Source organism: Orcinus orca, chromosome 1, assembly GCF_937001465.1.
Source record: "Orcinus orca chromosome 1, mOrcOrc1.1, whole genome shotgun sequence".
NCBI lineage: Eukaryota > Metazoa > Chordata > Mammalia > Artiodactyla > Delphinidae > Orcinus > Orcinus orca.
Window position 1 is genome coordinate 39,165,973 of NC_064559.1, and position 114,520 is coordinate 39,280,492.

Sequence of the window (114,520 nt, forward strand, 5' to 3'; positions counted from 1 at the left end):
GTCAGTTATTCCATCCATTTCTCTCTCTCTCTCTCTCTCTCTCTCTCTCTCTCTCTCTCTCTCACACACACACACACACACACACACACAGAGACAGAGACAGAGAGAAAGATATACACATCCACATATTCACTCAACAGTCACAATTTCTGCTGACAATTCAAACTTTTGTATGCAACCTGGGGTCTGACGGAGAAGACAAATGACTGGGAATTAACTAAGTGCTCAGATCTGTTATTCTGTATTGAAGGTCTGTATTGTGAAGGGTCTCAGCCTGCCCAGGGGTGTACTTGGCATTCACAAGGCACAGTGCTGTTGAGCAGTGACTAAAGCAATTCTTTCTGACCAAGTCTACAGGTGGACATAGACATGGAAACATGTCTTTCCTTTCTTGCAGGAGTCAGATGGACCAGCAGTGGGAATTGTGCTGTGAAAAACAAGCAATAACCACTCACTTGTCAGCTAATTTTGACCTGTAAAGAATGTTGCATACACAGCTCCTAAAGGACACACCCTGGGCCCTGACTCCAAACTGAGAATGAAAAAGTTGGAGTTGAGGATTTCACATTTTGACAGAGCAACAAAGGCAGACTTGGGATCTTCCATAGCTCACATTCCAGCCTGTGTGCATGAGATGCAAGCTGATCCCAGCACTTCCTTACTGCAGCACTGCCCAGCTGCACAAGATTCCTATCCACAGTTCAGTCCTGTCCATCTCTGTGAAGGTGTATTAATTTGCTAGGCCTGCTGTAACAAACTACTACAAACTGGGGGACTTAAACAACAGGAGTGTACTGTCTCACAGTTCTGGAGGCTATATGTTCAAAATCATGGTGTCGGTAGGGTTGAAATCTTCTGGGAGCCATGAGGGAGAGTCTGTTCCATGCCTTTCTCCTAGTTTCTGCTGGTTTGCCAGCAATCTTTAGTGTTCCTTGTCTTATAAAGGCATCCTCCCAATCTCTGTCTTCATCTTCACTTTCTGTGTGCATATCTGTACCCAAATTTCCCCTTTTTATAAAGGCACCAGTCGTATTGGAATAGTGCCCATCCTAATGACTTCATCTTGACTAGTTACATTGGCAATGACTCTATTTCTGAATAAGATCACATTCTGAGTTACTGGGGGGTTAGGACTTCAACATATGAATTTGAGGGAAATGCAATTCAACCTATAACAGGAGGGTATACTCTCTCACAACCGCCAACCCTTCTGACAGGCCAGATGCAGATGCCAATGTCCAGGGTATAAAGAGAAAAAGAAATAATTCATTAATTAGATTCTAGAGTTAATTTCTTCAGCTTTCTAGCCTATCAGTGTAGATTGAAAATCTCAATGAGTAATAACCCTATCTCTTCCACCCCACCCCTTGAATTCACATCAAACCTAGAGCCTTCTGCAAAGTTGCCCCAAGTATTATTGTAAATCCTCAGGGGCTGGTTCATGTCTTCCCTTGAGCAAGTCTCTCTGCTGCTACTCTGAGATCCCTCGGGATTCTCCACCTGCCACTCTGGTCTCACCTGCTTTTCTCTGGGGCCGTGCAGTTCTTCCCCGATGACCGTCACTGATCCATCATGCGCTACCACCAATGTCCTGAACTTCTCACTACCTATACTGTTGCACATGGCCAGTTTGAGAATGAAGTAGAGTCAGGTGGAAATGGCTCTTTCCCCTTCGTGGAACACTGTTAAGAGCCTATTCGTGCCCTCATGCTTTACAGGGTTTCCTGAAGCAACACTTTCTTGTTTTAGTTAGAATCACTTTTTCTTCTGGAGAGGACATATTAGCACTGAGACAAAGGTGATTTCAAGTAACTGCCACCAGGCTATACCCCTCCCATCGGGCAAGTAGTGTCTTCCCCAGGAACAGGCTCATCTTGCCTCAGAATGGCTTCTCCCACAATGTTCCTTGGCTCTCCTGCACACTGGCTTCTATTGAACACTCCTGGTTTCCTAAGACTTGGCCTCTTGTATCTAAACCCCATCAGCAGACATATATTGAGGTTCTTTTCCAGAGTCTACTCAACATCCATGCAAATAGACTTCTGGCAGGTCCACCTCCTCAGTTTCCTAGATGAACCCAGAAGAATCATTCTCCCACTCAGCATTTCTTAAGAATCTACTAGGTCCTAATCATGAACTAAGTAAGAATTAAGGCTACAAAGATGGATATGACACGGTCGCTGTTCTCAAAGGGTTTGCAGTCCAGCTGGGGAGACCGTCATTAAGAAAATATTTTCAACACAAAATCATGTACTGAGTAATAAAGGCACATAAATAGAGTGATAGGGTGTCACAGGACTTTTTTTTTTTGCCCAATCCAAAGAAGGCTTCTCAAGCAGTTGAAGTCTGAGATGGCTTTTAAAGGTGAAGAAATACAAGATGGGTATCCTAAGCAAAAGGAGAGCACCAGCACAAAAAAGTCTGTGAAGCATGAAACAACGAGGTGTATGCAGGGAGTTTAGCCAGATCTGTACTGTGCCATGTAGCTTGGATTTGATCCTGCAAGCAATGGGGAGCTCTGGGCAGATTTTAAATGAGTGATATGTTCAGATTTGCATTACAGATCAATCATTTTAGCCAGGCTAGTGAAGAATGGGGATGGGAGAGAGACAAAACTAGAGGAAATAAGACCAATTTAGAGCTCTTATTATAATCCAGGCAAGAGATGATGAAGTCAAACCATGAAGGAATGAAGAAGAAGGGGCAAATTCAAGAAATATTTAGGAAATTAAATCAGCAAGACTAGGAGATTTACTGGATGTGGAAGGGTGAGGGAGGTTGAGGGGTCTGAGGGACTCTGGCTTCCAGGTTGGATGACTGAGAGGATAACACAGGATACAGGTGGAGGATCCAGCATGGGGAGAACATGTCATGTTCAGTTTTCTGGCTCCACCTCCCCCCCGACCCTTCCTACTCCAGACTTCACATTAGACATGCTGAACTTGAGGGGACTGTAGGATCCCTGGAGGAGGTCTTCTTTCCTGTCCTCAAAGAATTCACATTCTAATAGAGAAAATAGACATGCATGATCTACATATGGCTAGACTCGACTACCTACAATTCCACAACCCTTTATCTACAATTTCAAAATCCAAAAAGCCCAGAAAATCCAAAAGAAAAATTTTTTTTAACAAACTTGAAGTAAGTTCATTTGACAACAAAACTAAACAGAGCTCACCTTTGACCCATCAACTGTGGCCAAGGGTAGGTTCTACATGGACATGATGGCTCCCATTGGAGCCATGTGACAAGAAAATGAGCATTTCCCAACAGAAGAGGGGTGGAAGGATGTACCCAGAAAGGGGAAAGAGGGCTGTGTAGACCCCACAGGAGTTATCCACTATGCTTTTAAGAACCCAAAGTCAAGATTACTTACTTACAAATACTTACTTACAAGATTACTTACAATAATTGCAAGATTATTCCTCCATCCTAGAGTTAAAAAAAAAAAAAACTGAGCCTCAGATTTATCTGAAGCCACCCCACAAGGACTCAAATCTAGAATGAAAACCTCTTCTATGAGATGAGAATTTGCAAAGGGCTGCTAGGACCTGAACTGTCATTATTCTAAGACCTAAGATTACCTGACTTTTCCACTTCACTTTCTGGTTGTTTTCGTGGTGATTAAACACCCCCCACAGACGTGTTTATCATACCTGAGCTGTAACCCACCCTTCTCCAATCCATGGGTTAGAAAAAGGATCTCTCCCAGGAGGCTTTTCTGGAGCGAGAAACCATGTGATGCTCCCCAAGGGAAGAGAAAAGCCACAGAACTGTTCTTGAATTTTAAAACTAGAAGTAGGCTCTGTGGAAAACATGGACAGGTAATACGTGCATGGATGGTGCATCTGCATCTCTGCAAGTTTCATTTCCACATTTTGCACAGAGCATGTCTAATATCTAATGGTGTCATGGGGCTGATTCTCTGGAGATCCCATCAGGTGTGCTATGCTGCCTGCTCTGCCCTTTGTGGAGAAGAGAGGACAAAACAATGGTCCAGGTTTCTGGTTTGTTGACTTGTTGATACATGGCATCATCTGTCCTCCAACTACAACAGATCCCTTCAACCCTGTGCCCCGAGCTGCAGACTCAGCCCCATTCCAGCATGGACATCAGGACTGCCTTCCATTAAGGAGCCTAAAAGACCCTTTTGTTCAATGCTCCTGAGACTTGGCCAGCATCCAGCCTTTCTCAGGGTGAATATACAACTCTGTGACTCAGTCCCCACCTTATTCCTGCAATGAATTCTCCTCCCTGAATCCCATTTCCAACCTGGATTCCTCTGCTGGGATCCCTGCATTAAAACTCCACCCAGTCCCCAATTCCTCTGGGACAAGGACACTTCCTAGCCTTTGTTTCTATGCTAACCTTGAGTTTGGGGTTTCACCCTGACATCCCCCCCACCAAATCTCATCCCTCATGCTACCCACCAGCCTGCCTCCCTGAATCCTAATTTATATTTGTTGAATTAATAAATGACTAGTTGCTAGATACGAGGCACTTAAAGACCAAGTATCTACTCTAAGAGCTCAGTATTTCGCAAAATACATTAATTTAATAATTTAAAATTTTGAAAATGATGGCAAAATGAATAAGATATTGCCAGACACTGTGGAGAGAGTGAATCACCTTGTCATGGAGGATTTCGTAGAGGGGTAAGATGTGAGCTATTTTTAAAGCACAGTGAGTAATCTCATCAGAAAAGGAGAGGACACTCCGGGCAGGGGAGGCAGCCCACGTGAAGGTATATGGCAGGACAGTCTCAGAATACTGCCTTCTCCCGGACCGCCCACTGCAGTTTTCTGCACGGTTGTTGCGATGACCCCATTACTTCTTGCGGGATTTAATGTACCAACTATTACCCATCAGCCCCCTCTCCGGATACTGAGCTCCATCTGGCCCTTAATCCTTCCATTCTCAGCCAGTTACAGGCTCCCATAGAGTCAACCTTAGCTTACAGAGAAATGTCCAGAATGACTGACCTGATACTTCCAAAGCTTCCTAAGGTTGGAAAAGGAACAGGGTCTGCCTTTGGGGCTGCTCTTTCCTTCTGTCCCTGGTATCTGCTATGCCCTCGTCCAGGAGGAGAATAGAAGAAATACTTCCTCCCCCTCGCTCTCCCTTAAACACACCATCTTACAGGTCTGAGCTCCAAACATGACCCTTTCAGTAGTCTCATCTAGGAGCTCTGCACCCCAAGGTCAGTCAATAATTTTCTAGTGCTACCAAGTACACTGGCCTTGCCACCACTGCAAGAAGATAATCTCTGGTTCTCTTGGTAATCTTTTAGCTTGGTTGCTTTCCCCAGGGTTCTGAAAAGCCTCGACAGACCATTTTCTCTCTGCTTCCTCCCACCTGTTGGGGGAGGTAGCAATGCTGAAAGTTGAGATCAAAACAATGCATAACCTGAAGTGTCAATGCCAGCTTGTTTCCCACCCCAGTGCTGCAGACTCACCTCCAATACAAGGTACAGGAACTAGCCTTGGACGTGGAGTGTATTGTGTCTGTTCCCAATGCAGGCCATTGTTCTCAGCCCACAGACCTGGCCCTGGAGGCCTCGTGCCTGCCTTCTCTCCCTCCACAAGGTTCTTTCAATGCATCTCCCAAGGTCAAATTTGGACCACAGCACTGTGGACTGTCAGACAGGAGATCTGGTAACTAAATCAAGCAGTTGTTTTCTTTCTCAGGAGTAAATGATTTCTGCTGATTTCTACTTATCATCGGTTCTATTATTTAAATGTTCTATCTCAGGGACAATTGGAGATGAGACCATTTTTGTGGTGATGCTGCCAGCAGCCTCAGGAGCCCTCCTCGCCCTGAAACCTTGGATGGGGGGGGGAGGGGTTCACCTACCTTCAGCAGGGGTGGAGGGAGGGCCACTGGAAGGAGGGGTGGTGGGAGGGTCACTGTGGCTACTTTCCCCAGGGGCACCAGGGGTGGATATGTCCCCAGAATACTGTCTAGCTCTTAGCTCCTAACATTTCAGTTGTTCAAGAGTCCTGGTTGTCACTCTCCCTAACCCATGATTAAGGAAAGGTTGGGTCTTTTCACTGCCCTCCCCCTACTTGTGACTAAGTCCATAACCAGGGCTTGCGCTGGACTTGCCTGGGTACTAGAGTGCTCTGGAGCTCCGCACTGTTCCTCTTCCTGGAAAGGACAGTTATCCCAAGAGATGAGAGGACATGTCACTGCTACACCTTAGGATCTTAAGTTGAGACCTCACTGTACGTGGAAATCCTCTATCCCAGACATCACTTGCAGGTGTGCACACACGTACCCACACTCCCTATCCATGTGGACACTGCCCCTTCCCCGGCCCCATCTGCTGCCTCCACCCCTCCATCCAGCCCTCTGGAGCTGCCTTACTCTCTGTATTGTTCCCTGCCGTGTCTCAAACTGAGTCACACCCCCAAAGGGTCCACTTCCTGAGTGCAGATCGTTTCCCAAGCACTTCACATACATTATCTCATTTAATTCTTAGGACCCTCTTGTTGAGGAAGGTGCTCCCTTAGGCCCATTTTACGTGTGAGGAACAGACTCAGAAATGTTAAGAATCTTGCCTAGGATCACACTGCTAGTAATAGAACACCCAAATTCAATCCTAAGTCTGCTCTCCTGTCTGATTCCTAACCTCTTCACTGTGACTCTCAAAGAGATGTATACATATTATAGAATTTCAGCATCTATCAGGGGAGGCACTTCTGAAGGTCAACTATGCATTAAGTAGACAAATTCTTCAATAGGTGGATCCTTCCAGAATGCCTTTCTGCGCTGGGCACCGTGGGGACAGAGATAATTAGCAGGCTGCCTCTGTGGTCCTGTTGGGTCCTTTCAGTGTTGGGGGGCGAGGGGACAGCATGGGAGGCTCAGTTATCATCCCTGGAAAGTTTCCAGAAGGTTGACATCCTGCAGATGACTGGTGTGAGATCTTCTCCTCCTGAGACAGATGAGACAGTGGGAGTGGGGAGGAGGGTCACCTCCATGCCTGGCACACATCCCACCCACCATAGTAGACCCTTGACAAATATTTGTTAGTTCTTAGAATAGTATAAAAAAGAGTAGCACTCACCACCTATAGCACGAATATGGAGAATTTCGAGGAGAGGCTTTTTTGAGGAAGGGTTGGTTGGTCAGAAACGGTCCTGCCAGAAAGAAGGTCTGTTCTCCCCATCAGCCAGAGGGGTGGATGCAGGCACCAGGTCTGGGCAGAAGGCTGTCACAAGAGGGCAGTGGCAGCTCCCTCTTGGGACTGAGGAAGCTCTGCTAGCCTATCTTCTCTCTGGAGAAGCTAAGAACAGCCTTCAGCCTTGTAACTCTGCCCAAGTGGGGGCAGGACCGGGCACCAGAAACATGATTTCAACCGGGAATAAATGCAACAATTCCGTTCATGTTTCATACACAACCTTTCATGTCATTTGACCCCAATAGACTTGTGGGGTACACTGACATTGTTAGCCCAATTTGACAGAGCAGAACAGGAAGATCCTTGAGGTTTCGACTCATCCCAGTTTGTTTAGATAGAAAAAATGTTATGGGGACAAATGCTAGGGCACCTAAACCCCTGTCTGGGGAGAATATGTTTGTAAACATGGTGATGTGGGCTAAATTCTTTAGTGAAGCTCTCACCATCATAATTTTTCCTTTATAGGCCAGTCTGTTTATTTGTTCATTCCCTGGAGGGTTAGGAAGAAACAGAAGAAGGAGATTAAAATCAAATTGGACAATCAGGTACTTTGTAAGTAGCCTTAACAAAAGTTTGGATGAGGCAAGTGATACTCGTGAGCGCCCACCCAACACCTTTGCCCCCCACCACTGTCTTTCAAGGTCACACTTGTGACCTTGGAGAGTCATGACTGATTCCGCCAGCTATGGATACAGAAATGTATGCAGGTAATGATGGACACGGAGGAGGAAGGTACAGCAATCTCTGTCGAGGACCAGAAGCAGGTACCCACATAGAAACTGACTACGTCATCAGCCAAAAATCCAAAGCCCAGGGTGATAGTCTTATTCTGCCCCCCATTTCTTCCTGGAACATGACATATACCAAGATGGGGCTCATTTGGGAATGTGACTCAAGGCAACAAAGGTGACAGATTCTTCTAGACATAGACACACAGCAAACACAAGAGGAGGGGATCAGGTGAAAATCTACTCACCTCGTCGGGCATCCAACCTGCAGGATCCAGTGCCACCCCCGGTCCCACCCAGAGTAGAGCTAGATATAGCTGAATGCTCGCTGAACCTTGACAGAGGCTGAGCAGGATAGGAAGATGTGCAGGAAGCACATAGGATGAATCATGGGAAAGAAGAGAAGAAAGAGAAAGTTCGGGTGTCATGGGCTGCTACCTTCCTCCCTAGGCAGAAGGGCCATGGGGAAGCAGCCAGAGACGCTGACTGAATGGCCCACCCAACACCCAACTCTGCAGACTCTAAAGTTGGAAGATGCAGTGCAAACCAGAAGAAGTGAACTCTTTTATATATTCTTCTGGATTCTGTGGGGGAGAGGGGTAGCCCATGGTAGCCTGTTACTAATGGACTGAATTCCTGCTCCTACCGTTAACGGTGTCAAACTCAGGACACACCAGAAAACTCTCCTTTTAGGTTTTATTCAGCATCTGGATTTTGCAAACCTTTGTGGAACATGCTCTCTGCCAGGCAATATGGTGGTTATAGAGGTAATTGAGACATGGTTTGTACCCTTAAAGAACTTGTCACTTCTGGGCAACCTTGACATGCATCAGACCAATTTCCATCTCAGTGGAGCAGGGTGGACGCCATTGTAGAGACGGGCTTTGGGAGAACAGAGAGGGTGGTCCATTTTGCCTGTGGGCCCAGGGAAGGGTGCTTAGGAGAGGAGACGTTTTACAGGTTCACTTCAAATAAAAAGATGAGCACATCACAGGCTGCAGGAACAATGCACATCATGCCTATTCCTGGAAGCACTAGAAATCTGCTGCCTTCTTTTTAAAACAAATACTAAAGTAACAAGTATTACATTGTGCTAGCCTGTCTCTGCTATCCTGTCATTTCCATTCTCTGCCCCCATCCTCACTCCCTGTGCCCATTCCATTCTCTATTAACCAACTTCAGTGGGAAATGTGTTATGACATCAATGGGATTTGTTCCTTGGTGGCCCCTCCCCCTCTCATTATCTTTCCCATCATACTTTGAAGGCCTTGCATGATTTTCTCCTTTTCCTGCTTCACCAGCAGCAATTGGGAATCCTCTCTCTCCAGCTTCCACTGCCCAGCCACAATGCACTTCTCTGTCTTTCCAATAGATATGGCTCCTTTCCACCCCAGGACCTTAACACTTGCTGTTCTTTGGTGTCTCCAACTGTTCTTGTAGCTAATTCTCCTTTCTTCTGATTCCAGTTTGAAAGTCACTTCCTTGGGGCTAGTAAGATCCCCCTATCACATACTTTCTTAAAGCCCTAAACTGTTCATAGTATTTATCACAACTGTTATGATCTGTATTTGTTTAAAATCTGACAATACTGCTAGAACACAAGGCCCATCAGGACAGAGACTATGCCTATTGCGTTTACTATTGTATTCTCAGAGCCCAGCTTACTGCCCAGGACAGAGTAGGTGCTCACAAATATTTGTTGCATGAATGAACGAATGGATATAGTTTTCCCTTCCCTTTTCCACCCTGGCACCTCATTATGTCTTGTCATTTCCTATCCAGAAAGCTCAATCTGAGATCTAATTAAATGTAAAAGACAGGGCTTCCAGGCTTCCCTGGTGGCGCAGTGGTTGAGAGTCCGCCTGCCGATGCAGGGGACGCGGGTTCGTGTCCCGGTCCAGGAAGATCCCACATGCCGCGGAGCGGCTGGGCCCGTGAGCCTGCGCGTCCGGAGCCTGTGCTCCGCAACGGGAGAGGCTGCAACAGTGAGAGACCCGAGTACCGCCAAAAAATAAAATAAAATAAAAGCACAGACCAAGGGGAGGCAAGAATGTGCTCTTCGACAGACAAAGGATTGCTCTGTCCTCATGAGTGCACCTCCCTTTTCTCTCCTTACCCCAACCACAGGAAGACCCCCTTATTTTGTTTATTTGGGGGATAAGTGTGACCACACGGGAGCAGCAGAGGTGAGGACCTGGTGAGTACACTTAGCCACTTCTCCTTTTGCCAGCATCACCTGTGAACTAAATAATAGCTTGATAAGCTCAGACCCACACCAATCATTTTGGGGTGAAAGGAGGAAGCTGATGGGCAATGGCACCCCCTTCAGGCTGCTCCCTTCTTCTCTCTACCCCTGCTCCCTCTTGGTTCCAGCCAGCCCTCACCCCCTCAGGTCTCAGTGACTGCTAGGCTCGTCTGCTGATTTTCCAGTCTCCGATTTTCCCAGCGTCAGGCACATCACCACTGGGTTCCCATCAACATCCTTGCTTAAGAACTTGCAATGACACTCTACTGCCTTGGAGGGTAAGTCCAAAGCCCTTGCTGCTTCAATACTAGACACTCTAATCTCTCACTGCATTGCAGGTCATCGTATGCAGCACACACCTTGTATGTTCCAAGCTCTGTGTTGTTCCTAATCCCATCCCACCCACCACACCTCCCATATCTGGTCCTACTCATCCTTAAGGCTCAGGCTGACTCCCATTAAACTTTTCCATGAAACCTTTCCTGACATCTCCAGCCCACAGCCGGCTCCGCATGGCCTCATCTCTGGTGACAACATGAGTTAATAGCATCCTATTTAGCTATTAATTGATCTCCGATTGTTCTCTGTGTTTTAGTTTATGTGTAATAAATATTTGGTTGAATTGTTGATTGGAGAAAACATAACGAAACGACCATTACAAGAATCTGAACCAAGCCAAAATGCAAGCACAGGGGTGTATGTGCTCATACATGTGTGTGCACGAGTGTGCATGTGTTATCAAGACAAAAGCTCTCTTCCACCTCCTTGGGAAACATTTTCTAGTCACCTGTATCAATACCGGAGCAGTGGATGTGCCCCACTCCGGCCTCTGATGTCTGGCGTATGACTCAGTCAGTACCTGCAAAAACATCCACCTTCTGAATTCAGCATAAAGAGGCAACACTTTCTCCCATGCCACCCAACACCTGCTGAACCTACTTCTGTGTCCACAGCCGAGAATTCATTCCCGGCACTGTGGCTCGCCAAGACCAGCAGTGTGCCGGTGGATGGGAGGGAAGGGGGAGGAGGGAAGAGGCTGCTGGTTGGTTGGAGCTCACAGACAGTTCCTTGCCCAATTCAAACTTGTAACAGAATACAAAGTACTCTGCATCACAAAGTAACACATTCTGAGTTACAGAGTACAGAACTGATTTATTCTTTGCACTTGGACAATAGAAGTTCTCTGAGTGTTGAGTCTGAGCCTGGCTTCTATCCTCAACCCCTAGTACATAGTCAGTGCTTGATAAATATTTAAGGAATGAGTGTACATACACATATGTTGGGGGCGACTTCAGAGAGGTGGAATTCAACTCCCTATGGAGATAAACTCTCTAACATTTGTTGACGTCCATGAGCCTTACTTGACCTTTTCAGGCTGTGATAAACTCCCCAGTTCCTGCGTCTAAACAGGAAGAGAACAGCTGCTTGTCAGGTCAGGGATGCTATACCTAGAGAATCTAAGCAATAAACAAGATGTTAGACCCATAACAATAATATGTTATTATTCTTGTTATCAATACTAATGAGTTAGCATTTATTGAGTACTTACTATGTATACCAGCCATGAGCAAATCATTTCTTATTTATTGGACTCTAAGAGTCCCTTCCACTTCTGGTGGAACCTATCTGGTTCATCACTAAACATTGGCTGAGTGCCTACCTTGTGCTGGACACAGGAGGAAGATTAGGGAAAGGGAGACAAGAGGGCAGGAATAGAGGCGAAAATCATTGCCTTAAGCACTCTCAATTCAAAAAGGGAGACAGCAGTGGAAACACAAACTAGAATTCAAGGCAGAAAAAGATTAAGAACTAAGGAGAGTTGTAGACAGAGAGTTTTGAGAACAGCACAGAGGAAGGAGTGATTATTTCTAACAGAGTGAAGAAATCATGGAAGGCTTCATGGATGAGATGGTATTTGATGTGAACTTTAAAAATCTATAGCATTTCCATAGGCAGAGAATGAGGAAAGGGCATTCTACACTGATAGATCAGCCTAAGCAAAGGTCAGGAGCTTTGGAAATAAGTGGCATGTTGGCAATCAGTGTCTCCTGTGATATGGCTGGAATATCAGCTGGGTGGATGGAGGGACTCAGGGGAGGGAGGATACTTTTGTACCAGATCCTGTAATGTCTTCAATGATGGGATGAAGTGTTTGGGTTTTATTCTGTAGGGAATGGATATTTTTGAGGTGGAGACAATTTTCTTATTGTGATGACTCTAGCAAAAAATGAAAGTTGGAGAGAGAATAATAGTAACTCACATTTACTGACTACCTACCAAGTGCCAGTCATTGTTCTAGGCAATTTGCCTTCCGTCTCGCTCCACCCCACTAGTGTGTGAAATAAATTCAGTGATTATCCCATTGGACAGATTGAGAAAACTGAGGCACAAAGAGGTTAAGCCACTTATCCAAGGCCAGACACCCAGTTAAAAGACAGCCCAGGAGTCCAGCCTAGAAGTCTTCTCCAAAGCCTCACTTAACTATCCCAGGGGACTACCTCACCCAGGAACCAATTAGAGTCTAGTCTAGTCTATTACAATAGTACCCAAGAGAAGAGAAGAGGGGCCTGAATTAAGGTTGTAGAGATGAAAATATAAAAGCGGCAGCATTTACTTACTGTCTTTTGTGTAAGAAAGGGGGCCAGGGAATATATATATTATTTTGTTTGTTTCTGCATGAAATACTGGATACACAAGAAAGTAATAAAAGTGGCCACCTGTAGAGGGCAGGGTAGGGGGAAGGGGTGGGTGGGGAGTGGATGGAGTGAGACACCTCTATGTATGACTTTCAATAGAGTTCTGATTTCTGACCCACATGAATGTGTTGTTTATTCAAAAAAACACAAACGATGAAAAATGGAAAGGCAGGGGCTTCCCTGGTGGCGCAGTTGTTGAGAATCTGCCTGCCAATGCAGGGGACATGGGTTCGAGCCCTGGTCTGGGAAGATCCCACATGCCGCGGAGCAACGAGGCCCGTGAGCCACAACTACTGAGCCTGCGCGTCCAGAGCCTGTGCTCCACAACAAGAGAGGCCACGACAGTGAGAGGCCCGCGCACCGCGATGAAGAGTGGCCCCCGCTTGCCACAGCTAGAGAAAGCCCTCGCACAGAAAAGAAGACCCAACACAGCCAAAACTAAATAAATAAATAAATAAAATTAAAAAAAAAAAATGGAAAGGCACAATTTAAAAGCTAAGAGCTTCCAGAAGGAGGGGAATGGTCTCCTGGGGTCCAATGGGTTAGAACTGAGAAGAGGATGGTAGATTTGGGGATCAGAATGCTTTGCTTCTAGAAACAGGTGAGAGGGGTGAAACCATGCAGCATTGGGCCCCCCGAGGGATATCCAAGTGCTTCTCCCATTTTATAAGACACTGAGGGTTCTGTAGTCTCTGCTTTCAGCCAGTATAGATATCCTATTGCTCAGGAAGGTATTTTAAACAACATACACCAGCAACTGAGTGGTTAAGAGGGAAACAGAGGCAGGCAGTCTCTGATTTTCTATTATCACCCCATTCAGGCCAATGGAAACCTTCAATCTGATGTTTTGTTTTTGCCTTTTATGTTTTCCCTCTCTCCATCACACACCTCCATGCAAATACAATCACACACACACACACACACACAGACACAGCATAAAAGGACCCCTTTGCAAAAGGATTTTTCTGGATCTGCTCAGAGGGAAGGAAAGGCAGAGGAAAGGAAGGAGAGATGCAAGCTGCCCTAGCTACTTTTCCTCCCCTTTAAGGCTGCCTGGTTACAGTCCTAGGAAAGAAAACCCCTGCATTCCTCCCCTTTAATTCGGTTTATTGTTGAAGCGCTGGAGCAAGCTAATCCTCACAGACCTGTAGGAGCTGGAGTAGGAGGGCCACGGGCACCGTTCTCTCGGATTCCCTGGGTAAGATGAACCTGCTTCTTTATTTGGTTTGAGGAGGTTTCTTTGTTTAGCGGGAGGCTCGTGGCACCAAGAGAGTGGGTTTGAAGAGCCACTCTTGCAAGCAACTTGGGTGTTTATTTCAGCCCCAGTTCCTGTCTTGCCTGACTCTCGAGGTATCAAGGGGAAGTTGTAGCTGCCTTGGAAGATAAGTCTGAATGGGGGTCCAGGTAGGACCTCTGCGGAGATTATCTGGCCATCACTTCAGTGTTGGCTTGAGTGGGAACCTTTCGCACTCCTGGGCGAAGAAAAGGGAGCAAAATATCTGTATGTGACCCTCCTGCCATGCCTGCTTGCATTTAGGGACAGCCCTCTGGCCTCTGTTCCTGGGAGGGGCTGTCCATCTGCAGGGTGTCAGGACCTCCAGCACCCTTGCACCTCTCCCTCCTGCTCAGCCTTCATTTCTTAACCTATCAGACCCCATCTGTCAAATGGGGCAATGCCCTGTTTTGGTTCTCCCCACCTGTCTAGGTTGTTGTGAAGATTAGGAGAGTCAGTGGGCAAAAAGGAGGTTTGTAAGCAGTCAGTGGCTCTGCAGACCCAAGGCAGGCAGACCAGCCTCAGTGCCTCCTGGCAGGGTCTGTGGCCCAGAGCCCGCTCCTGTCCCCCGCTGCGTTAGGATGCAGAACTCAGCAGGGACACCGCTGTCAGTCACCTTCCTCAGGGGCAAGTCTCTCTCCCTTCTGTCTTTAAACTTCCCTAGTTCAGTTCTCAGGTAAAAATGGTAAAAGGAGGTCTGGACTCATCACCACCCCCATCCGCACTGTGGCCCCTTCTTTCCACGTAACTTTGACGCACAAACATTAACCCTGAGGCTCCCGGGGACGGCTGCCGGGGCTCTCGCTGCTGTTCTAGCAGCAGTGCGTGGCTGGCCAGCTGCTTGCTCTGGAGCCAGATCAGTTGATGAGGAGGAAAATCTCTGAGAAGGGTCAAGAGAGTCAAGCAGGTTCCGTCTTGGGTGGGGAGATGATCTTTCCCAGATCAGAGGCTGGAGACAGCCCGGCCCCTGGCAGTCCTACTGACTTAAGCTTAACTAGGGCCAAAGACAAGACCCAATAGGCCATAATACAAAGTGCTTAGTAATACCTGATATGGGAACCACACTCTACAGTGAGTAATGTGCTTTTAATTAATCATCTTTAAGACAAGCCCATTGGGCTGGTGGGGCAAAGAGTGGTTCCACTGAGACTCCACAAGGCAAAGCTGGATACTGGTGAAATCCATTTGATGACAATAGCATTTGAACCCAGATCTTCTGACATAGTCGGTGACCTTTCCGTGATATTACAGATAGCTACGGTGCAGGTGTGAGTGTGGGTGTTTTTCTGTGTATTAAGAGCACTCTTTAGAAAGATAGGGCAAAACTTTGGGAAAGAAGCTCAAGGTTAGAGTGAGAAAAGGTTTGAGCTGGAGCCAGAAGCCACTTAAGCAAGAGACAGATGGCCAGCCCCAGAGTCAGTGTTGAGAAATCTGAGTGTTCCCGGGATCCAACCTTCCCCAGATCATCCGAGCCAGCCATGCGTTCCAGGGGGAATCAGTTGGTTGGTGGGATTACAGGAGAGCATCCTAAGGATGAGGGCGGAGGTAAGTGAAATTCCAACAACCACCCGCAGGAAAGAGGCGACAGGTTATGTGGTGGGGGACAGGGAGACTGCTTTTGGGGTCTGATGGACTGGGGCTCATGCCCGGCTCTGTCACTTGCTATCTGTTTGATTTGGGGCATTTTTCTTAATATTTCTACCCATCAGTACCTCAACTATAAAATGGGGTTAACGATACCCGATACCTACCTTGAAAGACATTAAACGAGACAATGGCAGGTAAAGCGCCCAGCACGGGGATCACCCAGGTGATCAGTCTGGGGCAGCGAATACCTTAGGGCCTGGGAGCAATTCTGCAATTCTGGCTGCGACTACAAAGAATCTCCTTCCGAGAGACCAGCGCCTCCCTGACCCCCTGTGCCCCAGTCACGCACGTACACGCGGCCAGGACTAAACTGATATCCCTGAGTGACGGGGCCCAGACGCAGCCTGCCAGAGGCAGCGGAGTGAATGGGCTGCAGCATGAATGGGGGTGGGGGGGGGCAGCTCTCTCCAAGCGGGCTGCGTGCCAGCCCTACAAGTGCTGGTGCATGGCCACGGTCGAGGGCGAGGGGACTGGGGGTGAGCAGCTACCCCCGTGAAAAGCAAGCTGGTGATGGTGCCAGGGAGCTGCACGGGTTGTAGATGACCGTCACACCCGTGTCCTGGAGCGGGGGAGGGGGAGGGGGAGGCTGGGAACTCAGAGCTTCTTGTGGCTCTTGCCACAGCCATTCTGAGCTCAGCCCGTCCTTCCTCCTGTTCCGTCTCCCCGGGTGGAGGTCTCTCCTCTCACCTTCCAGGGGGCGCAGTACAGTGAGCCTCTTGCGTGCGAGTGGGTCTTAAAGGCAGCGTGTGGCAGACACACAGTTACACCTATGACTCTCGAACCCTGCTTAGAAAGGTACCCCAGTGGAGACCAGCCCATGGAGAAACCCAACCCAGGCAGTGTTGACTCTGTGCTCCAACAGATCTCTGCCTTCTTGGTTGATAAAGTAGTTGGTTTGCATTTCAGGGCTACATGTATGAAAAATGATACGTCTTCAAACACTTTAGAATCAGAGTGAGATGCGGGTCACACTTGAGAGGCATGTGGGAGCCGAGACCAGCTGAGGAAACAGCAGATTCATGTCTCCTGCTGTGTGCTCACCCCTATTTAAACTGTTTGTTTCCCCTCTCTCTGCTCAGTGTTTAATCCACGTGCCTATAAAGTGGGCTCACTGCACAGCACTTTAGAGGTTACAGAATGCTTTCATGCCTGTTGATGCAGGAATCCTGGGAAATAAACAGAGCAGGGATCATTAGTCCCATTCAGCAGATGAGGAAAATGAGCGCATTAAGAATAAGTAACACACCCAGCTCTCTCCAGTGACTCTTATGTGTCAACCCCTCAGCCACCAAACAAAGCAGCACAGAATTCTGGCTTGTCACTGCAGCAGGGTTTGATTAAACTTAAATGTGGGTTTGAGCCTGAAATAAACTGCAGGAGGCAATTGAAAAATGACCTTCCTCAGTGATTTTGGGAACAGAAACTGGCATGCACAGTTGGCCTTGGAGATGTCAGACTAGGGGGAGGGCCGGAGATGGAGCCGGTGTTCCTGGGAGGGTCTGTCCAGCCAGAAGTCTTCAGGAGCTTTTCAGGTCCAGAGCCCGAGCTCTGGCAAGCTGACCAGCCACTTCAGCTGCAGCCTATGAATTGGAAGTAGGTTCTGATGGCACACACAGACCCAGCCACGTGCCTGTGCACCGGGAGGAGAGCAGGGCTGTGAGTGATGACAGCAGGCTGCTGGAAATTTCATCTATTGCTCATTTATACAATCACAGAACATCAGAGCTGGCCTGGTCCCCACTTTCCCCAGTAGGCTCTGAGCAACCATAGATTCTCTGGATGCTAGTAAGTGTTGCAAAAGGAAAGAATTTACAGTTACAGTCTAGTAAAGTTGAGGGACACTCTAGGTTAAGGAGCATGAAGCAGGTGTCTTTAACAGCCCCCAGAGCCTTTAATAAGCTAACACGGAACATGAATCTCCAAGAAGGGGCAGTTAGCAAAGCTGCTTTGCTTACAGAGAGTCTCCTAGGACTAATATTCTAAAAAACAAATGTCAAGGAACCCTAATCTAGTCCATTCTCCTCTTTTTACTAAGGAGAAAGGTGGAAGCCCAGAGATGTACAGTGATCTGCCTGGGGCCGCACACTTCCTGGTGCCGAGCCAAGACTGGAGGCAGAATTTGACCTCTTTCCAGCGTGCCTCTCAACCCAGAGGATGATGAGAAGTCCAATATAGGCCAGAGTCCAGGAAACTGTGTCAGGCCAGACCCAGGAAAGAGAATGTCCCAGCTTTAGTCTTCAGGCCCCTTTATAACCAAACAATTTATATATTGCCATGATTCTGTGTGTCCCAACCTGGAGACAGGGAGCACCTTCTTATGTGCTTATAAGACAACTGATAACCTCCCTCCCAAGACACACAGTCCTTTCGGAGTCATGCTCTCAAGGAATGGAGGACCCCAGAAGTGGACTTAGGGTGGGCAAATTCCTCTGGGGTCAGTAAAGGAGCCACACCTGGTCCCGCAGGAAGGCACTGAGGCTTGCCCACCATGCCTCCAAGTCGTTCATGCCTCCTTGCTCAGAAGCCTCAAGTGAGAGCACTGGAGAAGGCTCTTCCCATAGGCAGAGTTGAGAGCCATTATCTGGAGTTGTAGGCTGCAGGGATGCTACTCGAAGATTCTCCCCTTCCATGTGTCCATCTCCTCTAGTTTACTCGTATCCAGCTTAGGAATCTACTGTGGGTTTGGGAAACATACATTGGATCGGACTGAACTGAATGCCTCTGGATTCAAACATGGTGCCCCCGAGACTCTGGGACGTCTCATCAGGTGGGGTGACACTCTGAAGCAATTAGCCCTGTTGATTAATTTTTTAAAAGCACCTCAGAGCAGAGTCTTAAGTGGCTACGACTCAAGATAGTAACCTTTGGCTAAAGAGGCCATGTGGACCAGGGCAGGCAGGAGTGAGTGTCCAGAGAGAGGGTCCTGGGCAGGGTGGGGTCATAACATGACTTGGTACCTACGTAATATGGTGATGGCAACGAGGAGGCCCCTGAAGATAAATGTCACGTGCCTTCGGGTTCTGTCTGGGGCTAGTCGCTGCCCCTGTGACCAGCCGGAGCCTGGGAAGGAGAGAAGGACAGCAACGCTCCGTGAAAGAAGCATGTGAAGCGTGCCTGCCTCCTGGGCTCACAGCCTGAGCATCTCTCCGCAGCAACTCATAAATAGGCAGGCTGGATGCCACCCGCTTATTCCCAGAAGCTCAGAAAGCGCCACACTCAGGGGTAGCGTCCACCTCAGGACTGTGCCGCCTGCCCTTTAGGAATAACTTTTCCCTCCGTAGTCTCCTCCCCAGCTATGGAATTTTTTCCCAAGAGATCAGGAAGGTCATCTGTCATATGGAAGACCATACAACAGAGCAGGAACTAGGAGCCTGGTGTTGCCCTGTGGGGGTTACTTTAGAACCAAGTGAGAGCAATATTGGAGTTTCAACCTTCTCGGAATTTTTCTTTTTCTCTGAAAGGGCCTCAATTACAGAAGTCGAGAGAGGAGATGGAGCATTTTCAGAGAAAGAAGCAGGATGCAGCAATAGAACACCCCTGCCCCCCATCTCAGAGCCCACAGTTAGACCCCCCAGCACACAGGGCACCGGGGCCCTGAGGTTTCTCCAAGGTCAAGGAGGGGTGGGAATGAAGTGGAGTTTCAGATCAGGGTCCCTGAGCTTTCCATGCGTCTCTGAAGATGGAACTAAATTGTTAGGGCTGAGTGTATGGGAGGAGGGGTGGGCGGGAAAGATGTTTTCTTATAGCCAAGCTTAGGCTAAGAATACTATGTTTTTAAGCTATTTAAGAGCAATGGGAGAGAAGGAACTGTGAGTACAGATCTGCTAATGTGGTGGTGATGCTTCCTGGAAAGTGGACCCATCAATCCACGGAGGCTTCAGAAGGGGGAGTGACGCACGCCCCACTGATGGGCCTGTGCTGGAAAGAAGGCCCTTGATTGGCTCTTTACCTGGAAAGGGGGCATCTACAGCCCAGTTGTTCTGTGGAGGGGAGAGAGAGAGAGGGAGTCACACAAACTAATCCTGTTGATAGGCTCCTTTTAAGGTCCAGCCCCTGGCCCTCATCCCCTACATCCTTCAAGACTTCTCAGCTGCCCTGTGTCTATACAGTAAGAAGCAACTGGTCCAAGCACAGCTCTGATAAGTGGAAGCTGCTAGATTTGGGGCTAAGAATCTGCAGAATAGTATCTGGCTAAAGATAGCCCTCTGTTCCAATATTTCATCTTCCCCAAAGCAATCTCTGCCAGTCAGGGTTCATTTGTCTCCACCTCGTAGACTGTGCCCTCGAAGTTTAAGATCAGCCCGCCATCGTATGCCCGGCGAGTCCTCCTCTGGCCCCTGCCTGTGCCCTGAACTGCTGTGGTCCCTGTGGGCTGCCATCCTGCCAAGAGGAAAAAATCAGCAAATGGGCCTGGAGATACAAGGGTACACCAGGTCTACGTTCAGCTGTATCGAATGCTAAAGAATGCTTAACATTTCCCACATGTGCATTTCATAATAACAGCCACCAATTATTATATAGCCAGCTTGCACATTTACACCCTAGACTAAAAGGTACAAAGAAGATGTAGCTTCTTTATTTCCTATAAAATCTTCCCCATGAATGCCCACCCTACCAGGCAGCAAAAACGGTACAAAGGGCAGCTTTACATTTGAACTTGTCCATTATAGCATCTCAGGTTTCATAAAGAGTCTCATTTGGTTGATCCAGTATCTTTCAGGAAAACACAGCCTTGAGATGGTCTTTTCTCCTCCTGTTCTATTTTCAAGGTAGCCTTTTGTGTTATAAGGTACTTACGTGACCTGTTTGTGGCAGGGGAGAAGAGGGCCCCCTACTTATGAGGGACCTCAGATCCCTGAGAACTCACAGAGGCTGACTAGCCACCTCTGAGGTGTGCCTGGTCCCATCTGGCCCCTGGGGCATCAGGCCGACATCCTCCACTAAAGGCCTGATTCCAGACATTTGCTTCCACATGAGAAGCCCTGATTGTAGCCGTCTCTTCTTCTGGACCCTGGTTGACAGGAGCCCTAGCAACTCTATATCCCCTCACCAGGGCCATGGGCAGAGGTGAGCCGGTAAGCGTTTAACGTCTGGTTCTTGGGGGATGGGGCGGGGAGTGAAGGAGAAGCCCTGATGGTAGCGTTTGCCTGTTCCCATGGTGTAAATACTCCCACTGTGGTCAATTCCAAGCTAACAACATGAGGCCACTGAGCATGGAGTTTGGTCAGCCGTGGGTCCAGCCCTGACAGGCCCTGAGGAACTTCTGACCCTGCAGGTCATGTGACACTGACTCACTCACCTCCCCCATCTGGGCCTGTCCCGTGATGACTGTTAAATGTGTTGAAGTCAGAGTTCCTCCAAGGCTTAGGGTCTCCCACCAGCAGAGTCCTGGGGAGCCCATCCATCCATGTCACCGATCTCCCCCATTCCTAGATGGATGTTTACTACAAGAAGGTGAAAACAAGATGTGTGTTTCTGACAACTACACCGTCTGTCTCCCCATCTCCTTCTCAGGATCCACTTGGGCCAAAATCGTCAGTCTTTCCACACCTCTTCCTCCTAGCAAGGACCATCCTTGTGTCACATTCTTCTTATTTCCAGGGTCTTAAGCCTCACAGTTGTCACTTAAAGGCAAAAAAGGTTTCCCCCTGTATCACAGAACCTATTTTATGACGTGAGTCCTCCCCTGACCTTCATCTAAATAAGACCCTTCCTGATTATCCCTCTAACAAGCTCGGGTTTTGTTCTTTTATGATGTACCCACACTTTGTCACTGTATACATGTTAGCTGACTTGTTCGCTTCCTGACCCCTCCAGCCTCCCGGCCCTAGGAAGGCAGAGCCCTCACCCGTGTTCTTCACCTGACCACCGGGTTATACACTAAGTACCATAAGTAATTTTACCTTGCAATGAAATGTAACAGGAACTCATTTGTCTAAAAACGTATTGAAAAACATTAATTAAGACACTAGAACTAGGTGTCAGGGGGCTAGAATGCAGTGTGATACAGTGAGGGATGCATAGCTTCTGTTCCTAGTCTCGCCTAAGAAATCTAGACTGTAAACAATTAGCTCTATAACCTTGGCTAGATTATCTGATCTTCAGATAATCATTCTGAATCATCCTTATAAAAGATTTGAGATCTACTCTATCTACCTCACTAGAAGCTAAGACCACTTCTCTGGTTCTCCATTTCTCATTACATCAGTCAGGGTCCCAACAGGAAACAGATGACATATATTGATCGACAGGGAGAGTTTACCGAAGGTATTATTTAGAGGGATACAGTCAGGGTACATATATGTACAGCCCCTGGCACATCATAGGTGTTGACTGTTGAATAAATATGGTATTGAGAGAACTCATGTACGCTCAGGACACAATTCAACTCAGATTTTAATGAATAACTGTTTTTCCAGCACTGTGCTAAATGTGGTGGGAATTGCAGAGGAAACACAATGCTCATTCATCTAATATTCATTCATTTAACCCATAAGTTAAGAACAGTAATGACTGGAGGTGGCATCAGAGCTGTGATAATAGAAAGAAGGGCGGCTGACCCGGTAGTCTGAATAAATACTTGGGTGATTACTTGGTATCTTAAGAAACAGCCCAGATGCCTTCAAGGTGGATAGTCCCATGTTAATCATTCGTGTATGTCTTATCGCGCTTACGTATGTTTGTACAAAGTGGATTTTCCACTACTAGACTCTAAACTCCATGAGCATGGGGCAAGCACAATGGGCATGCAGTAGACGGTCAATAAAATTTGTCTTGGTAGTTTGAAAAGCAAATGGAGGGCTTCCCTGGTGGCGCAGTTGTTGAGAGTCCGCCTGCCGATGCAGGGGACACGGGTTCGTGCCCTGGTCCGGGAAGATCCCACATGCCGCGGAGCGGCTGGGCCTGTGAGCCATGGCCGCTAAGCCTGCGCGTCCGGAGCCTGTGCTCCGCAACGGGAGAGGCCACAACAGTGAGAGGCCCACGTACCGCAAAAAAAAAAAAAATTAAAAAAAAAGCAAGTGGAGAGAATAAGTCTTATTTTTGCCAATTACCCAGGTTTTGCTTCCAGTCCTTCCTTCCAGTTGTTACATGCAGGATGTATTTTAGATTCTTTTTACAACTTGTTCTCATCCGATTGGAGGAATTATCTGATCAGACCCTTTCTTCCCTTCCTCAAACCAAGCATCCGCAGAAGCTTCAACTCTGGAGGCAATGGGTCGGAAGGAAGAAGATGACTGCAGTTCCTGGAAGAAACAGACCACCAACATCCGGAAAACGTTCATCTTCATGGAAGTGCTGGGATCGTGAGTCCTGGGGCTGAGGATAGGGTGGTCGGGCTGCCTGCTGTGGGGAGTCGGAAAAGTCATCCTGGGCCAGCAGAGAATGATAAACTGGGCTGAGGCTGCTGTAACACTATCTCAGTAGCTCTCAGGGAATAGAGTAGGGGCTTCAGGGGGTAGATTAGGGAAAGGCACCTTGGGGTAATACAGAGGACAATCCAGCCCTTTCCCCAGGGTTCTGCCTCCTTCATCCCAGAGGCCCCCGCCCTGCTTCCAGATCTGCGACAACTTGTGAGTCCTGCCCTGGTTGCAGGAAAGAGGAGTTCTGGAGCATCTCTGGAGACTCAGTGACTCTAGAACCTTCCTGGGCCTCCTCACCCAGCTTTCTCATTTCCCCCCTGCAGTGAACAGGTCAAACCCACTGTCTGCTATAGACAGAAAAAGGAGCTTCTGAGGCCTGGAGAGTGGATGGGTTACACACACCTGAATCGGCTCCCACCACCACCATCCTTTCTGCTCCATGTTGGAAAAATAAAGTCACACTGTAGCCAAACTCCTACCAGCCTCTGGGGTGTCTGTTCCTTCCCCATTGACAATGATTACATGGCTGGTGGAGCAGAGACAGCCTGTCTGGAACTGACTCTCCACTTAATCCCACCCCTCCTCCGAGAGGTCACAGGCTCTGACACAGGCTGGCACCCACTCCAGGCCACTGGCTCCCAAGGCCTCAGAACCCAAGCTGGTCAGCCAGTTAGTCTGGGCTAATTGCGCTGGGGACATGAGGGGCCCTTAGTGGGCTGTCCACTCAAGCCAGCTTTCCCTTTAGCCAAATTGGCTAAGTTTAGCTCCCTCCGCCTGGCTAGGAGGCAGTGACCTCAGGCAGCGACAGCTGCCTACACTCTCTCTGCAGCCGTAAAGGAGTCAGCTCGGCCCTGAGAGGAGGCCTCTGAGCCCTCCCATCCCAGGCAAGGGTGACACTCCGCACACAGGGGGATCTCAGCGGCCGCCATGGTCATCAGAGCCTCCACCCTCCATGGAGGGCCATTGTAAAGTTGCGGGTGGCTAGAGAGGGGATTTGGGGCAGGAGAGAGAGACAACGCCCATGAGTGAATCTGAAATGATTTTCTAAGCAGCCCAAAAATCCAGAGAAGGAGAGAGAAATAAGCCCAGGTTGACAAGAGCGTACTCACCAAGTGCTCAGATTTGTGCTATAGGATTCTGAGAGGCAGCACATGCCACCCTTACAGAGTTCAGTGAGGGCTGCCAAGCAGCTTCTAAACCCAGGAGGACATTGGAGCCACCTGGGGAGCTTATGCCTCTAACTTTTAACTGTGAAAATGTTTAAGTAAAGAAAAGGTGAGGGCTTCCCTGGTGGCACAGTGGTTGAGAGTCCGCCTGCCGATGCAGGAGACATGGGTTCGTGCCCCGGTCCGGGAAGTTCCCACATGCCGCAGAGCGGCTGGGCCCGTGAGCCATGACCGCTGAGCCTGCGCGTCCGGAGCCTGCACGTCCGGGAAAGGCCACAACAGGGAGAGGCCCATGTACCACAAAAAAAAAAAAAAGAAAAGGTGAAATAATAGTACAGTGAACTCCGATATACCCACCACCTAAATTCAATAGTGGTTAACATTTTACTAATTTGTTTTACATACACACAAACACACACTCACACACACTGCATTGAACTATTTGTAAACAACTTGAAACATCATGACACATCACCTCTGAGTTCTCTGTCGGCCCTGCCTAAGAATGAGGGCATTTTCTTCTATGTTCACAAATATCATTGTCACACTCAAGAAAATGAATAATTCCCTAAAATCATCTTAGTCTAGGGAATTTTTGAAAAATACAAGTTCCTGGTCCCAGACTACTAAGCTGAAATTTAAGGGGCTAGGACCCAGTGGCCAGGCATCTATAAATATATATTTATTTATTTATTTATTTATTTATTTATTTATTTATTTATTTATGGCTCTGTTGTGTCTTCATTACTGCATGCAGGCTTTCTCTAGTTGCGGTGAGCAGGGGCTACTCTTCGTTGCAGTGCGCATGCTTCTTATTACAGTGGCTTCTCTTATTGCGGAGCACGGGCTCTAGGCGTGTGGGCTTCAGTAGTTGTGGCACGTGGGTTCAGTAGTTGTGGCTTGCGGGCTCTAGAGCACAGGCTCAGTAGTTGTGGCGCACGGGTTTAGTTGCTCCGCAGCATGTGGGATCTTCCTGGACCAGGGATCGAATCTGTATCCCCTGCATTGGCAGGCGGATTCTTAACCACTGCGCCACCAGGGAAGTCCCAGGCATCTGTATTTTAAATGTTGCTGGTGGCTCTAATGTACCCAGCCCAGCACTAATTTGAGGGAAGCAGGTGGACAAGACAGGGCAAGTCACAGCTGTTGCAGCAGCTAAGGCTGAACAAAAGCTAAGAAGAAGTCACCTCTGTGGTGCTCAGGATGGGGACAGGCAGCCCCAGGCTGCAGACCCCACAAAGTTACCCAGGTGAGGTGCTCTCCACAGAGGGGGCAGCTAGACAGAGCTGATTCCCCTGTTCAGGAAGCACCAGAATCCCATGAAAAAGGCCCCTTTCCTCTAGTCCTCAGCTCCTCTGGAACAACCTACCAGGGAAAACAGGCTTTTGTGAAATTTGCCCAGATGCCACCCACAATTCCAGGGCCCTGGGTAGCTGTAGGGACACTGGGCAAAACTTGTCCATTACAGAAGGTACATCACCCAAGTCCCAGGCCTCCTCGTTTCACTGCCAAGGAAGAGATTTTTCTTCTTGGTTCCTCCCTTCCTCTCCATCACCCAGGCTCCCAGCAAGAGCAGAGAGCTATTCAGAGCAGGAAACGCAAATCAAGATCTATTGCGGCAAGCGTTTGCTCCTGGCTCTGAAGCCTCTGCCCATCTCGCCTTCTGACCCAAGCAACCTTGGCCACTCAAAACTAGCTCTCTGCTCCCCAGTCTGACAAATGGCACAATTAAGTCTTCTAATCCCTCTCCCCTGCCCCTGCCACACACACACACCCACACACATGCACACACACCACACCTCCCACCCCCACACACACGCACAATGCAAGGCTGCCTGAGCCCAAAGAGCAGTAATTACCACAACATTGCACAACCCTAGGAGATACCACAAACTGCAGGGTCCCCCAGGAAGGTTTGATCTCATTTTACAAGTGGACCCAGAGTGGGTATCAGCTTTGAAATCAGGGGACCATCCATGTGTGGTTCTAAAGATACAGGTGAAAGGGGAGAAATCTGAAGGTGGACCCAAGAACATCACAGGTGGAAGGAATCTTTAAGGCCGTGTGGTTCAACTCTCCTTTTACAATAGGGAAAGTGGGGTCTCAAGATGAGTAGAACACACAGATAATCCCAGTCCAAACTTCCTACCCATCCATCCACCCATCCACCCATCCACCCATCTATCCATCCATCCATCACACAAACACTGACTATCTTCCATATGCTGCCAGGCACAGGACCAGGTGCCTATCCAATTTGTCTCTCCTCGTTCCCCGCCTCACACTCTAGCAAAAGAGGCTGGATTACCCGAGGCAGCCCTGCCTCTCCCTGCTGTTTTGCACCTCTAGGCTTTTTCTCATGCTTCTTCCCCACCCCCACCTGAAACATCACTTCCAACTTGTTTTTTCCCTAGGCTAACTCTCACTGATCCCTTAAAACTGAGCTCAGTGTGTTCTTAAGTCAGAGGGCCACAAATGATGTGCTTCTTCTCCATCCCAAGTGGTCAGTTTGGACACATTAGGGAAAAGCACCCTTTTCTCTAGCTTGCTGTCCAGAGCGAAAATGTTCTTATAATTATAGTATGAAAAGGTACAGTGGCTCCAAGGTGATGGCATGTGCTGGAATTGCACAGTGTGTAACCGCCCAACCATAGCAGAGGCCCTGTCTTAAGTGTGCATTTTCTGTGGTCTCATAATACTTCCCGCTGATTTGTGTCTCTCACGCTAGATTCTAAGCTATACCAATACGAATCCCAGTGCCTAACACGGAGAGGTTCTGTCAGCTCAACAAGTATTCATGTAATGCCTAATAACATTTTTCAGAGTGAATGTTAATTGCTCATTTGTCTGTGCTCTTCACTAATTTACAGGCTCCTTGAGAGCAGAAACACTTCCCTTTTTATCTCTAGTGTCTAAGATTCAGTAGGTGCTCAATAAATCTTGATTAGAGGGATGAGTGAATGAATGAATGAATGAATAGAGCAAGCGCTGAAGGCTCTAATTAACACGGTTCCAAGTGCAGCTGGGGGAAACAGGAAACACCAAGTATTTTCTAATGCAGATTGTGAATGTCCTTACACAAGCCTGATTGCTGTTGGGGCTTCATGCTAGAATCCCCAGATGGCAGGGGAGAGGATGGCTCAGCTATTTCCTCACCTAAACTCTATCGCCTCTTGTTACAATCAGGTGTTCTCCCTACTGGTATTCAAATAATAATAGTACTAATAAGAATAATAGTATCTAGCACATGTAGTTTACTAGATCTCAGGAAAACTTTTATGCACTTATGTCTATAACTCAGGTACTCTTCTAAACAACCTTATGAATCAGATACTATTGACATTCTCACTTTTCAGATGAAGAAACTGTGCATACGCAAGTTAAGTGACTTGTTACCCAAAAAGCTGAGGTTCTAACGTGGGCCATCAGGCTCCAGCATCCACCATTTGCTAACTGCTGTTATGGCCTTGTCTCCAGAGGACCCCCTTGAACCAAGAAGCCTGCAATTCGGAATCCTACCCTGTGTTCCCATTGGGTTCCATCGTTTCTGTCTTCAGACAGCCTGCCCAGAGCTGCTGAGTTCCATTTTGTCCTCACAGATCCTACTGAGCGAGAGGATGCTCACCTCCCTTGCCACTCATCATTGGTTCAGGGCAATCATCGGTATCTAAAACAGATACAAGAGTCTTTTTTCTCTCACTGTCAGAGCCCTGTCTCCCAGTGCTACTTCCAACTGCCACACAGTGACCACACAGCACACAACATTGGGAGAAGCCAAGTAAATTGACTCTGCAGTGGCCTCTCTTTTCTTTTGATTTAATAAAGTTTTATTTTTCAAAGTGTACAGTTGGTGGGACCTGTTCATGCATCTTCACCAGCAGCTGGGGCATCTCAACCCTTGGTGTTTCTGGTGTAAATTACTTGAGCTCTATGCTTTGAAAGCAGCTTAACAATCCTTTACTAAGGAGCTCCTGAAGGGCTGCCCTGGCCAGGGGACCAGGAAGCTTCAGTCTCTCAGAGACTGCAGCTGGGGTTTATAAGCTTCCAGTTGGGAACTTCTTTATGGAGTTTCTCATATGTCGCTTTGTCAAACAAGACTAGGTTATCGAGCTTGTCCCGAACTTTGCCTTTGGACCACTTCTTCTTTTTGGCCTTGCCCCCAGATTTGTTCACTGGGCCTCTGTCTTTCTTGGCCGACTTTCCAGCATCTTTCTTCTTCTTGCCGTCCTTGGGCAGCATAGTGAAGCCGGGAGAGCAAGAGCTATCACTGCCGCCTTGCTAAGATCAGCAGTGGCCTCTCTTTAATGGGTTTGCCAAGTGGAGGGGAACCATTATCAAATTATGGAACTAGGCAAGGGTAGCCGCCTAGTCCCTGAGTCTGTAATAGAATCTTTTCTTTCCCACGTGACAGGTTAAAGAAAGAACACAAGGCCATGTCAGATGGGGTCTGCCATGGATACGGCTCCTCGGGGTGCCCACGATGACAATGAAATGACTTACCAGTCCCACCTTCTTTCATCTACCCATTTTGCCTCCAGCAATGCTCTCTACCGGCCAGTAATAATTTTTATCTCTTGGTGTCTTCTACTCAGAGGAGCTTTTTCAGAAGTTTTCCTGGTGAAGCAAAGGGTAACTGGGAAGCTCTTTGCCCTGAAGTGCATCAAAAAGTCGCCTGCCTTCCGGGACAGCAGCCTGGAGAATGAGATCGCTGTGTTGAAAAAGTGAGTGGGTCATAGGGTTGGTCGAGTGCAACCGTGGGATCACAACATTTCCTTCACAAATTACCTTCGAGAAGGACTGGGGCTGAATTTCCACACCCAAAGGTATTACTCCCTTCGATTGAGCTAATGGGTCAGTTTGATCCATCAGCTATATTAGCCAGACAGCTGATTTTCTTTTTTTTTTTTTTTCAGCAAATTAACTAGTGATCAACTGATAGCAGAGTTGGTTTGTGTACATAAACCCCAGGGTAGTTAGCTCAAATGACCAAAAATCAGTTGAAGGCTAACACCAGGAAGAATCAATAATTAAGGAAGCAGCACAAGATTTGGAAATGAGCCTCAGTTTCTTCCAAAGCAAATGCAGGTTCAGCACCCCGACTATCATGAGGGAGCTGACACTAACATATCGTCAACTGTTTAGAGTGGGACTCATGAAATAAGGCCTTGTGGAACCCCTATGGTGAACCAAAAGTTTACTCGGCATCAAGACCACAAGGATGAAACCAACAACATTCCTTACCCTCAGGAGCTCGCATTTTGTGAACAGAGTCAAAGGTGCCCATGAGTAGCACCAGTCCCGTTGGATGTGAGCCACACAGCAAAAGGCATAGTTCAGAGGAGACAGAGATGCAGGTTGCCTATATGTGTGTTTTCACGAGTATGTGTTTCAGGTACATTTTCAAAGAAGACAGACCTTGATGGATGAGTAGAATTTTGTGGAGGCAGGAGGGGCAGTACAGAAAGGGAAGTCTGGCCAAGAGTAGTGTCAACTTTAACACAGAATCATGGACGGGCAAGGGATGTGAGGGGAGAGTTAGAACTGGAAGCCCCTGAACTGAGAGTGAGTACCGTCAAGGGACAGGAGATGAAACTAAAATGGTCAAGTGGAATCTGATAATAAAGGGTCTTAGATGCCGTGATAAAGAATGTTGACTTTATTCTGTGGGCAAAGAAAAGTCATCAAAGGATTTTAAGTCAAAAGTCCCATGATCGGATTTATATTTTAGAGCCATCCCTCTTAAGCATGGTGGTGGAGGATGGATTGGAGGATGCCAGTCTAGAGGACAGGAGACCAATTGCCAGACTTTCTCAATAATCAAGGCAAGGGATGAGGACGCAAGCAAAGGTAGTGGCAAGATCACGTGGTGGCAAGAAGACTGGGTTCAATAAATTTTTCAGAGAGAGAGGTGATTAGGTTTGGGGGTTGGCTGGTAGGAGTGTAAAAAAGAAAAGCATTAAAAAGGCCCTGAGAAAGTAGGATCTCAAAGAGATATTTGTACACCCACGTTCATAGCAGCATTATTCTTAATAACTAAACCATGGAAGCAACTCAAGTGTCCATCAGTGGATGGACGGATAAGCAAAATGTGGATATACATGCAATGGAATATTGTTCAGTCTTAAAAAGGAAGGAGATTCTGCAGTTTGTTTGCAACATGGATGAACTTTGGGGACATTATGTTAAATGAAATTAGCCAGTCAGAAAAAGATACATACTGTATGATCCCACTTATATGAGGTACTTAGAATAATCAAAATCATAAAGACAGAAAGTAGACAGGTGGTTACCAGGGGCTGGGGGCAAGGAATAACAGGGAGTTATTGTTTAATGGGCATAGAGCTTCAGTTTCACAAGACGATAACAGTTATGGGGATGGACAGAGGTAATTTTTGCACAACGATGTGAACGTATTTGATACCGCTGAACTGTACACTTAAAAAATGGTTAAGACGGAAAAAAAATTGTTTATCATGAAACATATTAAAGTGTAAATAAAATATATATGTATAATTTAAGAAAAAAAAAGACCCTGAGATTGAGCTGTTATGTGGACAGTCATATCATTACTTGGGATAGCAAATGAAAAGGATGTGTAGGCTGAGAGGAAATAGAAATTGGTTGCAATATATTGAATATAAATAAATATCCACCTATCTCTACATAGAGGTAGGTGTCTGGTAGGATGTTAGAGATGTAAGTCTGAGCTTCAGGGAGATTAGGGTAGAGACTGTAAACTCATTGAGAGCAAGGACTAAGGTGGTCTTTCTTATCATTGCATTGTATCACCAGTCCCTAACGGCACAGGTGCTCAATAAATATTTGTTCAGTGAGTGAATCATCGATAAATTACTGTTAGCATCGTCAGATTATAAATGTAGTTGAATCCATCATGTAGCCACTGCATGGGGTCTGTATTTTTTTTAATATCTTAAAGATGCTAGCTACTATTGATTATGTGTTTTCTATTTCCCCAGGCACTGTACTAAGCATATTACACGTCTTATCTCTTTTCATCCTGATATAATTCTATGGGAAAGATGTACTTTACAGACAAGGAAAGTGAGGCTTAGAAGATCTGAGTAAACCAGCCAAGGTTACCCAGCTAGTAAGTGCCTGAGTCAGACCTGAACTCAGGTCCAGCTGACTCCGAGTCTAAGTTAACCCTTGTGCTGCACAGCCTTGAGTAAAACTTCTTAGAGACTTTCCTCCTGGATGGGCATGCACAGAGATGCTGCCTAGAAACCAGCCCCGCAGCTAATATGATAATTCTGCTTGCCTCAGCCTCTGAGTAATCCCAGACAAAGGTAATCTAGGGCAAGGTTTCTTGACCTCAGTGCTATTGACATTTTATTTTTTTTTAATATCTTTATTGGGGTATAACTGTTTTTCAATGTTGGTTAGTTTCCTCTGTACAACAAAGTGAATTAGCTATACGTATACATGTATCCCCATATCTCCTCCCTCTTGTGTCTCCCTCCCACCCTCCCTATCCCACCCCTCTAGGTGGTCACAAAGCACCGAGCTGATCTCCCTGTGCTATGCGGCTCCTTTCCACTAGCTAGCTATTTTACATTCGGTAGTGTATATATGTCAGTGCTACTCTCTTACTTTGCTCTTGACATGTTAAACCAGCTAATTCTTTGTTGTGTTGAGGGCTCTCCTGAGCATTGTAGGATGTTTAGCAACATTCCTGTCTCTACCCACTAAATGCCAGGAGCACTTCCCCCCTCCCCAGTCGTGACAGTCAAAAATGTCACTAGATATTGTCAAAGATCCCCTCAGGGACAAAAGAGCCCCTGCTTAAGAATCACTGATCTAAGGCATCCCACCGAACTGACCCTCAAAATGAGCATCTGTCTTACTTCTCACAATATCCTGGAACAATAATTTTGCAGCACGTCCTCCGTGGTTACCCATGAGGAGGCTTAGCTAACCAAAATCCCACCTGTTGAGGGATCACACTTCATGCGATGTTTCTGAAGGAGACCTGGATACCCATTTTGTAGAATAACCTAGTGATCGATGCTCCCCTAGCCTCCCTCAGTTCTTTTAACTTTCTCTTTTGGTAAAGTTTAAAGAGATTCCTGGAGTAACAATGAAGTATTTGTTCCCTGAAGGCACGAGGATCAATTATCCATTCAAAAATATGAACTGAACACCATTCTGGGAATCTCTTCTCTGGAATTTCTTTGTGACTGCCTACTTATTAGGAAGGCTTCACAAGGACCCTATCTTCCTAAACATCGTCAACAATAGTCTCTGAAAGAAATAAAAGTCCAGCTGGGCTAGATCTGCGTTCTTTGTCTGGACAACCTGAACCATATGTCTTTCTCCATTACCCTTACTCTTCCTCAGGATCAAGCATGAAAACATCGTGACCTTGGAGGACATCTATGAGAGCACCACTCACTACTACCTGGTCATGCAGCTGTAAGTAGAAGGTGACCTGCTTCTCCACACATGTCTTGCGGGGCTTTAGAGGACTAGAAGAGGTTGGTCGGTGATGAGGGAAAGATGGTGATTAAAAGACAAATCAAGAATTAGTGCAAGAGACCCTGAAATGCCAAGAGTTCCTTCTGGTCATGGATTTGTCCTGAGTGGACCGAGGGGTAAAACTAGGGCTGATGATTGAGTTGGTATGTACCAGTGTAACCTTACCACTTGTTAAAATATTTCCTACCGGTCAGCAAATAGCTGTGGCCCTAACCTGTCCATCCTTCCCTGCTTCCCTATACCCCCCAAATTTCTGGACCTCCCCACAACCCTACAATTGAAGGGGTAATGCCTGACATAGCAGGAGGCCTCCAGAACCCTTCTCTGGCACCATAGCTTGAGTCCATTTTGACCAGTCAGTCCATGTCCTCTTAACCGGGCATTAAATATCTTAACATCCTCCAGGGTGAAATTGCCGTGAGAGTAGAAGCCACAGGTAGAGAGATATCAATTCAATAGAAAGAATGACTTTCTCAAAAGAGAGGCACCCAGTGTTAATAAGCTGGTATTGTGTGTGTGCCCATGGGTAGGACAGAAATGGTACCTCATCAGAAAGGTGTCCATGTCACTGTCATATCCAAATAAGAGCTATGCCTGAGCGTGACTGCTATAGGGCGGGTCAGTGCTCCTGAAGGCTCAGCCTTAGGCTCAGAGATGCTTCTGTGTATAAAGTACACACTCACACTCACTCACACACACATCACCCGACAATCTCAGCACAGCTGGATGCCATGTTTTTGACTGATAGGTTGATTCCTCAGAAATTTTAATGAGCTGACTCAGGCTGTTCACTCCTGGGCTCACCTGAGGCCCAGTGAATGGTGGTAGCAAGCAGTCAAGGGAGTGAGCTTGGAGGGGCCCAGAGCAGCACTCACAAGTAAGCAGGGACCATGTGGCACCTTCATGAGGCCAAGTCAACAGAATCAGCACACAGTCATCCAGGTAGGAAGGTGGGCAGGTTTAGATGTCACCAAAGTACGTCAAGCCTCCTAGAGCACAAGCTCCAGGACCCAGACCAGTCTGAGTCAGGAATTCATACCTGTGTACAAAGAGTATCTTTCTCATGGTCCCCTAGCTCCCATAGCAGAGCCCAGAGCTTCAGGACAGAAACAAAAGGAGTAGGATGGTGTGCCTTTTGATTAGAGAAATTCTACTTCCTTATTGCTGCATGGTGCTGTCACGTGTGTATATTCACAACCAGTGTCACTTGCAGCAACTACAGGGAATCAGGTTGCATCATAATATATAGAAATAGTAAGAAAGTGACAAAAAATAAAACAGTCTGTCTTAGGAGGGAGTGAGTTCTCTGCCACTGATGTGTTCCAGTACTGTCTAGAAAACTTGGCAAAAATAGTGGACAGAACGTTCAAGACATGGGGGTTGGACCTGACCTTAAAGCTCCTCTGAATCCTCAGATACCATACCATGTGAGCCTAAAAACACTACTACTATTAGAGTCACTATATGACTCTACCTCATAATTTCAACTTTAGGTAGCTCAACTTTCCAAAATGAAGAAAGAAATCCTGGCATAAGCCCAGTTAGCCTCATCTGCACTTCTCTTTTCTACTTAGTCTGATTTCAGCTTCACCTCTCCCTTGCATCATGGCTTCCTGTGTCCTAGGCCAGGAAAGAAGGCAGCTAAGAAACGTGTCCACAGGAAGCAATTATTGGCTTCCTTTTTTTTTTTTTTTTTTTTTTTTGACGTATAGTTGATTTACAATGTTGTGTTAGTTGATTATTGGTTTCTTGCAAAACCCTAACCAGAGGCATTTTGCACTTAAAAAACAACTTTCCAGGGAGAGGTCAATGGTTGACCCAAATAAATGACTCCCTAGTGATATCATTCCAGGTACCCAAAGAATGTGTTCTGAGGTTGGAGTAGTTCTCCCTGCACCCCTCAAATCATAGTCTGTGGGTACTTGCCTGTTCCACCACAGCTGTGTCCCCAGGGCTACAGAACAAATGAATTCATGTCCCTTTGACCTGAAATAAGTACTGGATTCCTGCACTTGCCCCTGTGCCCACAGTGTTTCTGGTGGGGAGCTCTTTGACCGGATTCTGGAACGGGGTGTCTACACAGAGAAGGATGCCAGCCTGGTGATCCAGCAGGTGTTGTCAGCAGTGAAATACCTCCACGAGAATGGCATCGTCCACAGAGACTTAAAGGTGCCAAGGCGGGGCCCTCAATGGGAAACAGGGAATGACCCTTTAGGAAGCTACATGAGTCATGGGAAGTCTAAGCTCTGTAAAATGAGAGGGCTAGACTAGCTCATCCCTCAGATTCTAAAACAAATCTTGAGTGACAGCAATCATTGTCCATTTGCACCTCAGCCTTTTCCTGAACTTTTCACTAGGCCTCACCCTACTAGGTTACCAAAATAATCCATACATTTCTTGAATTTAGCCACAGTCAAATTTAATAAATACTTATTGAAAGTCAACATTGCAACAGACACCTACCAGACTTTAGAGAGATCAGAGAAAATAAACTAAGGGTTGGTTTCCTCAACAAGCAAAAACAGTCTTAGGGTAGTTAGAGATGAGAAGAGGGAAGAGTTAGTACATTAATAGTTATAAAGCTAAGCAAAGTCAGGGCCCAAACCAAAACTCAAGGTGCTGGGTTAGAGGGGTTGAAGGTCCGGTAGGAAGAAGGAAGGAAGAATGGAGGGAGATTAGTCTGGCTTTGAAGTCAGAAGCACAGGATGCAGCTCCCTAAGAAATTTCCTTCCCTCAGGGGAAGGAAAGTGATGCTTGTTTCATGTGATTATATCCTGCATTACATGATATTTCTCTTCTCCCATAGCCTGAAAACCTGCTGTACCTCACCCCTGAGGAGAATTCTAAGATCATGATCACAGACTTTGGCCTCTCCAAGATGGAGCAGAATGGTGTCATGTCCACTGCCTGTGGGACCCCAGGCTACGTGGGTGAGTCTAGGAACAGAAGGGAGGTTGACCAGTTGGCTACACTCCACCACATGGATGTTATTCATGAAGAAGGATTGTTGTAAGGAGACAGGGTTCAATTTCAGGGGTGATCCTGGTAGTACAGTCACTTATGAGGTTTAGGGCCAGCCAATCCATCTGGACCCTCCTGCTCACAAATCCTACATCTTCAAAGGCATCCTACCCCTGAGCCTTCCCACTCCTCCTGTCTATACTTTTGCTCTCACTTTTGCAGACAGACTCCCTGCCTTTATCTAGACCAGGGACAGAGAAAAGATCACAAACCCAGAGATCAGTAAATTGCTGAGAGGTTGGCCACTAGACCTCCTTCTACTTTCTCCCAGTCTGGAGAAGACCTCAGCCCCCCAACTGGTGGTATCCTGGAGGCACAGTGTTGTGTTTGAATCTGAGGAACTCAAATATGGATCCCCAAATATACACCCAAGAAAATACCCTAGGAAACTGGCAGAAGTGGGGCCTCCTGCCTAACAGCCCTATAGGCTTCCAGGGCCCCCCAAAAGGTGAGAGCAGGCAGGGTACCAGGAGAGAGCATTCATGGGATCTAGGAGGGAGAAAGCCAAAACTCAGAGCATCCACTACTGCCCCTTCCCTCTTAACCACTCATCACCTGATTGGGGCTGGGAGTGGGAAGAAGAACCCTGACACAACAGAGGGAAGCTTCTCTCTCCCTAAAAGAGAGGTTGGTCACTTACCAGCACATATTGAGTCCATTGGATACAAATCCCTGGTATCTGGGATAAATGCAGCAGCAGCTCACTACTGCCTTAGAGCTCCCAATCAGGGGAAGACATGGCCCATTCCCTCATGGAGCTCTTGATCTGATGAGATAGACTAAGCCCTGCCCTCAGAAGGTAACAGAGACTGATGGGACAGTTACTACTCAATGGAAGTCCTCAATTAATGGAACTTCTGCTTTCAGGGAGATCCCAGTCTAGTGGGAGAGACAGCCTTTACCTTGCAGATTTCCCTGTCTGCAAGGAGACACAAGGTCCCTGTACTGGGGGGTCCCCCATCTGAGTGGGGAGATATAAGCCCTGCCTCCAGAGAGTACTCAGTCTAATGGGGAAAACATAGCCCTGGAGATCCCCAGTCTGATGGGGGGAGTCATAGGCCCTGTCATAGGAACTTTCAGTCTGACGGAGGAAGATTTAGTCTGCTGGGAAAGACACAATCCCTGCCCTAGGGGAATTTTCAATCTTAAAAAACAACACTATCCCAGGTGCTACCCTAGTCCTCTTCGCTAAGCTGCATCCTGACACTTGTCCCTCACCCCTCAGCCTTCTCTCTTGCTCCTGCTCAGCTTTGACTCTGCCTTTGGTTTGCTGCAGCTCCGGAAGTGTTGGCCCAGAAACCCTACAGCAAGGCTGTGGATTGCTGGTCCATTGGAGTCATCACTTACATATTGTGAGTAGAAGCTGGCACTGGCTCAGTTCCTGAGGAATCTCAGAGCCTGCTCACCCTTTCTTCTCTCCTCCCCATCTCAGCTCCTTGAGTAGCATCCACCTCCAAAGCACGTGCATGTACACACGCACGCACACATGCGCGCACACACACACACTTACGCACACAGCTCCAAAGGCTCTTGTCCTGATCTCCACCAGGTTATAAAAACAGAGCTCAGTGTGAACCCACCGTTCAGCCACATGGCACTCCCTCTTTAAGCATCCCACCCCCATTTACTGTATATAAATGTATTGAGTCCCACTCTGTGGAATGCTCAATAAAAGAGGGAGAAGCCAAGCTAAGCTTAGAAGCCAAGTGGGCAAAATGTTCACATCTCAGATTTGTCTCCTGGCAACGTCAGCCCAAGGCAAAATGATGGCCTGGATGAACCCGAACCCGGTCACTGCTCCTCTCCACACGTTCTCAGGCTCTCCCTTCCAAACCTGCTCACCGCCTCTTCCCCAGCACCCCTTCTCACCTATAGCAAACTCTGCTCTTAGGAAAATAACCTGTGATTAGTCATTTACTCCTTAGTGTGGATGCATTTCTCTATTTCCTCAGCTTATGTTGAATAATGCTTCTCGTCATTCATCTACTCAACAAATATTCACTGACTGTCTGCTCTGTGCCAATCAGTGGTTTAAGTACTGAAGAATGGCGAACAAAGGAGCCTAAAAAATCCCTCATGAAACTTACATTCAAGTGGACATTTCTACCATCCTTCTTAAAAATAGTTTATATATCATCCGAGAGTCAGGGGAAGTATGTGGAGAGGTGGTGAGGGTTTGGGGGATATAATGATCAAAGAGGCCTTTCAGGGTGGCCTGTTCCAAGCTTTGACTCCTGCATAAACACTTGACAGAACCTGCATCATTCCTGAATCAGAGGCAGACCCATGTCCTGGTCACACTGCTGGTGGGGACCTTTATGTTGCCTGCCTGTGTATATAGTGGGAGGCTGGACAGAGGGGAGAGGTTGGCCCAGGGAGGATGGGGTCGTTCAGCAGCATGTACCTTCCTATTCCACTGCAGGCTGTGTGGGTATCCCCCCTTCTATGAAGACACTGAGTCTAAGCTTTTTGAGAAAATCAAGGAGGGCTACTATGAGTTTGAGTCTCCGTTCTGGGATGACATTTCTGAGTCAGGTAAGACCAGCCAGTGTGAAGGACAAAATAACAGGCTCAAGGCAGAGGCTGCCAAGAGACAAGAGCTGAACAAAGGATGCCAGTCCTGGCTCTTGACGGTCCCTGGGGAATCTAACAGAACAGGCTCCAAGGAAAGTGGAGAAATCTTCATCTGGGTCAAAGGCCAAGTAAGTGATTTGCATCTCAGGTTAATGCTTTTGTTTTCCTGGAGGCAGAACCGCAGTATGTCTGGTAACAGTGGAGGAGGTGGTTCAGATGAGGGTCCAGGAGGGCAGAGCCAGGCACAAGGGAGTGTTCCAGGCAGGAGTGGCAAAAGCAAGGCCAAGTTTTGCCTTTCACGTATCAAGATCAGGCGTCTGCAATGTCTGTGTATGGGAAGGTTATCAGTGTTTGTTGTTGGGTCCATTAAGTGGGGATCAGAGCTGGGATAAGCTAGCATTCACACGTGTGCCCATGTGCAGTGCTGGCCCCTGACTGGTGCAAACGTGCACCCGCATGGCATCAGGCACGTTGGTGCCTCGTGCCCAGAGATGTACCTCCAGTGTTGGGTGGGTGACACGGCTGCATAGAGCCTTTCTGGGGGTTTGTGGTGGGTTGTTGTTAGGTGGTTTGGTTTTTTCTCTCTTTCAAGACTCTTAAAATTGCCTCTTTGGAAGATGAGCTAAAGCTTTCAGTGCCACCCACCAGCCTGGAAGTGAATTTCCATCAGTCATGAAATCTGGTCCTTATCTGTTGTATCTTTGATTGCTCCCCCAGCCAAGGATTTTATTTGCCACTTGCTGGAGAAGGACCCAAATGAGCGGTACACCTGTGAGAAGGCCTTGAGGCACCCCTGGTGAGTGAGGAACGGGGGATGGGCTCTAGACCCTCACCTGTTGTTCCGCAAACACCATGCTGACTCGTTCACAGCATGTTTCCCTGGAGTCCGCTTGCCCTAGCTGTTTACTGTGTGACATCCAAAGGGCACATACCAGATCCAGCTAGAGAAGAAAATAGCATTTAAGTAAGTGGATTCTGACCCAATGGTGGCAGCTGGGTCATCTAGTCAAGTTCAGGAGGCAGATACAGCTAGACAGGTAACTTTGCCCTGTCCTTAAGAACATCATTTTACTCTGGGATCAAAGTCTGTTCCGTGCAAGGTGCGCTGAGAACAATCACAAAGCAACCAATTGGTAAAGCAGGTAAATAAAGTCTTGAAACACTTCTTTTTTCATGCTACACCCCTGCTGGAAAATTTACAAGCTCCCCAACTGCCACCACAGCAAGCCTAGGTTTTCCCTAATCTGGCCTGACTCGTTACCTCCAACTGCATTTCTCAGGATTCCCAGCGTACCTTCTGTATTCCAGAAAGGCCTAATAGCTATATTGCTCTCCCTGCCCTCCCCCGCCTTCCAAACCAAGTTTTTCCCAAGTTACACCTTGGATCATACCATTCTCACCACATCGAATGCCCTGCAATCGATGTAGCATTCTTCAGCCTCCAGAGCAGTTTTTGTCCTTCTCTAAAGCCCTGTCTCCTGCAATCTGGACAGACCTCCCGTCTTTCCTTATCCATTACACAGCTCACCATGAATTACTCTAGTTCATGGCATGAAACAAGGCTTCAAACCTACACTGTAAGCCCCTAGCGATCAGGGCCACGTCTGTTACTTCTCTGGGTCCCTAAGTACCTAGAAAGTATTATGTACGTGGCAAATGTCTGAGGGACACTTAAGAGATGGATGAATAACAGGCTGAGGGGACAAGAAAAGGGCAACCTGTATTGGGTGGCTTTACTGAGGAAGGAGAAGGTGGGTTCTGAGCAAAGTTTTGAGCCAAAGGATGGTGACAGCCCAAACGCCCTCTGACATGGGGTGGGGGGATGGGGTCAGTAAACTCTTTTTCTATAAAGTGCCAGATATTTTAGGCTTTGCTGGCCAGTATCGTCTCCATGGCAACCACTTAATCTGCCCGTTGCAGCTCGGAAGCAGCATAGCCCACAGCTGAATGAACGGGCACGTCTGTGTCCCAGCAAGATCTTATTTACAAAAGCAGGCAATGAGTAGATTTGGCCCACAGGCTATAGGTTGCCCACCCAGCTCTAAAGCAAGTTTCTAAAGCATAGGCCCCCTATGGCCCGCCCGGCGGAAAGAGGAGCCCTGCCTCCAGCCGCTTCATAGCTCCGGCTGTCCTTGTCCTGAGGCAGTCCACTCAGTTTACCCTGGACCTGCATGCTCAGCCCCCTGCCCAACCCCTGGCTGAGTCCCTGTAACCACCACTAGCCAGGGGTCCCCTCCACGTCCACAGGATTAACGGAAACACAGCTCTCCACCGGGACATCTACCCATCAGTCAGCCTCCAGATCCAGAAGAACTTTGCCAAGAGCAAGTGGAGGGTGAGTGGTCCTCTCCAGGAGGCGGGCAGGCTGTCTAGGCCCTGGAGGCTGGGCTGGGGCAGCTGGGGGAGGGGCTTTCCTTGGGGTCTCCCGGCAGACCCTGGAGTTCCCTGAACCCTCCCTGAAATGAGAAGTGCACACATCGGTTTCAAGAGGTCCCAGGGCAAAGGGAAAGCTTAAGCCTCACGGCCCTCTGAGGATGGAGACGGCCAGAGACTGGTCTCGTATCTCCTCAGCAAGCCTTCAACGCGGCAGCCGTGGTGCACCACATGAGGAAGCTGCACATGAACCTGCACAGCCCAGGTGTCCGCCCGGAGGTGGAGCACGGGCCACCCGTCACTCAAGCGTCTGAAGCCTCAAGACCCAGCTCCCCTGAGTTCACCATCACCGAGGCACCCGCCCTGGACCAGAGTGTGGCCCTCCCTGCCCTGACCCGGCTGCCCTGCCAACACGGCCCCCAGCCCACCGCCCCTGGGGGCAAGTCCCTCAACTGCCTGATCCACGGCTCCCTCCGCATCAGCAGCAGCCTTGTGCCCATGCAGCAGGGGCCCCTGGCCGTCGGGCCCTGCAGTTGCTGCTCCAGCTGCCTGAGCGTCGGGACCAAAGGGAAGTCCTCCTACTGCTCTGAGCCCACGCTCCTCAAAAAGGCCAACAGAAAACAGTACGTATTTTCAGCCAAAGCCCAAGGCCTAGCCCTGCTCAGCCTGGGTCTGAAAGAACTCAGGCAATGGAGCTGAAAGAAATTGACCAAAGAGCCTCTCCCATTTGGGGGCAGCTCTGTAGGGTGGAAGAGCTCTGGATGGGGAGGGAGGAGGGGGTCAAGGGAAATGCCTCCAGTCCTGTCCGCACCCCTCACCAGCTGTGTGGCCACTGTCTTTTCAATCCATATCTCTGTTTCTAGTTTGCTCATCTGTAAAATGGGTTGATTGGATCATACCTGCTCAGCCTGCCCCACAGAGGTACTGTCAAAGTTTAGTGAGGCAACAGGGATTATAAATGCCTGCAGAAAGCTGGGTAGATGTGAGTGGTGGGCGTTAGATTCCTTGAGTTTCCAGGGCCTCTGTGTTTTGGGGGGGACATTTGGGGCTTGGTTATCTCATTCATCTTTTCTATAAAGGCTCGTACTTTCTGAACCTCATAAAGGGAGGGCTGAGTGGCAGCCACAGGCACAGAGAGTTATCCTGGCTCTCCTTCCTCCTCAAATGCTCCATCATAGCCGGCCGCTCCATTTCCTTTCCAGGAACTTCAAATCAGAGGTCATGGTGCCAGTTAAAGCCAGCGGCAGCTCCCACTGCCGGGTGGGGCAGACTGGAGTCTGTCTCATTATGTGATCCCAGGGGCCTGTGTCTATGTCACTACAATTTTCAGGTGAGGGAACTAGAGGGAGGAGGGCCAGGGCCGTGGGCTCAGGGGGAAATCGCAGTCACAGAGTCTCAGTGATGGGGTCCGAGGGGTACCAGAGGCGACAGCACCCCCCCACCCTGAACCCCCTTCTTCTGCAGGAGAGATAGCTATTCACCTCTTCTCTGCCTTTCCAAACCTGGAGTCTACGCTGCAGTGGGAAGAAGGGAGAGCAAGCCGAGCAAGGCCTGATCAGAAGCAGCAGACAGCTGCCACCTGGGACAGACCCTCACAGAAGGCCCAGGAGTGAGTCCCCAAGCATGGAGGCCTCACCGAAGCTGTGGGTGGGCGGAGCGGCACCCGAGGCTTCCAGGTCCCCCTGGCCTGCCTGCTCCGTACCCCCAACCCTACGTGCCGTGGCTCTGCAGAGTGTCCGTAGATAGCACTCACCCAGGTCTGTGTCGTTTGTCCTGAAAAGCTTAATGGGCTGGCCAAGCTGTGTCACCATCTCCGAGCAAAGCCATATGGAGCATCGACCCAGACTCCCCGCTCAGCACACCCTGGATCTTGCCTCTCCAGCCTCCATCCTCGTAGCCAGAATGGGCTCGTTAATGGAGTGGCCTGCGCATCTGCATGAATGACAGGCAGCTTCGTGGTCTGCTTGTGAGCTCTCCAAGTTCAAATCCTAACTCCAGGATTAGCTCCAAACCTGGCCAGCCTACGCCCAGCACTCTTCTCATCCACCTCTCTCCCTGCCCCCATCCAAAAGCAGGACCACACCCTCCAAGATGAAAAACAAAGAAACCCAAGGCAAGGTACCGTCAGGAATTATTATCGTGGCCGGATGCCCTCTACACACACACTCAATTAAGTGAAAATTGGAAGCTGACTGTTCTTTCAGCGAGTAATTCAAATCCTGGCTCTGCTCCCCTCTCTCTCCCTGAAAATCAGACACATTGTTCTTGTCCCTTCCCAGTTTTCTGGTCTCCCGCTCCCTCCAGCTTCAGGCTCTGTGTTGTGCTGAATAAAATGAACATATTTTTTTCTATGAGGCTTCTTTTGGTTCTTCTCTAAGTCAGAAGCAGCTCAGGGGCTTCTGGGCCTCCTGGAGTGGAAAATACACAGAGAGCTTGAGGTCAGGTAGGACCTAGCGACGGTAGGAGTGGTCGGGGGACACACAGTGGGCCAGGCACCTAGTGACATGAGCTACACGCATCAACTCATTTCCTTCTCAGAACAACTCCTTGGCGGAGGTGCCACCGGAACCCAGACAGTCCAGCCCGAGCAGCCATCCTCCTAATGCCTGTAATAGATGAACTTGGGTTTGAGGCCTAGCTCTGCCCTGCCTGCCACATCTGTGACCTTGGGGGAGTCGCTGAACCTTTTGTGCCTTGGTTTCCTCACTTGGGGACAACAGTGCCACCTACATCATGAGATAGTGCAGATGATGTATCTAGCATAGAGCTCAATAAGTAATTACTCTGATCAATAAAGACCAAGAAGTTCATGTAGATAAAATGCTAGCACAGCGTCCGGGCCACAGTTAGCACACAAACGTTCGTGCCATTTCCATATTTTCAGCACACACATTCACACACACACACACACACACACACATCCATTTACAGCTTCTTTCTGAGATCTCTAGAGACACAGGGTCTGGTCTTAATTCTGCCTCTGGGAGCTGTGTGATTTTGAACAGCTTGCTTCCCGTCTCTGGATTTCTACATTTTCTTCTGTAAACGAGAAACTGTATAGTTGTTCAGAGGTGAAAACGCCTCCTCTGGTCTCTCAAGTATAGAATCCATCAGTTGCTGGAGCAAAGGGGCCCCGTCTCCCTAAGTCTGGGTGATGAGTCGCTAGACTGAGCAGAGTGGGGGCAGCCTATTCTTCACTCACCACCAGCCCTCGGGCTTGAACAGAGGAGTACCCAGGAACCCCAGATGGGAGACAGAAACAAATAAGAAATGTTTACTTCACAGGGAGACAGACTATTTCCCCTCTTTGAAACTCCAGGCTCCTTTCTATAGATTTTTATTGGGCTTTTCACTTGTACATCATTTTTAGTTATGTTTCTGTGTTGGTCCAGGATTCAGCCTCAACGGAGAATGAAGGGCAAGGACACTGCCCAGCCAAGCGCCCTCCACTTGAGAGCTCCTGGTTACAATGATGTGGCCCGCCTCCACCATGTCTGTCCCTCAGCGGTAGTTGTCCCATCAGCCCAGGCTCAGCTGCAGCCCAGAGTAATCCTAACAACTGCACACCAAGGTGGTCCGGGCTGTGCTTTAGGTTGCATAAAATTTTCCTGCAGCTGGACAGTATTCCAAGCCAGCCTGGCCCCCAGAAGCAAAGAGGGCAGATGAGCAGGGCCACAGGCTGGACGCTGGCGCGTCACTTGCAGGTGGCGTAGTAGAGCACGCGCCCATTGATGTGGTTCCGGATCTGCTCCACGTGCTTCTCCAGCCCTGTCAGGTCCGCCGAGCGAAGCGTGATGGCCTGGCTCCCCCGAAGCAGCTCCGACTCCATGTCTGAGGGCAGATGGAACACCAGGGGGAGGAAGACGAGCTGGTGAGACACCTGGAGACTCCCAACCCTTCCTTCTCCTCCCACCCACCTGGACGCAGCATCTGCGGGAGAAATCACCTCCACGTTGAGGGAGTCTGGCCCCTAAGGCAGCTCTCTCCAGCCTCAGGCCTCTCCAGCCCCCATCCCACTCTTAGAGAAACATGGCAGGGGCCAGACCCAGGAAGCCCTTACCCCAAGGATCCTCTGCCCCTACTCTTCTCCTCTGCTCTAGGCAGAGTTGTCCCAGGCTGATGAGGGAGGCCACTGGCACCAAGATAAGAAACCCACTATGTTGGACCCAGACAGCTGCCATCCCACTAATGATTCCTCAGGTGGGCACCAGGGCAAAAGAGCTGGGTGACCAGAATTCCTCCCCATTGTCTCTCCCCCAAAATGCCACTCCAGATAAATGTAGTCCTCCCACTTCAGTCCATTCCACATACCACCACCAGATTATGTGTGGAGGATATGAAGGACTCCAAAGTGATCGAGTCCAGCCTGTTCCCCCCGTCATCCTAGGCAGGAGCCCCCTGTACCACATTCATGAGAGCTGGTACCCAGCCTCAGCCTGAACTTTCCAGGAACAGGGCCAGGGGGCACTGTCTCACAAGGCTCCAACTTTAGGCAGTTCTGCTTGTTAAAAAGTCTTCTCGTTAAGCCAGAATCTGAGCACATCGTGCTGCCACCCAATTGTCCCAGGTCTGTCTCCTGGGGTGTAGGAATCTATTCTTTCTGTTTCCTACATGGCAGTCCTTCACATGTCTGAGGCCCCATCTTCCCCAGATGAAACCGCCCTAGCTCCTTCATCCACTCCCCATCTGATACAATCACCAGGCCTTCCCTACATCCCAACCCTGGCCACCCTCCCTCTCAAGTGTGTGGGTTCGTCAATATCCCTTTTGAAGCTGTAGTAGCCTCCATTGAACTTGATCTCACCTGGGAGATCAGCAGAGTGTAACAGGGTTATTAACAGACTGACATTCAGCCAGTGGGTACCCACATGGACCTATGGGTTAATAAAACACTGAAATTTTTACAGTTGCTGTTCTGTTCCCCGACCCCCATCCCCAAAGGCTCCTTAAGCATGCTCCTCCCCAAAACCCTGCAATTAAAGGTAAATTCCTGCAAGCAGGTAAATGCTTGCTCCAATGCTACAACCTGAGCCTTTCTGGCTGGTAAGTGCAGGACACACCAGTTACTAAATATTCTTAATATCATCCTTGAGCCATTACTCCCTTTGTCTTGGCTGCTTTGAATTTATTAGCTCTTTTGGCAGGAGCAAAGGCACTTCTGACTTATATCAAGCTTACAGTTACTCAAAACTCTTGGGTCTTTTTCAGGTGAGTAACAACTCATACGTGTTTATCACTAACCAGTTATAAAGTGTTTAGCTACATTATCCACTGAGAAGCCAGACCTCACCTGAGCTATACTTGTGAGTTTAGGTCCAAACAAGGCCAGAGTGAGAGGGAATTTTTCTCCTTATTTAATTTTATCCTGTTAGTTTCAGCCCATCCTTTTAGACTTCTGAGACTGCCTTAGAATGCTGGTTCTGTTATCTAGTGCATTAACTACCTGTCATCCACAGATCTGATTAGCAAATTCTTTATCTTCATACAAGACACTGATGGACAGGGCCAGGGCGTGCACTGACCCAGCCCTGGACTCCTCCATCTAGGTCAGCTCCTCTCGCCTCCCCCTTCAGTTGTGGCCGGCCACAACCACTGTCAACTTGCCAGCCCGCCTTTCTCCATAGTGTCCATCTAGCTAGCCAAACAGATTTTTGTCCAAAGCTTTCTCTAAAATTCAAAGAGGCTCTGGTTTTGTCATTCACAGGGCGGTGACCCCATCATCACATCTCAGAGACTGAGCCTGAAAATCTCTGTTCTCCTTTCCGAGGAACCTCAGAACCCTTTCGAAAGCTTCTTTCATTATGGTTTGCCGTATTCAAAACCCTTGGATGGTTTCCTACTGCCTCCAGGGCTGAGTCTACCCACCTCCTCCTGGCATCGGGGCTGGCATCGGGGCCGGCCACGTGGACCAGCCACACTGGCTCCGTGCTACTTCTCTCCCACCTGTTCTCTCCTCATCAACCCTCCTCTCCAGTTGGGTGATCCCGCCTCCATCCTCAGAACATGTCTTGATGTCCCTTCTCCTCCTCACAGCCTCTTCCAGGCTTATACATCCTCCCAGGCCCACCTCAAATCTTATCTTTTTTGAACATTACCTTCCCTGAACATTTCTCTCTGACGTTATTTATCCTCTGAGCCCCTAGAGCTTCTATTATTCGGGCTTTTATCACAGTCCTCTTTGTGCTATTAAATAGTTCCATGAAGCTGGTGGCCAATAGGAAAAAATGGGTTGCGAGCCTCTTGAGGGCAGGCCTAGTCTTTGTGAACATGTCCACATGCCTTAAAGCCACATTATATGCCTTGTACTTACTAGGCGCTCAGGAAATCCCTATTGATCTCACTGCCTTAGCACTGCTAGCTCCAAACATTAGGCCTCAGAAACCCTGGGTTGGGAGCAGCCTTCAGGGATGCCCTGAAATCAAAGCCCCTGGACCACTCCCTCACCTTTCATCTTGTCCATCATCTCCATGGTTTCCCCAAACAGTTCCTCCGCCTCCATCTTGATGCTTAAGATCCGGCTGCCCTGCTCTCCCAGCGTGGGGCTCCGACCCAGCCGGTCCTTCAACTCAGCATACTTTTGCTTTATTCTCTCAAATCCCTGAAAAAGGAAGAACAGTCTCCACATCATCATCATCCCAAGTCCTAAAGACCTTTGGCTAAAGGACCTGATGTAACCCAAATCAGCACACAGAGATGAGGTGCCTCCTAATATCCGCAATGGGTTGATTCTGCCTATAAAAGCCCCTGGGCCACAAACCATACCTTAACTTCTGTATTTCCCCTCCCTTCATCTACAGTGCCAGCACAGGGCCAGGTACACAGTCGTCACTTAATAGTATGCTTGGCAGCTTGGCCATTGTACCGGGACCATCGGTACGCTGGAGACACTGAAACTGGCTCTTCGACCTTCTCTCTGATCTAATTCTGACAGTGATGGGGCTCAGGTTGGGCTAAGTCAAGAGTTTCTGTCTGGGCTGGATAACCATGACAGGGGACAAGCTCTGGATCAGGTGTCAAGAGACCTCCTTTGTAGATGAGCTTTAGGTCTGGACAGAGTCACCACTTCATCTGTGAGAGGAGAGGGATCGGATTGGCTGTTTCCAGCATCCCTGAACCAGCTCCACCAAAGGCATCCAGAGGGAGAATTCAGGTGCCTGGCCAGGTGCGCCTTACTCCTGAAGCCCCCGCTGGATATTTCAGAATAACTGGTACTCGAAGTGCTTTGGAGCCCATGGTCTTATGAAGTGTAGAGAGTCCTGTCCTGCTCCCGCCGGCCATGCTTGCTTGGGCTAACTCTGCCCTCTAGGTACCTCCTGGGCACTCAGTGCCTGCTTGCTGGCCTCCTCTGCCAGCTGCTGGGCCTGGGCGGCCTGTGCCCGCTGCTGCCTGGCCTGGCGGCCGAGCTCCTCCATCCGTGCTCGGAAGCCACCCAGCTGCTCCATCAGGCTGGTCACCAGTCTTTCCGCTGGCCCCAGCACCTGCTGAACCTTTGTGGAAAAAGAGACCCGGAGTTTGGGGTGGGTCTCATAGGCAGTGACCTTCATTCTTCTCTCCTCCAACTCATCAGGCCACAAAAACTCTCTACAAGCAGGACATCACTATCGCCACCATCCCAATCCTCTATGTGCCCCCGGCATCCAGGCCTCCCAGTTCTCCAGCTCAGCTGACCAACCCCACCCACTCCTGCAGCAGCCACGAGAGCAGAAAACCAAAGGCTCAAAGCCAGGCTCAAGGCTCATAGGCTCCCTTCTTCAGGGCCCCAGCTCAGTTTCCACCCGGGTCACTTCCTGGCATCTTCTATGCCTTGCACCTGAGTCTGAATGTTCATTCCCACAAGTGGGGGAAGGAAGCCATAATGCCTACCTCAGCAACCCTGTCTTGGATAAGCTGAAGGGAGCGGCGGGTGCCTTGCATGGTGTCCTGGGCCTCCTGCAGTGCCAGCGTGCCCTGTCGCAGGTTCCCCAGCACATCCTCCACCTGGCCCTCCACTGTGTGGGCTCGGCTCCTGGGGCCGGGGGAATGGAAGAGGGGGGAGGGTGGAATGGGTGCACAGTGAATGAAGAGATGTGGGATCCAACTCACTCCCCAGTCCAGAGAATATCATTTCCAGCCAAGATAAGAAGCCAAGTATTAACTCAGTAGCTTTTCCACCCCAGGACCCCACCAAGCAGGTTGTCTGAGGCAGCCTCTGGGGACGGTTTCCAATAAGGAAGACGGGGCTGTGCCGAATAAAGTTTCGGCTGGATGCTGTATATCGCTTCACCATCCCCCACCACAGGAAGCGCCTCCTCCCGTCTCCCAGCCCTCGGCACCCCTCTGACTTGCAGACGTTCCTCTCTCGCTTCCAGCAACAGAGTTGAGGGGCAAAGCCCCAGCCCGATCCTGGGAGAAGTTCAGGGCCCAGGGCCACACCTGGCCTGCTCAGCCTCCGCCTGGAGCCTGCGAGCCCGAGCGATGTCCTGCTTGGTCTGAGAAAGCACCAGGTCCACGTTGGGGAGCCTGGCTGCGATGGCCTGGATCTCATTCATCTTCCGCAGGACTGTGGCGGAGTCTGTGGGCAGCCACAGGGCCAGCACGGCCTCACTGACCTCCTGGATGGTGGCTATGTCAGTGTCAGGGTCTGGAAGACAAACCATCCATTGGAATGGGGGAGCTCAGCCACCTCCCCAAAGATCAGAGGCCTCTCCAGGCTGACAACACCCGTGGGCAGCACCTCCATGCCATCTCTGCCTGGGCTGCCCAAGGAGCTGCGGCTCCCTCCCAGGCACACTCAGGCGCCCTGCTCTGAGGATTTCCGGGCTCGCTGCCGCGGGAGGATGGCTGTCGGCACAGCTGTGGCAACTGAGTGGCACCACAGGAAGCTGCAGGCTGGGGAGAAGGAGGTGGTACCAGGCAGCTGGTACTGAACAATGCCTGGAGCACAGATATAATCAGCCCTGAAGTGGGGAGACCAGCCAGGCACTGGAACTGCTTCCTTGGCAATAAGAACCCTTCCACGTGCCCCTCCTCTGTGGCAGAGTGCTCGCTTTTGCAAAGGCAGATCAAGATTACCTGGGCTTTGCTCACATGTCACCTTCTGAGAGGGGCCAGCCCAGGCCATCCAATCTAGGATCGCAACCTCTACCCTCTGCCAACACTCCTTACCCTCCTTCTCAGCTTTATCTTCCTCCCTAACATTTATCGCCACCCACGTGCTGGACGCTTAACTCATTTATTGGGTTTTCTGTCATTTCACCACTAGAATGTAAACGACGTGAGGACGGGGACTGGCTTTCACCCACAGCTATAGCCCAGCCCCTAGCACAGTGCATGGCGCTTGGAGGCACTCTGTTTATACATTGAACGAATGATTGAAGGGGCTCCAGTCTCAGGCCTCCTCTTTACTATTCAAGCAAACCGGGACAAGTCAACTGGCTTCGTTGAGCTCAGTTTCCTGATCTGTGAAATGGGAATCACGATGCCCAACCTCAAGGGATGATATGAAAAAATCAATTTAGCAGGAATTTCACAATCCAACTCTGGGTCAGAGAGTAAGGTCAGAAGTACAGAGATGGCATCTCCTCCCCATGGTCATTTTTACAGATTCCACTGGTACTGACACGGTAGGGAAGGGGGCACCCGCCCACGCAGATAGTTTGCCCTAGGACTTAACTCCTCTGGGGCCCACCCAGCCTTACTCTGCAATCAAAGGTTTCCTCACCAGCTGGCTACAGAGGTCCTAGACCCAGTCCCCTCCTCATGCCAGGTGGAAGGACATTCCTGGAAGGTGGAAACCATGCCTCTTTATTGCTATGTCCTTTTGGGGCCAGGGCAGCACACCGCAGGAGCTCAAGGCATAATTGTGGCTGAGTTTAATGAAGTGGGCTTTTCCCCAATTACGAGCTTTCACAGGGACCTCCCCATAGAGACCGCCAACATCTCACCTAACCCAGAGTCCTACTCTCAACGCGGCTTATATGTGCCTTCCCTAGAAAGCCTCTTACGGCAAGCACACCCTCACCTAGCGCCTGCCCTTCCTTTGTTCTGCCTCACTTCAGCTGCACCCGTTGGCTTGGTCTGAGTTACAGTTTCATGGGTTTCTGAGTCTCAGGGTGGGCTCAGCAAACACTCACTGCTCTGAGCTGCAGGATGTGGGGAGCTGAGACTGCAGGTCAGATTGGCCTTGCACCTTGCCCTCATGGAGCTTGAAATCTAGTGGGGCAAGGAAGCACAACCCTGAGTGACGGGGGTAAGCTCAGGGTGCTAGGACGGCTGTTACAGGGGCTCCTGACCCAGTCTGACAGGTCCAGGAAAGCTTCCTGGAGAATGAGATACCCAGGGGATCCTTAGAGGGTGTGTAGGAATTAGCCAGGTCGGGAGGGGTGGGGCAGGGCAGGGGAGACAATGCAGGGAGAGGACAAACATTAGAGAAGGCAAAGAAGCAAGGTGGGTGGTGGGGCGCTGGGAGGTGGTCCATCTCATAACGCAATAATCTAGAGTGTGGACTCCGGAGTGAGGTGAACCCTACCCGTACTCCCTCCAAGCTGGATGCTTCTAGGCAGGTTTCTTAACCTCCCTGTATCTGGAGTCCTCACATGCAAAGTGGTAGGCAGTCGGGATTAAATAATGTGAAGAACTTAGAACAGTGCACTTAGTGAGAACTCAGGAAACCTGACCTATTATCTTTGTCACTTCCTCTGATGACCTAAGAAAGATGGTGTCCCCTCCCTCCTCCACTGGCCTTCCAGTCTCCCGCCCTCGCTGTGACCCTGCGTGCCCACAGCAGCTGGTACCCATGCTTCCTGCAGCGGGACTCTGGACCTTAGAATACACAGCCATGGAGACTGTAAGAATTGTCCCAGGTCCCTCCCAGGGGCCAGGCCTCTCTCAGGCCCTGCTCCTTCTCTCTGCCCCTCATCCTGTCCAAGGACTCAACCTGAGATACAAGACACAAACTGAGGGGACAGCAGGGACCCCGCAGCCCGGCCACTCCCTGCCCATTCATGGGAGCCCAGACTGCACCCCAAGGACAGGCTTCCTATCCCACCACCCCCTAGCTGGGGTTGATGCAGGATGGGGGGCCACCTAGCCTGCCTTACGCAGCTTCACTCAGGGAAGGTCTTCCTTATTTGTGAGTCCCATCCCCAAACTCTGGCCTGTCCCTGCTTCTCTCCAACCCGCCACCTGCACCCCAGAGGGGGCTCTGGCCTCTTGAAGCAGAAGCACAGCAATAGTAGCAGGAAGAACGACTGTCATTACACCAGGCCGTCAGCTCCTGTTAACTGGGCTCCCAGCCAAGCACATTCCCTGGCAGGGACCAGAAATTTAATAATATCAGTTCATACTCCTAGGGCATCTTTAATTTGTCAAAACACATTTTATGTCGTTGCTTGACACCCGGAATAAACTTGTAAAATACTATCATCCCCGTTGGCAGAAGCGAAAAGATGAGGCAAAGAGGAAAACAACTTGCCCAAAGTCCCACAGATTCCCTGAGTCCTGTCCAGGGACCTTCCCACTCCCCAGGTGGCAAGGGAGGAGATCGGGTTCACTTATTCAATCAATCAACATTGGGTGCTTTTCTGGGCCTGGACTTAGGCTAAGTGCCAGGGACACAGTGAATAAGACAGACGGCCATCCCTGCCCTCTCGGAGTTTAGAGTCCAGTTGGGAGACAAACATTACACTTGTAGACAGGTGAGCTCAACAGCCACAGGCTCGGAGTACAGCAGTGAAGGTCAGACTCCGGAGGGGAATATGGGGGAGGGGGATGACCAGAGTGGGTGGTCAGAAAAGGCCCCCCGAGGGAGATATTTAAACTCAGACCTGGAGGGCAAGAATCAGCAGCCTTAGAGAGAGCATCCCAGGCAGAGGAACAGCAAGAGCCTCTGAGGCTGGCAAGAGCCTGGCCTGTTCAAAGACGGTTTGTGAGCAAAGTAGAGAGGATACAGGCCATACCCAGGAGGTAACAGAGGCCATGGTAAGGAGCTGAGAGCTTATCCCAAGAGCAAGGGAAAGCCAGTGAAGGATTTTAGGCATGAGTGGGATGTGACCCCGCTTACACATTTTTCAAAGATGTTTCAGACTGTTCTGCTGAGAACGGGCTATGAGGGGGCAGGAAGGAGGTGGGGGGTCACCTAGAGGCCCTGCAGCCATCCAGGTGAGTGATGGGGGCTGGTCCAGGGGGCATGGAGACCAGGGAAGGAAGTAGCTGACTGACAAGTGAGATGAGGGACAGGGAATGGGGCACTGAGGACAGGCGGAAGTCGAAACATCAGCCCGGGGAAAGGTGAAGACCAGCTCACCTGAGAGGAAGTCCCGGACCTGCTGAATGAGGAGCCGCGTGCGTGTGACGTCTTCCTCCATCTGGGCGCGGCTGGTGCTCACCTGCATCTCCAGGCTCTGAGCATCTGACTGCACCTGCAAGGTGGCTTCCTCGGCTGCCCTGATCTGCTGACACACGCTATGCGTCAGCAGTGGTTAAAGCCCCAAGAGGGCCTCTCGGCAGCCCCCGAGGATTCTGGCGGCACCTGCTACCCAAGACCTCCCTCGGAAACTTTTGTAACTAGCTCGGTTTGGCCCCAGAAGAGATGATGTAAAAACACTGGCCTCAAACTCTCTCTCTCACTTGCTGTAGGGCCACGGGAAAGTCACCCGACATCTCTGGGCTTTCGACTCCTGGCTGCAGAATGGGAGCTCTGACTCGCTTAGGGGCTCTGTCCCCTCTGCCTCCTCCACCACGGGCCCACCCCACCTCAGCCACACCTACCATCTGCGTGGTCTGCTGGAGCTGGGCGTTGAAGCCCCGCAGCTGCTCGGCCACCTGCCCTGCCGTCCGGAAGGCCCCACCTGCCCTGGGGAGAGCACCCCTGCAGTGGGAGCCACAGGCCGTGCCGTTGTCTCGGGGACACAGCTCCCCAGGGCATGCTCCCGGGGTGCAAGCCATCTCCCTGGGGCCCCCACAGAGCTGTGGAGAGATGGGGGCATCAGAGGGGGTCCCCAAGCCTCCTCAGTGATCACTCCCCTCCCACACCTGGGAAACAAGTGGCCAGACATCTCCACGGCAACTTGGGCACCAGAAACTTGTTTCCTTGGTAACTGCTGAACACACTATGCGGGGTCAAGGGTCGGGATGGGCGGGGGTGTGGGAGGTCCACGTGGCCCCAGTGGGGAATGCGGAGCAACAGTCGGTGAGTGACAAGCTGGGGCGGGGAGCCTCTGGAAGTGGGGCTCCATGACAGGAGTCACCTTGTTGGCGGCGGGTGTCAGATCAGGCAAGGAAGCCATCTGCAGCCTCAGGGCCGCGAGCTGGGGGCCGCCGGCCCCTCCTGCTCCTCCCAGCTGCTGCTCCAGCCTCTCCGCCTCTCTCCGGCTGTCCCTGAGCTGCAGCAGCCAGCGGGAGCTATCCGCGACCTGCTGAGCAGCCTGGGATGACCGCTGGTGGGCCGCGGTCAGCATCCGGAAGGCTCCTGTGGGAAGAAGAGGGGGAACCAAGCTGGCCCTGGACCTGGAGGCCTGGAGACGGAGATGAAGCCTGGCCCGGCGTGGCGTCTGTGTGCCCCTCCTCACCTGAAGGATCGGCACTGCTTATTTTTTCAAACTGCTCCCTCTTGCTCTGATACATAACGAGGAGGCGATTGAAGCTTCTGTCCAGATTCTCCAGGTCTCCCGGGAGGGACAAGGTCTCCTCCTCTAGGGGCAGATCCACCTGCAGGCCCTGGAGAGTCTGCCTGAAGTGGGAGAGAAGCTTCCACTAAAATACAGGAAGGGGGCTTCCTCCCTAGAGCCAGCCATCCCCTCGGAGAAATCGCTACTGAGTCAGGAAAAAGAGACGCCGTCGGTAAAAGCCACAGAAGGGAGCCTCCGCAGGCTGGAGAGGATCCTGCTGGGCAAAAGCTAGCACAACCTCCCTCCACCCCTATGCGGGCAGATCCCTCCTTGGCGTGTGTGACCCTAACAGTCCCCGCTTTCCTCCGCCTCCCAACGTCGACTTCCACGAGGAGCATCCCCCGAGCCCCTCCTCCTCCTCTGCTGCCTACAGGCCGACATCAGCCACCACCTGTACCCCAGGCTCCCGAGTCTCTCTTCTGCAGCCCACACCTCCCCACAGAGCTCCCATAGCTGCAGCCCACTGGTGGTCTCCACCTGAACGGGGTCACCTGCCCTGACCCACCAGGGCTGAGCTTCCAGACGTTCCTCCCTCCCAGGGCCTTTGCAGCTCCACCCACCACCAGTCCCTCCACCAGCCTCGCGTACTCCATGGCCGGGCTTTGCTCAGCACGGACCGTCCTTCTGGAAAGCCCCACCAGGCCTGCACACCCAACCCACCAACTGCCTGCGGACTCCCTACTCAGTGCTGAGACCAAGGTCGATGGCACACCTAGATGGCTCAGGCCCTCACAGTCAGCAAGTGCTCAGGGAAAGCAAACTCATAAAAACTTCAGAAGGAAACCTCACTGAGAAGGCACCTCAGCTGGTGGGAGGAGACCGTGGGTGGGACTGCTCCCATTCCAAAGGCAAACGCAAGTTATTTTTAGAGCCCTGCCTCTCAGATGCCCTCCACAAGGCTGACTAATGCAGAGCTGACTCTCCCACGGGCGGCACCGGGCACTTGAAAGAACTCAGGACTTGGGCTCGTGCCTGTGCTCCCGGTGCCCCGCTCTGCCCCTCGGTGGCCACGTGACTCTATCATGTCACCTATCTGTGCCTGTTTCCTCATCTGCAAAATGCAAGGAATAACACCCACCACGCCAACCTCCCAGGACTGTCGTGACAGTGAAAAGAGAGGCGCCTGTGAGAAGCCTCGGTAGACGGTAAAGGGCTGTAACCGATGTAAGGAAGGACCAGTGTGCCCCTATGTGGACCCACGTGGCTCGGCAGGGAGAGGGAATGACCTGATGGAGACGATGGCATTGGCCACCTGGGCCACCTCCTGCTCCGTGACCGAGGCGCCGCCGAGGATGGCTTGGATCTGCTCCAGCTTGTTCTTCGTGTCCAGCATCCGGGACGCCAGGCCGCGGTCCTCCAGGCCCGGCCCAGGCCACAGGCTGGTGGTGGCATTACGGAGGCTGCTGAGGCGGAGGGCCCGCTCCCGGAGGCCGGCGTCGTAGGTCTGGAAGCAGGGGTGGCAGGCCACACACACCGGGTAGTGGTCACAGTAGCCTCGCTGGCACTGGTCGCAGCGTGGCCCGGTCGAGCCAGGGCGGCAGAGACAGCGGCCCGAGGCCTTATCGCAGCCTGGTCCCTCCGTTCCCCGGAAGTCACAGTCACAGGCTAAGGGGGGAGAAATGATGGTCAGAGGCCTGGGGGTCAGGAAGATCAGGTGTTTGTGGGGAAAGCCCGAAGAGGAGGTCTGACCTCAGGGTCTTTCACACTTAGAATGAGACAGTCAAGGCCAGAACGAAATCATGGTAATGACAGCAAGCCCTTACGTAGCACCTCCGACGTGGCAGGCCCTGTTCTGAGCCTCACCAGGCACACGCTAACGCTTCTGACCCTCACCACACACTCTGTGGCAGAGTTAACACGCTCATTTTCCCATTCGCACAGATGAAGCATCTGAGGCAGTGTGCCCCTTGCCCAGATGAGGAAACTGAGGCCTGAAGAGGGGGAGCAACTCCTCCCGAGGTCACAGAGCCGAGAACAGACTCGGGTCTGCGTGCCCTTGTCACTACTTGTCAAACTGACTCCCCCTCAGGACTCACTTTCTCCATCTATGAAGAGGGAGAGGAGGACGTTTCCTGCAGATGGCTTCTGGGAAATGGTTTCTCAGGGAAGCGGGAAGCAAAGCAGCCCTCCTGTCATGCGCACATAGGGACATGGGGACGGCCTGGTGTCAGCCCCGGGGCAGTGGTGGGGAGCGAGCGCTCCTATGGGTTGCCAGGGCCCACCCCGCGTGGACCAGTACGGGATGCCCTCCCCCACCACAGACCCACGTGTCCCCACCACGAGCCCACCCGAGCACACCCCCCCATGTCCTCTGCGTCCCCACTCAGTGAGCACACCTCGGCATCCCATAGCTGCATCTCCGTAGGTCTTGTCAGGACACTGGCGGATGGCTGCAGCGTTGCAGGTCAGGCCACCAAAACCTTCCTGACAGGGGCACTGCCCTGTGAACTGTGCGGGGAGAGACCGGTCAGGGGGCAGAACTCCCCAGTGCACCCCAAAGCAAGGGCTCCCACGAGGACACAAGCTCTGAAGTCAAAGCCCAGGACGGCCCTGCAGAAGGTGTGCGAATGTGGCATTGCCAAAGGCTGCGAGCCACGGACGGAGGGACATTTGGTGGCCTCCCCAGGGGAAGGCGGACAGAAGCAGCCCAGTCTGACTTTGGAAAGACCCAGAAGGGCAGTGCGGAGGGGAGACAGAGGCTGGTGGGCGGGAGCCCTCCCTTGCTGAGGGGCCCATGCTCTACCCCGCCATGTACCTGGTTGCACTGGGGGCTGAGGGAGTTGTGCGGGTCGCAGGCACATGGCTCGCAGCCCCGGCCGCTGGCCAGCTTCCAGTGGTAGCGAGCGCACTGGTCACATTTGGGGCCCACCACGTGGGGCAGACACAGGCAGCGTCCACTCTCCTCATCACACGGCATGTCCCGCCGGGCACCCAGGACGCTGCAGTCACAGCCTGCACGGGAGGGAGGGCTGCTGAGCTCGGGGGCCAGGCCACCAAAATCTTACCCCCAGAGGACGTGCACCAGGGAGGGGCACAGCCTGGGAAAAGAACGAGGTAGGGCCGTTCCCTCCAGATAACCTGGCTGACTCATAAGGCCACCGCACTTTCCCACCAGTCCCCACACCTGGCTGCTTGGCCACCTGCCTGCCCTCCCTCAGGAGGACTCTGTCCCACCTTCCACGTCAGGCCTGTGCTGTCACCTGCTGGAAGCCAGTGGCAAAGCACCCGGCACGCAGCTCAGTGAGTAGGACCGGTCACAGATCTGGTGGCCCCAGGCGCCTGCCCCACGCCGCGGCAGGCTGGGCCCCCTACTCACGGTGGCAGCCCTGCGGGTTGGCATAGGTGAGTCCTGTAAATCCCGGCTTGCACAGGTCACAGCGTTCCCCCTGCACTTGCTCCTTGCACACACACTGCCCAGTCACTGGGTCACAGGGCGCTCCTGGCACTGCCCCATCCGGATCACACTCGCAGGCTGAGAGACAAAGGCAGCCACGGCAGGAGGGACAAAGAAGAAAAGCAGAGAGCACATTCGAGAAGCCAGGCTTCCTGGTTCAAATCCTTGTTCCACCACTTCCTGACTTACAACCTTACCACCTTAGTTGAGTTATTGAATCCCTCTGTGCCTCAGCTTTCTCACCTATAAAATGGGGGTAATTATACAACACTCATAGGCTTCTTATGAGGAATCAATGAGTAAGTGTAAAGCAGACGGAACAGTGCTTGGCACATGTTAAGCACTATAAAAGTTGTGGTTGGCATTATTTACTGAATGGCTACTCTGTGGCCAGCACGGAGCTGGGCACTCTTGCCTGTCACCTTATGTCATCCTCACGATAATCCTGAGAGGTGAGGATGCTCATCCCCATTGCACAGATGAGGAGACTGAGGCTCAGAGATGTTCAAAGAACATACGCAAGGTCACACAGCAAGCAAGTGCTGGAAACAAGTCAAACTCAAGACTTTCTCACTCTTTCCATAAATAGATAAATATCAACAGGAAGTGAACCAACTTTCTCCCACCCCAAAACCCAAGCCCCTTTCATGGCTTTCAAAACGAAGACTCTTCCTTCACCTAGGAAGTCTTACCTGATGAACCCCACCCGGATCGGAGTGCTTCTATCTCTTTGCTCTCTCCCATATGAACTCACTGGCCCTTGTGATGTGTTAAGTCACTCCTGGGTGACTTACATGTTCATTGAATAAACATTCCTGGAGCATCAGTTATTTGTCTGTCCTTGTGCTAGGGCCCAAGGATATAAGAATAACCCCTGCCATGGAGGGGTCCTTAATGTTGGAGGAAGCAGAAAAATAAGGAGCAAACCACACTGACTTGCTTAGAAGGGCACAGCTAAGTTAAAAACAATTACCCACAAGTCCTGACACACAACCAAGTCTTCACGCTTCCTGAGGGCCTGTATGTCCTTAGGAATGTGTGCTCTGTTGAGCCCAGAACAGATGGGGATTAACAGACCTATGCTGCCTTGGGTCCCTGGAGCCCCTACTCACGGATGCAGGTCTCCTGAATGGGAGCACCAGGACGCCGGTTCCGGAAATAGTGCAGCTGACACCGCTCACAGTTCTTGCCCTCAGTGTGGTGTTGGCAGTTGTCACACACACCTCCATGTGTCCCCTGGCTGGCGGCAAACACGGCTGGGTCGAAGTGACATGTCTCTGAGTGTCCGTTGCAGTCACACCCTGCAAAAGGGATTACTAGGGCTGACATTTGAGCAGCACCTTTGCCGTGTGCAAAGCACGTTCCACACTAACTCACTGGCATCCCCAGCAACTCTGCAAGATGCTCAGGTCTGGGAAACAGGGCAACTGAGGCCCAGGGAGGCTTTTGTAATTTATTTCAGGTTATATAGCCAGTAAGAAAGGAAAACAGGGAACTCAGGCCTCTTGACTCCCAGTGTGGGGACTGACCCAAGAATAATACCCATGTTGAGCCAAAGAGAGAGCCCTTTGAATGGTCCCATGTCAACCCTCCCCCACTGCCACCTGCTGGGTCTCCTGCTGGGTCACTGCCCTTCTCTGGGCTGGGATCTTTGTTGCCCTCATTTATGCAGGGAAGGGCCCGGCCTCCAGGAATCTAATTCCATGGATTTCAACTCTGGAGGCACATCTGAAGTAGAAAGAATGACAACAGGGAACCACGTATGTCCTACACTGGATAGGCCAGAAGTAGGAGGACCTGTGGTTAGCACGAAAGGCACGTGGCATCAGAAGCATGGACCAAATCGTGGTCCCTCCAGGCCTGGCTGAGGAGAAGGGCCAGGAGCGGTGGGAAGATGCAACTCAAACACTTTCTCAAATACCCTCTCTTTCCCCAAAGAGCAAGGAGAGCGTAAATTTCAGAATGCAATTAGGTTTAGATTTAAATAATAAAGACTAGATTCTCCTTGTGTCCCCGATGGGCCAGCACCCCAACCAGCTGCTGCAGGGGAGGTGGGTGATCCCAGGCTCATACTTTGGCATTCATGGGGGTCCTGGTCATCTGCGGGTTTCCAGGGCTTGTCGTTGTAGAAGGGTGCACAGTGTTCACAGTTGGGGCCGGCGGTGTTGTGCTGGCAGACGCAGACCCCATGGACCTAGGAAAGGGGCCATAGGTTACCATGAATAATTATCACAGGAGCGTCCCAGCGATGGACTTGCCCTCTCCGCTCTGTCCCCAGGGCCCAGCTCAGACCCCAGCTCCTCCAGCCTTCACTCAGCTCCTATGACACTCCCAGATGCCGGCTTGTGTGGTCTGTGTGTGTGTGTGTGTGTGTGTGTGTGTGTGCATGCATGCACACCCGCACTGCTCCTCCATTTAGGTTTTTAAAAGCTCAGCCCTTGCATTTGGCCATCCCCATGCTGCCCAGTCCAAAGCAGCACCTGTAAAGTGCTTAGACAGCCTTGTTGGTAAACTGTGATTCTAGAAGCTTGTGGGCCCTCTGGAGATGTACATTCCAACAATCTATGACTGCAGTTGTTTGGCTAATAAGACTGCAATGATGAATTGTTCCTAGACTCAATAAGGTATAAAAATAGAATAGCAATTGCGTGCTAATTGTCTTCCATATTAAGCTCACCACCGGCAGGCTGGCATCTAGGACTTATATTGTGTTTGCTCCATCCTCATCCCCTACTCACTCCTAACAGCACAGCTGAGCTGAACTAGCCGCTCCCAGGACAAGCCCTACTTTTCTCCACCTTTTGGCCTGTACTGACGTTTTTCTTCCGGACTAGAAGTCCCCTCACTCTCTATTCACCAGCAAAATCCTGCCAGCTAGAACGGCATGTCCTTCACCTGGCTTGCCTTGTCTCTCTAATTCCACGGATTTCAACTCTGAATGCACTTCAGAATTATCTGGGGAGCTTTTTAAAACACACCAATGCCCAGGCCCAATTCAATCCAATCTCAGGGACGAGGCCCAGCCATCGGTACTTTATAAAGCGGTGATTCCATTGTGCAGCCAGATTTGAGAACCACCGGGGCTGGGCAGGCCATTGCCCTCCTCTACATCCTCATAGGCCAGCGATCCTGCTCAGCCTGTGTTCTGGTCTTTTGTTTATGGACCCTAATGGATGACACATCTCTGGCACTGGTCTCCCTCTGCCTTCCTCTGTAGCCTAGGGCAAGCGCTGGCCCAGAAGTGGAAAGGATAAAGCTGCCCGACGCTCATGTCACCTGTATTTCCCTCAAGGGTCGCTTTACATGATTTCATCGTGCGCCTCTATCACTGGGGCAAATATCATAGTCCCATCTGTTAACAGAAGAACCGAAACCCCAGAAAAGTGAAATGACAGCTCCCTCTGCTTCTTGGTCCTCGACTCTCTCTCCTCTACTGATGGTTCTCAAGTTTGGTTTCACAGCAAAATCCCCTGGGTTGCTTCTTAAGCTGGAGTTTCTCTCTTCCGTGCCTGATGCGTCTGACTCAACAGCTCTGGGGTGGACTTAGCATCTGTGTTAGACTCTGTCCTCTCACCCTGCCCCATATCTCCCCCCTACATGGGACTTTACAGTCCCCAAACCAGTGGCTCTATGGCAGGATGTCAGAACCACCCTGGCAGGATGTTAGAATCACCCGGGGCTTTAAATAACAATAATAAAATCAGAGTGTATGAAGGTGTGGGTCTGGGTGATGTTTTTTAGCTCCCCGGGAAATTACAATGTGCAGCCAGTGCTGAAAATCAATGCCTTAAGTTCCCGCACAAACACCCATGCTTATACGTCTACTTATATGTATGCTTATACTTACATATACTTCTATGTTACTGAATAAAAATAATTTCAAACCATAAAGCAGGTCCAAAGAAGTGCTGCAAAATCTGACCTTTGAAATGATAATCATTTAGAATCATTTTCACCATTGCTAAAATATTAAGTACTCGAGTCTTAAATTTAGTGCCCTCCCTCCTTTATAGAAGCCAAAGGCGCGTCAGTCTGCCCGGGTCTTGCCCCTCCCCTCTCCTTTCCCTCTCCCTGGGCTGTCACCTGCACAGTGGTGGAGGGGCTGGCAGGGGCTCTGGAATTGGGGGCACAGCGGTCAGCATGGCCGTGACAGAAACAGCTCCCCTGCAGACGCAGCTGGGAAACGGCATAGTAGGCGCTGGGAGGGTGATAGCCCCTCTGGGGCACAGGGGCCAGCCTGGTGAAGTTGACTCTCAAGTTTGTGATCGCCCCCAGCTCTGAGGGGGACAAACAACAAGGAGGGAGGGGGTAGAGATGGGAAAATAAAGAACGGGAAGTTAGAGGCAAATAGAGACTCCTAGGGCAGGATGAGAAGGAAAGGAATTCTGGTCGCACCATTCCATCTTCCTCAACCTTCCCATGACAGAAAAGACCCACTCCACCCTGGCTCAGGCCTTTTGAGCCTCTGGGGCCACCACAATACCCCTATGGGCTGAGCAGGGCAAGTGTTCAATCCAACCATGTTGACAGAGGTAGGAAAGACAAGGAAATGTCCATGATCTGGGTTGCAACCATGTTTTGTTCCCCATCCACAGTCCCACAGGCTAGAGGAGTAGATACACTGACCTTGAATTTTTTGACTTTGAGTTGCTGGGATCCCAGAGGCTAAATCCATAAGGTTAAGTTGGATCTGCAGAGAGAGGGGAAATGGAAGACCTGAGGAAGAGGTGAACTGTGGTCCAAGCCCAGAGGTCCTCCTTTCCATTCAATGCCCTGACCTTCTCATACTAAGGTCTTTCTTACCTGGAGCCTGAGATGACCATGGATGTGAGGTCTGCCAATCACTCTGGGGGAGGGAGATGATCACTGGGCCTTAGATGAGTGTGTGTGTGTGTGTGTGTGTGTGTGTGTGTGTGTGTGTGTGTGTGTACAACCTCTCCTCTCCAGTTGAAAATATAGCTATCCCAAGAATTTCCTGATTTCCTTGGGTCAGAAGTTACAGTGAGATATATAATAGACATTATGAGGGTTTAGGGGATACTAATTTTCCAAAGACCCAGGATGAGTGAGAGGGTCCAGAGCCAAGGATGCATGGACATGCTGACCGCCACACTCTAGACAACCCCAGTTTCAACTATGCCGTTCTTACTTGATTAAAAAAAAACACTCATTGGATGTGACTTCAGCTGCATATCCCAGGAAGAGTTTTCACATCAACCTCCCACAAATCAGGGAAAAGTCCCATGTTCTGACGTGTGATCTGGGGCATGTGGTTACGTGGATCTAGATACGGCAATAACCAAGGAGGAGTCGTTGCAGGGAAGGAAGGAGACGCACTGCCTACAGGAAAGGCAGCGCTCCGAGCAGCTCTGAGGGCTCCCCTGAGCCTCAGCCAGAGAAAGGAGACAAAATACAGCCCCTGAGGGTGGGAGCGAGGGAGCAGTGATGAAAGAAATGAAAGGATTTGACCCCAGGTGGGAGGATTCAAGGAGAGAGCTGAGTTGGGTTATGCAATACACTCAGTGTGTTTCTGAAATATCCTTCCTGGGCAGCAAAGCAGATGTGCAACAAAGACGTGCCCAGAGGGATCATTTGGGAGCTCAGGAAAGACAGCAAGGCTCACTGCCTGGGGAAGGGGGTGGTTCTCATAGATTCTCCAAAGCCTGGTGACCATGTAGCGATGGGATGGGAGAGACCTCTCCCCGTGCCTACATTTTCAGGGTCCCCTCTGCCTACCTTGGCCCCATCCAGGCGCCTGTTAGGCCTCGGGGGCAGAGGCTGGCACCGAGCATCCTGCCAGCTCTGAGGCTGGCCCTGGCGGACCCGGGGGAAGGCAGACGTGCAGTCGGCAGCTAGGTATTGGTACACCTGCCAGGTCTTGCCGAAGTCCGAGGAGCGCTCGATCAGCATGCCAGCAGGCATGGGCCCCTGCAGAGACACACACAGGGTTGGGGCCTGAGTGACACCGCAGTGGGGACGCGATCACAGAAAGAGGCTCTTAAAGAGGTGCTGGTGGCCCCTGAGAACCACAGTGAGGAGGGAGAAAGGGGGCTGCATGGGACAAGTGGGCTCAGGGGTACCCGGGTCCAATTCTCCTGACAAACAACTGGCCCCAGCGGGTTTTCCCCCGGGGGAGCCGTGCAAAGTGATAGAAGGCAGACCTGCATTCCAGGAGGCATGATCCCTAGCTCAGCCCACCACCCAGGTGGCCAGGCCAGAAAATTCTCCCACTGCACTTCCCACAGCCAACCATTTTTTATCACCTCTAGCTCCCAATTCTGTCCCTCCTCTTTTTCCTCGCATGGCCGTGGCCATAGTTCAGGTCCCAGTTGCACTGAGCCTGGGTTCCTACAACAGCCTGGAACTCAAGCCCAGCTTTTGTCCAGGCTCTCCAAGCCACGCTCCCCACTTCACCTACAGGGTTATCTGATCACATCACTCCCTGCATGAGACCCTTCCACGGGTCTGCGCTGGCCTAAAGATAAAATGCAAGCCCCTTAGCATGACACACTGTCATGTCCCTACTTCCTCTCTCAGTGATTTCATCCATTTCTCATGGCTTTAAATGTTTCCATGCTGACAGGTCCCAGCCTGGAAAACTTCCTTGGGTTCATAAGCCAACCTCCACACAGAGAGAACTTTCTTTCTAAAATGTAAAGTGAGCCATGACTCCCCTCCCTCCACTAAAAACCTTCCAGTGGCTTTCCACTATTTTTTTTCCCCAGCTTTATTGAGATATTATGAACATATCACATATGTAAGTTTAAGGGGTATCAAATGTGATGACTTGATACACATATATATTACAAAATGATTACTGCAATAAGGTTAGCTAACACTTCTATCCGCTTACATAATGACCTTTCTGTGTGTCATTTAACAGCTTGCAGGTGTCTAGTACAGTATTATTAATTATAGTCACCACGCCATACATTAGATCTGTAGAACTTATTCATCTTATAAACCTGGAAGTTTATATCCTTTGATCAACATCCGCCCATTTCCCCCTCCCTCCAGCCCCTGGCAACCACCATCCTTTTCTCTATGTTGATGAGTTCAGCTTTTTAAGATTGTGTATATAAGTGAAGACATGCAGTATTTGTCTTTCTGTCTGTCTCATTTCACTTAGCAGAATGCCCTCAAAGTCCATTCATGTTGTCCCAAGAGGCAGGATTTCCTTCTTTTTTCATGACTGAATATTCCTCTGTGTGTGTGTGTGTGTGTGTGTGTGTGTGTGTGTGTGTGACATCTTCTTTATCCATTCATCCACTGATTGACACTTACATTGTTTTCATATCTTGGCTATTGTGAATAACATTGCAATGAACACGGGAGTTACAGATATCTCTTTGAAAAAGTGATTCCATTTCCTTCCAATATATACCCAGAAGTAGGATTGCTGGATCATATGGTAGATTTATTTTTTTAACTTTCTGAGGAAACTTCATACTGGTTTCCGTAGTGGCTGCACCAATTTACATTCCCTCTAATGGTGCACAAGTATTCTCTTTTCTCCACACCTTCACCAACACTTATCTCATCTTTTTTTCTTTGGCCGCACCATGGGACTTGCAGGATGTTCCCCAACCAGGGACTGAAACCAGGCCACAGCAGTGAAAGCCCAGAAGCCTAACCACTAGGCTACCAGGGAATTCCTTATCTTTTTGATGATGGCTATTCTGACAGGTGTGAAATGACATCTCATTGTGGTTTTGACTTGCATTTCCCTGATGGTTAATGATGTTGAGCATCTGTCCTTGTACCTGTTGGCCCTTTGTATGTCTTCTTTAGAGAATTACCTATTCAAGTCCTCTGCCCACTATTTTTTTTTTAATAGATCTTTACTGGAGTATAATTGCTTCACAATACTGTGTTAGTTTCTATTGTACACCAAGGTGAATCAGCCATATATATACATATGTCCCCATATCCCCTCCCTCTTGAACCTCCCTCCCATCCTCCCTAACCTACCCCTCTAGGTCACCACAAAGCACCAAGCTGATCTCCCTGTGCTATGCTGCTGCTTCCCACGAGCTGTTTTACATTCGGTAGTGTATATATGTCGATGCTACTCTCACTTCACCCCAGCTTCCTTCCCCCTCCCACCCTGTGTCCTCAAGTACATTCTCTATGTCTACATCATTATTTCTGCCCTGCAACTAGGTTCATCAGTACTGTTTTATTAGGTTCCATATATATGCGTTAGCATACAGTATTTTTTTTTCTCTTTCTGACTTACTTCACTCTGTATGACACTCTCCAGGTCCATCCATCTCACTACAAATAACTCAGTTTCATTTCTTTTTATGGCCGAGTAATATTCCATTGTATATATGCGTCACATCTTCTTTATCCATTCATCTGTCGATGGACACTTAGGTTGCTTCCATGTCCTGGCAATTGTAAATAGTGCTGCTATGAACATTGTGGTACATGTCTCTTTTGGAATTATGGTTTTCTCAGGGTATATGCCCAGTAGTGGGATTGCTGGATCATATGGTAGTTCTATTTTTAGTTTTCTAAGGAACCTCCATACTGTTTTTCCATAGTGGCTGTATCAATTTACATTCCCACCAACAGTGCAGGAGGGTTCCCTTTTCACTACACCCTTTGCAGCATTTATTGTTTCTAGATTTTTTGATAATGGCCTTTCTGACCAGCGTGAGGTGATACCTCATTGTAGTTTTGATTTGCATTTCTCTAATGATTAGTGATGTTGAGCATCCTTTCATGTGTTTGTTGGCAATCTGTATATCTTCTTTGGAAAAATGTCTTTTTAGGCCTTCCACCAATTTTTTAATTAGATTGTTTATTTTTTGATATTGAGCACCATGAGCTGTTTATATATTTTGGAGATTAATCCTTTGCCTGTTGTTTCATTTGCAAATATTTTCTCCCATTTTGAGGGTTGTCTTTTTGTCCTGTTTATGGTCTCCTTTGCTGTGCAAAAGCTTTTAAGTTTAATTAAGTCCTATTTATTTATTTTTGTTTTTATTTCCATTACTCTAGGAGGTGGGTCAAAAAGGATCTTGCTGTAGTTTATGTCAGAGTGTTTTTCCTATGTTTTCCTCTAAGAGTTATATAGTGTCTGGTCTTACATTTAGGTCTTTAATCCATTTGGAGTTTGTTTTTGTGTATGGTGTTAGGTAGTGTTCTAATTTCATTCTTTTACATGTAGCTGTCCAGTTTTCCCAGCACCACTTATTGAAGAGGCTGTCTTTTCTGTATTGTATGTTCTTGCCTCCTTTGTTGTAAATTAGGTGACTATATGTACGTGGGTTTATCTCTGGGCATTCCATCCTGTACCATTGATCTATATTTCTGTTTTTGTAACATACTGTCTTGATTACTGTAGCTTTTTCTGTTTTTGTACCATACTGTCTTGATTACTGTAGCTTTGTGGTATAGTTTGAAGTTGGGGAGCCTGATTCCTCCAACTCCGTTTTTCTTTCTCAAGATTGTTTTGACTATTAAGGGTCTTTTGTGTTTCCATACGAACTATAAGACTTTTTGTTCTAATTCTGTGAAAAATGCTATTGGTAGTTTGATAGGAATTGCATTGAATCTGTAGATTGCTTTGGGTAGTACAGTCATTTTCACAATACTGATTCTTCCAATCCAAGAACATGGTTTATTTCTCCATCTGTTTGTGTCATCTTCGATTTCTTTCATCAGTGTTTTATAGGTTTCTGAGCACAAGTCTTTCACCTCCTTAGGCAGGTTTATTCCTAGGTATTTTATTCCTTTTGTTGCAATGGTAAATGGGAGTATTTCCTCAATAGATGTAGAAAAAGCTTTTGACAAAATTCAACACCCATTTATGATAAACACTCTACAGAAAATAGGCACAGAGGGAACCTGCCTCAACATAATAAAGGCCATATATGACAAACCCACTGCAAGCATCATACTCAATGGTGACAAGCTGAAAGCATTTCCTCTAAGATCAGGAACAAGACAAGGATGTCAACTCTCACAACTCTTATTCAACATAGTTTTGGAAGTCTTAGCCACAACAATCAGAGAAGAAAAAGAAATAAAGGAATGCAAATTGGAAAAGAAGAAGTAAAACTGTCATTGTTTGCAGATGACATGATACTATACGTAGATAATCTTAAAGTTGCCACCATAAAACTACTAGAACTAATCAATGAATTTGGTAAGGTTGAAGGATACAAAATTTCTGCCCACTGTTCTTGAATAAATCTGAACTCCTGACCATGGCTGAAGAGGCCATGCTCTTGGGCCCTGCTCCCTCACCCCGTCTCATGTCACTGTGCACCTCCATCTCCTCAACCCCTCCGTCACATTCCCTCTCCAGAGCCTTTGTTCATGTTGTTTCTTCTGCTTGGAATACTCCTCCCCCTCGTGGGTTCCTCCACATCTTTTCTTCTCAGCTTAAATGTCACTTCCTCACAGAGATCATTTTATACCTATCTAACGTGCATTCTTCTGCCCACACTCTGCCCACCCCACCCCATCATTTCCTATTCCAGGATCTCATTTGTTTCCTTCGTAAATGTCACACAATTTCCAATTATTTATTTGTCGGTTTCCTGCTTTTTATTTTCCTCCTACCAGACCAGGGTTTCCCAAACTTGACACTGTTAATATTTGGAGGTGAATAATTCCTTGCCATGGGGTCAGTGCTCGTCATTTTAGGATGCTACGCGGCATCCCTGACCTCTTCTCACTAAATGTCAATAGCATACTGACAGCTGTGACAACCAAAATTTTTTCTATAAACTGCAAAATATCCCCTGCTTGAGAACCACTACAGTAAACCATAGACCCCCTTGTCTATCTGTTTTTTTTTTCTTGGCCACACTGCACGGCTTGCGGGATCTTAGTTCCCCAACCAGAGATTGAACAGGTGCCCTCTGCAGTGGTGCAGCGGAAGCACAGAGTCCTAACCACTGGACCACCAGGGAATTCCCCCACCTTGTCTATCTTGTTCACAGTGTACCCCCAGCATCTAGCACATAGTAGGCAGTTAGTACATCTGTTGAATGAATAGATGAATCTTTCACCTACTTTCCTCCCTCCCCATTTACATCTGTAAACTCATCTCTCATCAGTTTGTAGCCTTCCACATCCCTACCTCTCACTACTGTATACATATTTGCCCCACCAGACCCTACGTGCGTTCCTTTGTCCCCTTCCCCCAATTATATACCTTCTTGCCTCTTGCCTCCTGGCCTTTGCACTTTGCTGTTCTCTTTGCCTGGAATGAACTTACCCTTCACCTGGATATTACTGGCCTAGGAAGTGTCATCTTCCCCTGGGTGTATTCTCTGATCCACTCCCCCAAAGACAGATCAAGCTGGAGGTCCCCCTCCTGGGCTCTCTAGCACCTCTTCTTACCAACATCAGAGCACACATCCCACTGTCTTGCTACTGGTTCTTTATCTTCCCTACATATACCAAAGCAACTAGAGGATCGTGATCTAGTTTTAGACATCTTTTATAACAGCATATAATCAGTGTTCAATATGTGTGTAGCAAGAATGGACAAATAAATGAATGGGTGAGTGATGACAAAGCAATGAGACTACCAGTATCCATCCAAATGAATATTTCCCTTAGAAGTTGTCACTGTTAGAGACTGAGCATTTGTTCAAATGGCACTAGAATGTCTCAAAATACTTTTGACCTATTCTTGAGGCAATGTTCTTAGAGCAACTTCCTCAGTCACATAGGATATTAGGAAAAGGAAAAGGAAAAAAAAAAAAAAAGTCCTGTCAGTAATGAATGAAAATGTTCCCTCCAAAAGGCACATCTCCAAAGGCTAGTCTAAAAGCAGAGTCTGAAAAGTAATAGCACTGAATGAGCAGATTGCTCCAAAAGCACATCTTATATGAGGATGGGCCAGTTCTTGGCTGTCTGTTAAACTCAATCTCATCAGCAAAGTTATTAAAACAGAGTATACCAAGAAAACACAACTGTATAATATGTGGCCAGGCTTTGTACAATTGGTCTTGGCAGAGCTGAAAAAATTAGATGGGCTAAGGGTGGGGGATGCAAAGAGGGAGAGGATATATAAGCACTACACAGCCAAGACAGGGAAGGTGGAGGCGTCACTGTTCTCCCAGAAGGGGTACCTCTGCTGTCACCATGAAACAGGCTCAGGGTAAGTGTCACCTCAGCCTGGGGAAGGGAGGCCCACCCAGCATGTGGTACCATCACCTCCAGCCTGAGGAGACAAGGACCCTGTGCTCCCCATGAGTCCATGCCCACATAGCCCAGAGTCCCCCTCTCCTAACCACTGCCATGCCCAGGAAGCACACCTTAAAATCCATCATGATGTCTTGAAGCTGGAATTTCCTGTCTAGGTCCAGCTGCAGAGAGACAGGGCTCACATCTGGAAAGACAAAACGTAGAAACTTTAGAGCAGAGGATTTCTACCTTCCCAGGCTCTAGGAAATCAGAAACTCTCTAACCTTGATTTTCCAATTTCCCTCTCAGAGAAGAGGGGTACCAGTATGTTTCTACTTACTATCACCTATTCAAGATCCTATCTCTTCTTGGCCAAATTTCCTTCCCACCATCACTTGATGCCCTTAAAACCTTAAGGAGTTTCAACTCCTCTGTTCAACACAAACCTGTTCGCAAAGCTCAGTTCCATCAGCAAGCCCACTGTGACTAAGTAGAATGAAATTAAGGCATTTCTCTCTCTTCTGACCCTTTCATTAACCTCCAATAAATTCGTCTACCTACAGCATCTGAAAGACCTCAAATACAAAGAGAGAAGGTTCTGCTTGTCAACCACCCACGTCCCACTACAATAAGAAAGCCCTGGGAACCCCAAAGGGCTCCCGGACACCCTCCCCATCCTGTGGGAGCCTCCACATGTTTGGGCCCCTGGAGGCTGTGGCAGGTCCTTACCATTCTGTGACTGCCACCAGCGCATGGGTCCCGAGGACGAGACCACATTCTCCACTCGGTGACTGTTGTAATTGTGAGACAAGCTGGAGTCACACTTGCAGCATTTCATCTGCCACTGTGGGACAAAGAGATGCCAGAGACTAAGAGGTAGGGCCAGTGAGAATTCCCCCCTTGTATCCTGAGAGCCCAGAACATTCTCTCCATGGAAATGCTACCCTTGGGGATCCATTGATTTCATTAATACACTTGGAAGGATCAACCTCTCAAAACAAGGCTACTGTTCATCTTTTCATTTACGTCCTTTGGGTCCCCCCAACACATAGCTAAGTAAATAGTAAATAGAGGTTGTAATTGGGAAAGTGGTATGAGGTGGTAGATAATAATAATAATAATAATAATTTTCGTATGTGACATTGCCCCAAAGAGAAATTTGAAAAGGGTGCTAAGAGCAAAAAGAAGAAAGAAAGAGAAGCTCACATTAATTTAACATTTGCTATGTGCTATGTGTAGGCTAGAGAGTTTTATGGCTCATCTCACTTAATTCTGGCAGCCTGGGGAAAGTCAAGTTTCTAAGGATTAGGAAGAGGTGACAGGAAAAAAGAACAAGGGAAAAAACTGAACCCCATGGGCTCCAGAGCAGGGCAGAGATGACCAAGAAGAAGAATACAGCCAGAGAAAATGGCCCTTGTTCTTTCAGTTTGTACATACGTGCGCAAATGTGTGTGCACGTGCGCACACGTGCACACCTCACAGAGACACCATGACCTTACCCCAGGTCCCTCATGCAACACACATCAAACCTATTTTCCCTGAGTAACCATGGTCCCAAACCTTGTGCCCAGGAGAAAGAATACTGTTCAGAGGGCTCCCAATTGACCCACATGTAAAAGCAAGGCTTGGACGAGAACCTCCCTGACCTGTGAGTTCCTTTGGGTAAGGACCAGTGTACCTCCCCACACCTCCTGCCTCTGCGTTCCCCTAAGCCTCCACCCACCAGAACCAGGGGAAAGCTCAGGCAGCCTTCTCTGAGGCCTTCTAGCCCCTGAACCTCTGCCCTGTCCAGGGAAGGCACTAAGCTAAGGAAGCCGATGTTCAGAACGAGTGATGTCTGCCGAACTGGTGAAGCTGACAGCTCAGTCCCAGAGGGATTGAGTTAACAGGCTGAGTCTGTGCCTTGAGTTATAGAAACTCCTCACCCGACACCACTCTTCCCCCTGCGCTGTTGACAAACCCTGGAACAGTGGAGGATGCAGGAGGGGAGTCAGGAGTCCTGGCTCTGTGAGCCTCTGCTTCCCACCCCACTTTCCAGCTCCCACCTCCAATCTGCAAAGCAAGTACCCTTCCTGGTACTTGGAGGTGTCCTCGTCATGTCCCAAAGTGCTTTATTAAACAGTAATTTTTGGTATGATACAAATGAACTTACTTACGAAACAGAAACAGACTCAGACATAGAAAACAGATTTATGGTTACCAGAGGGGAAGGAGGGGAAGGGATAAATTAGGAGTTTGGGATTAGCAGATACAAACTACTCTATATAAACTAGGTAAACAACAAGGTCCTGCTGTACGGCACAGGGAACTATAGTCAATCTCTTGTAATAAACTATAATGGAAAATAATGTGAAAAAGAATTAAAAATGATTATGAAATATAAAAAAACAATATTGGGGGGGATGTTCAATGTTCTTATAATGGCTGGCACATATGCCTTATATAAAACAGCACCCACTGTCCATCCCTTGCCCTGCTACATTTTTCTCCATAGTACTATCCCCACTTGACGTATTGTTCTTTTACTGTCAATTTATTTGCTCACAGTGTTTGTTTACTGTCTGCCTCCCCCTGTTAGAATGTAGACTCCATGAGGGCAGAACTTACTTTCCTTTATGCTGTATCCCAGTGCTTAGCAAAGTGCCCAGCACTTAGTAGGCCCTCTATAAATACTTTTTGAATGAATAGTAAATGCTCAGTAAAAGCTGGCATTTTCATTTACATTATTACTAGACTCTCCCTTCCTGGGAGTTTAAAAGGAGGGGCGAGGGAGTGAGGAGGTGACAAACATCAGTATTAAGTGATTGGCGCACTTACCATGTGCCAGGTACTGTATCAGGGGTTTCAGTGCAATAACCTATTTAAGCCTCACAACCACCCTACGTGGTAATATTATTCCCATTTCACATGTGAGAAAGCTGAGGTTCCAAGAGGCTATGTGACTTTCTTGTTGATTGATAGCCAGCGCCAGCACCAGACAGGATCCCTCCTTACATCTTTCTCTTCTTCTCCTCCTCCCCTCCCATCCCCACCTCTTCCTTACTCTTCTCTTTCTCTCTCCCTCCCTCCTTCTCTGTCATCCTCTCATTTCCACTAGGAAACCACCTGGATGCACAGACATTGTGGGAAACACGGTAAAGGGTGACAATCTCTGTCTCACCCAAAGGGCTTGGTCTGACCCTGAGGCTGACCATGGCAGAGCCCCAGACAGAGAAAGCACTCTGGGAAGAAAGCTGGCTTGTCAGGCTAACCTAGTTCAGTTAACTCGGAGACTGCAGATGTGTCAGTGGCTAAAATAAATACCTGAGCACTTAAAATAATCCTGTCTGGGCAAAAGACACCTCTTGCTGGAATCTGAGTCTCCTCTAGAATCCTATTTTGGTCCCTGGCAGCAAGCATGCCCTTCTCCCCATTCTGGCCAGCCTCTCAGAGGCAAACTTTTCCACTGCCCATCCTCCATCTGCACTCAGCACGTCCTGCAGAGAGACGAGGGCCAGCTGCCTTCCGGTGACCTGTCACCAGAGACCCCCCTGCTCTGTTGGGAACTGATCCCAGCCTGTTCCCTGGCCAAGAGAATGCCAGAAACAAGGCCCAGTTTCTTCCCTTGGGCCATGGGACACAGGAGCTAGAACAGCTCAACCTGGGACTGGGGAAATGCCGTTGATATTCCCAAATGATGCAATATTACGTACCATTAAAAAGACTGTTGAGAGAAAGATTTTCATTGCATGGGGGAAATGTTTACATTATAATATTTTACGAAAAAAAATATCATGTTCTCTGAAAAAAAGTTGGGCATAAGCTTGTATACATGTCATGATCACAAATATATATTCTTGAAGGAATAGAAAATATGTGGAAGGAAATACACCAATATATTAGGTTGAACCAAATGAAATGGCTGACATTCAGCCATCTTGACCAACAAAAATGGCAGCTGCATACAGTTTTAACCTAATATCTCTGGGAAATGGCATTATGGGTAACTTTTTTTCTTTGTTCTTTTTTTAATAATTTTAAACTTTGATGCCTTGGATATATATTAACTTTTATATTCAGGCATTATTGTAAAGCAAAACAAACTAAAAAGGCCCAGGGTACTCAGCGTGGGCTTGTTACCCTGCCTGCACCTTGTCTTCACAGCCAGTCAGGGGTATCCCACGCCTTCTCCACCTGCCTTCCACGTGCTCAGACAATGATGGAGGGATCAGATGGCCTCATGAGCTTAACATCTACGTGCCGCTTATCACAGTAACATAGCTAGAGGAGGGATTATCTCAATCCTCAGAAACAGGCTAAGCCATAAGGCTTGGGACAGGTATTTTAAGGAGCTCTGCGTGTCAACCAGCTAGAGGGATGGAGGCCTGAAATAGGGTGGCTTATGGGAGAAGCCCACATGAAGGCAATCTGCCAATTTCTTCCCTCTCTTCTCTGGGCCTCAGTTTCCCTTCCTTTTTATTCTTGTATGTCTATAGGTAGTATGTGTATAAAAGTGTGTGTGTGTGTGTGTGTGTGTGTGTGTGTGTGTGGTTCTCAACATGAGGCTCCTCCTTTCATATGTGTTACATTCCTCTGTCTCTCCCAGCTGCAGCTGCCTCTCTCTCTGGGGTCACTTGGCCAGCATCCCCCTGGCTGTGCTACTTCAGAGACACAGCATTGTTATCAATTCAGCCTGTCAGGCTTCCAGCCAGTTTGGCTCCTGTTCCCCTCAGTCTGGAAAGACTGGGCCTTTTCCCTTATCCTGGAGCTTTCTAGAAGCTCAGCCGTCTGGCCGGAAGACAAACCCTCCCAGAGAGCTATGGCAGGGGCAAAGGAGAGAGCAAGAGCCAGTGGGAGCCCGAATCACAATGGAGAGGGTGGAAAAGGGAAAGCAATGCAAATCAAAGCTCTGTGCTTTTGCAGAACATGGAGCTAATTCTGGGGGAAAATAGGAAAACAGGCTCTGGTTATACGTGGTCCAACTCCCTCCCACAAGCAAGTCAGAGACTGCCTGTGTCTATCTAAGGAGCTGTAGTCAGGGTCATGGCTGCCAGCCAGGGCCAAAAGAAAGCCAGCGCCAAAAAAAGAAAAAAATGCAGCTGCCTACAAGAAGGGCATTCCCTCCGCTTCACCTTCCTCATTGGTAAAATGCAGGGGGGGGATGAGATAACGAAGCTCCTTCTTGCTTTAACGTGCTATTACAATTCTCCCCCACTCCAGCTTATCTGCTCAGAGGTTAAACACACTCCAAACAAGAATGCAAAAGAAGCAAGAGAAAAATAAGACATTGGCCCAACACTGTACTAGAGAAACACTCTTCCCAGCAAAGTGGGCAGGGGAAGAGGGGACCCTCAGACCTTGGTCAGCAAGGCCTCCATTAGACCCCACTATGATCCACAAGCCTTACCATTTCTATGTCAGTGGATATTGCCAGGGAATTTTAAAAATCGAGACCTGTTATGGTGCCAGGTGGGAGGAGGTCCCCAGTGCTAGGAGGCACTGTCCTGAAGTCACATCTTGACCAAAGCCTTAACTCAACAGAGCCCTCATCTCCATCTAAACTAAATTTAGATAGCTCAATTCTAAAGTTGATGACAGAGATGATGAATGCCACACACCCCAAAATTACACTGCACCAGGCTCTGTCCTGAGCACTATACATACATTATCTCATTTTATGCTTCTAAAATCTCTGAGGTAGGTATATTATATTAAATGGTGGGTATCCTCATCTGACAGATTAGGAAAGCAAGTCTTAGAGAAGCTGAGAAATGTGTCCAAATCCACAGGGCTAGGAAGAGAAGAAGGAGGGATTCCTCTCCCAGGCTCTCTGCCTCCAAACCTTCTCATCGTATTCCGCTTCAAGAGACACAGAGGTCACGAGGCAACCATGGGAAATTGCAGGGTCTAGAGTTGGTTTTCAGGATGTTCCCTCTCTTCTCCCCTAGTAAGGGCAGCCTCAACCTCAGCCCAGACTTCTACAGAAACAGAATTATCCCCCTAGACCTGATTGCAGAGAGATGGTTGGCATTCCTGCACCTCTGAAAGCTCTACCAGTGACAATGATTCCTATAGCCCCTGAGAGCAAAGAAGCAAGGTAGGTCTGCAAGACACTACCCAGAGAGCTTCTAGGAAATTGACCCAAGGAGCAAGGGGGTGAGAAGCCAGGCCAGCAAAGTCATGAGGCCACTCACATTTGTGTCCAGGTTTCCATCTCACTTTTCCACTCTCTTCCCTCTTTTAACCCCACAAGCCACAATCCCCAACCCATAACAACCAGGACCCAAAAATCTCACATTTCACAGCCCAAGTTTTGCTTCCCTCTGATCCAACTCTTTCTCTAAGTGTCCCTTTTCTTCTATCCCCTCAAAACTTACTCATTCTGGGTCTTATTCTCTTAGGGCCCTTTGCAAAAGCCACAGCTAATTTTCTGATAAGCAAACCCTTCCTGAAATATAAATGATGATAGATTAACAAGATGCCTTCCCCAAGGGTGTCTGCATTTTAAACAAAGAGCTCAACGATGCTTCATCCAAAAGAATAAATCCCCAATGGTAGGAGCTTTGAAAGTTTCATACATGCTAAGAACTTCTGGGAAATAGGAGGGCAGATATTCTGGTCAGAGACAGGCTCAAAGTCCTCTGTGAGCGGAGGACAAGGACCTCAGGATGGATATAAACACATCCTCACATCGTCACATCCTCTGCCTACACATTAGCCATGCTAAACGTCAAGAAAACAGATGACTCAAACACAGAAAGGCAGTGGTTGTCGGGGTGTGTGCCTGCGGGTGTGAGTGTGCTTCTGTGCATGTCTCTGTGTGTGTGTGTGTGTGTGTGTGTGTGTGTGCGTGTGTGTGTGGAGGAGGGGACATCAACTGGCTACTGCTCCTTAGCTTGTTTCCAAGAGATAAAAATGACAGCTGTTTGGTTTACACAGCTAATTAACCTGAGGAATGCACTGTGTAAGACTGTTATGAAGGCAGCTGGGTAGTTAAGTTTTTCCCCAGAAAGGGAAGGAGTGGGAGATAAATAAAGCATTTAAGGGAACAGACACAACATTGGAGAAGACATTGTCAGGAGCAGAAATCAGGGCTGGAAAACTTCCTGGCGAAACCCACTGGTTCCCAGGGAGCGCGCACCAGCCCAGAGATGACTGAAGGTCATGGCTCAGCCTCTGCCAGCACCCACCTGACAGAGACAATGGCCAACCCTCAGGGTCACATACAGCCCAGCCAGAAGTTGGCAGAGAGGTTAGAGCTGAACAAACAAAGGCTGACTAACCCAACTCCTTCATTTCATGAATGGGGAAATGGTGGTCTAGACAGAAACCATGACCTTCTTGAGGTCACGTTCCTATTTTAAGTGTCAGAGCCAGGACCAGACCAAGAGAGTCTTTACCCCGAGTCAGGTGACTTCATTAACCACGACCACTTCCAGATTTCCCAGCAGCCCACTGCAAATCAGATGGGCAGCGGTCACCTTGGAAGCAGAAAGTGGGCTGGCCCAAGGGCAGTTTGATTTCAATAAGTATGCGAGGGCTTCCCTGGTGGCGCAGTGGTTGCGAGTCTGCCTGGCGATGCAGGGGACACAGGTTCATGCCCCGGTCCGGGAAGATCCCACATGCCGCGGAGCGGCTGGGCCCGTGAGCCATGGCCGCTGAGCCTGTGCGTTGGAGCCTGTGCTCCGCAACAGGAGAGGCCACAGCAGTGAGAGGCCCGCGTACCACAAAAAACAAAAAATCAATAAGTATGCGAGTGTGTGTCCTGATCCAGGAAGAAGAGCTCAGGAGCATGATTCACAGATGCAGAGGCCCCTGCATGCGGACACAGGTCCCCGGGAGGTGGGGAGAGGGGGATGGGACATTTAGCATCTTCCAGACACCAGCCCAGTGGTCACTTGGCTTCTTCCTTTATACAGTCCTCACAACAACTGTTTGAAGTGGGTGCTGTCATTATTCCTATTTTTCAAATGAAGAACTAAGGCTCAGAGGAAGCACAGACGAGAATGAGGGTAGGGAGACATCACAGACATTTTCATTCATGCCTTGGGTTTTAGGGAAAAAACGGTGCAGTGAGTTTACTCAGAGGTTACCTAGGAGCTGGAAGAGAGAGAGCCAGGGGACAGGGTGGGACTGCAGCCTCGGGCCATTTTGATAAAGTCCAGCCTGGGTTCAAGCCTGGACAGTTAACGGGTAGTCAAGGCAGGTAGGCCCAGAAGGGCAAAGCTGGGTTGGGGTGGGCGCACAAGGCAAAGCTGGCCGAGTCGTATGTCCATTGTCAAGGCTGCAATATGGACCCAAAACCCATAGAAGCCGGCCCTCAAGGCCAATAGGATTGAGCCAGTGAGACAAAATTAGGCAGAAGAGGTGACATACTAACAGGCTAAGATTGACCCACGAGAAAGGAGCCACACTCTGAGATCAGGAGCTGGGAGAGAAAACTTTGGAACAGGAAGGAGTCCCCACTGCTCCTGAGTTTCTTCGGGGTTGGCAGGGGGCAGCGAGCAATGCTAAAATGTCCAAGAGTCATAAATCCCTAATGCACTTACATTCATGCCATACCAGTAGGCAGGCAGGCAACAGGTGCTGGGTGATTTTTACTGGGCTCAGGGCTCACCATGTCACCCCTGCATGAAAATAGAACAGAGGCAGTAACCAGAGGCTATGACTTAAGGAAGGTATGTATGTGGAGGTGGGAGCTGGTAGACAGGGATGCAGGGGGACTGAAGGGGCAGGCCCTAGGAATGCAGCTCTGCACCATGCCACCTTCCCTTCCAGCTGAGGCTGGCCACTGCGCCCCCATCTCTAACTACTGAGAAAACTCAATACCTATGTGTTTCCATCAGAAGTTTGGGGGTCCCAGCACACACCCAAACTTTCCCAATAGCTCACAGGGATAATAAGAGCCACCTGATGGAGTATTGTGAAAATTAATTGAGATAATTTATATAAAACTCTTAGTATAGTGCCTGAGACATATAATATGTGCTTAATAAGTTATAGTTACTATAATATCATTTAATAATAAAATAAACTTAAAAACTGAAATTGGAACTCATCAGAGTTAAATCTGGATTCCTAATTTTCATCACACAGCTGCCCCTGCACCAAGTGAGGGTTCAGGGTACACCTGTACAGAGGGGTATCTGTGCCTTTAGCGTGTGTCTTCACTGCTGGCAACCAGTGGCCTCTAGGTGGTTAGGTGGGGAAGGGAGAAGGAAAGAGAAATCAGAAAAGGCAGAGAGGAGACAGGTGGGGGAGAGAAGTTGGGTCTCAGCAGGCAGCTCATTCCCAAAGAAAATTGGAGCAAAGAGCGACCCTAAAGACCATTTCTCTAACACTCATTCATGGAAGAGGAAAGCAAAACTTAGAGAGGGGTAATATTTTGCCCAAGATCGCACCACAAGTTAGTGGCAGACCTGGGGCTACACACTGCACTCAAGATGCCCTATCCTCCACTCTTCCAAGAGGTTACATGGATTTATTCCCCCTCATAGAAAAAGGAAGAAAAGAACCAATGCTTCTCAACTTTCACAGCACCAAAATAGCTGAGATTTATCCATCCCCATGGTTTCAAAAGTCTAGACTTCTCTTTTGCAAGCACCCATTTTTTTCTCAAGGGGCTGCTTAAGAGCAAGGGAAGCAGTTGGCTCCCTGGGGCATTTGAGAGAGGCAGAGGGCAGGTCAGGATGAAGCCAAAAGCCCAGCCTAAAGGGAAAGAGGCTGTCCAGACAGGGCTGTGGCCGAGGAACATCCCAACACAGGGGATGTGTATGATCTCTCCTTGCTTCCCATCCCAGAAGATGGATCAGCCCAAGGAAGGGAATCAGCAGAGGACTCCCTGAAAAGTTTAGACATGGCTCAGTGGCACAAGATTGGAGGATGTGTGGGAAGGCAGCAACTAAAACCATTCTGTTGCCTAGAAATTCAATACTGCCAGGTCTCCTGATGCTTGTGGAGTAATCTGGGCTCACAGGGAGGACTCGCCTGATGCTGGCCATCTTACCCAACACTGTCAAATGGGCTTTCCCACATCCAAGTGGGTGAGATGCAGAAACCACAGCCATCTCTGCTCAGCACCTCCAAAGCCACTATGCAGTACCACCTATGATTAAAAAGTGACCAAAAGGACACTGGGGACTGGAAGGACAGTGAGGCCAGAGAGGGGATCAGATACCATCTCCATGGTCCTGAGGACAAGGACCATGGTTGGTTGTCTGTGGTTTCCACAGACAACCCAAGCCTCCTTCATGGCCATTAATCTCTCTCACTCCCTTTCTCTCTCTGTCTTATTACCCCAAGAGAAGCAGAGGCTCAAGGGAAAACCACTCCCTCACTCTTCCCTTTGTCCAAACCTGTGTTTTGAGGGCAGAAAAATGGCCAAATGAGACAGGCAGCTGGGAAACAAGAAAACACTGAGTGATTTCCACCTTGGTAAACACAAGGAGCAAGGAAAGACCCCAACCTTGTTGAAGGGAAAAGAAAAGAAAACCAAAGTTCCTACCAGAAAGGTCCAGAGGCAAAGTAGAAGAAGAATCACAATGGATCTTTGAAAAAAATCAGTTGCCTAAACGGGTGATGATAATTGACGTAGGTCAAAGAGTTCCAGTGCCTGGATTTGCTCAGCTCGTTTCCTATCAGCTGAGCCACTGAACCTCCTTGCTAACCTCAAGTCACTTCCTTGTTTGTCTCACTGATCTGTGCCCTTTAATTTGAATATTTCCCCAGCACAGGGGGGGGAGGGATAAATTAGGAGGTTGGGATTAACAGATACACACTGCTATATATAAAACAGATAACCAACAAGGACCTACTGTATAACACAGGGAACTATGTTCAATGTCTTATAATAACCTACAATGGAAAAGAATCTTAAAAAGAATATAACTCAATCACCTTGCTATACACCTGAAACTAATACAACATTGTAAGTCAACTATACTTCAAAAAAATTTTTTTTAATTAAAAAAAATTCTACAAAAAAAAACGTTTCCCACTTCTCCCGGAGTGGTGAAACATGTGGACCAAACATGCAGAGGCTGAGAGGTAAGTCATACGTGATGACTGCAAAACATAGAAGGATAAACTCCAGCCTATAATCATTCGGTAGCTCCAGCCACACCCTTTCCCCAACACTAGCCAAAGAGATGGCAGCAAGGGAGGGGCCGTGGCACAGCTCGGTTCCCCCTTCAGCAAGAACACAAGCCTTGCACACATCCCAGCTTCTGTGCTCCACCAGCCTTGACGCTGTCCACCAAAGATGGCGCCTTACACTCCACGCACCTAAAGGATCCCCATCTATCTGATTGCTTATTCCCGAGACTTGGAAAACTGTCCTGCCCAGGCCCAAGGGCTGAGAAAAACTCCAGCTCTATCAAGCAAAAGAGAGAAAGGAGCTATTCCGCTAGTTCTGAGTACATTTTCTCTTGCCCAACAAAGGTGAAAATTCCTTAGAGGCAGAGATCTGGTCTTAACGCTTTTCTTGCACTCCCCACAGCGCGTGGATCTAAGCTGATACCAAGTCCACTCTAAGTATTCAGTGAACAGATGGCAGGCTTCCCCACCCCGCCCCCAGCTCGCCTTCTTCCAGCCCCCGGAAGCCATGGAGGAAGAGCCTACCTCTCCATACTGGGTGCAGTAGGTCTCAGGCTTGGCCAGGCCACAGGTAGATGAAGCTCGGAGAAACCGGGTCCTCCCAATGAGCAGGTCCCCAACGGGTGGATAGCAGGCCCCATGGGAGCAGGCTTGCTGGGCACACAGGACGCTGGGCAAGACTGAAATCACAGGGGGTACAGGGGTGCAGCCTAGAGAGAAGAGGGTCTAGCCGGCCACCCCAGTGTGCCTCCGGGAAGCCGACGTCGATCGGCAAGAATAGACCCTCTTCTCTACCTTCTTCATGCTCCCACCTGCTGGTGGTGGGAATAATCGCAATCCTGATGCTGTTTGCTAAAAAAGCTGATTTTATAGTCTGTAGCCCCCAATCTAAATAGAAAGGAGAAACACTGACAACTAAAAAGCCCGGATGATCCTGAAATGTAACATCCACATGTGGCTTTCTAGAACAGAGCTGCAGTCACATGCTCAGCCACCAGGATATGGCCCACAACTCTCCTCACCTGCCTCTGTCAACAGCCCAGAGTAGCGCTGGCTGCCGGCTGTTTGTGGAACACTGGGAGATACCTGCATGCTGTCTGCTCCTTTATCTGTAAAGGTGACCCTGCCATGCTTTGGGAGTACCCAGCTGCAATTCACTGAGCATCAAGAACTCAAGCCATGATGGCTCTGGGACCAGCCTGAGAGTGATAGGATGGGAAATAAACCATGCAGGGCACTGGGGGAGCCACAAACCACCCTCAGGTAGCAAGAAGACATTTGGGAGCCTCTCAAATCATCTTCTTCAAAGGCCCCCAGGACAGAGAAACCTCATGGACATCCCGGTAGACAAGTGTCCCAAACCCAAAGGCCCCAGGGTGACTGGTGATGCTCACACTTTGGTAGACCGTCCTCCTACCCACGGCTGTCCCCTCCCTGGTATATGAAAGCGCCTGGAAGGATGGGAAGGGATACTTACCAAAATACAGGAGAAGGAGCGGCCTCATCTTCAGCCAATGGGATGATCCCCACCCAGGACCTCACCTGGAACAGAGCAAAGGAGCCTGGGTGAAACCATGCACATCCCTAGGGTGCACCAGCCCTTTTCTGTTTCTGGACTCATGTTTTCTCAGAAGCCTTTACCTAGGGTCTTGACCTAGGACACTTCTGAGCAGCAGGTGCATCTGTAGCCAAAAACTTGGAAAATGCCAGAGACCTGGCCCCCGTCCAAGCTGGCATGTGACTCCCAGGGTGCCCTGGGATAACGCCACCCCCTCCCTGACTCCAGCTTCCCCCTCTGAAATAGAGGGGAGGAGGATCGACACTGCCCTACCCCACATGGTCAGAAGGACAACGTGGGGAGCAGGAAAGAGCTGGACCCTTTGCAGGAGAAGTCCGGGGCCTTGATGCCTCCCCAGGAAAGAGAAGTGTCCTTTCTCAGGGCCTGGCCCACCTACAGGCGCAACGATGAGTGGGTCAAAGAGGTTGAGAACCTGGAGCTGAGCCCTCTCCTGCTATTGGCATGGTCTTCGGTACCACACAGAGCCACCCCAAGAGTGAGGCTGTGGTGGCCACATCTCTGGGCTGAGCATGATGGAAATGATGGAAAGGCAGGCCTAGCAGTCTTTAAAACTGAGGCAGGCCTAGCAGTCTTTAAAACTGAATAAGCAGAGGAATGGATAAAGAAGATGTGGCACATATACACAATGGAATATTACTCAGCCATAAAAAGGAACAAAATTGGGTCATTTGTAGAGACGTGGTTGGACCTAGAGACTGTCATACAGAGTGAAGTAAGTCAGATAGAGAAAAACAAATATCACGTATTAACGCATATATGTGCAATCTGAAAACACTGGTATAGACGATTTATTTACAAAGCAGAAATAGAGACACAGACGTAGAGAACAAACGTATGGATACCAAGGGGAAAGGGGTGCGGTGGGATGAACTGGGAGATTGGGATTGACATATATACACATATATACACTATTGAGACTATGTATAAAATAGATAACTAATAGCACAGGGAACTCTACTCAGTGCTCTGTGGTGACCTAAATGGGAAGGAAATCCAAAAATGAGGTGATATATGTATACGGATAGCTGATTCACTTTGCTCTACAGTAGAAAATAACACAACATTATAAAGCAACTATACTCTAATAAAAACTTTAAAAAAGAAAATTAAAAAAAAAAAAGTGAGTGAGGATTTCATCTGAACTGGAAGCAACCCAAAATGTCTCCAGTGATGGGCTGGGGCTGTACAGGAGACATGGGGGTTGGGAGGCCACAGAACAAGGATTCTGAAGGAGGCTAGGGGTGGATACTCAAAGGGTCCTAGAGGCAAATGCCCCACCCTGTTCATGCAGCGCCCACCTCTACCTTGGATCAGATGCTCACTCTGCTCCAATGACGCCCCAAAACTCCTCTGGCTGGGATGGAAGGATGGGGGGTTGGAAAGGCAGGGGCAAGGGGGGACCAGGGACACTCCTACATCTTTAAATCCTATACCCTAACACTTCAAAATCTTTCCTTCCAATCCCCTACCAGAGGAGTCAGGGGCCCAGGGAAGAGACAGGTGGCCTGAGGTCACACAGCCAATTGGGGCCTAAAAGGGAGACCCATCTTCTGGCTTCCTCCAGCGCTATCTCTGCTCTCCCATTCAGGGGCTGGAACCACACCCACACCCAGAACTAGGCATTCTGGGCAGACCTTAGAAGAGCTCTAGTGGGGCCAGCCCACCCTCTCCTTGTCTCTTTGTGTTCAGCCCCAGCTCTGAACCTGCTTTCTTCTAAGTCACTGAGATGCTTATCAGTTGTGAAAAAGAAATCCAAACAGTGGCAGACATTAAACCTAGCCTTTCGATCTTAGCTGGCTCAGCTGAGTTCCCAGGAAGAGGACTGAATCAGGCCCTGCAACCAGGCCCCAGACACCCAGATACACAACCCTTGTCCCGCATCCGGCCCCCACCAGGCAGGTGAAGGCAGGTAACGTACCTCACTCCGTCCTGCCGCGGTTCTTTCTCCAGATCGCCTCTCTGAGAGCACGCCTTGAATGTGGGAGTCCCCTCTCCTGGCTCCTAGGTTTTAAACAACCGGCCTCACCTCTGGAGACGTCCTGGCTGGGCGTCACCCACTGCAGGGCGGGACTCAGGAATCTGGCAGCTGGCACGCCCATCTGTAGTCACTGAGCCCTCACCCTCACCCCCAGACAGGACTGGGCAGGTGGGTCGGTCGCAGAGGCCTCACAGCAAACTCGGCAGCACCCGCCTGCCTGTGGGTGCCTTGTGGGGGGAATGTTAGTGATCTTCGGAGACCAGGATTCCTGGCGGAGGGGTGGGGGGTGGGGGAAGGACACTGGCATTTGTGACAGGCACTGCACTTGGTACTTTCCCAAGGCCCGTAGAGGTCAGCCTCCTCTGGTGTCCTGGACCACCCTGGACAGAAGACCAAGCAGAGAACACAACGATCAGGGCTTCTATATAAGGTGTTATAGCCCCAGACAGGTCACTGAGCTGGAAGGGAAGAAGATGCAAACATCCAGGACCCTGGAAAGCACCAGACCCCTCCCAAGGGAAAACAAAAAAATAGAAAATCCCTGCTTCTTGGGGGATTAAAATGTTATGGTTCATCAGGAAGGGGTCAAAGCCCAACTCACCCAAGAAAAGCTTAAGAGGAATAAACAGGAATGAACTCTAAATATCTCCCTTCAGGCTCCCTCGCAGCCTTGGCAGGGAGCCCAAGGACAGGTAACTACCTGTGAGTCATGGCTCTCAGCTCAGGAAGGGCTGCTCTCCTAGCCCCTCCCACCCTGGGCAAGAATGCCTGCCTGGAGGGCCAGAAAACAGACCTGACCCTCCTAAGGGATGGAAAGGAAGGCTGAGGTATAATTGGACCAACTTCCCCTGACCTCCTGCCAGGCCTGAGAACACAGCTTCCTTTGTAGGACCCTGGGCGTGCTCCAGGCTTACGGCTTTGGGCTGAGAGCTTCTGTAAATGGCCCATATCAAGAGGTTGGTCTTGGAGGACAGTCTTCCCCCCAGGTTAGGGTCAGAGGGCTTTTAGAGACATCTGGAAGGTCACCCAGTTCAGATCTTGGCCCCAGAGAGTCTACACTGGCCTTGTTTGGACATTATTGCCTCAAAGTTTCTATTTAAAGGAGACTCTTAACGAGCCAGTCCAGCCTGTCAGTGTCTCCTCAGCAGGAAATTCTCTACAATTGAAGGGTTAAGTCCAAGAAACTGGTTTGAGAACGCTTAAGGGGGAAACGTAGGATTTTGTGGATTAAACGGTAACCTGGGCATTTCTAACCCTCAGATTCTAATGTAGCCCAAGAAGTTTAGATGGGCAGGAAAAATACTATAATTAGCAAATGGGCAATAAGTTGTTTGGATGCAAACGGACATTCCATTAAATGTTCGTGTCTTGACCCTTGTAAACATTCCAGTGAAATGTGGCTTAATGAGCCAGGATCAGTAGCTGGCCCTCCTGGGCCCTGCTTCTGCAATAAGAACACAGACACACACTCCTCCAGTCCCCCACAGGGAAAGGTTACTGCTCACACCCTCAAGCTTTGAGCCCACCCATCTATTCTCTTTCTCTCCAACTCTCCAACTCCCTGAACGCAAGGCTTCCAGGAAGCTTGCCCCTCATGGGGCTGTCCATCCTCTGCCCACCACCAGAAAGAGGATGTGACAAAGAACTCATGAATAGTTAACTCAGTAGAAGCAGCAGCCGTTGCAATGCCATATCCTCAGACAGGTGGGGCGGGAGTGCGATGGGAGGCTGGGCCCTTTAAACCCCCCTCCTCCTCTCCCATTATGAGGCCAGGAGCCCAGGTAAATAGCTATCTCAGACTTCACAGGCTGGGGCAGGTCCCAGAGCAGTTTGGCTTCGCAGAGGGAAAGGCAATTGCTCTGTGTGGGCGCGTCACCCCACCCCCGCGTTCCCGGCCAAGTCCAGGACTTTGTTTCTGCAGACCTCAGGGAGGGCCCAGCCAGCCCACTCCTCAGGACACTAAGCACTCCCCAGTGGGAATCTAGTCCCCCCAGGACTGCAGGGCCCCAGGCACAGGGTTTGAACTTCAGAGACAAGAAGCCTAATCTAGAGACAGAGCTAGAGTAGGACCTGGCCAGGGCTAAAGGCAAGGTGGAAGCATTGCTCCAACACCATCCCCTGCGTGCCCCCTTCCTCTCCCACTGCCCGCCATCCTGCTCCAGAGCTCTCCACTCTCATTTCTCTCCGAGCCTTGGCTTGTTAGAACAAGGAAAGTGGTGCTCAGGAATGTGGCCCTCCTTGACCCTCGTTCCTCTCGTACCTACATCAATCCATCTGGCAATTCTGTTAGCTCCCCTTTCCAAAGGCAACCTGAATCCACTTCCATCCTCCTGGCCTGAGCCCGTCTACCCCAGGCTTCTGCAACAGCCCCCTAACTCCTAACTGTCTAGTCACACAACCAGGTCTTGTCACTCCCCTGCTCAGAACCCTGCACCAGCTCCCATTTCAGTCAGAGTCTTGAGGCCCCATGTGATCTGACACTGCCCGTTTCTTCACCTCTACCACTACTCTCCCCCCCCAAATCCTCTCCCTCCAGCCACATGGCCTCCTTGTTCTGCCTCCAAATTACCAGGTTGCTTCTGAGTTAAGCCTTTTGCCCCAGCTGCTCTCTCTGCCTGGAAAGCTCTTCCCCCACATTGGCAAGCCTACTTCTCTTACCTCTTTGAAGTCTTTTTTCAAATGCTACCCTCTCAAGGAGGCCCACTCTGACCACCCTATTTAAAATGACAACAAACTTCCCTGCCCCTCCCTGTCCCCCACCCCTAGCATTCCCAACCCCACCTACCCTACATTATGGATGAGTTGTTTTGTTTTGCAATACTTACCAATTTCTAACCAACTATACAATCTATCTATTTATCATGTTTATTTTCTCTCCCTCCACTGGAATGTAATGCCCAAGAAGGCAGAGATTTTTGTCCATTTTGTTCACTACTATTTTCCGAGTACCTAGAAATAGTGTCCGGCTCATAGGAGGTGCTCAATACTTGTGGAATGAATGGATTCACACACTGTGGAAATCATTGATATAATTTAAAGAGTTCCTCATGCCCTGTAGGTATAGTTGCATTCTCAAAGGGGACAGTCTGGGCTTTTGCTCACCAGAATGGATGACTAATTATGGAAATTCCTGCATCAGTCAGCTGCAGAGGGCGGGGTGGGGAAGGTCTCTTTGGAGACACCTACCCCCAGATTACAGAAATGCACCATGTCAGTGCAGGCAGTCTCCCTCTCTGCCTGCTTGTCCGTTGTCCCTCACAATATCTCTGACGGGGGCGGGGGGGGGGGGGGGGTGGCCTGAGAAGCTACCATCTCCATTTCCCATCTCTCAGGCTCAAACCATCCATGTTGCCAGGGAAATCAGCCAAGATCTGATCAACGAGAGATCAAGAGATAGGGAGAAAAGAAAGGAGGGAAGGAGGGTGGAAAGGAGGAAAGAGGTTGAGAAGTTAGGATAAGAGAACCTGGTCCAGGCTGTGGATGCCAAATCCCAGGTGTTGGAGGAAGGGGCGCCGGGTGACTAAGGCTTGGGCATCACCCGGATCCAGTGAGTCATGGCTGAGTCCTTGTCTGTGGGACTGGGTGGGCTCCAGGAAGGGTTCTGGGGATTTGTCACGTGACTAAAGCTGGCGTGTCTCCCCTTCTGCACAACCGCTCGGCTGCCCAGACAAGCGGTCACTCTTTGTGCACCTCTCCGAGCACCAGAGAGAGAAGGTGGGGCTTTATGAGCTCAGGCGGGAGCCCAGCCTCGGGTGGGGGCCAGGAGAAAGACAACGGGAGCCTGGGCTGCCATCATGGGATGACTCTATTCCATAGAGTCTGTCTCCCCCGACCCTCCCCTTCCCATCCTGAATGTCCATCCAACTGACAGCGGTGCACATCAGCCTGGGTCTGAGGTCTGGGAGAAATCAGGCAGTCAGCCTAAACTAAGCACAGCTAACATTCTCTGGAGAGCTCGCAGTGTGCCAGGCACTGTTCTAAGACCTTTATACATATTACCTCATTTAATACTCACTACATCTCTGTGCAGTAGATGCTTAATTATCCTTCCTTTGCAGATTAGGAAAATGAGGCACACTTTGAAGAACTTGGTCCCAGCTAATACGTGGTCATTTGAGCCCAGACCAGTTTGCTTGGCACTTAAGTTCTTAACCATTACTTTGGGCCTAAGATGGCCTAAACTCCCTGCCTCCACCCTTGGTAATCCTTGACCAGAGTCCACCAGACTCTGAATTTTATGTTTCCCAAACCTAATCAAGACCCAGTAACTGAAAAAGGGTGTTTTTGGAGCACAAATGTCTACTGGAGACTCCTGGGGAGACACTGATGCTATAGAAACATCCAGAACAGACACCATTCGGTGCCTTCCTGTTTGTTGTCCATGTAGACAACCTCTTTTGTGTTGGAGATGGAGATGGATGGAGACGGTGCTGGCCTCCAGATGCCCCTTCTCAGAGACTCCAGCACATACGTACCAGCAGGGTTTCCCCCTCATACCAACAGGAAGCTGCTCTGAGTGAGGACGTGAGCAACCTACAAGGGGTGGGAAGACAGGGGAGGTGACCAGAAAAACATCACGGAGTGCTGACAAGTTTAAACAAAAAAGATCGAACATGATGACAGGATGACACAACTTCCCCTTCACCGAAGGAAGGGGATCCCCTCCCCAGAGGTCAGGCTTCTGGGTCAGGGGCCCCAGTTTCTTCTATCTCTTAGGTCCTAGGGTGCACCTCCAAATGTCACCTCCCTCCTGAGGGGAACTAACGCTGGCTCGTGGCTCCCCAGAAAAGAGGGAGGAATATCTTGACCATTCTGCCACTTTCACTGCCCTCCCAAATCCCCGACCTTCCGGGGGGACAGGCTGGCTCAGACCACACCCCCTCTCTACCATTGCCTCTGGGAACTAGCTTCTTGGGACCCAAGTCCAACCTCTGTAACCTTTGGCCACAGATTTGCCATGTGGAGCTGGCCATGTGGCCTGAGAGGAGAGAGACACACACCTGAAGGGGGCAACTTGTGGCCACAGGTGAGGTCAGGAGCATCTGGGAATGCCTGAGAGGGACCTGGCAGCAGAGGTCGGGGGGTGGGTGGTCTGCTCCCCGTGCTAGCAGAGGGCTGCCTCACAGGACTTTAAACTTCCAAATATCATCCCTAAAAGGGCCACTCAATTTCCTAATGTTCAAATTGGCATTTGAGGGCTGAGTATGGAGAAATGAGCCTCCTGTGGTTTGAGGGAGAAGCATGGGTGAGTCTGGCTTCTTGCCTGGAATCAACCCCACCTAACAGCTTTGAAGCAGCACCTCCCTGCAATGTGTGTGGCCACATCGGGTCTCTATGGACTTGAACAGCTCTGAAATCCAAGACCTAGCTCCAGCTCTGTTTCTCAATAGAAGCATAAACTTGGGAGAACCCCCCACTGAGCCGCAGTTACATCATTTGTAAATAAAGGTGCTGGATTTTACTGGTTCTCAACCCAAGCTGCCCTCAGAATTACTTGCAGAACTTACAATATCTTAGGCCAGGCCCCAGCCAGAGATTTAATTGGATGGCAGAGGGACAGGGATGTTGAAAATGCTTTTAAACCTCCCCTCCCCTGAAGCCCCCTCCAGCTTTAAGATGCTCTGCTCTCAGGGGTGGTAGTTTAGGACAGCAGTTAAAAGCCTAGACTTTAGAGTGAGGGAGATGAAGGTGCAAGTCTTGGTTCTGTACTCACAAGCCACATGACTTAGCACAGCCAAAGCTGCTTGCGTTGCTACTACTCCAATGGGAGTAATAACAGTCTACCTCATGGATCCGTGTAAATATCAAAGGGGACAATGCATAGGTAACTCTCAGCCAGGTACCTGGATAGAAACGTGCTCTATAAAATGTCCGTCACCACGTGTGCATCACACACACAGGCATTGGGGCGTGAGCAGCAGTCTTTGCAGCTGTGCTTAACAGAAAGCAAATACCGTTCCATCCAGATGTCTCACAACTCACTTACCAGGCAGTGGGCCAACCTGGGCTGCCCCCCTCCATCTCCCCCAGGGAGGCCCCAGGTCCCACATTCCAATCAGCTCCTTAGGGCTGCAAATTCCTGAAGAGCAGTGATCTGGACGAGAAGGGAAGAGGGGGCACTCGGCGGGCCAGACGAGGTAAGCTCCTTGAGAGCAGCGTGGTGCTTCCGGCCTACCTAGACAGGGAAAGACAGGATGTGGGGTGTTTACGGAGGACAGAGGGCAGAGGAGCAAGCTGAAGCATGACAGACGTATTGTTTTATGGCCTCCAAGAGTTAACAAAACCAAGAGTCCAACCCCTGATAAAGAGAGGAGTCAAAGCTGGTCTGGACAGCAGTTTGTTACTTACCTCGGGGCAATTGCCCAGCAAGTCTGAGGGCTATAGAGAAAAGGCGCTTTCTTTCCCAGGGGCTTCTCCTTACACGGATTAAATTCTGGTCTATGTTCTATCAGACAAGGGTGATGAGACCTTATCTAATCTAATTCCTTCCCTTTAAAACGTCATTCAAAATTGACCCTCTTCTGATCTAAAATACTGATAAAGAGGTTTTAATAGCCTGGGCAAATGTTTACGAGATATGGTTTTCTGGGGGAAAAAATAAGAAAACAAACGTGCATAAAATCTACTTAACTCTAAAGACAAAATAATACTCGTGTCCATCAACAAATGAATGGATAAAGAAGATGTCATATGTATATACAATGGAATATTACTCAGCCATAAAAAATAATGAAATATTGCCATTTGCAGCAACGTGGATGGACTCGGAGATTATCATACAAAGTGAAGTAAGTCAGACAGAGAAAGACAAATATTATATGATGTCACTCATATGTGGAATCTAAAAAATAGTACAAATGAATTTATTTACCAAACAGAAACAGACTCACAGACATAGAAAACAAACTTATGGTTACCAAAGGGGAAGGAAGGGGGAGTGATAATTTGAGAGTATGGGATTAACAGATGCACACTACTATATATAAAATAGAAAAACAACAAGAATTTACTTAATAGCACAGGGAACTATATTTGATATCTTGTAATAAACTATAGTGGAAAAGAGTCAAAAACAGAATATAAATATATATGTATATATATAGGTATGTATATATATGTATATACACTTTGCTGTACGCCAGAAACTTAACACAATATTGTAAATCAATTATACTTCAATTTAAAGAAAAAGAAAAAATAATAGAGAGAGGACAGGGAGAGAATATCCAAAATGCTACATTTCCCATCTCTTTATATTCCTCTGTGTGCTCTCATCTTCCACAATGAGGATATTTTGCTAGAATAATCAGTACAAATAAAGCAAAAAGTTTCAGGAGGAGGAGAGTGATTTTTGTCCACCTACAAATGATTAATCTTTCTTCTCTTTGCTCCCTCCTTTGTCCTGAACCTGTCTACTAAACCCACAGACTGCCCCAGAGTTCTACAAGTTTTCTACATCATTGTAGATTTTGTAAGGTGTGGTTTCCCCTTCTTAAGAAGTATTGCTTATTGGGGCTGTTAGGTTTATGTCAAGAAAGCACTTAACACAGTTCCTCTGTAAACGTGTAAGAAAGTAAGGCATCACTCTAAACACCACATCTACAATATCTCATTTAAGCATCACAGCAGCCCTTTAAGGTGGCTCTTTGAAAGGACTCATTATTATAACTTTTTTGCAGCCTCAGCATTATTTGATAACTTGTTCAAGGTTTCCGAGTGTTACTGACTGAATATGGACCCTCAGAAATTCATATGCTGAAGCTCTAACACCTACTGTGATGGTCTTAGGAGGTGGGGGCCTTGGGAGATAATCAGGTTTAGATGAGGTCATGTAGGTAGAACCCTCATAATGGAATTAGTGCGCTTATAAGAAGAGGAAGAGACACCAGGACTCTGTCTCCACCATGTTGAGAACGCAGTCAGAAGGCAGTGATCTGCAAGTCAAGAAGCCAGTTCTCACCAGGAACCCAAACTACTGGAACCTTGATCTTGGAATTCTAGCCTTCAGAGCTGTGAAAATGAATGTCTTGTTGCTTAAGCCACCCAACCATGGTATTTTGTTAGAGCAGCCTGAAGTGATGAAGACACAGAACTAGCGTTTTAGTCAAGATAGGCTAGGCTATGCTGCAGTAATAAACTAACCGCAAAATCTCAGCAGCTTAACACAACTGACAAATGATTATTTGTTGCTTGCACAGAGTATGATGCAGAACAATGGTGAGGGAAGAGGTCCTCTGTTCCACACAGTCACTCAGGGACTTCCGCCATCCTACATCTGCACCAGCCAGGACACATGGTCTTAGTGGCCTCGGCAGCAAGGTTATAGGGGCACGGAGGAACTCTCCCCAGTTACTCCAGGGTTCACAGTCATGCTGCTTACAACCTACTGGGCAGATCTACTCAGAGGGCTCCTAAGTGACCTTCCTACATGCCCAAAAGAGGAAAATGAAGTAGGACTTTGTGAACACAGAGCATTGTCCACCACAACTAGTATATGGTGAAACCAGAATTCAACAGCAGATCTTTAAGCTTCCAAAATCCATGCTCTTTCCACTACAACATTTGGCCTCCCAAAATTGAGAGAATTTGTTTTTCATTTAAAAAAAAATTTCATGATAGGATAATGTGTAGAATATGACTGCTCAAGGATACTCGTAGGAAAAATGCCCATAGTGAATGTTTTAGATTTGCAAAGCCTAAAGCATCACAAGATTGCCTCATGGAAAACCTTAAACACAGTGAGATCTCTGTAGGTTGTACCCAGACGGTAAATATCTATGAGACATATACACCACTCCAGTCTTTAAGAGAAAAACCACTGGTGGTGAGAGCAAATCTTCAATGAGAAGATTCTGGTATGTTGTAAGGTGACAAACTAGCCTAGCTCACTGGGGCTCTTCTCGCTTTAGCCCTGAAAGTTCCACTTCCCAGGACACTCTTCAGTCCCAGACAAATACTTGGTCACCTGGTTGTACATCGATACTTTTTCACCCTGACAACTTTTGAAGGTGTCAGCTCAAGTGGCTCACTAAACTTTCAGTGCAGATGCACAGTGATCTGAGAAAGTGAAGTTGGCCCTGAGCCCAAGAAAAACCTCGGTGGAAATAGCACATGAGAATAAAACTCTCTCACAGGAAAGAGCTCAGGAAGCTCCTGTATGGGTATTGGCTCACCTCAGCACAGTAGTCCTCTTCGAGGACTTGGGGGAAGAAAAGAGTATGACTCTGCTCCTACTGCTGCAGCCTGATGTGCAGGAGGCTTTTGCCAGCCAAATCACATCAAGGACTCATACTGAGTTTATAGATACATTAATACCTCTATCTTTTTCAAGTCAAATGCCATTAAAATAGGTCGGTGGTGTCCTGAATTTGTGCTATTCTTGACATGCGTGTACTCACAAATGCACACACACAGGACACACAAGCCTTTGCACTTTTTCCTATTGCGTTTCGTCTTGTAAATTTTGGCTAAGCACTCCATTTACAAAGTTGGATTTGGCAAGTACTTTGACCTATACACTCTCCGTCATCTCTGGGTTAAAGTCCAGAGTCCACAGCCAGGCTCTTGGAGTTCTGCTGAAAAAAAAGCTGTCTTTTTGGCCCTAATTCACACAGCCCCGCTTCGCACAAGTGCTCTGATCCTGCCGTTTCATTCCCTTGACCACACTTAGGCTTCATTCATCTGGCTCTGACTGTCTACACCTCCCTTTCCACCCTTGTGTACTTGGCCAAATGCTAAATCCAAGACTCAGATCAGATTACTGGATAGGTGATGGCTTCTCTGTTATTTTCTGTAAATTCTTCCCAAACTCCATCAGCAGACCTTACCGATACAATTCAAGTAGCAACCAGTTCTGTTCTGTCTTGTAGATCCCTTCTACCTCAAATTTACATACTTACAGCTGTTCAATGTTTAGTTATTTTGTGATTTGCTCCCACACCTGGATTGCAAACTCCTTGAGGACAGGGGCAACCCTTGGCCACTCTTTTTATCTGCTAATGAGTGCATCACCCACTGTCTGCACACAGTTAAGTGCTAGATGAACACATATTGATTTATTAGTATGAATCCTTAGGGCAAGGAGAAATCTACCAAAAAGTGTTCAAAGTATATGATGCCATGAGTTGATACTGCACAACCATGAGTTGATACCTATAACTCCCTCTCAAGACAACATAGACAGAAAATCATCCAGGAAAAGAAATACCTTTTTTTCCCTTAAGAATTAGAACCTGAGAAAATTCATGATGAGTTGATCCCCTGATGAGCAGACTTCCAAGGCTGTGCTCCCAGTCGCATCCACAATGGCTGGTACTTGGGGACAGAAAGGCCAGGAATCAAACTGTCTGTACTTCTGGTGTTTGGAACTGAAATACTTCTGGGATCAGTCATGGATCCAGGTCCTCAAGATGTTCAAGCCCCAGCTTTTAGAAGCCTGAGAGGTGAGGAAAGGTGTAAATGTGGGTCCAGGGGAGAGGAGGGCACAAATGGAGAGAGAGTCTTGGGAAGCAAGCATTCCTAAACATGACTCAAGGATTCTTGGTCACTCCCAGATAATCGGGAGATGTGTAGCAAAAGGTCTGTCGGTCCTTGCCTGTCCTTGTGCTGCCAATGAAAATGTGTCCTGCTAGGAGTTTCAGGCCCATCCCAACCCTTGGCCAATGAGGGCCAAGTCTGGTACACTAAGAACTCTGTCCCACAGCCAAATGGGTCTAGGTGTATCTGCTTGTCTAAGTCCATTTATTGGGCATCAGCAGTGTCCCAGGAGCTGGCATGAGCACTGAGAGGGGCTTCTCTCATTTACACCCCTCTGTGTATCTGGTCTGCTGCTTTTCTGGCCTTTCTGCCTGGGTCTCTGACAGGACCTGTTCTCCCTCCAGTTGTCCTTGAGGCCCGAGCTTAGGTCTGAATCCTCCCAGCGAATCAGCCTGCACACTGACACCCCTCCACCCACAGCTTCTGCCCGGTCGTCATCCTCAGAGCCTGGGCTTTTCTTCCAGTTTCTCCTCACATCTCAGCAAACCCTTCTGACTTCTGACCAAGAAACTCAAAAACATCCCGAACCATTCATTCACAAAATAAATATTTACTGAGCACCCACTCAATGCCAGGCATCCACTGACCTAGTAGTAAACAAGTCAGACACATACATCCCTGTCCAGAGGGAGACTACTGTCTCATGGAACACAGACATTAAACACATAATTGCCAAATAATTCATTAATTATGCAACCAGAGTGACCTCAAGTTCTTTAGACTTCCAAGTCACTCTTTCCTCTATTATGTGAATAACCCTAATTCTGAGGATTCTAAGGAGATGCTAACAGATAATGCAAATTCATTCCAGTAATTGCTTGTCCTCAAACAATCCTAGCTCCCTTTTTACCATTTCTCCATGCTGCCCCGATCTCTCCAGACTATTTTGGCCCCAAACACAAATGTATCATCCTTTCTCCATTCTCCTAAGAACAAAAGACATAACTGCTGAGCTTGAGAAATTTTACTGAAAGTTTGAAGGTGACACAGGGAAATTACAACCTAACAATAAATACTAGCTCTCGCTGTCTCCAGAATCCATCCAGCATCATAGCCCGTTCCTGCTGCCATCTCCCTCCCTAGCTCTAAGCCTTCCCCAGGTTGCTGGAACCAGGGTCCTCCCTCCTGGGGAGCAACCAGTCAGGAGAACTCCCTTTCTGTGAACTCACTTCTCCCATCTCACCCCATGATGATAGCCGTATACAGGGTAACAACCCAAGCTGGCCCATCTACCTTACACTTAATCTACTCACTGCTACTTGTCATACATCAGCCTGCATTCATTCACTCTTTCATTTCAGAAATAATTACTGAACATATATTTTATACCAGGCATTGTGCTAGGTTAGGACAAAAATATACAGCAGCAAACAAAACAGACTAGATAGACCCTGCCTTTATGGAGGAGACAAACAATAAAGAAGTAAACTAGAAACTAACTCTGACAATTACAGCTTTCAATGATTATTATGAAATATTTTTAAAAACCAGGATGACATGATAGATGGGGGTCTCAGGATGCTGGGAGTACCACTTCAGAAAGGATGGGTAAGAGAATTCTCTCTGAGGAGGTGACCCTTGGGATAAGCCTGAGAGATTTAGGGCTGAACATTACAAGGCAGCCTAAACATGTATTTAAGGCACCAGCAAAGGAGAGGCAACAAAATTTCTTCTGAAAAATTTTATATCTAATATATTTTTAAAGACATTGCAATAGACACCTTGGGCAGAATTAGAATACTGTATGTCTCCCTTACACTTATTTTATTTTATTTTATTTTATTTATTTATTTTTTGCGGTACGCGGGCCTCTCACTGTTGTGGCCTCTCCCGTTGCGTAGCACAGACTCCGGACATGCAGGCTCAGCAGCCATGGCTCACGGGCCCAGCCACTCCGCGGCATGTGGGATCTTCCCGGACCGGGATACGAACTCGTCTCCCCTGCATTCGCAGGCGGACTCTCAACCACTGCGCCACCAGGGAAACCCTCCCTTACACATATTTTAAAGTTTAATACCGTTTTTATTCTGATTTACTAGGGCAGATTAGAGCATTCAATCTTTTTTTTTTAATTAACTTCTACTGAGTATGGTTGCTTTACAATTCTGTGTTAGCCTCCATTGCACAATAAAATGAATCAGCCATACACATACAGATATCCCCTCCCTTTTGGACTTCCCTCCCATTTAGGTTACCACAGGGCACTAGGTGAGTTCCCTGTGCTATACAGCATGATGCCATCAGTGGGATCCCATCATTTTATACATAGTATCAATAATATATATGTGTCAATCCCAGTCTCCCAAATTCTCCCACCCCACCCCTTTCCCCCTTGGTATCCATACATTTGCTCTCTACGTCTGTGTCTCTATTTCTGCTTTGCAACTAAGATCATCTATACCATTTTTCTAGATTCCACATATATGCATTATTATATGATATTTGCTTTTTTCTTTCTGACTTACTTCACTCTGTATGACACTCTCTAGGTCCATCCACGTCTCGAAAAATGATCCAATTTCATTCCTTTTTATGGCTGAGTAATATTCCATTGTATATATATATATATATATATATATATATATATATATACATACCACATCTTCTTTATCCATTCCTCTGTCAATGGACATTTAGGTTGCTTCCATGTCCTGGCTATTGTAAATAATGCTGCTATGAACATTGGGGTGCATGTGTTTTTTTGAATTATGGTTTTGCCCAGTAATGGGGTTGCTGGGTCATATGGTAGTTCTATTTTTAGTTTTTTAAGGAACCTCCATACTGTTCTCCATAGTGGCTGCTCAATTTACATTCTTACCTAGAGTGCAAGAGGGTTCCCTTTTCTCCACACCCTCTCCAGCATTTATTGTTTGTAGATTTTTTGATGATGGCCATTCTGACCGGTGTGAGGTGGTACGTCATTATAGTTTTGATTTGCATTTCTCTAATAATTAGTGATATTGAGCATCTTTTTATGTGTTTGTTGGCCATCTGTACATCTTCTTTGGAGAAATGTCTATTTAGGTTTTCTGCCCATTTTTGGATTGGGTTGTTTGTTTTTTCTGATATTGAGCTGTATGAGCTGCTTGTATATTTTGGAGTTTAATCCTTTGTCAGTTGCTTCATTTGCAAATATTTTCTCACATTCTGAGGGCTGTCTTTTCGTCTTATGGTCTCCTTTGCTGTGCAAAAGCTTTTAAGTTTAATTAGGTCCCATTTGTTTATTTTTGTTTTTGTTTCCATTACTCTAGGAGGTGGGTCAAAAAAGATGTTGCTGTGGTTTATGTCAAAGAGTGTTCTGCCTATGTTTTCCTCTGAGAGTTTTATAGTGTCTGGTCTTACATTTAGGTCTTTAATCCATTTTGAGTTTATTTTTGTGTATGGTATTAGGGAGTGTTCTAATTTCATTCTTTTACATGTAGCTGTCCAGTTTTCCCAGCATCACTTATTGAAGAGGCTGTCTTTTCTCCATTGTATATTTTTGCCTCCTTTGTCATAGATTAGGTGACCATAGGTATGTGGGTTTATCTCTGGGCTTCCTATTCTGTTCCATTTATCTATATTTCTGTTTTTTGTGCCAGTACCATACTGTCTTGATTACTGTCACTTTGTAGTAATAGTCTGAAGTCAAGGAGCCTGATTCCTCCAGCTCTGTTTTTCTTTCTCAAGATTGCTTTGGCTATTTGGGGTCTTTTGTGTCTCCACACAAATTGTAAAAATTTTGTTCTAATTCTGTGCAAAATGCCATTGGTAGTTTGATAGGGATTGCACTGAATCTGTAGATTGCTTTGGGTAGTACAGTCATTTTCACAATATTGATTCTTCCAATCCAAGAACATGGTATATCTCTCCATCTGTTTATGTCATCTTTGATTTCTTTCATCAGTGTTTTATAGTTTTCTGAGTACAGGTCTTTTGCCTCCTTAGATAGGTTTATTCCTAGGTATTTTATTCTTTTTGTTGCAATGGTAAGTGGGATTTTTTCCTTAATTTCTCTTTCTGCCCTTTCTTTATTAATATACAGGAATGCAAGAGATTTCTGTGTATTAATTTTGTATCCTGCAATTTTACCAAATTCATTTATTAGCTCTAGTAGTTTTCTGGTGGCGTCTTTAGGATTCTCTATGTATAGTATCATGTCATCTGCAAACAGTGACAGTTTTACTTCTTCTTTTCCAATTTGGATTCCTTTTATTTTTCTTCTCTAATTGCCATGGCTAGGACTTCTAAAACTATGTTGAATAACAGTGCGAGAGTGGACACCCTTGTCTTGTTCCTGATCTTAGAGGAAATGCTTTCAGTTATTCACCACTGAGAATAATGCATGCTGTGGGTTTGTCATATATGGCCTTTATTATGCTGAGGTAAGTTCCCTCTATGCCCACTTTCTGGAGAGTTTTTATCATAAATGGGTGTTGAATTTTGTCAAAAGCTTTTTCTGCATCTACTGAGATGATCAGATGGTTTTTATTCTTTATTAGTATGGTGTATCACATTGATTGGTTTGCGTATATTGAAGAATCCTTGCATCCCTGGAATAAATCCCACTTGATCATGGTGTATGATCCTTTTAATGTGTTGTTAGATTCTGTTTGCCAGTATTTTGTTGAGGATTTTTGTGTCTATGTTCATCAGTGATATTGGCCTGTAATTTTCTTTTTTTGTGATATCTTTGTCTGGTTTTGGTATCATGGTGATGGTAACCTTGTAGAATGAGTCTGGGAGTGTTCCACCCTCTGCAATTTTTTGGAAGAGTTTGAGAAGGTGTTTGCTTTTCTCTAAATGTTTGATAGAATTCACCTATGAAACCATCTGGTCATGGACTTTTGTTTGTTGGAAGATTTTTAATCACAGTTTCAATTTCATTACTTGTGATTGGTCTGTTCATATTTTCTATTTCTTCTTTGTTCAGTCTTGGAAGGTTGTACTTTTCTAAGAATTTGTCCATTTCATCCAGGTTGCCCATTTTATTGGCATATAGTTGCTTGTAGTAGTCTCTTATGATCTTTTGTATTTCTATGATGTCAGTTGTAACTTCTCTGTTCTAATTTCTAATTTTACTGATTTGAGTCCTCTCCCTTTTTTTCTTGATGAGCCTGGCTAAAGGTTTATCAATTTTGTTTATCTTCTCTAGGAATCAGCTTTTAGTTTTATTGATCTTTGCTATTGTTTTCTTCATTTCTACTTCATTTATTTCTGCTCTGATCTTTATGATTTACAGCATTCAATATTTTCAGGGATTAGAACCTCTGAAGGCTTACTCAAGTCCTAGGAGATACCTGAAAAGGGGGTTCCAGGCAAAGAATGAGCAAGTGCAAAGGTCCTGTGGCAGGAAAGAGCTTAGCTTCTTCTACAGGTAGGAAGAAGGGACAGGAACAGTATGATTGAGGTGGGAGCTGAAATGGGTGGGACATGTGGGCAGGGGCCTGGTCTCAGACAGGGAGTGGTTTTAAACACTGGTTATGTAGGATTCCCTGATTTTTTTTTTTAAATTTCTGATGCCCAGGTCTGACCCCAAGAGAATTAACTGGTCTGAGGTGGGGTTGTGAAACTGGTATTTTTTAAAGTTCCTTGGATGATTCCAACTTGCAGCCAGGATGAAAAACCACTGACATGGGGCCTTATAGACAGTCAGAGAGACAGAAAAGTGAATGGTGAAGAATATGGACCCTAGAATCAGACAATCTAGTTTTGAATCCCATTTCTGCCACTGACTAGCTGTGCGATCCAAAGCACATTACTTAAGCAAAATGGGGACAGTAGTTTACCTACTCTGCAGAGTTATTTGTAGGATTAACAAGCTAATACATACAACGGTCTTAGAAAGCATGTATTAAGGATGCAATGACTTCTAGCTTTGGCTGCTCTATGTGAGCGATAATGGCAGCTTGGCCCAGGTTGGAGGTGCTGGAGGTGAAAAGACAGAGTCAAATTGTATATTTGGAAGTAGAACAAATGGGACTTGCTGAAAATTGGCTGACAAAGATGAGGAAAGAAGGGAATAAAGGATGGTTTCCATGTTTGGGACTTTAGCAATTGAAGTGGTAACATTTTACCAAGATTGGGAAGACTAGGAGAGGAACAAATTTTGAAGAAGAAAATCAGGAATTTCATTTTTATGTATTAACTTAAAGACACTCTATTAGATATCCAAGAAGAGATACCTATTAGACAGCTTAATATGTAATCCTGGAGCTCAGGAGAGAGGAATAAATTCCAGAGTCATTAACATATAGTGCTGTGCTGTCCAATATGCTAGACATTAGCCACACTTATAAGGTTATTTAATTTAAATTTAGATTAATTAAATAAAAGTACACATTCAGTTTATTAGACACTCTAGTCACATTTCAAGTGCTCAACAGCCACAAGAAGCTAGTGGCTACCATCTTGGACAGCGCAGATACAGAACATTTCCATCATTGCAGAAAGTTCTATAGGAAAGTACTGAGTCTCAATCCATGGAACTATAGGAAATCATCTATGAAGTGGTTCACAATTCTGGCTACACATTAGAATCAACCCAGGGATTCAGAATCAATTCATCTTGGGGAACTCCCAGGCAACGGTAGTTTTTTAAAGTTCCCAGGATGATTCTAAAGTGGAGCCAGAGCTGAGAACCACTGATCTAAGAAAATAATGTTGGTAGGGCTCTAGGGTACCCCAATATTAAGGGCAATGATTCTCAATCTTGGCTGAACATTGGAATCACCTTTAGAGCTTTAAATATTACTAATGCCTGGGTCCTGCTTGGAGAGATTTCTGATTTAATTGGTCTAGAGTGCAGCCTGGTCTTCAGAAACTTTAAAAGCTCCCCAGTTATTCTAATGGACATTCAAGGCTGAGAACCACTGATTGATAGAGGAGAAATGTGTAATGAAGAAGAGCCTAGAAGAATAAAATAATGCGGTATAATGAAAAACAAGAGAGTGCAGTGTCCCTGAAGCAAAAAGAAAAAAATTGTTTCTAGAAGGAAGAAATGGTTCTATCTGTTGAATACTAAAATTCAGTTCATTTAATAAGCATCCCATTGGATTTTGTTGGGGTGGTGCTAATGGGAGCCAGATGGGAGTGGGTAAAAGAATGAATGGTTGATGAAGAAATAAATACAGTGATTGTAGACAACTGTTAATACACAGTTTCAGTTATGAAGAGGAGCAAAGAATGCTGGCAGCAGCGGGATAGTGATTTGGGGTCATGGACTAGGTTTTTTAAGACACAGATATTAGAATATGTTTGTATGCTGAGGGATACTATAATAAAGGAGAAAATGATTATTCAGGAAAGAGGAAGGATCTGGCAGGAAGTTGACTTCCTATCCAAAATCCCTACCCTCCTTCCTCCTTGCTTAAAGATCCCCAGTGTTTCTCAAGTCTTCAGGGCTGTTGTCCTTTCCCCAGTTCAAAGATTAGCCTTAGCCAGTGGTTCTCAAACTTTAGCATGTGTCAGAATGACCTACAGCACTTTTAAAAACACAGCTAGTCCTGCATTCAGAATTTCTGATTCAGTAGGCTTGGAGTAGGGCTCAAGAATTTGCTTTTCTCACAAGTTCTCAGGTAATGTTACTGCTCTCGTCCCAGGAAGAATCTTTGAGAACCACCGGTCCAAGTTCATGAAGGTTATCCTTTCCTTCATAAGTAGTCTTAGGGATGGGAATTTAATGCACTTCTGGCCAATGAAAGGAAGTCTCTAGGAAGATTCTAGGAAAGGTTTCTTTGCTGATAAAAGAAAAAAAGAAAAACAGTCTCTCTCCTTTCACCAGATGTTATCATATTGAATGCAATGCCTAGAACAGTGGCAGCTATCTTAGAAACATCATGTGAGCCAGACTGTGGCAATCTCCACAAGATGCTGAAGATACCAGACTAGAAAGATGGAAAGAACCAGGTTTGCTTGCTTTTTAATAATGTTACACTACTGAATTAATCCTGGAAACACTGTCTTGTGAAATAATATACTTGTCTTATTGTTAAATCATTTTGAATTAGATTTACTTTGCAACCCAAAGCAACCTAAGTTTTGTGTACATTCCCAAGACCTTAAATAGAGGAGTCAGGATGAGATTTAGGGGCACCTCTATATAGAAAGAACGGAGGATGCTTCTCCCTGGTAATGTGACAGAAGGTAAAGAGTGTGGGTACTGATGCAGATAGATTTGGTGGTTGAAAAATGAAGTAGCTCCCGGCTGATTCCTTCTATCTTACCAGGGCAGGAGGTATCAGGGAAGAAGAGGATACAGCCTGTTTAAGAGGTGGGGAGAAAGTGTGGAAAAGTCTTTTTAGAGAATAATAAAAATAACTGACTGGGAAAACATAAGTTATAGCTAACTGTTCATTTGAGATTTGTGATCTTAAATTTATAGAAAATAAGCAGTCAGCCTAGTTTGACAAATTTCTCCAATTTCTTGTGTGTAGATTGATATAGAGCAGACAGCTGACTCTACCACAGTTAAGTCTTTCTGGGTAAACATGAAAGAAACAGAGAAGGACAAGGAAGGACAAGGTGTCTTCAAAGAAGTGCTTATGAGGATGGACCACAGAATCAAAGCCAGATTCTCCTCATCCCGGGGAGTCTTCCCCAATCCTCATCAAGTTTTGATTGGGTTTTCTCCTGGCATCCCAGCAGGAGCTCCAAGCATACTGCTTGTATTAGTTGTCTATTATTGCATAGCAAATTACCACAAACTTAGTAGCTTAAAACAATATTCAATTATAGGCTTTCACTTCTGTAAGTCAGAAGTCTGGGCACAGCAGCTCAGGGTCTCCCAAGGCTAATATCCAGGGGGCTACATTCTCATCTGGAGCTCAGGGTCTTCTTTCAAGTTGACGTAGTTGCAGGATAATTCAGTTCCTTATGGTTGTAGGACAGACATCCCATTTTATCACTGGTTGTTAGCTGGGAGCCACTCTGGGAGGCCACCCACATTTCTTGCCACATTGCCTCCTCCATCTTCAAAGTTAACAAGGGAGATTCTCCCTCATTTTGAATCCCTCTCACACTTTGAATTTCTTCTTCAGGAACAGCCCAATTCCTTTTAAGGGCTCACATGATAGATCAGGTCCACCTGGATAATCTCCCTTTCTTAAAATTAGCTGTGCCATGTAACATAACCTAATCATGGGAGTGACTATCCAATCATATTCACAGGTCCTGGGGATTTTACAGGGCTTGTTCACCAGGGGCAGGAATCTTTGGGCCATCTTAGAATTCTGCCTACCACACTAGAAAAGAGTCCTTTTAAATGGGGGAGAATAGACAAACCTGACAGAAGAATCCCAAATAATGTAGATACTCTCCCCTCCAGGAGATGGAACATAACTCTCTGCCCCCGAAATGTGAGCCATGCACAGCGACTTCCTTTTAAGGAGTACACTGGAGAAACCTGACAATCACTACCTAAGCCTGAAGGTCAATGTCAACAGTAATAAGTCACATTGATGTCATGTACCCTTGATATGCTGTGATGGGAATGTCATCTTACCTTTGTGATCTTCCTCCCCCAAACCCATAACCCCAGTCTAGCCATGAGAAAAACATCAGACAAACCCAAATTGAAGGACATTCTACAAAATACCTGCCCAGTACTCTCAACACTGTCAAGGTCAGTGGAAACAAGGAAAGTTTGAGGAACTGTCGCGGTCTAGAGGAGCCTGAAGACATATAATGACTAAATGTATTGTGATATTCTCATGGGGCCCTGGAACAGAAAAATGAAATTAGGCAAAAACTAAGGAAATGTGAATAAAGTATTGGCTTTACTAAAAAAAAAAAGAAAGAAAAATGAAGGGAGGAAGAAGGAAGGAAGAAAGAGAAAGAAAGAAAGAAAGAAAGAAAGAAAGAAAGAAAGAAAGAAAGAAAGAAAGAAAGAAAGAAAGATAGAAAGAAAGAAAGAAAGAGAAAGAAAGAGAGAAAGAAAGGAAAGAAAAGAGTACTTTATCACAAGAGGGCTTCTGACCTAGATTCTGGATATGAAGGGAGAAAATCAGATTTTGTGATACATACCCCTAGAACTGAACTACTCTGGAAGCTGATTTAGGAAATAAGACCTATTGCTCTGCTTCACTACCAGGCTTATGCAAGCATCAAAGTTTCCTCAGTCTCCAGACTTTCAACCTTTCCCTCTTCTCTCTGTCCCTTCATGGGTGATCTCTCCCATTCCCAAGATCTCATCCATCCCCAACTCACTGAAACCTCTCAAATCTTCAACTCCAGACCTACCCTCTCTCCAGAGCTCCAGATTCATGGTTTACATAAACTCTCTGCTGACCATCATTGCCTGTATGTCCCATAAACAGCCCAAACTTAATACATTCAAAATGGAACTCATTCTCTTCCTCACCAAATGTGTTTTTCCTCTTCTCTTCTCCAAGCCTGGGAGTTACCTCCAACTCCTCTCTCTTCCACAGTCTGCCAGTTTCACCTATAATTTATCACTCAGATCTTTCCCTCTGTCCCCACTGCCTCTGTCTTGGTCCACTCCCTCACCGCTTCCTGCCTGAATTATTCTAACAATACCCCACTTGCTGCCTCTAGCTTGCTCCATTCTCATGTATTCTTCACTCTACCATAGTTATCTACTTAAAATGGTAACCTTGTTGAACTCTTTTGCTGCCTAAAATTCATCAGTGTTTCCCATTGCCTACAGGATAACCAATTCAATATAAGACAAATTGATAGTTAGGATTAAACACCTACCTCCTGCATACTATTTCCTGCCATTTCCCCAAACCCATCCTTTATGCTCTAACACCAATCTTGCCTAACTTCTCTTGGACCATGCAGTGTACTCTCATGCATCCTCCCCTTTTCATGTGAAGTCCTCTCTCATTCCTGAATCCTCAACCCTGAACCCCTCCTTTCCCTCCCAGAATCAGTGAACACTATTCATCCTTTAATACGCTAAGCTGCTCAGACATCCACTCTTAGGCCTTCTTTGACCACCTCCTCCCCAAACTGAATCAATACACTTCTCATTCTATTTGTTTACCTGGTATATAGTTCTATGATTGTGCTTATCCTAGTATTCAATGTATTGTCATAACTTATTTAATGTTTGTGTCCTCTATTTGACTATGAGCTACTTGAGGGCAAGGAGAACTTTGTATTCTGCTTTTTTTATAGCTATACATGACATAGTATCAGACACACAGCTGGCTTCAACAAAGGCTCTGGACCTTATTGCTGCCTACACCACCTAGGGAATGCAAATGTCTTGGGCTAGGATAAAGGACCACGGGAATTGCTGACGTGGAGCAGAAAGCAAAGACAACTGAAGCATAACCAAATAATAACTGAACCAACTGCTTCATTGGTGCCAGACCACTAAGCCCTTCATAGTGCCCTAGCTCAGTATTCACCACACCTCTTAGTTGGTGTTAGCATCATCCTCACTTTACAGATGAGGAAATGGAGGCTAGAGAAGTTAAGTCACTCGTCCAAGGTCAGACCCCGGCAAGAGGAACCAGGACTTGAAGGAACCCAAGTGTGTCTGACTCCAGAGCCCCATACTCTTAAGTCCAGCTAGCACTTGAGCTTGAAGGAAGTTCCTTGCACTGATTCAAACCTGTGAAGGACAGTACTGGGCTTGTGCTATGTGGGCAGCAGGGTGCCACTGCTCCCAGCCCATGCTGCCTGCTCCAGCAGCTAGTGTCTCTGCTTGGCCAGAAGCTGTGAGGGACAAAAGCAAAATGTCTGTGAAGGGTCTATCCCTTGGTATTGATTTGTCAAGGCCCTGGGGTCCCGGGGGCAGGTAGGAGGGATTCCAAAGGGTAAGCCAGTCACTGCAATGTCAGACACGAAGTTGGGAATGGAAGTAAAAGGTGAGGGAGCCAGAGTGGAGAGGATCGAGCCAAGTTGCCAGGTCTTGGGCAATTTCAAGCCCAAGGCTCTGAGCCAAGGACAAGCCACTGTGCCTAAAATAACCTCCCAAGAGAGTCTTAACTGACCATTTTGTAATCATTATCCCAGTTCTGACTTTTAGGTCAATGTCATTCGCATTGACTGGACCCCTATTATACGTTAGCACCGTGAAAGGTACAAAGACCTGGTCTTCTGCAGAGACAGGGCAAGCGCACAGGACACAATGAGAGCGCTGTATAAAACAATACATAATGCAGTGTCAACCTGTGTGGTCCCAGCCACAAAGCCAGCTGGAATTCGCAGAAAGGGAAGAGCAGAGTGTGCTGGCACAGGCAGTGGGGGCTTCTTGGAGCACAGGACCTGAAAGGAGGAAGACAGAGTAGAAGAGAAGAGCTTTTCGGGTAGGAGGAAGAGGGGGAGCAAAGGTGAGGCGGCAGCAATGAGAAGGAATTGTTCCTTGGGCTGTATGAAACCCATCTGTGGAACAAAGGATTCTTGCTGGAGAAGAATAGTATCTGAAGTTAGATGAGTAGGGAAGATCAGATGATAGAGGTCTCGGATCCAAGAATATTGATCAAGTAAATTTAACGTGCAGAATCCAAAAGTTCATCACGTGGGCAATGAGAAATCATCCGGGCTTTGAAAAAGGCAATTAAGAATAAAAATTTAGGGCTTCCCTGGTGGCGCAGTGGTTGAGAGTCCGCCTGCCGATGCAGGGGACACGGGTTCGTACCCCGGTCCAGGAAGATTCCACATGCCACGGAGCGGCTGGGCCCGTGAGCCATGGCCGCTGAGCCTGCGCGTCCAGAGCCTGTGCTCCGCAACGGGAGAGGCCACAACAGTGAGAGGCCCGCATACCACAAAAAAAAAAAAAAAAGAATAAAAATTTAATTTTAGGGAGATTTATTTGGTGGTAGTGTTTGAGATGGATTAGAGACGAAAGGACTAAAGGCAAAAACAAAAAAAAACTGTCAAAAAAAACCAAAAACAAATAAACCCTGAATGCTTCTTGAGTATCCACTGAAAGTCTGACTGCATGCAAACTTAATAAACATAGTCTACCCCCTGCCAGTCCAATGGGGAAGACATTCATTAATCCCATAGTTACCTATTAAGGACCTGCTATGTGCCAAGGATTATACTGGGTCCTGGGGACACAGTGAAGAATAAAACAAAACTCTGGCCCTCATAAAGGTTAGCTTCACGTGGGTGTGGAAGACAACACAAAAGCAAACCAATAATTACATCAATGTAAAGCCAGATACGAAGTGCTAGGAAGGAAAATAAAGCAGGGCATTGGGCAGGGAATGGTGTGATAAACAGGTCAGGGAAGACCTCTAAAAGAAAATGTCACAATATTTCAAACCCAGAGAACAGGCAAAATGGAGATGCCACCGCTAGAAATAAGAATATTGAGAAGGTGACTCAGTTTGGAAGAGTACAGAGAAAGTGGGGAGTCTTGTTTCAAGTGCGGCAGGCTTGTGTTAAAAGCAGGATATCCACACAGAAATGTCAGGACACTAGAACTCTAATGTACAAGATCAGAGGAAGATAAATTAGGTTAGCCATGTAGATTTTAAAATCATCCATTGATATTTCAGAGATAAGAACCTTCTCTCCAAAACTAATTTACATGAAATGAAAGTAACTCAAGGACTGAAAAAACTGGAGTATAAGATACACAAATAGTTTTATCATATCTCCTGTGATGATCCCCATGCTCTAGCCTCCTGGAACCTCAGGAATTGGGCAGTGACTTTGACAGGCAGCAAGCTAGTAACAAAATACTACTACTATAATTGAGGCTCACACACAACCAACCATCCAAAAGACGTCTGTCCCCTGTTCCTTCAAACCCCTAAGCACGGTTGTTGGGATAGCTCTATCCCTCTTCTGAACTGACTCCTCGGACCATACGTTGCCCCTTTGTGATTGCTTCTTCTGCTGATACTTCTGAATGTTTTAATGTTTGGGAGAAAGGGATTTGGCAAGCAAAATAAACAAATTTTAAACTGACCAATCCTGCTTTCCTAGAAATGGCAGGAATTAACGTTGGGATAGACTCATGGGCTCCAGTTTGCCCGGAACAGTTCCAGTTTCGGCACTGTAAGTCCCGTATCTTGGAGAAACCCCTCAGCCCTAGGCGAACTGGGATGGTTGGTCACCCTACAACTGGTATGACCTTGACCGCTATACCCTATGTCTGACATGCATGATGCAACACAAGGCTTTACATCTCTAAAGAGACAACAGCGCAGTCAAATCACGTGCTTAGTTTCCCAAGCCCTCGCCAAACTGCTACCCTAGGAACTGGGTACTCTTTCCTACCCAGACAGAGGAGCTGTGTCAGAAATTTCTAGGCATGTGGTGAACCTGGATTCCTCAGCCTTCTATTCCCACCATCTCACACTCAGCTCCAGCTACCACCTAAACAAGGAACACCAAATCCACCAGTGACCCCAGTCCATGGCACTGGCCACCCTCTCCGCCCAGCCCTGGCCAGCAAGCTGGTAGGGCCTGGGGCGGTGGACAAAGTTGGATTATCAGAGAGGGACAGAGGAGAACCCATCTGAGATGGTGACGTGCTGTACCGCAGCAAATCACAAGAAAGGGGAACCCCATACACATTACAGTCTGCTGACGTCGGGAGGCGTGCAGTTTGCGTCTTTGAGTTACAGAAATACTAGAAATGCTCACTGAACAGTCCATTTCGGAGTTTTGGGTCCAAAGCTCCAAAGGGCTGACTCACCGTCAGAGCAGAAATCACATGAAAGCCCTGGTATTAAGGTGTACAGCATACGCTCATTCAGAAGCCGTAGTATTTGAAACTCATACAGATCTTGGGTAAGCTCACAGATCATTTCCGCCGGTTATTAGAGGCTTCTCCAAAATTATAAGGAAGGTTCAAAGAAAATGCCAAGACTGATATTCATCCCCCCTTGCTACAGAATTTTCCTGCCTCACGAGGTGAAAAGAATAAATAAGCAGGGGACACAGGCCTCCAGAAATCATCCCTCTTTGGCCCTTTGTCACCTTGACTGCTTGTGTACATATTAAAATGTAGAATTTCAAATAAGCTCTTTAGGTATCCTTGCCCAATCTGCACACACAAATCCTACTAACCGAACTACTAATAGCCAAGGTGAAGGGTAGACGTAACTGTTGCCTTTTTAAAATGAATTGTCTAGGAAATTGCCTCAGACCCCAAAGAAAGATTACTGTTAAAATTTCCAAGGACCCAATACGTGAGCCCTGCAACAGCCGTTTCCTGGTCCCTCCCCGCAAGGCTCAGCCTGACTGACTTTGCTGTTGCAAGATTGCATCACTGACTTTTGCAATTTTCTGGCCAGTCCAATTTCCCCCTCCTCTCTTTGCCCTCTCCCTTTCTCTGCTTGAAGCGCTTTTAGCCCAAGGTCTCTCCTTTCCCCTACTTGCTAACTAACTCTTGTGTATGGATAACCAAAGCTAAACCAGAACACCCGCCGCAAAGATGAGGAAGTTTAATCCTAGTTGAAATCAACCCTACCCTCCTCATGCTTCCTAGAGTACTCTCTACTCTTCAGCTTCTTACCCAAGCTGCCTACTCTCACTCTTCTGTCCCTAAACTGTTTCTATGCTAAGTGGAGCTGGTACGGTGGCGTTGCCCCCCCAGGGAAGTGGCATATAATTATTGAGGAAAGTAATGAAATATTTGCAGTTCAGACCAGCAGACAAACTTTTACCAACGGCCCCCCCTTCCATGTTCACCTCTCCCTAGCCCCCAACTTCACTTCTCAAGTGGGAGTGGGGACAATTTGAATTTAACGGCAGTTCCCTGATACACAAAAGTACAGATACAAACACCTACAGGCACAGAGACTGACATCACACACACACACACACACACACACACACACACACACACATACACACGCCCCATCTGTGTATAAAGGGCGCCCTCAATGAAGAGTTATCTATCAAGTGACCCTAGCGATGCAAGCACCTATGAATAAAACCAGTCAGACCAGAAATAAACAGTATAAGCACAAAGTGCATTATGCAGAGCCTGGAGACCCGTTCTGATCATTACCCGGATCCCTCCCCCTTGCCTTCTACCTCGGATCCCTACACGTGTGGGAAGACGACAAACCTCCTGAATAAAAACTAATTTTTCAGTTAGGTAGAACCCCAGGTGTCCTTATAAGGGGTCCTTCCAGGCTGCCCCGGACGAGGGAAGCACCCACCCACACGATTAGGAAAGAGGTCAGGGGCTTCCCTGGTGGCGCAGTGGTTGAGAGTCCGCCTGCCGATGCAGGGGACACGGATTCGTGCCCCGGTGCGGGAAGATCCCACATGCCGCAGAGCGGCTGGGCGCGTGAGCCATGGCCGCTGAGCCTGCGCGTCCGGAGCCTGTGCTCCGCAACGGGAGAGGCCACAACAGTGAGAGGCCAGCGTACCAAAAAAAAAAGAAAAAGAAAGAAAGAGGTCAGAAATGGACGTGGATACCTCCCTGGGCTCTGGGTCCTCACCCTTGTACATCCAGGCCCGCCCTCCCCCGCACCCCGGGCTCACACAGCCGGCGCGACGTGCACATCTCGTGGCTGACTCCCCCAGGGTCCTTGCCCCGCTCCTCCCCCACCCTCCTCTTCCCGCCCCCTCCACTCTCTGGCCGGTGCAGCACTGGCACCAGCCCAAAGAGCCCAGGAGGCGGGGCTCGGAGAAAAACATATAAGTGGCCCCGGGGCGCTGACCAGGTGTCAGTTGCGGAATCTCCATCCGGAAGACCCGCGGCTACCGAGGAAGGGGAGAAGGAGGCGGAGGAGGAGGAGGAGAACGCAGAGCCGCGGGACCCACGCACACCGTGACCGCCCACCCGGCTTGCGCTGCCTGCTGCTCGCTCGACGCCCCTAGGTGAGTCCGGCGGGGAAGAGCGCGGCGGGGCGCGGGGTCCCGGGTGGGCTCAGCTCTCTGCAGGCCTACCCCGAGAGAGCCGAGTGAGGGCTGCTCGGGAGGATGCATCCGTCTTTCGGTGGCTTAAAAGCCCCCTTTTCTGCTCCGCTTCTCCCGCAGATCACTCCCACCCCGAGAGCCCGGAGCCGAGATGGAAACTGTCCAGGAGCTGATTCCTCTGGCCAAGGAGCTGATGGCGCAGAAGCCCAGACGGAGTCTAGTGAGGCTGTATGTGCTGGGCGGCGTGCTGGCTCTCTTCGGCGCCGTGCTCGGCCTGATGGAGACCTTGTGCAGCCCCTTCACGGCCGCCGAGCGGGAGCGGGAGCGGGAGGCAGCGGTGGCCGAGCTGCAGGACGCCCGGGAGCGAAAGGCCCTCCGGGCGCGGGCCCTGCTGGAGAAAAGCAAGCAGCTGGAGGCTGTCCAGGGCTGCCGGGCCCCGACCAACCGGCTGTACGCCTCGTAGGAACCTTGGGGGCCGGCGGAGGGAGGGGGAGAGAGACACACAGGGAGAGGAGAGTGAGGCAGAGCGCGAGGGTCGGGCTCGAGTGGGCGTCTCGTGCTGTTTGGACTGACGAGAAGCTACTGATTTTAGAACTGAACTACCACGTGGATCCACCAAAAGGCGTTTGGGATTGAGTTTTGCTGCTGTGCAGCACTGCAGAAAGATGACATGTCCAAAACCTTCCAGCTATCTGACTGCATCCAGCATTTTGCACTAGGGTGAACGGAGGAGAAATGCTTTTTATATTATTATTGTTGTTATTGTTATTATTATTACAGTGACCACCATTTTGCATTTTGAAATAAAAAACGTTTTGTAATTATATCTCAGCATCTGATTCCTGAGGGGCACGGTTTTCTGGGGTGGGCAGCAGGGAGGGCGGGCATTTTGGCGGAGGGGGTCTTCTTAACATGAGCCCAGTGGAGAGAGCAGTTTCCTGAAGGTCAGGCAACACTTGCTTCAGGGCTCTGGACTCATATTGATTTTACATGCTTATAAGTCTGTTAAGGATTCGTTTTTGCTTTGTGTTAGGAGTGGCAAGAGAGAAACTTTTCTAAGTCCTACCAGACTCAGCAGTTTAAGATCAGAAGATAAATCAGCTTCTGAGCTAGAGTAAGTGAATGAGAGATACTGATTAATTCTAGGGCGCAAAGCCTACTTGCCATCTCAGACCTGTGCACCAGAGGGTCTCGTGGTTGATACCTCTTTCTTCCTAACTGTATTTTAGTGGAGGGGGGTGGGGACAGTGAGGGGGAAGGAGGGGTGGAGGGAGGGAGGGAGGGAGGAAACTAGCTAGCTGGTAGGAAAAGAGGGAAGGCAATCTCCCAAGAACATTTAATTGGATGTCTAGCTCTACCAAGCCCTTCTCCTCACAAACTGGATCACAGTAAGAAGTTCTAGGTTAGGAGGGGAAAAGACCGGTTGTCACAGTCCTGAGTCATCTTCCTCCAGGGACAGAACTTGCTCTGTGGTAATAGCTAGTCCAGTGGCTCTATGGGGCTCAGCATAGGGAATTTTAAACAATGGCTCTTAAAGAAGTAATTAGGGGCATAGGCCTGATGCCACTCCCCTAGTGATTTTAATACGTCTCCTGCCCTAACCAGGTACAGACATTTCCCTCTCTCCATCCATGGCTATGCATTTTGCCAAACATAGCAAGGCTCGTGCCATCGCCTCTGACCAGACTTGCTCTCCACTACCACCCTCTTCCCTCACACACGCCCTTCCATTTTATTTCTGCCAACTCAAATCCTACCCAGTGTTCCTGACCCTGATCTAGTGCCATCTATGTCTGATATCTATCCTTATCACTCCAGACAAGAGAGCCGTCGGAATGGGGTGAGATTAATCAAGGGAAAAGACACGTATTTAAAGGAAAAGAAGAATATCAGTGGAACCACTGATCTCGCAATTTCCAAAATGGGAAACTCGACCCTATATTAAGGTGACATAACCTCACCTTAAATGACCAAAAAACTTCTCAGGAATCCACCCCATCTTATTCTTCAGTTTTCCTTCCCAAGTGCCTCTCCTATTATGTCTATTATTCTTCCACCTATGCAGCCACCCTCTGATCCAGCTGTCAGCATCTCAAACCGCCTCCTGCACTCTCTAGCACATTCACCCCAAAACATCCCTGCCAGACTGGGGACTGTGACCTTCTTTCATCCTGCTGCTCCTCCCTCAAAAATGTCAGCGCCTAAGACCCCTGCCCAGATTTTCCAGTGTCTCCATGATCTGCTTGCATCTCAGCCCTCCCACCTGATGTTCCGCATGAACCCAGGACCTTCCTAGTCCCTTCTGGTCTTTCACACCTTTTTTCACATTACTCTTCCCACCTGAATGCCCGTCCATCCACAATCGCCACACCTTCTGAAGCCATAGACCTCAGATTCTCCAAGAGAGGGATAATTTCAAATATTCTGCCTCTTGTCAAACTGTATATCAAATCATGTACTCCAATTTTTGGTTTAGAAGGTAATGCCTATATTTTTTGGTTTGCCTATATGTAAAACTACATATATTTTACATATTTGCCTAAATATATAGGAAATGCCTGTGTATTTTTAGTTTCGAAGGGTATGCCTCTTACCTATACGTGTACA

At 48.2% G+C, this 114,520-nt stretch overlaps 3 protein-coding genes across 4 annotated transcripts; 2 read left to right on the forward strand and 1 right to left on the reverse strand.

The window, feature by feature from the left end:
* Nucleotides 1-13,868: 13,868 nt before the first annotated feature.
* Nucleotides 13,869-43,114, forward strand: CAMK1G (calcium/calmodulin dependent protein kinase IG). Of its 2 annotated transcripts, none has more exons than XM_004275309.3 (13): nt 13,869-14,050; nt 22,956-23,076; nt 28,892-29,020; nt 32,658-32,732; nt 34,826-34,964; nt 35,602-35,725; nt 37,093-37,168; nt 38,239-38,351; nt 39,108-39,186; nt 40,638-40,725; nt 40,962-41,386; nt 41,966-42,093; nt 42,228-43,114. In XM_004275309.3, exons 2-12 carry the CDS (start codon nt 22,985-22,987, stop codon nt 42,054-42,056), a joined length of 1,431 nt encoding a protein of 476 aa, XP_004275357.1. In that variant the 5' UTR covers nt 13,869-14,050; nt 22,956-22,984; the 3' UTR covers nt 42,057-42,093; nt 42,228-43,114. The 2 variants fall into 2 exon arrangements, with proteins under 2 accessions (XP_004275357.1, XP_049565495.1); XM_049709538.1 differs by lacking the exon at nt 13,869-14,050 and adding an exon at nt 15,529-15,670.
* A 970-nt stretch (nt 43,115-44,084) lies between these two features.
* Nucleotides 44,085-84,654, reverse strand: LAMB3 (laminin subunit beta 3). Its single transcript, XM_004275307.3, has 23 exons — nt 84,530-84,654; nt 82,510-82,574; nt 81,558-81,712; nt 70,689-70,803; nt 70,091-70,164; nt 63,540-63,731; nt 62,430-62,493; nt 61,887-62,080; nt 59,877-59,997; nt 58,916-59,104; nt 57,726-57,881; nt 57,165-57,361; nt 56,746-56,857; nt 55,636-56,014; nt 54,311-54,471; nt 53,990-54,210; nt 53,511-53,708; nt 53,047-53,191; nt 49,176-49,383; nt 48,627-48,768; nt 48,074-48,250; nt 47,208-47,361; nt 44,085-44,594 (listed from the first exon to the last, which is right to left on the reverse strand). Exons 2-23 carry the CDS (start codon nt 82,535-82,537, stop codon nt 44,458-44,460), a joined length of 3,519 nt encoding a protein of 1,172 aa, XP_004275355.1. The 5' UTR covers nt 82,538-82,574; nt 84,530-84,654; the 3' UTR covers nt 44,085-44,457.
* A 27,410-nt stretch (nt 84,655-112,064) lies between these two features.
* Nucleotides 112,065-112,739, forward strand: G0S2 (G0/G1 switch 2). Its single transcript, XM_012534974.3, has one exon. The coding sequence runs from the start codon at nt 112,065-112,067 to the stop codon at nt 112,374-112,376; it is 312 nt and encodes a 103-aa protein (XP_012390428.1). The 3' UTR covers nt 112,377-112,739.
* The last annotated feature ends 1,781 nt before the right edge of the window (nt 112,740-114,520 follow it).

What these genes read in the sequence shown, in the direction of transcription:
- CAMK1G (XM_049709538.1), top strand. Translation starts at nt 15,604, where the DNA reads ATGCGTTCCAGGGGGAATCAGTTGGTTGGTGGGATTACAGGAGAGCAT. An exon ending in GGATGACATTTCTGAGTCAG is followed by an intron (nt 38,352 to 39,107) that starts GTAAGACCAGCC and finishes TTGCTCCCCCAG; the next exon opens with CCAAGGATTTTATTTGCCAC. An exon ending in TTGCCAAGAGCAAGTGGAGG is followed by an intron (nt 40,726 to 40,961) that starts GTGAGTGGTCCT and finishes GTATCTCCTCAG; the next exon opens with CAAGCCTTCAACGCGGCAGC.
- LAMB3 (XM_004275307.3), bottom strand. Translation starts at nt 82,537, where the DNA reads ATGAGGCCGCTCCTTCTCCTGTATTTTG. An exon ending in TGCAGCTATGGGATGCCGAG is followed by an intron (nt 56,015 to 56,745) that starts GTGTGCTCACTG and finishes CTCCCCCCTTAG; the next exon opens with CCTGTGACTGTGACTTCCGG. An exon ending in AGGCACTGAGTGCCCAGGAG is followed by an intron (nt 47,362 to 48,073) that starts GTACCTAGAGGG and finishes TTCCTTTTTCAG; the next exon opens with GGATTTGAGAGAATAAAGCA.
- G0S2 (XM_012534974.3), top strand. Translation starts at nt 112,065, where the DNA reads ATGGAAACTGTCCAGGAGCTGATTCCTCTGGCCAAGGAGCTGATGGCG.